The following is a 109597-nucleotide window of genomic DNA, read 5'->3' as shown; positions in this document are numbered from 1 at the left end:
AAAAAAAAATTTAAGGGTATTTTTGTCTTACTAAAAATTTTATAGGGGTAATTTTGTCATTTTGTTAGCATTTGAAATATATTGTCATTGTTTTGATAGTTTTGGTGGTAAATTGTCATTGGGGGGATTATCTAAGGAGGTTAAGTGGACTTTATTATATATATATATATATATATATATATATATATATATATATAATTCATATATTTTAAAAAATACAAAACAATCAAAATACATGTACAAAAACACTCTTATTTATATTATAAAAAATGGAAACTTCACTGAAGACTCCTGAACTTTTACCCGATTTAATAAACCCCCATAAACTTCAAAATCTCTCAATTTAATCTCTTGAACTTTCAATTGCTCTCAATTTGGATCCATCCGTCAGATTTTAAACGTTATATGATGTTTATACCCCTGACTTTTGTATAAAATTCCAACTTTCAAAATGTTTTTTTTTATTTTTTATTTTTAAAAAACAAAAATCAGGATAATCTCAACAAACTTTTTGTTTTTTGTTTTTTTTTTTTTAACAATGACTAATCTAAGAATTTGTTAGGATTATCACACCAGTATTGTGAGATATTTATAAGATTAAAAAAAAAAAATGCGCTGTATAGTATGACTCATTCTTTCTACTTCACTTGAAATGGATATGATCCTTCTCGGATGAAATGGATATGATCTTACTCGGAAATATATATATACTAAAAAAAGAAAAGGTAGTTGAGGTACCTATTACTAATTTTAAATTTATTTTTTATTTTTATTGTGATGTGTTTTCATTCATAAGAGCAAGATATGTCCCTGCAACTTTGTATTAAATGAATAAATGTTGGATGCCAACTAATCGTGGACTAAATAAAGTAAAACAAAATTGTTGCGTGCGTAGGGTTAGCAAATGCCCTTTCAGTTGAACTGTGGGGGTGAAGAAACTGAAAGTGTTTGAATTTGAAATGACAGAAAACCCAACCGGAGTGGAACTAGACATTTATTAAGTGTTACGGGACAATTTTTGTTTTGTTTTGTTTTTTTTTTTTTTTTTTTTAAAAAAAAAAAGAAGACTTAAGAGTAATTTACTTTAGAGGGTAATGCCCTTGATGTTTCAAATATGCCAAAAATAATTAGAATATATATAGTAGTGATTTATTGGACACCAGTGTGCATAAACTGTGTGCATACCGACATTATAATATTCTTTTATTTTATTTTTTTACTGTTTAAATATTATTTTAATAATATTTTATAATATTATAATATCAACATGCACATTGTTCATATATGCCGGTCTCGAATAAATCACTATTCATGTATATATATATATATATATATATAGGGCAAAGATGAGGACGAAAATTGGTCAAAAGACAAATACAAAAAGAGAAAATGATTTTGAAAGAAGAATCCATAATGTTAACATGCAAATTGGTTGCGAGAGTACAAATCAAGGAATATTGTGAAAGCAATCATAATACTATAAAATCAATCCCGATGTGGAAAACAAAAATGGCATAGATGAGTAAAATAATAGTCATCCCTATTGCCTATTGGCTGTTGCCTATTGCCCTTGCCCACCCGCTATGTATTACAAGTCAATTCGCAATAATAGTGACTTTTACTTTTATAACAGTTTTTAGCTTCTGTTTGTTAATTAGTTTTTTTTTTTTTTTTTAAAGGAACAAAAAAAAAACCCAAAAAAGTAAAAAAAGTAAAAAAAGAGAACAATTCAACAAACAAATCCCTCTTTAAGCTCAAGATCCGGATTTTATCAGTGTCGTTCCTGCTTTGACTACCTTCTGGTGGTTGATTGTGTTATTTGCTGGGGTATAGATGAATTTGGACTTTTTGTTCTTACACCTATAATTAGGGTTTATAAACCTCATGAAGTTTGTGATCATTCCTATACTTCTTTGCCTTTAAAACCGTTTTGTGGGGTCCCTTTGAGAGGATCAGGCTATTAATTTGGCCCATTCCCTATGTTGTTTCGTTTTCTTATATATACTGTTAATTTTTGTGTTTAGGTTTGTTGTAGGGGAACCTACCTCTTTTTACGGTTTTTTTTATCCCTTGTAACCCTCTTCCCTATTTGCTTTAAAAAAAAAAAGAATCCCTCTCTCATCTCTCAAATCTTATCTGATTTATTTAATATGTGGATATTTACCAAACTTTTTAAAACAATGATAATCATTGTATTCTTTTTTTGAAGTACAATAAAAAATAAGAGGGCGTCCGGCCCTTCTAACTATAAGAGGAGAGACGGAAATGAAGCGAGAATAATTAATGGCTACTATGAAGATGTAAGAGGAGGAAAGATGAGAATGAAGCCAGAACAATTGATGGCTACGGTTCAATTTGATGCATTGTGACCTGATGCTCTAACAATATATATGTACTGGCTATTGATTTGAATTAGTTTTTGTTTTTTTTCTTGGCTAGGCATGCATAGATTTAATGGTGAGAGAACAATAATAGCAATCCATGAGGTGAACTTGTAGTGGTAGGGACACATCACACATCATGTAGATCATTGAGTGAGATGAATCAAAATATGAAGTAATTAATGGGACCGTGAAATGATTTTATATATTTTTTATTTAAAATGAAAAATGATTCTTATTTCTTAGTGGTAAGGGGGTATGTCTTGCTGTAAACGTGGATCCAAATTACCCTATGCTTGAGACTTGACAGGCACCAATAAATATCGAAATTAATGAAAGAAAATATATATATATATATATATATATATATATATATATATATATAATTTTCCTGCCAAATTTTTAAAATAATTATTGATTTTAATACATTTTACATTTATGAGGAGTAAGTTTTGTAGTTATATATTAAAAGTACAACTGTACAACAGTACAACTACAGTCAGAGAATCATCAATTCAGATCCAAAAAAAAACAACATGAATAGTGAGCAGAATTATTAAAATTATATGGTAAACAGCTCACAAAAAAATACAAGGCCTCTGAGGGGTGGGGACCAACTGGGCCCTGAGGGTTGCACGCCCTTGAATGCCGCCATATCCACCCCAAATGAGCCCTTTAAAGCAAGGACTATGATTAGAGGGGAGGGGGGGCCCTTTCCAAATAAAAAATCATGACAGCGCTAGGAAATTGGACCCTCGTCACAGAATGATACTACTAGTTTTTATTTGGAAAAAATACATTTTACCAATTATTTACTTATTTATATTTTTATCTCTAATATTTAAAAAGTGACACTTAACTCTTCAAATTTTTAAATTGTTACAATTCAACCATTTAGACTTTTTTTTTTTTTTTTTTTCCAAAATGCCTCCATCCCAAGTTAAAAAAATTTTAAATTTTAAAAAAATAATAAAAAATTAAGGGGTGGCCGGCCACCCCAAACCGGACGCCCCTTAATTTTTTGTTATTATTTTTTTTTTAACTTGGGATGGAGGCATTTTGAAAAAAAAAAAAAAAAAAAAAAAAAAAGTAAGGATGGTTGAATTGCAAGAGTTTTGGAAGTTTGGGTTATCAAATGTCACTTTTTAAATATTGGAGGTCAAAATGCAAATAGGTGAATAGTTCAAGGGAGTAAAATGTATTTTTTCCTTTTTATTTTATTTTTTTATTTCTCTTTTTTTTTCAAATCATATAAGTAATCTTAGATTTCTTATGGTATAAAACTCTACAAAATTTATATTAGTAGTTGGTTAAATTTAGAAATTTTTCTATTTATAACAGTGCCATTGGATTCTAAGATTATTGATTAATACCATTTATTTGATGGGGATGAAGGTATCAATGGGTTTTTTTTTTTTTTTTTTTGGTTATAAAAAGAATTGTTACACATTTATCTTTTTGTTTATCTTTTGTATAAATTCATAATTGAATATGTGAGATAGTCTCATTGATTCAATAATGAATTTGCTCATCTCTTGTATAAAAATTGAAAAGAGATTAACGAAAGATGAATATCCAATATATATATTTTTTTAAATGGTGGCGTTAAAGTAGTAGGATTAATCACGGGGCATCTCATGAGCTAATTCTAAACATTAAAAAGATAAATTATTTTTGTGAATAACATAATGGTAATTATAGTAGGGTAACACTTTTGATTATCTTAGGTTTTCTTAGTTTATGAAACACCAAGTGAGTTTGTAATATGAAAACGTAATCAAGGACCGTACCCATTAAGTAAATCAAAACGATTACACAAGGCTGCTAATAAAGACAAAGCAAATAGCCTTAAAATACCTTTCGGAACCCTCACAAGATGAACCATAACAAAATATGACCCATTGTTTTGGTTATCTTTAGGTTTTCTTGTTTGACATGTCCAACATTTTATGTTGTAATCTATCTTTTAAAAAAGAAAAAGAGTGGCATGGTGATAGTAATACTGTAGTGAGACCGGTCCAAACATTTTGGTTGGGAAAACCAAGAAAAGCAAGGGATTTATCCAATCTAATAATCATCTGCTCTGCCTGCACAATACACATATCTTGAAAGTAACACCACACACCTTTTACGAGAACATTAAATTTACTTCATTAAATGCTCTATGGCGGGACAAGGACAATGCTATGAAATGAAATGGAGAGTAATTATTATTATAATTATGATTAAATTACATTTTTTTACAATTTTAATTATTTATTTTTTTTACATGTCCAAGAGAATGAGAGAGAGGATTCAAATTAGTGATCTCCGTTTCATAAGGCGTAGTTCACACCCGATTGAACTACCTCTTGAGGACCAATTTTAATTATTATATGTCCCTAATCTTCGTTGCTTCGAATAATTTTAAAAGATTTATTTGTGTCTTACTAAGAATAATACAGTTATTAAAATTATTATTTAATCAAAATTTAATAATGATCAATCATAAGTCCAATAGTAATTTTAATAGCCACATCATTCTTAATAAAATACAAATAGGTCTCATAAAATTATTCTGTTGCCTTACCTTCACTTCACTGCACTTAAAGTAGCCCTTAAATACAATTAAGTAGCCAAGGGATTCAATTAAAAAAAACAAGTCAGTGCATGCATTAAATGAAAGTATCACTTTGAAATTTATTGGAACGCCAGCTACTCGAAAGCTTTAGGTGATCTACCCTCTGCTATTTCTTCAATTTTTATTCCACTTTTTAGAATAGACTCGATCTATTATTCAATGAAGGCTTGGAACATTTTAAACAAAATAAACAAAGACATTAGATTTTATTTTCATATAGGTTAAAAACCTAAACAACTTACTTACCGCTTTTCATATTCATCTAGCCAAATCTGCCGCTGCCAATCACGACCCCAACCACGACACTCCTCCACGCTGGTAATCTCTCTCTATGAGACCAATCCACTCAATCCCAATCTTTTGGAGACTTGAGTAAGAAGTGTTAATGAATTTGTACTCGGATTAGATATCCTTCTCATTCAACACAAATTCATACTTTAATAGTGAATATGATCTTAACCCACGACTTGTAAGATGAATGTCATTTTATGATCTTGCCCTAGTGATTATTATAGATCTCATCTTAAAGCATATATATATATATATATATATATATATATATATATATATATTTTGCAATATGCTCTACTCTTGGTGAAAGAAAAAGAGATTACTGACGCGTGAAGAAGCATCGTGGGTGGTGTCATTATCTAATTAAAAAGGTTTGAATTCACATGATTTGACATTGTAAGAATCCTAAATCTATTTTAATAGGCATAATCTTGTAATTAAAAAGGGTTTTTAAAAGAAAAATTTAGTAACCGACTTGATTTCAATAAATTATAAAAATTTGTACGTGTAGCATCCTTCATCATTGAATGACACTGAAATCAAAGAACTTAAACTAGTTATTAAATGCCTGAAAATGATGTATTTTAATGGCCCCTCTTGACTTCTAGCTTATACATTTATTACACCATCATCTTTACGAGCATTTAATTATCGGTTGGAAAAAGTTGTGGGCTCACGTGCCGTCCAGGGAAAGCTGCACAGCAACCCAGCAAAACCCATGGTTTTAGAGCAGGCCCAGGACGGAACGCCAAGCCAGCCATGGACACCCTTTCATCTTGGAGACAAAATCGCAGTTTTCTATGCCATTTGTCTTGGAAAGCCTCTTGCCTGGAATACAGTTTCACAGAGATCTAAAGCGATGGCGATAATTTCAACCAAGACCATCAGCACTACACGTTTATTTAGACCAATTCTTTATGCAATTTTGTCGTTAGAACGAAACAAATGATATTTTGAGTGATCCTAAATTATTACGACAGTTGTAATGTTTCTTTCAAAAAAATTCACTTGTTATATTATCTAAATATTAATCACATAGGATAAGTATTAGGAAGTCAAACAAATGAACTAGCAAAGTTTTTAAACTGACATAATAAGGGTTTTTAAATTAAAAAAAAAAAAAATGTAATTCTCACATCAGTTTGAAAAATTTTCAGAGTTCATTTGTTTAGCTCTCTAAAACTTCTCATCTCATAGTCATGAAAAAATAAAATGAAAAACATTGAAGAAAAAAGAAAAGAAAATCATCTATATCAATCGGTCCCTGTCGAGATTAAATATTGCCATACAATTACAAATGCACAGAAGATGCAAAGAATGGTTCAATCTCTCTCGGACACCAAAAAATAATATTCTCCAAAGTATGGTTTTAAATGAACCTTCTGAGTCGTGATTGGTTTGATAAGATTCCCTTGGCTGGTAGCCGAGCAGACTTTGTGATCATTGGTTGACTTTCTGACTGAATCTTTTCAAATGCATACAAGCCCTAATTGTATTCAACCAAACAAATGTAGGGTGACCCAAATAAAATCTCAAGGAAATCTACGCTTCACCAACTATAATATTCTCCTACATTTAAAAGGTTGTAACTGACCCCAAATTACTTAATTCTCTTTCTTAATCTCATTTATTTGGATTTTCGGTTAAATTTGACAAAAATTTAGAGAAAACATTGCAATTTGTGTAAATTTGAGGGGTAAGTATAATTTTCCAAATTTTAATGTGTAAGAGGGGAGGGAAATTACAAAATCAAGTCTAGCTGAGCCCAGCTGCAATCCTCAGCTGAATACGAATGGGATAACGTATTGAAGCTTTCCCAAAAAAACAAGTGTTTAATTGCAAACAACATATGGCTTGGACAGGCCCATAAATAAAAATGGGCTTAATTGGTCATTACTTTAACTGCAGGATCCAATTGACATCTATAATATTGATTTGGCACTTGAATCTCAAAAAAATAATAAAGTAAGATAATCTCAATGATGATCTAAGTTCCAGGAGCGGACCTGGGTTAGGGCATGCCCCCCTCTATTTTATACTAATTTTTTTTACTGTATCAGTATTACAAGTCTACAAACCTCACATATTAAATTGTTTTTGTCTATCTACCTGGTTAAGGAAAATATGATTATATGAATGAAATAAAATATTGGTGAAATAGATTTTTCTATTCATATACAACTCTAGCAATTAGAAAAAATTTCTATTCATCAGAATCTCTCATTGGACTGAAGATTTAGTAAACAGAAGGCTCCTATTCACAATCCCAATGAATTTGATAAAAAAGAAAAGAATCAAGCAAACTTTTGGAGATCATTGTGCCAAGTGAAATTATCCTTACATCATCACCATACTCGTAAAGGCCATTACCCTAGTACATTATCACACTCCTGCATTTTCAGAATATCTTCTTGTTACTTTTAACAGGTATCCCAGACATAATTAAAAATGAAACTATGTTATAATAAGAAAACCTAACCTGGATCTTCTGAGGCTCTGCTTGTGTTGTTGAGCACTCAGAATCCAAGTGGTGTACTGACCTTGTGCAGTGATCCTACACATACACACACCAAAAAAAAAAAAAGAGAGAGAAAGATGTACCAATTAGGCATCAGTTGCCGTAGAACAGTTTTTGAAGTGTCAAATATTCCATCAAGTTATAGTTTTCTTCAAGCAATTTGTTAAAGCAATTTAAAATAACTGAGCATCTTGACTATAAGATCAGTCATCTCCATACCTGACCATCATTGGCAGAGATGCTTGGAACATTGGCTGCTGCTTGAGACTCTGAGTAACCTGACTGCGGAAGATAACAGGCAAAGTGTCATTGAACCATTAGAAAAAAGAGCCAGACATGTCTTTTAACACATAACCAAACAATGAAATTCTGAATTTGCAGCTTAGTAAAAACTGTCAACTTGCCTCTGACACACAGGAGTCATTGTTATTGTCCTCCCCTAAGGTGCCAGCAACTTTTTTGTACTCCTCACATAGAAGTGAAGCTGCATCAAAATATTTGGAAATACAAGGCATTCTACACAGATACATAAAAAAGAGAGGGAATGCATGTGTGCATGAATTTCCAATGGCATTTTCGTGAAGTACCCTCAATTACTATGATGTATATAGCCACATCATATCCCATGGAAAGGTATATAATTTTTTTCTTTGCATTGCGCTTGAATAAGAGTTCTTCATTTAAACTGACTAATCATTTCACTTATAGGACCAATTTCTATGGGTCTTGAAGTGGCTTTTGATGTTGGTACTATTGCATATGGGTGCTGCTCCATTTGCAGAACAAGTTTCAAAACCCACCAAATTGCACAACAGATTAATGTAGAAAGGGACACGTGAAAGAGAGAATCACCCTGACCAACACCTAGTGCTCCTAGATCGCCATGGGTTACAGTGAATTATTTCCTACTACGGTATCAACAAGCATAGGCTATCTTTCTCATATGATGATTCTCTTCAAGTTGCACAAATGCCATATATTTCAAAATCTATGACTAAACAACTGGTATGAATATAATACAGAAGCCCTACAGAAATAAGAACAAGAAGGAGAAGGCAGAATAAACCTGCATTTTCTGTACAGCCAGTCTCAGATGCCTTATTTGGATATTTTTCTATATTACTTTGAGGCCCGTCTTCAGTCCTGATAAGCCAAAGATGACCAAATATTAAGAATAAGAACTAGCCATCAAAGAAAGACAAAAATCAAATGTGCATTGACCCAATTGGGTAAGAGATGCATGCTCACCTGTTGTGGACAACTACAGGAATACTCCTATTTTACTCCAGTAGAGCATAATCAGTATTTTTGGAGAAAGCCTTAGAATTAAAATGTATGTACAGGCACCCATGCCCACACAAGGAATCAGATGTTAAAGAGGTTCTCTTGGTGGGATATCATGTGTCATTTGTATGCTTGGCATCCAGTGTTGTGGTTCATCTAACAACTAGACCAGAATTACCTGATCCAAATGACCCAACATATACACTTACGTGTCTAGCTCCCTGACAGGAAGAAAGATTATTTCTCTACAGTAATTACTTAAGATTTCAAAATGACACATGCTAATAAGTTTTAGTGCTCCAGAACTTAAACATGAATGATGGCAATGAACATAAGTATCCTACCCATTAACTTCCTTTCCCATAATGATATCACATCCTTCTTGGCATTCCAGTATCGATGAAAATACCCTTTTATCCTGGCATGAGAATCAAATGTATTTCAAACAGAAGCAAATGATTGTGAAAGAAATAAGATACTGTAACAACAAAGTAAAACGAAAGTTAGAAGAAAGAAAAATAAAAATTATAAGGTACTCATAAGGAAACAAATGAGGAAGAGAATGACATAAAATTGCCAGAGGCATAACAAAGCACAGTACAAAAAATTTAATAAGTTAAACCATATTTCAGATTCCCATAGATCCACAGAATTGGCACCAATAACAGTCGCATTCAATTGGGTGGCTAGAAGAATTTTAATACTACAGCCAAGCAACTTAATATATAGCATGGACAAAGTGTTTAGGTAAAATTTGAATTCTACATACTATGTGGAATCATCATATTATTAAGTACTCCCCACATTACATGGCATATAATCTCTCTAAGTTAGCATAAGAGTCATCATGGTGATGGAATATTTCTTAAGAGTGAAAAAAGCATAAAACCTTCAAATCAAAAGACTAGCATATTCCACGTCGAGATCAAACTCTTTTCTAACCTCTTCATTCATATTTGTAACGATATCCTGAATCTTCTGTAAGATAATGCTTAAACACCCCACTTCACTATGCAATTCCTGATTATGGAGAAATTTAAAATAAGTTTAGAAAACCAACAAGCACAGACGGGCAGAAATCAATAAACAAAAATCTACTATTCAAACCTCTTTCTCAGAAATAAAATTCTGTATGACCGCATCCTTTGCTGATAGGGTTTTCTGGAGGTTTGCCCAGTTAAGATAAAACACTCATAAAAGTATACCTTCAGTTGAAAGTGCATGTTAATTCTTTGGAGTCCATAAAACACATGATATTCAATTTTTATATGGATATCTCTTCTATTTCATTTTGGTAGTTGTTGCGACTTCTTGCTGCCTCCAGATGGGCTTCTAGCTCTAAAATGATTCTATCCTTTCTTTGTAACTCGTCCTCATCATTTTTCAGTTTATGTTCAAGGTTAGAGATCTTCTCTGCATGAAATAGAGTAAATTATAGTCCTAATAAATCATAAATGCACATAGCGCTTTTGTTAAAAAAATAAAGCGTTAGGCAAAACTATAATAAAGAAAAGTAATATATGAGCACTTTGGCTGAATCCAAATAAATGATGTGATATGCTCCAGAGTTGAATGATATTATTGTTTGTTTATTATAATCAAACAACATGAATTTATATAGGGCAGTGCCATTTTCATACCAATATTAGCTATTTCCGCACCATCCTTTCTCAAATGGTGGGAACCAATGGAGGAATGGACCCATTGTGGGAGCCACCTTGTGAGAAAGGATGGTGCTGAAAAGCATATTTTGGTCTGGAAAGGAGTAATTCCTTTCAATATAACACACATAGTTACATATATACGGGGAAAAAAGAGAGAGTTATATATACACAAATATGTATATTTTATAGTACAAAGTGAAGAGCTAATTAAAGCAGGTGAATGAGAATTTGGCATTACCAACAAAAACTTTTTCAAATACAGGGACTTTATCCATTTTGCTCTTTAAGCCGGCAACTGAATAGAAAAGGCGAAGTTAAAAAGTAATCTGATGCTGCAACTTTCATGAAATTATGAATCGGTCTATGTCAAAAATTTAAAAATGAGCTAATAATAATAAATTTACACCTGGAATAAGTAATAGTTTAGAAAGCTACTTGCCTACTTCCTCTTTTTCACTCACAAGGCATTGCACATCATTGACAACTTGCTTGATACAAAATGCCTCCTTTACTATTGAATCAAATAATAATAAATGAGATTTTATCTTCTCAGATAGGACAGTGAGCTTTCTATCTCTGGTTTCAATTGAACGTTTCATTTCACAAGTAGATTCCTGCACACAGTTATGACATCATAAAACCATATACTACTCAAATACATTTCTTGATATGAAGAAATCTGAGGTTTGGATTCAACCAGAGAAATGCTATTGCGTGATGATTTATTCATACATTAAGTATATTTGTAGAACATTCTAGCTCCCGGATTGTGCAGAACATGACCTTCATCCCTCAACATATGGGTAGTCACTAATACACTGAGCTTCATGGAATTCTAGAATTATGTAAATCAGAGCATAAGGCTTAACATATTACTTATCAATTTTCCAAGGAACTTAGAAATAAGATTAAATTCATGATTCCAAAGGTAACATATGCAAAGGATGAAACACAAATAGCAGAGATGATTTCTTTGCAGATCAAAATTTAAAGACATGACAGTAGCTATGCACTGCAGAGAAGCACTAGGTAATCAAAGTAAACCATCTCATGAAAGGGAATTCACCTAATACTTTTAGTGCCCAAATTCACATGTATTTCATATATTCAGCTATGCCATTCACATGCTTGAGCTGTTTTACACTGAATTCATCATAAAGTCCATTCTCTATACACCACTTGGCTGAAAAGGCACCGCCATGTTTAATCATAACATCTTCAGATTTATTTCTGCCTTCCTTTCTCTGGAATTCAATATGTACCATGCCACTATTTTACTAGCTTACCCATCTTCATCCTCTCCTCCACAAAGTGATAATTAACAAAAGTAACAATCATTTGCGTTATAGAAAGGATCGGAGAGTATAAAACCTCATAAGCATTCACAAAACTTTCCCGTGATTGAAGTAGGCTTTGTATTGTTTCCTTCAGTTCTTTTTGCTTGTGCTCGAGTAAAGCATTGTCGTCTTGAAGGCAGTTCACCTGAGGCAACACAATTGAGTTGATAACAAGTATCAACAACAACCTTTTATTTCTAAAGAGCATTTCAACAAGCACATAGGCCGCAAAGTCTATCCAGAAATTCATAAACCTTCCTCTCGAGTTTCTGCCGCAGTTCCTTGGACAAAGCTAACTCCGTTTGCAATTCCTGGAACTTTCTGCTATGCTCTTCCTCATTTTGCTTTTGCTTCTGCATCCAAACACCAAAAATCCTAGATTGAAAGGAAAACCGCAAAAAAAAAAAAAAAAAAGAATTGGAAGCGAACTAATTCGAAGAAAGAAACCTGAATTTGAAGATGAAGTTGTTCGGTGGCCGAGCGTTCCCTTTCCTGAAAATTTAAATATATATATATATATATATATTCATATAAACACTAAAACACACACACACAAACACTCGGAGATTTAGTGGATTCGAGATGGAAAATCGTACTCTGAGCTCTTCAACTTCGGTGATTAGCGTTCGGAGCTGGAGCTTGAATTTAGACAATTCAAGCAAACCCATTTTTCCCTTAAGATATGGTTCAGTTCAGATACTCGTATTTCTTCTTCTTGAAAATTGCTTCTGTTTCAACCTTTTAGTTTTCGATTCAATCTCTCGAAAGGATTGCCAAGACAAAGTCTTCAATGGGCCGCCCATTGTTTAAAAAACAAAAAATAATTAATAAGCAGCAGAAACTGTATTTTCCCGCCATCTAAAGTATTTGAACTCAAATGTCTATTTACCCAAAATACTATTCTTGCATGGCCAGAAACATTAAAAATTCATTGCGATGTATTTTCAAAGCAAAGATTGGGGACAAGCCCTAATTGAATTTCAAGAATTTGGCGCAAACGTCTAATTTATTTTATTATTTTTTCTTTCAAGCGCAAGGAAATGTGTATTCAAATTTTTTTTTAATAAGTGCAGTCAAACACATCAAATATTTAATTGAAATGAGAAATAAATGACAAACGAGGTTTAAACGCATTACTCTGATATCACGGGTAAAAAATTGTTGAGTTAATTACTTAATTAATATATATTATAAGATATACAATGTATGTATAAGAACAATGATCCTTTTAAGATGAAAATTGAATGATCAAAATATCAATAATGACCTTCTATGAAGACCACTGTAGAACCTGAATCAAAATAATGAAAAAAATATCATTTATAACACGTTACATATGGTTGGCCTCTGATTTTTGCCCTCAGGCCTCCATTACCGCGTGTATTCATCATGCACCGGTGAGTGGCTTACACGCGCCAGCCAAAAATCTTGCTCCTTCGTTGTTGCTATTGTTGAGGGTTTTTTGCTTACTTTCTTGTATTTTGCTTTGTTTTATGTCTTGTATTTATGTTTGTTCTATTATTATTATTATTTTTTTTTTTGTTGGTGGGTTTTAATCTCTTTTAGCTACTCTAGTTTGATTTTTTTGTGTGGAGATTGTTTCATCAACCGGAGATCGTTACTCCCTTTCAACGAATCTAGATGGGAATTCAGTGTGTCTTCTTCAACAACCTCATTTCAGTAGGTGTTGTTTCAAAGCTAGTAAACTCTTTGACTTGCTTCAAATACCACTTTGATGGTGCAATTTCTTAGTATATTGACCAAGATCCAGAGGACCGAGCCCTTTTTTTTTTGCTCATTTCCTATTTGTTTGTATTTTCTGTATTGTATTGTTGTTTTGTGTTTGTTGTTAGGAGCTCAATTGATATTAATGGAGTACCAATGAAGATGAAAAGTACCACTTTAATATGCCCAATCTCTCTCTCTCTAGTGTACAATTAAGCAATGGGTTCTTCAGTTCAAGCAAATTAAAGGAGCAAAGAAGAGCTAGAAACGTAGCCAAGAATTAAGATTTTATCCACCACACCCGTCATTGTCTTCAGGTCTTTACATCTCTCTCCAAAAGCATGCACAGTTCAATTCAACTGGACAGCTAGCCGACCAAAAACAAAAAAATCAACCTTGACATGATATAATCCTGAATCAAGTTGAATAGAAATGCCAATCACCAGGTTTATCAAGTGAAAGAATGAAAATGGAGTAGCCTATTGGAAGTGGAAATGGGTCACAATCGAGCCGTCTATTAAACTTATCTCAACATGTTCCTTGAAGAAGCTGGCTAGCTGCTGCTGCTGCTGCCAAATGTCTGTCGTCTGCCTTATCTTGCAACAATGTACAGGGCTCACAGCTTGATTTCAACAAAGTCATAATTGATCAAGAATCCAGCTTGAATGCTGATTGGTAAACCACACAAGCTAGAGCTCCCCAGTACTGTTCAAATTATTGGTTTTTGAGGGTCCACATGTGTTGTGCAATTTGTTCCCAAGAGTCAAGAGTGGGCCATTTCTCTCTGTTCCTTTGGCTAAAACTGGTTGTCCAAGTTCCATTAATTCCTCCACCTTGCCTTGCAGCTGGCAGCCTGCCTGTCAAAATTCATATCTACACACACATATTGCATACCAGTAAGCAAGTGACCATTAAGAGCCATTCTCTACACAATCAAACTTCTCTGCTCATTAACCCCACCAATAATATATGTATAATATGTTTCTTGGGTAAATCTGAAGCTGGTTTTACTGCTAAAAGAAAGCCAAAATATGATTATTATTTTTTCTCTCTTTGGTTTAACTTGGTAATTTAGTTAAAGCAACGAAATTAACTCCTGGGGCAACATCCTTGAGGAGGGGACCCAACACATCAACAGATTGGACTTGTACTGATGAGGAGTCCTAAGGATTCATAAAGCATAAACCATTGGTCGATAGATAGAGCCGACATCTATAACTGTCATCCACTGTACAATACGAGCCAAAGATGCCGTGTGTATCCTTTTCTTTTTTCTTTGCTTGGCCCATTGATGGTGATGGTTGGAATTGTAGGGACAATTAATTATAAGTGAAGTTTGTTGCAACTAAAATTGCCTTTTCTTTTTCTTTCCCCATCACTTTGGCTTCACAACAGTAAACACCTACATTTACCATTAAAGAAGATCTCAAAAGGTCACATTTATAGGAGAAATATGGTAGCTAGGTGAAAAGAATATTACACATAAGGTAATTAAATCTCATTTCAATTAAATATTAATCTTTTGATCTACTAGAGCTTATTAGCGTCCCCCCTTAAAGTGATGAAATTCCGTGACTGAAGCAAAATGGCATATGAATCAACAGGATGGCTGGTACTCTGGTAGATATATTAATACACCAAACTAATCGGTGGAGAATGTAGTTTTCTGAATTTGTGATAGTTTCTTGATGCAACAGTGAAGTAAATGCACAAAGTCATGCATTTTGCACATGTAGTTTTTTTTTAACAGATAGATCTCATGATGAGCCACGATGATGTCATCGTAATCTTACCACGTGCTGAAAATAATATCAATTAATAAGCTTCCATTGCTTGATTAGTTGATTTGGTGTTAGCCAAATCTATCGCGTTGGGTTGGGCGTATCGAATGTGACGAAAAGCCGATTTGTGGACGCTATTTTGAGAACGGAGTAGCCTACTCTTTCTGCCAAATTGCCAAATCATATATGATATATGCCTAACTAAATATTTGATCTTTTTGCAATTGGAAGGAGTATCCAACGGTCAAAGTAATTGAAAAGTGGGTTAGTTTAATCAAATACCCAATGGCCAATACATGAGAATTTCAGAAGATGTACGCAACCCTTGTCTCTGATTTAATCACAGTCCTTTCTTTAATTTCTTGCGATGTTGGCTGAAACGGGCAAAGGCAGTGTCGTATGCTATTCCTTTGCGACTTTTTGAAGCACGTGAGAATTGGGTCTTAATCATAGGAGAAGAAAACCGCTACCGAGCGGGCCTACAGTTTCGTTTTGTGGTTCAGCTGACATTTGACAAGCACCACTCCTTGAAGCGTGCATGAAATGGGGATCACATTTTGCCCAACAAGAAAGGATGCCTATTTGATGGGTTCCTCCATTTGCATGTGGGATTTGATCAATTCCATGCTTTGTGATCAGCAATAAAATCGCTGTCAGTGGCTACTACTTTTATGTTTCTTGAAATTGTAAGAGGCCAAACGGGTGATGACTTTCTGTAAAGATTATATTGGAGATCCATAGTATATTGTGTTGGAATGCAGAAGTGGGACAATTTGCAGTTCATAGTTTTCAAACCTTTCTCAACCAATTAAATGAAATCCATCTAGGCCTTGTTTGGGAGCAGCTAAGTTTAATTTAATGGATGTTAACAAAAATGGGTAAAAAAATGTTAACAAATGCATAAAATAAACTAATAAAAAAAAAAGGATAGGTAGTTAAAATAGAGAAAAAAAAAAATTGTGATTCTTTGGCTATAATTTGTTGAGCGGGATGTGGATGCTCTAGCTATATCTCTTTCAAGGTTCATTAAGTGCTTTTGTCACCAATGGTAGATTAGCGGATCAAGATCCTCTACTATCCCATTTGGCTTTTTGATTTTTCATGTCAAAAGTGTGTTTATAAATCAAATCACATAAAGTATTATGTTTGGAAATGCATTTTAAAAATGATGGTTTGGAAATATAAAAAGAAAAAATTTACGTTTTCAAATCTTAGGTAAGTGGGTGAGTTTTTAAGAATGCACGATTTTAAAAGTCAGACTGCAATTTTAAAGGTCAAACTATAATTTTACCAAAAACTTTAATGCGTTTTTTAAAATTTGTTGTCATTACCTATGTTTTTAATTGCTATTTTTCAAGTGAAATATAAAGTATTCATTTAGTTGTTCATATCAAATTTTATAGACCTAATTGTATATATACTGTCATATAGTGAATATGTCGTTATGTCATTTTGTTTTGTTTTGTTTTTTTGTTTTTGTTTTGTTTTGTTTGTTTGTTTGTTTTTTTTTTTTTTTTTTTTTGTGTAAATGTGATAACATGTACATCATTATATACAACAAAACAACACTTGGACCATTACATCAGCAAGCACATCATGGGTGCATATGATGCTAACCAAGGTTAACTATGAGGTGTTACATTCGGTGCACTAAATAAGAATTAGAAACATCCAATTGCAGTAAATGTAAAATTTTTGGAAATGTAAGATATTGGACATATAATCAGATCTCAAGCAATTACGTGCAGGGCAAATAATTGTGAGAGGGTTTTTATGAAGCTTACCTGTCTAGTCTAGACAAGTATTTGAATAACCCAATACTTGTTTAGACACATGTGCCTTATAAGAATATCGGACAATTGCTTGCGTTTACTAGCAATTGGATAAGATAATTGCTTAAGATCTAAAGATTTCGTTGTAAAAAGATGAAAAAGGTTTGGGGACAAGTATCATGTTCAGATTGTTAAACAGAACAAACAAAAAAAGAAAGGGCATTTGCATAAAGGAAGCACTAAAGTAGTATTGAGTTGATATGATATTCATTCTTAGCATCATATACTTGGCAACGTGGTTTAGAAGAATTTCATCACCAATAATTTGATCATTATGTTCATTTTATTGATCTCTACGCTTTACCTTCTAAGGCTGCATTTAGAAGATTACACCTACATATTGACTTGGATCACCTCACTTTTCGTGCATCTCAAGGACTCCCTCTATTTATTCTTTAATCCAAATCAACGATCAACGATCATTGGAACCATGAAGTGTAGCACTCCCATGTCATGAATCATGATGCAAATTTATATCTCTTAATTATTTAACATTAACAAATATTTTTAGAAAAAAAAAAAAGAAGAAGAATAAATTCTGCATTTACAAATGTTGCTCTGTAATTTGATTTTAGAAAACAATGTAATATATTATTTTTGGGAGGTGAAATAAAAATAATTTGGAATCTTGTTAGTCTAAGCACGTCAACAAAAGGGACTGATTAACAGTGGGCCTCCCCCCTTTTATGGAATACGATATTTGATTATCAGATGAGCCTATTATCCCTAATCAAATCTAAAACCATGCGTCATTCATTAACTTTACCATAAATAGACAACTTACTTATATCTATCACAATCATCACAATCATTAATAACCTTCAAAAGTATATAACCTTTAACTAAATCTTTTGTTAATCAATCACTCGCACTTTTTATTTTACACGTATATATATATATATATTAAATTATGTGAAGCGAGAAAACCCCACCGGCTCAGTTTGTACATTGAATTTTGTACTTTACGCTAGCTGAGGTACGTGACCCCAGCTCTGAAGCCCAAAAATCCCCTGCCCTGCTGACGAGTACGCCATCCGTGTCATCCACACCGTTGATAAGGCAGAAGATGGAGTTGATGGGAGTTTAGATTGATCGGACGGTGGAGGACGAAGGTACAGGTGTGCCTGAGGAAGAGAGAGGAAGAGCCGGGTATTGAAAGGGCTGGACCTGGACTGGAGACTGGACCCTCCGAGAAAACCTCACTGGAAGTGACTTTTGTTTGCTACTCCCGAGGTCTCTGTCTCTGAATAGAGAGTGGTGGTGGACAGAGAAAGAGAAACACTGTGCGCACCAACCTCCACTGTCCAAGGAGATCACACACACGCAAAACACACACCACCTTCAACTTCGCCTTCGTTTTCCGTTCTAGCTCAAACGCGCTATCTTTCTCTAGGCTTCTTTTTCGAAGCTGCTACTTCTGTGACTCTGTTTCTCTCTCTGGCTCCTAACTTGGCTTATCAAGCTTATTAATGTGAGGGATTGTAATCCGAATAAGGCTGTGTTGTTGTGTTGTGCGTGAGAAATGGATCCGCCGGCGATGATGAACGAGGGGTCGTTTACGAGCGCGAATGCGGCGCCATACAACCTGGCGGAGATCTGGCAGTTCCCGATGAATGGCGGCGCGGGGGTGGGGGAGTTCGGAGGGGGATTGGGGCTGAGGAGCGCGCAGTTCGGGGACGTTAGCGGTGCGAATCGTGACGTTTCGGGCAGTGATCCGATGAGTTTGGACCTGAGAGCGAATCCCGGCGGTGGTGACAGAGGCGGTGCCAATGGCGGTGGTGCGAGGAAGCGGCGTGATTTGGAGGACGAGTCCGCCAAGGGCGTCTCCACCAGCAATGGCAATGGCAATGGCGCGGTATTAATTTGTTCGAAAATCATCAACTTTTCTTTATGAGCTTTGCTAAATCTATGGACAAATCTAGAATTGATTGAACGAATTGAGAATTGGGTGTCTGAGTTAAATAGCTTGTAAATCATGTTTTAGTTCCTAATTTGATGCTCTGTTCAGAGAATGAAAACAGAGTGTTTGACAGTTTGTGGATGTTTAGCTTTAATTAGATAAGTTGTGATGATGGGTGCCAAATTGCGCAGAATGACTGCGAGGGGAAGCGGCTGAAAACACCAGGATGTGGGGATGAGAATGGTGATTCAAAAGCTGAAGCAGAAGGCAGTTCAGGCAAGCGTGTGGAACAGAATACTCAACCAGCGGCGGAGCCGCCCAAGCAAGACTACATCCACGTACGAGCAAGAAGGGGTCAAGCTACTGACAGCCACAGTCTAGCGGAAAGAGTAATTTTCTCACTTGAATCCTCTTGACCGTTGACACTGTTGCTTATTTTGGATTACTTGGGGCTTTAGATCCAGATATAAAAGTGACTTGCATGAAAGCTATTGAATGAGTTTTGCTGATTTGGTGCACAGGCTAGAAGAGAAAAGATAAGCGAGAGGATGAAAATTCTCCAGGATCTGGTCCCTGGTTGTAACAAGGTATGGTTTTACTATTTCTGGAAATAAAAATGTTTTTCTACAGTTTAACTCCCATCTCATGTTCTTCTATTTATTTGAGATTTACTTTCAGTTTCCTTTAAAGTTCTTGACATGGGATTACTGTTTACCGAGTTTGCTTTTGAATTCAGGTTATTGGCAAAGCGCTGGTTCTTGATGAAATAATTAATTACATCCAATCACTACAGCGTCAGGTTGAGGTATGAATTGAATCCTTTAAATAATTTAGATTTTTTTTTTTGGGGGGCTAACTAATGGTCTCTTTGGTGTAGTAGTTTTAAAATGTGTGGTTTGAAAAAAATAATGATTTAAAATGTAGTTAGTAAAGATATGATTTTTAAAAATATAATTAGCTTTTGGTAAATTCTCGTTTGGTCTTTAAAATCATGTGTTCTTTTTTATTTTGTTTATATGCACTCTTTAGCTGTGATTTGACAGCATATATTTTTTTATGTTTTCAGATTATCATTTTTTTCTTAAACGGGACGCTTCTCATGTTTTTGTTTGAAAATGCACTTTTGACTTTCGAAATTGCAGGACGAAACTGACTCTAAATCCAGAGTTAAGCCTTATAAAGTTTATTGGATTTTGCAGTTCTTGTCGATGAAGCTTGAAGCAGTTAATACAAGAGTGAATCCTGGTATTGAAGTTTTTCCTACTAAAGATGTAAGTCCCAACTATATGTACATATATTGAAATTTATGTTGGTCCTCTGTTTAATACATTTCTCTTTGAATGCTAGCGTAGGTATTCCCTTTTTTTATTGCTCTTGATTTTTTGAATTACTAACTTTGCACAAAAAGAGTAAAATCATTAAAGGAAATGGAGTTTTTTCTAGATTTAATTTAGCAATCAGTTGATAATAGTTCCAATGTTTACAGACATTTGATACTGCTGGCATGGCATTTGGTTCACAAGCTACAAGGGAGTACACTCGTGGGTCTTCACCAGAGTGGTTGCACATGCAGGTTGGTGGTGGTTTTGAGAGAACAACATAGTCGATGAAGTCATCATCGTTCATGCCCCAAAAGGAAAAGGAAAAAAAAAAAAATGAAGTCCTTGATTAGTAATAAAAGCATTAAGAAGCAATGCTTACTCCTTCAGTGGTTGCCACTGAATATACCCCCATATACCCCAACATATTAAACCAAAAAGAGACGCATCAGGCATGGAGCTGTGGAATTGCTGTCTATAAGACTGCCTTTTAAGTTACTATATGAACAACTCCATTTGTTTGTGTGTTGGAATATGAATTCTTTTGCTTCATATAGTTTGTACTTTGTAGCAGGCTTCAAAGTTGTCTCTCTGCTAATACCCAATCATAACCCTTCATTTTGGAGGTCCTGACTGAGTTGACAACGGGCCTTTCTTTCTTGGTAAAAAGTCTTTCATGAATTTCTACTGCACATTTTCTTTTTGATTTTGTCAGAGATATAATATCAATTTATGCATTGTAAGCACTTCGGATGTCTGGAAGTTGCATTTAGGCAGAACATTATGAAACCCAAGTTAAATGACCTTTTAAACTGCAAGTCTCCAACCAAATATGTGTTGTGAATAAATGGTTGTTGCCTGTTGGGGATGGAGAATGAGTTTGGTGTAACAAACACGTCACTGTCTATCTATAGAACAAAAGTAATGATACTTGTCACATTCATTTACCACACCTATTTTACACTGGTTGACATAGTGTGTTTTAAGTAGTTTTTCATGTCAGTTACTTAAAACACTTAACACCAATCGGTGTGAAATGAGTGTGAAAAGTAACATTACTTATAGAACAAATATGGTAAAGTTTCTCAAGGGTGTAACCTAACAAGGACCTTGGAAGAACAAAAAGTGCTGATGGATGCCAAAAAGCACAATTTGAATGGATTACAAATATCCATGTTGTGCTCAAATGAAAAAAACGAATTTAGTATCAGTTTGATTTTAAAAAAAAATCGATTCTTAGTTACATCTCTCTGCGGATTGGATAGACGTTTCCACAATTCCACCCCTTTTGTCTCCCTTTCTCTTTTTTTACCTCAGTTGAATTGCTGAACAATGGGATCAAGCAAAGTTTGACAGCAACAGTAGGTTCTGAAATTGCCTAGTGCATCCTTGGTTAGTTCATTGGTACCGTCACAACTGCATCAATCAAACCAGTTAACCGCTCAGAAAAAGAAATCAAGATCAGTTCATCAGGTGACCGGACGCAAACACATATCAAAGAAAAAACCCTCCTGCAGATTCACAATGCCATATGTATAAAGAAGACGAGCCATAAAATTAGCCTAAAATCCACCTCCAATAGGGTACATGAACCATTTAATAACAAAGCAGTTTGAATCACTTCCTACTTAAATTTACACTTCCTATTTACATCTGCGCTCCGGCCAAGTTGCGAAGATTATGCAACAGGTTGTGTTGTTCCAAAAGAACTTCCGCCCTGGTTAAAACCGCTCCCACTTGATTGGAAATAAGAAACGGCTGCCCATATCACGCGTAGGAGCAGGATCACCACAAACACAGAGCCTCCAAGGGTGCAGATCACCTGCGATAGATAATCACAACATTATCTGTTAGCTCATTTTGCCTATTGTGATATGTCCATGAATCAGTCAATTCAGAATGCTAAAGACAGTCTGGTAAGTATAAATGTGACAGGAATAAGTCTACAAGCTAAGGAAATTTAATAAAAGGGGGGAAGATGACTTGATATATATGCTATTCGTGTCCCTTTTTCTTTTTTTCCCCAGAAAAAGGTGAAACATAAGCCATTTCGGAATGCTTTTCAATTGTGGATAATATGTTTTAAAGTAAAACCAAGAAAAAGAAAAAGAGAGAATGGTATTTGGTAAGTAAAGAGGCCTATTAAATTAGCTTGTTTGATTCATCAAAAAGATATCTACATATCCAATAACTGTCACAATGTCACAAAGATGGCTTTCAAGTCTATGCCCACATGTGGTTTGCTCAAACGGTTAATAGGATCTAACTATTAAAATTTAGTGATGGGAGAGCGATACCTCAAGAAGTGCTTTAAGAATAGAAAGTGCAGCCAACAGTAGAATCCCATCAACTGCAAAAGACACCTGATTTCCCAGTGGAAGAATAGAAATAAGCAGCCAACTAGAACTTAAAATTGACTTTTGCCAAGAGTTTCAACAATTTACCCATATTAGCAACATGCAGAGATACAGATAATAATTACTATTTATTTATTTATTTTTTTGATGTCGGAGAACCTCTTCAAGGCAGGGCCCTTCGGACCCATCCCTGCAGAGTAAACCCCAGTCCCGTGCACCGCACCTTCGGAAATTTCCCTACAAGAAACTGGGTAAATCGCTCACTGGCATTTCACTTGCAGTGCACATTAGCAACAATTTACCCATATTAGCAACAATTCATTGCTACATGTACAATGAATTTAACATTCCCTCATGAGCTCATTTCACCCAAGACTAAAATTTCCTCTTTTTCAGGCATCAATTTGTGCAAAAATCCTACATTGTAAACAGTGCGTCAAAAACTATTAGCAGACATCACAAAAAAGCCAGTAAAATTTTAGAAATCACATCATCTGACAGGGTAGTAGACCGGTCCAACATAACCGGCCGCGGCAAATTCTACCAAAAGAATTCATAAGCGAGAGATTTGTAACTTTAAAATGTTACACATGTAACACAAAACCCAGCAGTCAATTGATTCTCAAACAACTATATCGTGTCCATTCGAGTGGTTTTTCTCAAAAAATGAGCACTTCCTAGCCAGCAAAATTCATTGCCTTCATGTAATCATTAAGGAATAGGTGATAATTACCAGCTGGGGCGGTATTGCGGAAGGCAAAACAGAGCGCGAGGCCCTCTTGGCACGCTTGGAGACTTTCTTGAGCATGCTTTGCAGGAACCTGATCAACAAATCAACGCTGCTTTCTGTATCTTCCTCGTCGCTCTCGTCCTCGACCACATCATCGCCTTCAAAGAAAGCCCCATCAATCTCCTCTGCTTCTTCGCCGATTGAAGTGTTAAGCTGAGACCACACACCATCCTAACACTCAATTCCAAGTTCTAACTGTTGAGTGTCTGTGCACGTGTCAGTGCGTGCGTGTTAGAGAGAGAGAGAGAGAGAGAGAGAGAGAGAGAGAGAGAGATACCTGGCTCTGGCAAATGCTGATTATGGGCTTTCTACGATGGGTGTAGTGGTGGTGAGGGAAGGAGAACTTTGCCGCCGGTGAGAGCGAGGAGTGAAGGTGTGTGATGTTGATCAACGGGGATAACGTTGCTGCTCCAGCCATTCTCGTCCGATTCCGATTACAAGCGGGCACTACGAACTTTAGCAAATTTCTTGGGCTGGGTTTTAGTCATAACAAGCCCGAGTCCATTAACGATCACCCATAATCTTTCCCTTGAAAACCGCTATTATGCTGAGGAAAACAAAGGAAAATAAAAAGATTATGCCATTGAATTGTATACATTTTTGAGATTAATTAGAGATCATTTGATATTGCAATTTTGTAGATAAGAGTGCAAATTTTAAATTAAATTGTAAAAAAATAAATTTTTTAGAATTATTTTTTTTTTTTTTTTAAATTGCGATTTGAAATCGTATTAAATTTGTGCTTTCAAATATATATAACAAACACTTTTTAAAAATTTCACAATTTTAAAAGACTAAATTGTCATTTAAAACTTAAATTAATCTTGACAAATAGTGCAATTTAAAAATAGAATTGTCCCCAAGTGGTAGCTCAATCGGCTGAAAACTACGCCTCATGAAGTGAGGATCATTAATTCGAATCCTCTATTCCTCTCTTGTGTGGACATGTGAAAAAAAAAAAAAAAACTAAATATTTAATAAAATCGCAATTTTACATGTAAAATTGCAATTATTAATCAATTGCATAAACATTATTATTGGTTGAGACGGTCCATCCAATAAATAGAATGAAGCTAATATTCTCAAATAGAGATTTCTGGTTACCATGAGGCAGCCAAGCGTCAGACATCAGACATTTTTTTTTTTTAATTGAAGAATAAAGATATTAAATGGGAATTCAAATTTATGATATTAGCACTAAATTTGAGGTATTAGCACCAAATTTAGAATAATAATATTCCTTTTAAGTGATATTATCCTTAAAGGATTAACCTTCCACTCCTAAGTTTTAGTTTTAAATCTAAAAATAAGTTTTGAGGCATTAAAATCTAAATATTAACAATTTTTTTTTTTTATTATTAGTTTTTTAATATTTGTTCTTAGCTTTGGCAGCCGCATAGCACGACTCAATATTCTGATATTCTGCAACGACAAGTCGGTTAAGTAACCAAATGAAATGTTAGTTGCTATACAAAATATTTGTTTGGCTGCGTGTATCGCAAAGTCTTTGAACGGCGTAGAACACAACTCCTCTTCCCGAAAGATCGGAGACAAATATCTCGTTCGCGTGTACGTCGTCAACGGCCTCCACGCCGCCACGACCCGCTTCTCTCTGCACTGTAATTAATTATAGTGGCGCACGCAGGTTGGTTGGTTAGCAACAATAACAAGAGTCTCCATCAAAACGACGCCGTGGAAGTGAAAAGACTACCTGGCGCTTCGGCTCCCCGTCCAACTCCACGCTCAACGCGCGCGTCTATCTCACGCCAAAACTTGTAAACGCCGCACGTCATATTCGACACGGTAAATTAATGGCGAAGAAAACAGTAGCGCGATTACTTTTGTTTTTCTAGAAGTAAAATTAAAAAACAAAAGCAAACGAAGAAGAAAAAGAGAGAAGGGGCAAAACTGAAAATAAAAGGTAAAAAATGGAAATGGAGTGCGCATAATGCTGTGAGTTTCAACGGCCAATCGGTGGGGAGGACAAGCAACGCGTATATCGATTCGGATCGGAGGAAGATGAGAGGATGGGATAAGGTTAGGGCATCGGCATCGGGAGCGAGATTTGGTCGCAATTCAACGATGAACGAGCGCACACCGTCGTCTCGGACGGTCCGGCTCGGCCGGGTCACGCCCCAGGCGCCTACTCACCGCACCATATACTGCAACGATCGGGAGGCCAATCAGCTCGTCAGATTCAGGGTTTGTCAACCTTTTTTTTTCGTATACAATAAATACACTCATCTATTTGTAATTTGTATGTGTGTTTGCGTGTGCGTATTTCCGAGTTCTGTTTTTTTTTTTTTTTTTTTTTTTCTGGTTTTCCCTTTGTTTGGTTGAAAAGAAACGGTGGGAAATGAAGGAAGATAGAAATTTAAGATTGTTCATTCTTCACAAGTATTTCCAGACTTCAAACTGGATTTTGACAAAGAGTATTTGAATTGAAGTTCTTTCGAAGATATAGGAAAAGCAGGTTTTACTAGATTATATTGATTAAGGCAAAAGCACTAATTCCAATTCCTTTGATTGAAACTCTCTGTAGTCTCTCATTTTTGGATTGAGAAATAACATACAATGTTCCCTAGGAGTTAGCCTCTAATATTCTAAGCTCAATCAACCCATACACCAACTACCTTTCGTCTCGAGGCTTCACTAGTGTTGCTAAACGGCCTGCCAACAGTGTCTCCTGATTAGAGGAGTACTGACAAAGTGTCAATGAATCAGTAAGTAATTTTCCGACTCAATTTCTGCCAGCTGATGCACACAGCCCTCTATGGCTTGTCCTCATTTTGAAATTCAGATGATCTACATCAGGATCTTATTGGAAGCAGTTGCACATGCAAACAATGTCACTTTTGATGGGATAGCTTCTTTGTCACAGTATTTTACTTCTGCTAGAACTGTTTCAATTCCGCAATTTACAAAGGCCAGTTGTGTGACATGATGCTCTGTCTATTAAGCCATTGTACTTGAGTTAAGCAAAAGGGGGGAAAAAACGTAACTCTGCTGTCTAATGCACTTGCAGACATATATTTGCATCTTGACATCAATTAATTCGTTACACGGATGATACTGTTTGTGATATCTTGCAATAGGCAATTCCTAAACTTCTGTTGATGTTATATTGCATCTGGTTCCAATAAATATTACCTGATTTTGATTAGTACGGTTTTATTTGTATCAGGGGAATTCTATATCGACTACAAAGTACAATTTTTTTACTTTTCTACCGAAAGGACTGTTTGAACAGGTAACTTACTTTCAAGCATCCTGGAAAATAAAATGGGTAAATCTGAATTGTATTCAAATTATTTTGTTGTAATTAAATTTAGATGAAAGAAATTTCTCATTGTATCTATGGTATTATTTTGTTAGAGCAACATGTTCTATTTTTATGAAATGAATAGAGAAAGAAGTATTGTTATAATTTTTTTTTTTTTTTTTTTTTTTAAATACCTTTACTTATAAAAGTAATATTTTCAAAAAAAAAAAAAAAAAAAATCATTCGTATTCATAGTCAAACGGAATTGTTTCTTACTTTTTCATATTGTGAATGTTCTCACAGGAAAAAAAGTTTAGGACCATGTCTTTTTCTAAGTTGGGTTAAAGATTTTTTTATTTTTTCAAATCAATCTATTAAATTGACATTTTTCATTAGAGCATGCTTTTTATTTTAAAAATACTTTTGAGAATCACATGTTCTAGCACATGCTCTAAAAGCATATATATGCCATATGCTATGTAAATCTTAAATCTTAATTAATAAAAATGTGTGAAATTAAAGTGTGGTAAAGAGTACAGGTGTGTTACTTAAGGTAGGGAATCGATGATAGATGTATAAGGAAACTAAATCAAGCTAATATGGAAATTATTCTAAAAAACTGCACGTAAGAATTACATACTTAAGGACAAATGATAAATTAATAAACTAAATTAAAAAAAAAAAACTCTTCAACTCAATTTAAATAAAAAAATTTATTCAAAAATTTATTAGTTTTGGTATTTGCTCCTTTTTGATGCATGTAACATCAACTTTTCTTGGTCCATTGTCTTTAACAAGACTTGAACCAAAGAACTAGTGTACCTTATTAGTAACCATTACTCCCATAGGTTTAAGCTGTCTGGAAGTGAGACAACAATGTACTCTGACGAAAATGGAAATGGAGTCAGATGAATTCTCCAGTAATCTGGATTAGGCTAATTAAACTCTGCTAGCTTACCTTACTACATTACTGATACAATGGCTCTCATGTTGAATGTTTGGAATTGGGTTTAGGAATTTAAAGAAATTTTTGATATATGCTGACTGTGCAATGGTTTAAGCATATCACATGAATGGGTTAGGGTTAGTTCATTGCCATCTCCCATGATTTTTGTTTTGGTTATGTTCCTGAGATTTTTTTTTTCCCTGACACTGGACAGTTTAGGCGAGTAGCTAACCTCTACTTTCTTACAATCTCAATTTTATCAGCAACAAAAATCAGGTATGTTAATTTAAGCTTGTTTTGAACTTCTGCTATGTTGGGCTTGGGTCTAAATATACCTACATTCAACAATTTCTAATATAATCTTATATATTACAAGTTTTGATGTATTTCATGTACTAGTTTTGATGTATTTGATGTCTATCCTTCTATTCTTAGATCACATGTTTTCTTGGCCTGTGATAGTTATCCATCTAGATTTTAAACTGCTCAACTTAACTAAGATTTTATACCAACTAATTGGGATTGCTTCTATAAATCCTTTATAGAGCTGACCCAATTAGATCCTGCTTTTAAAATTTAGTTTTACATTGTTTCTAGCTTACTATGTAACAGAATTGATAGATGGGCTAAAGTTTCTTTTTAGACTTGGGCTTTGCAGATGTTTTTGAAGCATTTAGCTCATCATTTCGGTAGTGGAAGATTGCACCTAATTTCAATATTTTGAAATTGCACTTCTGCAACATTTTTTTTAAATATTGTGTCTGGTTTCATTGCAAGCTGTTCTTCCTTACTGGCATGAATTACATTAAGTTTTGTGTAATGCTGATATATATAACGGTTAAAAGATAATCTTTGCCTGTTGTAAATCTTGCTATAAAGTGTTTTCTAATATGTTTATTGCACCTTTTATGTTTATTATGATACTACATGCATCATTTACTGCCCCATTTTTATTTTATTTTATTTATTTATTTATTTTTCATTGAGATTCATTCCCTCTCCATTTTCTTCTACATGCCTTGCTTTGGCTTTGCAATCCTCCTTTTGCATGGAAGTAATTATCAAATTACCACTATATCACTGTGTTAGTGGTCATATTAGAGCTATCCTGTTAATGTTTGATTTGTTGTTGTTGTGAACCTGGATATGATGTATCTTAATATTATTTTGATCATGCAGTCCTGTGTCTCCAATAACAAATGTGGTCCCCTTAAGTCTGGTGCTCCTTGTCTCTCTTGTAAAAGAAGCTTTTGAGGATTGGGTGAGTACTGTAGTTCTTGCTCATTGTGGCAGGCACTCTTATTCATTAATTAATGAATTAATTTTTTTGGCTTTGGTTCTCTTCTTAGACAATATATATATATATTTTTTTATTTTTTTTTTATTTTTTATTTTTTTTTATTTTTATGTTTTATGTGTTAGCGTGGGCATAATATTCCATGAATTAGTTGGTATCGGCATTGGATTATAAATGTGTAACAAATGCTTATTTCCTTAATTTATTTATTTATTATTTCCCTTAATTGTGTACAACAGAAGCGTTTTCAGAATGATATGGCAATAAATAACTATCTTATAGACGTCTTGCAAGATCAAAAGTGGGAGCCTATACCCTGGAAAAAATTGCAGGTTGGAGACATTGTCAGGGTGAGTATTCTGCACTTCAATGTTTTTGTGATGGGATGTATATTGATGTAGTATATGTTAAGCATTGAGCTTTGATGCTTCCAGAAAACCCATCTTCTAAATATAGTATCTTTGAGATAAATTGTGCCAGATATGTTCTTGGTCATCCTTGTGGAGTTATAGTGTTGTTTCAAGTGTGCAAATTATGTTAATTCATTTTCTCATATTTGTGGTAAGTCAAATGTAAACCTAGTGAGCTGTGCACCATTTCATACTTGTTTTAATCTTAAGTCGTATGGTACTTATTGAGCATACTCTTCACCTGTGGACATTTCGTCTCTTATTTCCTGCAACTATTTTGACTTTGGTCCCAGATTTTGGCATACAAAAACACTATTTGCTATGTTCGACTATCTCAGCTATTGTCATGGGCATCGTATGTGCTGTGCCCACTAGTAATTGTGGCACTTAAATCTACTTATCAAAGAAATGTGGCACTTAAATCTGATATGGGCTTTTTGCATAAACGGTCAGAATGGATTTCCTTTTGCTTGGTAAGAGTTTACTGTTGTTATTGTGTAACAGAATCTGTGGTTGGATATAAGGGTGTTGTATGTTGATCAATGAAAGACGTCTTTGTTTTAGCTTTAGAAGCTGGCCACTTGAGGGAAAGAGAGCTCCACTTTGTGGTTGCTTCCTAATCAATCCAGTTCAGCTGAAGGCGCCCTTCGCCCTTTCTCTATTTTTTTTTTTTTGGTGGGGGTATGATAGGTGGAGTGATGATGGATGGAAGTGACAGTGGATTGCAGTTGTAGTCTTGATGAGCTACTTGTTGGACTCCAGTTTTTTACTTTTTAGACGTGTGTACATATTTTCTTGCTATGTAACTAGAAAGGAAAAATTGGTTAGTTGTTACTCCTTCCTTTTTGCTTTGGTTTCTGGTTTTCTATAAGTTTATGTGGCTATTTAAAGTTAGTGTAGACTTAAGTTAGGGAATAGAACAGTTTTCAAGGTTTTATTTGAAAAGTTCTCTAGTAACTTATTCATAGTATGTGTTATCTTTAAACAGTATGATGCCGAATTTTGCATCTTGCAGGTCAAGCAGGATGGATTCTTTCCTGCGGATGTGCTTTTTCTTGCTAGTACAAACCCAGATGGTGTCTGCTATATTGAGGTTCTCCAAATGTTCTCTACTAATATTTAATTGTTATTATTATCATTGGTTTTGTTTTTGTTGTTATTATTGTTATTGTCATTATGATGATGGTGATGATTCTCTAGAAGAGTGAAGAGTGTTTGGTTCTTGTGATTTATAATTCAATAACTTTATATTTTCTTTTCTTTTCCTCTATTTGTTTTTGTTGTTGGTTGCAGACTGCAAATTTGGATGGGGAAACGAATTTGAAAATTAGAAAGGCATTGGAAAGGACCTGGGATTACTTGACTCCTGAGAAGGCATCTGAATTCAAAGGTTTAGCATTTTTGTTGCACCACTTGTCTGTCTTAAGTGTAGTTGACCATAATGCTAGTACCGTCATCTGCATTTATAGTTTCTCTTGGAGCCTTTACTTAAAGCATATGAAATTTTACCAGCACTTACATGCTTTTTACAAAATGGGAGGAGTTTAATCAAATATGAAACTGGGACACTCTATGCAATGTTGTTGATTCCCTGTTATAGTTAAGCAAGGGAATAACTATAAACATAAGCTGGGCAAACATAATTGGGGTGGGGGGGAAGTTATGGGAGATTTCCACTCAATGTTGCAGTGTGCCCATGTTATTATGCCCATTTATCTACCTTGCATTTAACAGAATGACTGTAACTTCTTAGTTGTGCTGAGAAATGTTTTTACAAGGGATACAAATAAATCAATACATTTATTTAGTGCTGTAATCAAGCCGAGCCAAGCTTGGCCTGTTCAAGCTCGCTCCGCAAATAACTATATGATTTTTTTTTTTTTTGAGTTCAAGCTCAGCTCGAACTCGGCAAAAAAAAAAAAATGTAAATGAGTCAAGATTAATTTTTTTGAGCAATGAAGAAGCTAGAAATGGTTCCTTCTCCTCGCCAACCTTGAGTCTAGGGTCCTCGCCGGCAGATCCAGGTCATTGTTCATCATCTCCTCTACCGGCAGCATGTCAAAATCCTCCTAGGCATAGAGCAGTAAATCTACAGCTTATTAGACGCAGCGTGTGTAGCTCACACCCAAGGAAGCAGTAAAGGGGTAGACAAGAAAGAGGGGTGCGTGGGTCGAGGCTGTTTAATATATATAAACAAGTTTAGTGAGCCTATTTGGGCTTATACGATCTATGTTCACGGGTCTAATTTGAGTCGAACCAAGCTTTTGTGACTAACGAGCAGCTTGGCTCATTTATAGCCCTACATTTATTACTTAATAAAAATAAAATGCCTGACAACCAATTCTTTGCTTATCGCAGGTGAAGTGCAGTGTGAGCAACCAAACAATTCGTTATACACTTTCACTGGCAATCTTATAATTCAAAAGCAAACATTGGCTCTCAGTCCGAACCAAATTTTGTTGCGAGTATGACATGATTTTTCTCCCTTACAACATTTGCAGTTAATATTTGTTTGTTTTCAGCTTTATGTTTTAGTAGTGCAATCTTTGCCATTAAATATGTTTTTACTGCGCTTAGAAAAAAAAAAGTCTCGCAGCTCTTTACTATTTGCTAGGAATCTGATAAAATAAATTTTAATACAAGAATCCTGTATGTTGCCCTCCAATATTTTGTTGATCTTCATGGTGTGAATGAAATATTTTTGTTACTAGTTTATGCTACATTCAGAATAATTTTACCAGTTTAAATATCATCACAGTGACTTGGTATTGTATGTGGTAGTGAAGTGGCAAGAGTTTTGACCATTTGTTGCTTTATGGTCTTTCATATTTATTGTGTTTGGGATTCAATGTGTGATGCCAAGGGTTGTTGATGTGTGCTTTTGCTGGAAAGGCTTACCAGGAAGGCAAAGGAATAGTTTCATTTGGAATGCAGCTCTTCTATGTCCCCTGTGCATTATTTATTTATTTATTTATTTTCGGGGGGGGGGGGGGGGGGTGAGAGGGAGAGAGGAACAATCATGCATTTATGGTGTAGAGTTGCCTAATTTGAAGATTAAGTCATTATTCATGCACCTTCTACAAGTTGTCAAACACTTGTGGCAACAGTCACATTTCCTCTTTGGTAGGGTTTGTTGATTTTTTAAATTAAAATTTGCAATTTTTGGAGAAGCTTGTATCTACATGGGTTGTTTCTTTCATAATAAAGTTTTCATTCTTTTAAAATATGGAAGACTCCCTTCTTGATAGTCCTTCTAATCTTCTATTATTTGGTCAATGTTGATTTATCTCCATTGGTGAAACTTAGCTGGCTTTACTCATCAGCATTGGCTATGTGTTCTCAGGGGTGCAGTCTCAGGAATACGGAGTACATTGTTGGGGCTGTTATTTTTACAGGACATGAAACAAAGGTTTGATATCATGAACTACACTGCTATATACAACAGCTATTTTCCTCTCTTACCACCACCTCTATTCCTAAAAGCATGGCCAGACATGATCATGTTTGCGAGTGTATCTTCTTCTCTACGAGTCTGTTTTTCTGTTCTTTTTAAGCAATTTGAATATAATAAAGTGCAAAATTCCAAAATTCCTAATGTGTTTAATAAGAAAAAAAGGCTGGTCGAAAAGGCGTAGCTCATTATTAAGTTTTTCTCTTTGCCCGTCTTTATAGTTCTCTTTTCTACTCTTCGAATTTTATTTGTTTAAAAGAAGGGTTGAAATGTATGACTGAAATACATAGTTTAAAAAATTAAAATTATGTGAAATGATCTTTACTTGTTCTGTATCCTATATTGAATTTTAAAAAAAAAAAAAAAAAAAAAAAAAAACTTTTAGCACATACAACATGTCAGACATTTTGGAGTCATGTCGAATGCATGCCAATTTCTGATGTGTTGAATTGAAGGCATATCTATTCTCTACTGTCTATATTTTTTAGTTCATTTTAATGGACATTTGGATTTAATTGCAGGTTATGATGAATACCATGAATGTTCCTTCCAAAAGAAGTACATTAGAGAGAAAACTTGACAAACTTATCCTCATGCTTTTTGGTGCTCTATTTACAATGTGCCTGATTGGAGCTATAGGCAGGTTTGACAATTAGGAAATTTTGTAGTTTGCTCCATATATGCTGAATGTTTGTAGATTTTTTTAACAACTAAAATATATTCACATTACTTGGCAAGTTTTCCCATGTCATGATATTTTTGGCTTCTGGAAATTCTGCAGTGGTGTATTCATAGATCGCAAGTACTATTACTTAGCTCTCTCTAAAAGTGTGGACGATCAGTTCAACCCGGACAACCGATTCTTGGTATTGTTTGCTTGCTGCTGCGAGCGGAATGCTATGGAATGAGCTAATGTTGTTTCGTTTTCCTTAATTTTTTTTAAAGTTAATTCTACTTATTGGTTTTTCAGGTTGCCCTTCTTACAATGTTTACCCTGATTACTTTGTACTCAACAATTATTCCCATTTCTCTTTATGTATCCATTGAGGTGGTTCCTTAGCCTATTGTAATCTGTGTGTTAGCAATGTACATAAAGTGTTGTTGAAGGGTAACACTTTTTGTTATTTTGAAATTACTGCTTCAGATGATCAAATTCATTCAGTGCACTCAATTTATCAACAAGGACTTACACATGTACCATAGTGAAACCAACACCCCAGCACTGGCTCGTACTTCCAACTTGAATGAGGAACTTGGACAGGTAAATTGTTGCCATTTTGACATTCTTGAGTAAGTTGCAACAGGCGTTCTTTATTATTACTAAACTAAACAAAACAAAATTATGTTAAGTGTCACTGTTGTTGCTTCATCGTTGTTGTCCTCATCATCATCTGGGAGAGTTGCATTGCTGAAACCTCTTGTTGTCTGCTACTCTTGTTAATATACTTGATCAATCATGATTGTTGAAGGTGTGAGTTCTATTGTTATAGTTATCCAAAAAGAGTTATTTTGTTCTGTTTTACTGCTATAATCAGGTGGAATACATCTTTTCTGACAAAACTGGAACTTTAACAAGAAATTTGATGGAGTTCTTTAAGTGTTCAATTGGAGGAGAGGTGTACGGAACTGGTATCACTGAAATAGAGAAGGGAATAGCACAGCAAAATGGCTTAAAAGTCTCGGTATGCATCACTGTCATTTTATGGAGACTCACATGATTACTGTTTGAACTGAAGACTCATTAAATTCATTACAGGAGCATAACTCAGCCAATTCAGTGCATGAGAAGGGTTTTAATTTTGATGATGCTAGGCTTATGAGAGGAGGTTGGAGAAATGAGCCTAACCCTGATATTTGCAAGGTAGGTATTTTATTTTAAGTGTGAACTGAATGCATTATTGTTTCCATATATGCTCAAGTTAAAAATGACAATCAGATGGCATGCTTATTATGAAGAGTATTTTTTTATGAGTAAACTGTTTGTGGTTGTAGTAAGGTGGTGAGGTTATTTATCTTGATTGCCTCCCATGTTGTGTATGTAAATTCTTATATATGTGCTTTATGCTTCTTTAAGAGTTTCTGGCAGTTGCTATATGCAGGCGGGAAAGCCACAACTTTACATGCCTTAGTTGAAAAGAAAAATGTATAGCATTAGGGAAGTCTGACTGTAATTCCAATTTTTTATGCCGGATAAGATTATTTTTACTTGTTTTGATGCTTAGGCTCATTTGGAAATCTTGTTTTTTTTTTTTTTTTTCACGAAAGAAAATAAAAAATTGTTTTCTGTTGTTTTTTTTTTTAATCTCTGAATAAGTGTTTTGTACTTTGACTGAAGACAGTTTTCGAGAGGAGAAAACTTCGTTGTATTCAAAATAAATGGTCCTATTGGAAAGACTATGGGTAAAACTGTCTTTGTTTGGCTGTACCCTGAAGATAACATTCTTTTCCCCTCAATTTTCCCCTCTGTGATGCTGCCTTGCCCTCCCTTTTCTTTTGCCACTATGCTTGTTTCTTTTTTCACAAAATTAGAACCTGCAATGCTAAACATGTTGTCTGGCTGAAAAAAGCACATTTTCTTTTCTTGAGAAAAGAATCTGAACAGGGTATTTGATTCTATTGCTAGCGTGTTGTTTCCATTTTTGAATCTTTAGAAAGCAGAGTCTTGACAAGAACTATACTCTATGATTTGGAGTTGTGACTTTACTTTTCAGAACATTTGATGGAATCATATAATTTTTGGCTATTGATGGAATTGTCCCTAAATTTGTCTTAAAAAATGAGTTACTAAAACTACTTTTCAATAAATTTGGTGTTTATCATATTAGATCTACACAGATAGGAAAGTCTGTACATAAGTAAGTATAAAGTTCTCTCAATGAATTAATAATAGGATAAAATAACTTTGTCCAAAATTTGTGCTATATTGGCATAACTGTTTACTCTGCATTTTCTGAGGGTTCACAAACTTTTGGGCTTAAAAATTTGTGGCAGTGAAAGTTTACTGCTGTGTTGTTTTGGGTGGCTATGAAAATCCTGCTTATTATATAACTTGTAATAATCGGGATTTTCCTTTATCTATTTGTTTTAGGATGGGTTAATGCTTATTGTTACTCTATTATAATGGTAAAGAAGAAATATTGAAAATGCTATTAACCCTTTATCAAGAACAGTGCTATCTTTTTTCTTAGGAGCTCTGAAGGTGGGCTGTTAATCAAGTCCTGACAACATATAATTTTATTCTATATCGAGGGGTTCCTCGTCATAAAAAAAATGATTCTATATGATATTTGGTGTTCAGCATATTCACAGCCATGAAGCAGGCATAATCTTGTAAGATAATTTACTAGCTACAATTTGTTTTGAGTATAGGAGTTCTTCAGATGCCTTGCTATTTGTCATACTGTACTCCCTGAGGGTGATGAAAACCCAGAAAAAATTACATATCAAGCTGCATCTCCAGATGAGTCTGCCTTGGTTACTGCTGCAAAAAACTTTGGATTTTTCTTTTACAGGTTTGTACTTGCCATTCTCTTCTATGGCTTCTTGAAGAATGGATTATTTTTTGTTTCTTAAGTTTTCGGCCTTGGATTCCTCTGTTGAATACCATAAAAGTGACAAAGCTGATTGATCTGACACCGGTGGTTTGTGAATCCTCGCATACCCGCTGGGGTAGTTGTACCTACTGAAAGATGGTCCTACTAGTCTTTGAAATCTTTTCATTGAGAGATGAGGTTCAATTGAGTGTCAGTCATAATAAATAGTCTTAAACCTTAACGGATTATATTTTTACATATAAACTCAACTTGGAATGTTAGAATACGGCTTTCTGGTTCTTGTTCTAGTATGACTTCTCTTAGAGAGCTGCTATCATTCAAAGGTATACAGCTTGTTTTGAGCCTAATGTTTTTATCCATGTCTGAGGCTAATGGTATCTCATTCTCAGGCGTACACCTACAATGATATATGTTCGTGAGTCTCATGTTGAGAAGATGGGTAAAATCCAAGATACGTCTTATGAGATTCTAAATGTCCTTGAGTTCAATAGGTGGATATACATCATTCTTTATTTTTTTGTTATTTTTTTTAGTTCATTTATTTATCATCATTTATAAGTTTAGGATTGACCTCTCTAACATCAATTGTAATCCATGTTTTGTAACTAGTACGAGGAAGCGTCAATCTGTTATATGTCGCTATCCAGATGGCCGGCTTGTATTGTACTGTAAGGTAATAGTTTCTTGGGGCTAATTAGGATGGAATTTGCTTGGTTGTTGGACAAGAAAATAACACATGGCTAGAAATCTGCTTTTTTCAGGGTGCTGATTCTGTAATCTTTGAGAGATTGGCTGATGTAAATGCTGACTTAAAGAAAGTAACAAGGGAACACTTGGAGCAGTTTGGATCAGCTGGATTGCGTACACTTTGCCTGGCCTATAGGGACTTACATCCAGATATGTATGAAAGCTGGAATGAGAAATTCATCCACGCTAAATCTTCTCTACGAGATCGTGAGAAGAAGTTGGATGAGGTATATACTTTTGGATACATGTTGGTCTGGCCACCTGAATTTGATGGCATTCTTTTGCTAAAGCAAGCATTTCTTATCTTTAATGTTGATGCATTTTGAAAAATTCAATTATTGCTTTAATGCATGATGCTATATTAATGTTCTGTTTTTGAATGACGTTGTTTTAGTGATGTTTTTGTGTTATTATACTGGATTACAAATTATCACTTTCTACAAAATGTGAAGGGGGAAGAATGATGGAAAAGTCTTTCTGTGGATATTGATGTGTCTGATATTCTCTGGAGTACAATTTCGTACTTATTTCAAGTCATTAGCACTCAAAACGCAAAATCTGAACTAAGGGAAAATGTCACAAGAGTGATGTTTCCAACCCTTTATTTGTGGATGTTGATGTGCTGGAATTCATAAGACTTTGTTTGTATTGCCTTTGTCAAAGCGTTGTCCCCCCAACCCCCCCCAACCCAAAACCACAAATTTTGAGCTAACTGGCAAACACTTGGTGATATATGATTCGAGTTTCGTATCACATGTTTTTGAGCACCTCTGCTTTAAATGGAAGCATGATTTTAGTTCTTTTTCTTGTATAAAATTTATTGTGAACATACTTGAAATTTTTTGTTTACTGTGTCACATTGATTAATTTGTTGTGATGTAAATTAAGTAAATTTTGCAACAATAAAAAAAAACGTAAAATTTATGCAGGTGGCAGAACTCATAGAAAAGGATCTTATTTTGATTGGGTGCACTGCTATAGAAGACAAACTTCAAGAAGGAGTACCAGCTTGTATAGAGACTCTTTCTAGAGCTGGTATTAAGATATGGGTCCTGACTGGGGACAAGATGGAAACAGCAATAAACATAGCTTATGGTGGGTTGGTATAAAATAAGAGCTAGTACTCTGTCTCTCTGTCTCTGTCTCTGTCTCTCTCTCTCTCTCTCTCTCTCTCTCTCTCTCTCGCTTAAAATTCTAATTATTTGTTATTTCGACATTTGTGCCCACAACAACTTATCTGCTGTAGCCTGCAACTTAATTAACAATGACATGAAGCAATTTATCATCAGTTCAGAAACTGATGCGATTAGAGAAGTTGAAGAGAGGGTAAGCAGCAATATTTTGCTAACATGTTTTTACTTGTATGTAAGTTGGAAGGAATTATATTAAAATCATTTGTTAGATAACATTAATTGAAATCCTGTTGTTAGGGCGACCAAGTGGAAATTGCACGCTTCATCAAAGAAGAAGTCAAAATACAGTTGAAGAATTGCCTTGAGAAAGCACAGCACTATCTTCAGACGTTGTCTGGACCAAAATTAACACTTGTAATAGATGGAAAGTGTCTGATGTATGCATTAGACCCAAGTTTACGGGTGATGCTGTTAAACTTGAGCTTGAATTGCACTTCAGTTGTTTGCTGCCGAGTTTCTCCTTTACAGAAAGCACAGGTAGGTTCCAGATGTAATATAATTGTTAAGAATCTTTCTGGATTTATCTTGACATAGATGTTTAAGTTTGAGTGAGCTATTGATGCATTGCAGAATACTTGACATTGCTGTGCTTTGTTTCTCTGTCTGAATATCTTCTTAGCTTGTGCTTGGCTTTGGTTCCTGTATGTTGTGATTAGCAGTCCATGGCATCTCGTGTGATAAATGCAGTTCTATCATGCAACTCTATCATAAAAAAATGAAAGGAAAAGTTCCATACTTGGATTTGTGGGTTTATATTTTGATGTTCTTTTACTGTGTTGTAAACTAAATTTGATTTGAGTTACTCAATGTCCACATATTTACTTTTAACATGGAGCGGAAAGCATGGGAGTTGGGGATCTTGGCTGTTGAACTCTCAGTATAACTTGAATTTGCATTGCGTCTCTTTGCCCATGACCAATGTGGTGCAGTTCTGGGCGTCAAATGTTGGTTCAACAGTGAGATTGGGTAAATTTTAGATGGTGGAGTCACTTCAAAATTAAGAGGATATGGATTGGTTAATTAAGTTTTGAGCTTTAAGCTTAAGTCTCCATTTGTGGAGCATTTACTTCTATTGTTGAGCATCTGATGTGAAGTAAAAGAAATGAGGAGAGAAGTATGTTTGGTTATGCAACAATGCTGATACTCTCAAGGATCTTCACTAGAATGTTGAAGATGTGCAACCAAAACTGACCCTAAGAAAGAAAGACTGAAAACCTAGCAGGTTTCAGTTATGTTTAAGTACATTAAATTCTGCTTTTCTAAAAGAAAAATAACTTGCTTTTGCTAGGTTGTTTTTTTTCCTTTCCCCTTCATGCAAGTACTTTTACTGTGCTGAACAAAATAGTACTCTTTTTGTTTTTTTTTTCCTCTATAAGAATATAGTAGTTGTTATGATACTAACCAAACAGTGCTTAGCAGGTGACAAGTCTGGTCAAAAAAGGTGCACAGAAAATTACCCTTAGCATTGGTGATGGTGCCAATGATGTTAGCATGATTCAAGCTGCTCATATTGGCATTGGAATAAGTGGGATGGAAGGGATGCAAGCAGTGATGGCTAGTGATTTTGCAATTGCCCAGTTTCGTTTCCTTACGGATTTGCTTCTTGTGCATGGACGGTGGTCTTATCTTAGGTTATGCAAGGTCTGAATTTCCTTTAATTTCAAAACTTTATTAACATCTTTTTGTGTGTTACATACATGAGAATTTTTATAGTGCAGGTGGTGACATACTTCTTTTACAAGAATCTTACATTCACATTGACCCAATTTTGGTTCACCTTTCAAACTGGATTTTCTGGTCAGAGATTCTACGACGACTGGTTTCAGTCATTGTACAATGTCATATTCACAGCACTGCCTGTGATCATTGTGGGGCTTTTTGATAAGGTAGTGCCTTCTTTCAGACTGCTTATGACTACAATATTTTACTGCACTTATACTGAAGCAAATGCCATTGGTTTGCTTCATCAATTTAGTTGGGAAAAACATTTATCTGAAAGCCCTATCTCAAAATATAATATACTAGTTGCACTGTCTGTTTTTATTATTTTTTAGGGAAATCATTATTGAGTATTTCCTTTATGTTCTTTGCCAGGATGTCAGTGCTTCCCTTTCTAAGAAGTACCCTCAACTGTATAGGGAAGGAATAAGAGACGTCTTTTTTAAATGGAGAGTTGTGGCGATATGGGCATTCTTTTCCATCTACCAATCTCTTATATTCTTTAACTTTGTTACGACTTCCAGTAAAAATGGTAAAAATCCATCAGGAAAGATGTTTGGTCTCTGGGATGTCAGCACGATGGCCTTTACTTGTGTTGTAGTGACAGTCAACTTGCGACTTCTAATGATGTGTAATTCGATTACAAGGTGGCATTACATTAGTGTTGGAGGAAGTATTTTAGCATGGTTTGTTTTCATTTTTATTTATTCAGGAATTATGACCCCAATGGATCGACAGGTGGGTCCTTTTTTTTGGTATATTTTTTAAAATCCCTTTCAAATCATTTCAAATGCTAATTTTTTTTTTTTCACATTCATTGCAGGAGAATATTTATTTCACCATATATGTCTTGATGAGTACATTCTATTTTTACCTCACAATTCTTCTTGTTCCCATTGTTGCTCTTTTTGGTGACTTCATCTACCAAGGGTAAGAAATTAGTTTTAAAAGTATTCCTTGGCTTTTATATATGAAACAAGTTGCAAGTCTTTTATGCATTATGAAGCTGCCCAATGCATGTTTTCATTGATCATATCAAGAAGTTAGGATTATTGGTTTTAGGCAGGGTCAGGTTCAACTGACGAAGCTTGTAGTAAGGCCACTTTTTATACTCGTATAGTGTGTTCTTCTGGAGCTTGGAGCCACACTACCCTTTTCCTTTTTTTCTTGCTTTGGGAGCAACACTACCTTCCTTATCTTCTTATTCTTGCTTTTGGAGCAATGCAACACCTGTGTAAGTATTCTGTTATGATTCCCAATAGGACCCCAACATCATTTGCCTGGAATAATTCGCTGTCCTGCGGGGATTAGCCTTTCTCAGCTACTGAATATGATTTAAGGGAGGATTGACTTTGTACAAAATGGGCCAGTGATAAGAGAGACTGGAATGTGTCTCCATGAATCAACTTAAGGTATTGATGACTCTTAGTTTGGTTCATTTGCGTTCATCAATTGTGGTGAATGCTCATTCAACCTGCACACTAGGTGTGGTCCTTTTGGTGAATTACGAAGCTGGATCTCGTAATTACATCTCCCGATTTAAAATAACCAGAGCATTGTCGCGATCCATCAGATAGATATGTTGTGATTGCAGCATATAGCATGGTGAAAGCTTCCTCCCCATTTTGCACTTTGTGTTTGCGTTTCACATTGAAACCCTATTATAAATTAATAATTTTTTTGATAAATACTTGGAACATCTTTTTCTTTTGATAGTAGACTTTCTGTGCATTAACATGTGGTTTTTTTATTTGGATGTAGGGTTCAAAGATGGTTCTTCCCCTATGATTATCAGATTGTTCAGGAACTTCACAAGCATGAGGCTGATGATACGGGCGGGTTGGATCTGGTTGACACTGGGAACCAACTTACGCCAGCTGAGGCAAGGAGATATGCCATATCTCAACTACCGCAAGAGAGATCAAAACACACTGGCTTTGCTTTTGACTCACCAGGGTATGAGTCATTTTTCGCTGCACAGCTTGGTGTCTTTGCCCCACACAAGGCATGGGACGTTGCACGGAGAGCCAGTATGAAATCACGGCCAAAGATACCCCTTAAGAAGTAGCTTGAATTGATGTTATTGTACAAAAATTTTCATTTTGACAGTAAGCTTTAGAAATATTTGTTGAATTAGCTTTTGTGCCATATCTAGGTTAGGTAAGTTTTCCCGTCCATTTATTTTTTCAACCCTGAAATCTGTTTTTCTGCTGTCAAACTATACTGGCTACCGGGGGGTTGCGACAAATGTACATCTACATAATCTGACAAATACAAATGAGCGTTTTTGGCTGTGCAGGATGTTCAGGCATGCTGTCATCGGACTACCTCAAGTCAGGCCGGTTTTTTAAAAGTGCCTGTTATTTTTCAATCCAATAAAAAACAATTTCAAACTTTCCATTCAATTATCTGGAGAATCGTTACAGAAAAATGATGGGCAATTACTGATTCTGGATCAAACCCAACGTGTCGTACCCCATCCCCCCTTGACCACATTCATAGGGAAGATTGGAGACCTCTCCGGTGTCGGGATTGAAGATGTGTGTTTTTTACCGTACCCAGTGGGAAAGTAGAACAAGCCATTACAGGATTGCAAACTGTTCTTGTTAAATAGGGACTAGCTTTTTTACTTGTGTAGTACAAGTATTTATCCCCACTAAACCTGGACAAAATTGGTTAAGCAGGTATGCAGATTGATAGAACATTACAATATTGGCCTAACAAAATTGATTCATCCCTCCTGAAACTGCTACTCCTAATGAACTTTTCTGTTGAGTGAAGCCAAGGGATTGGAAGAAGACTATTCTCTCCTATTCACAGGGAAGAAGGAATTCTATATTGTTCGCTTTCATGGCTCTATTTCTTCAAGAAACCTGGATTTTCCTGAGTAGGCATACTGTATCTCTTCCTTCCATGTCCGCAAAACATCCATCTCATTACCTGCAAACAGCAGAGAAATCAAACTACTTGCACTTTATGGTTTATGAGAAAACTCATAAACCATAAAGTGAATGGAAGCTTTTGGGAGCCCATACATAATAAATATTAAACAAAAGAAAATCAAATTAACAAAGAGAGTAGTCAAGAATCCTCCCAAAACTAAATAAAATAAGGACTAAACATCAATAATAAAAAAGCAGATGTATTCATGCCAGAGCAATAATCAGTGGGATGGATACGATTGTTTCTAGTGTTGAAGCCTCGTCTCCCTTGTCATCCAAAAAATAAAAACTATTTTGAAAATTTTCTCTCACAGAAAGTAGCGTTGACGAGAAACAAATCATAATAACATTTGTCTCCGTCCTTTTGGGGAATTTCAAGGAATTCGGTGATTTCACCGGTGAGTTGGGGCCTCCGAAAAAATCCTGTCTTGGTATTATAATATAGTAAGGATTTAACGTTAACTGTATTCCGACGTCGATTTGCCGATGTTAGCAACATCTCGCCGGTGTTATTGTTGAAGGCAACAACGTTATTATGTCTCATCCAACCAAAAGGCAAATGAATTGTTTCCTTAACCCACTTGTAGACTTCCAATACCCAATACTGCAATTTATCATATTCCACGTCCAGCACATTGTACCCCAACATCTTCCTGTTCCGCAATACAAACTCTTCCAACAAAGCCAAACGTCCACCAAATTCAGTTAGATATTGAGGGAACGAATCATCATCAGGGAAATGAATCCTTGTAAATTGCTCATCCGCCATATCAAAACATACTATACATTTCTGGTGTAGATCATTTCTGCCACGCCCACGAATACGATAATATATCTCAACATCAGGATGATCCACCACATATTCAGAACCAAAATAAAACCAATGAATTGTGCCATTAGCATACACAACATTGCGAGGCCATGGATGATTAATTTTTTCTTTAGATAGAAACGTGTGTATCGTTCTCCACGATCCGCCACTGCCTAGAGTAAAAATCCTGAAAAGCCACATATCATAATGAACAATGAGAACCTTATGCTTGTTGGACGAAGGATCGAACCCAAAGTATTGATCGAACCCATCTCCAATCCGCCATTGCCGAAGTTCATAAGGAAGAGGGGAGACCTCTCCGGTGTCGGGACTAATGATGTAGTTTTTACCACCGTCACCAATCATGCAGTTTTGACCGATCCTGTGAGTGTATAACAAGCCATTACAGAATTGGAACCTGTCCTCTTCAAATATTTGAACAGAGATTGGGGGTAGGGTTCCACCCTCTTTGATTTCTGCGGAGTAGAAGTATTGCTCCCGCTGAGACAGATTGGCTAAGAACAAGATTCGGCCCGTGGGAGATTGAGTAGTGAAGTGACAATGGGCAAAGGAACGACGGCATATTGAAGTGTTGAAGGATTGGGAAACCCTTCTCAGCCCTAACAATAGCGACATACATGCCTTTGCTTGGGTACTGCAATTGTGTCTTTAGGCGGAGTCGGCCATGGAGTATCCAAGTGAATCCTTCACTTATTTGACATAGCAATTACCAAGCAATAATGGCAGCAAAAGTTAGATTCAAGCTCTACATTAAAAAAGGAAAAATTGGCCAGTTCGGACAGAGATGTCTATGTGGCTGCTAAACAGAGCTTGGGGGCTAAAGGGAGGAGGAGAGGCAATGACAAAGCACGGGACTGGGACACGTTTAGGTTAATGGGTTTTTTCCTTTTTACCACTATATTTTCATCTAATTAGGATTTTTTATTTATTTCGAGAATCATAGGTTCACCTGTCACTGGCACCTTTAGCCTTTAGGAACATTGCAAATGAATATGGTTCTCTTAGTTCTTAATGGAAACAGTATGCTTAGGGAGAAAAAAAAAAGGTTAAATAATGGAGCCTAATGTAAAGGACGGTTCACTTTTTTCATGTATCATTCATCACTTTTAGAGTAAAAAATGGTGTAGACAGGGCAAGAATCCACCGTAGATCATACGGCATCTTTATCAGATGAGACAGATATTTAAAGTATAGATAGTCCAAAATGAAGTCATTTTCCAAAGATCATGCCACAAGCAAGGCAAAACCACCATCTACCTGTACAAACTAAAATCCCCACTTGACCTGGACAAAATCGGTTAAGTAGGTATGGAGATTGATAGAACATTACAATATTGGCCTAACAAAATTGATTCATCCCTCTTGAAACTGCAACTCCTAATAAACTCTTATATTGAGTGAAGCCAGGGGATTGGAACAAGACTCACTTATGAAAGTAGGTCCCGCCTTTGAACTATTCTCTCCTATTCACAGGGAAGAAGGGATTCTATACTGTTTGCTTCATTGCTCTATTTCTTCAGGAAACCGGGCTTTTCCTGAGTAGACATACTGCATCTCTTCCTTCCATGTCTGCGAAACATCAATCTCATTAGCTAAGAAACAGCAGAGACATCAAACTACTTGCACTTTATGGTTTATGTTAAAACTCATAAAACTTGCCTCATGCCGAAATGCAATCCTTAAATTGGGTACATTTGTTTTGCGAATATCATTTCCTTCAGGGCCTCTCATACAATATTTATCACCAAGCCAGTGCAACTGCAAAAGGAATCAAAATAGTAACTGGAATATTTATCATTATCATTACTATAGTTTACCATGATAAAGTAACAACAGGTGGCAATTACTCTGCTTCTCCATGCCGAAAGCAAACCTGCCCACAACCAAATGGAGAACAAACGGAAGGGGGTGGTTGTAACTTTCTTGAACCAAAAAGTTTCGGAGTACAAATCCATTTACAGTTTTAAATAGTCGTCTTTTCTTTTTTTTTTTCTCAAATTCAGCCTTGTATAAGCCAAATTGAAGATTTCTGTTCATCAAGTTCCTTACCTTTGTGAGATGTGAAAATCCAGATTGATAAACAGAATTTCTAGCTATCTCGCAGAGGTCACAAGCACTGAGCTTCCAGACCTGCAAAATATGATTATATAAGAAAAATGACCGTGAGCAATGATATAAAACAATATTTAACAAACCTTTGCAGCAACACTATATTCTTCCACGAGAGGTTCCTTTGTCAAATGGATTTGCAAAGGATCATCAGTTGAGAGCGAGACATTTAGGCCACGCTGGAAGAACATGGGAAAGGGGTTGCGGTGATAGTCCAAGAAGAGGGAGTTATTGCTCAGAGGTGACATAGCCAATCCAATCTAAAAAGATAACAGGAATTACAACATTAGCGAAATTGGGACAGGATTCATTAACAAAGTTACCAAAAACACTCCACAATGCCATGAACTAACTTTAGAACTGCATATTATGACAGGCAGGAGAAAATCAGAGTAGTTCACACCGATTAGCATATAGAATAACACAGAGAGAGAGAGAGAGAGAGAGAGAGAGAGAGAATGTGGATCAAACCTGTGCAAGGTAATACAAATACTGCAAAACTGGAGATTTCCGCAGGTTAATCCCATGAGAAATATTGTGGGATAGAAGGAACGTAGCAGCCAAATGGTCAATATCACCTGCCTACAAAGGTCGGGAAAATCATAAGCGTCACAATAACCATAAAAGGATAGGAACCGAAACACAAGTGGTAGATAAAACCTCTCCACAGTGGGGCCGAAATTTTATTGTTGGCATTCCTTTTGACTCACGAAGCTGAAAATAAAAGATAAAGAGTTTTATATCCATTTCAACTACATATTTTTTTATTTTCTTAGGTGCTAAGGTGAGGTTTTAAAAAGAATGGAATGTATTAGAAAAAAGGGGAGCATTTCTAGAATATAAGAGGACAAGATGAAGTTAATTTGTGAAGAAGATAAACTATAGTAAGACCTTGTTGAGAATATACAAGTTACTGTAGCAGTAATAAGAGTAATAGGAAAATGCAGGATTGAACTCATTCGTCCATTCGGCTGGTGCTGGCATGTGCTTAGTTGGGCGCCTTTCTGGTTTACTTTCATCATCAACAATATCAAAACCCACCACCTGAATTAAGAAACAATTAACCTTATTAAGAGGTGGCAATAAGATAAGACAAGATGAGGGAAACTCATATAAGATGGTTTGGCCATTAGCAACAAGTACCTATTAGTAATCAGTATAAACAAGTGCTTCAATTCAAGTTAAAGGGTCCCAAGTGACAAGAAGAATGCAGAAAAATGAAGGGTGGGCAAAGAGGAGACATAATTTGCCAAGTACTTGACTCAGGTATAGGTTCAACACGGATAAACGGTTAAAGGTTCAAAAGGGATAAACAGTAAAAGTCTATTTTTCAACACATTGTATCTTTAGACAGATGCTTTTGTTTCTCCTTAGGTGACCTCTCTTGCACACTTCATGTGTACCTAGGGGCACTTTAGACTTTTAATAATATTTCGATTACTTATCAAAGAAAATTGTTCTTCAAATGGAGCAGTGTGAAGCCGCTTCAGTCAAATAGAAAGACAAACTGGCAGTTGTCTCATGTAGAATTAGAGAAAAAATAATAACATTGGATAATAGAAATAAGCCATAAGCCAATATACACAGAGTGCTATGTTAGCATAAAATCACAAACTAAAGATCACTAAAACATGCAAAAACAAGAACAACTATGTAATGAGAACACTTTTATGATGCTGCAACACTACTAGACAATCAAAAGGCCAATAGAAAGAAGGCAAAGAGAATTAACTCTATCTAATCAATGAAAAGTGGAATGATTATAAAATTGTCAATCAAAAAGGGGATATACATAAATATGACATTCAACTAACCTGCATCAGGAACAAATGTAATTGAGGATGAGAACTTGGATCAACTGTGGCCTCAAATAGTGGAATAAAAACGTTATCTAAAATATTCTGGAAAGAGGTAACGATTCCCATTTTCTTGTACACGTTATATAGACGTGGTAACTGCACATCAAAGTGTACACAAAAATTGAAAATGAGGTTAATAAAAATGATGTAGAACTATACAACTCACCGGAAATTTAAGGAGAAAGTTGCAATCAACAATGCATTGGTAAAATTAAAATGAAAATCCAATTCAAAAAATTTGATAAAAGCCGACAAATGAGAAACAAGGAAATAAAATTACCACTAAGAAGACAATAAAGGTTCTTCAGAATGTGATGTTCCACATTGTTTTGAATCATTTATGCAAAATTAAGTCATTTTTTACCCGTTCCAAAATGTAATCAATCTCTTACGGCATCACAAAATAAATAAATTATCATGAGGCTCAAATGTGTGCAGGACAGACATATTTTGCATAGGTTCACTCTGGGTATATTGTCCCAAGCAATATGGCAGTCCCATATAACTTTTCAACAAGATCTTTTTGCCACATAGAGTAGAATCCATATTGCCGTGTCTAAATGTTATGCCTGGTTTATCTTCCATGTGTTCAAAAGAAAGGAATTGCCATAAGGCTGCAAATTGTATTGTTAAACAAACGTTTAGTTTCCAAAAAGTTTGAAGTAAGATAAAATAATCCAGTATCACTTTTAAACGTAATCTTTTCACAACGCAAAATGAGATTCATTAATTAACACGTCTAGATCAGAATAAAAGAAGTGCACATATATGCTTAAGAAAGTTCAATATGCTTGGTCTAAAGTCTGGAGTAACATCAAAAGGTCCAATATTGCTTTTTAATATGATCTTTTCCCCACGATCATGAATAAAACAAAAATACTAAATAAATAATTACTTGAGGCAGTAGAGCCATGCTGCTACCACATTCAGGACCACGCCAAATGTATTCATACAAACCAAGTTCAACATATAGAAGATATAATGATCATGAGGTACCAGCAACATGACCAACTCCTCATTTTTTAATTTAGTACTGGCAAAGTGGATAGACAATTAACCACATATACTAAAGCAGCTACGAGAATAAGAAGCTAAAAACATAATATACCTGGATTAACCAAACAGCATTGTCACTATAAATAGCATTGTTAACAAACCAACTTGCCAGCTGATCCCATTCACTTTGTTTCCGACCATAAATGGAAATCCTATACTCTGCCATCTGAAAACGAGAGACATATAAGCTCTTTAGAATTGAAGTGACCAATTCTTTGAGATACCAAGGAGACAAGAGTCCAATTGGTGTAGCTACTGATTTATGTTCAGCACAACTGATAAGTGAAGGTAGTTATTAAGAGAGGTGTACCGAAACCAAAGCCAACATCAAAAAAATGACACAACGGAATTTTTCCACACCAAAGAATCAATTTGATATAAGCAGCAGTATTATGCCCTCGATGATCCAGGATGCAGTATACTTTTTGGCTTATTCAAACACCAAAAATTCATCTTACCCTTTATTTTATAAAACTTTACAATGTGTTCTGCATCAATTCCTTTATTACAAAGAAAACATACTGCCAATTAATCTTTTTTTTTTCTTTGTCATCATTGCCAAAGTAACCACAAATCTCAAATTTGCCATTATGAATTAAAAAAAAATGAACCAAGTAGATCCAAAAACAATTGCATTAGGGAATCCATAGACATGAAGAATACTTGAGATCCACCAATATAGAAACATCGCTCAAATTTGAGACAAAGTTCACAAAGCAAATATCAACTATCCACAATCAAATTTTGGCTTTCAAACTAACCTGGTCAGCAAGTAAAGATTATTTGTGGAAGTTTAAGGAATTCAAAAACCTTGAAGAGACTGTACATGTAAATGTATCTAAAACATACAAATATCTTTTTTATGTTGAACTTAAGTGCTGGAGACATGATTTTTGTGCAAAAATATCACCAAGAGAATGGCAATTATAAGTACAAGCATACTCTAATCAAAAGATACAGTTGACCATAGAAAAGGAGAAATAGAACAAGGCAGAAATGAATTTGACGTTCTACACTTTCTGACACCATATATTAATAAACCTGGTATTTGCTTGCTTCAAGATCTGATAAAACTTGCTTGGTTACTTCTGCCAAAAACCGACCTGTAATATTCACTCAAACAATCAGCTTCACAAAAGTAATAAATTAAGAATGATGATTGCTATCTTAAGTACAGAACAAGTAAAAAGAAGAGAATAATAATTAAAACGGTAAAGAATATAGAATCTAAATTTGAAAAATATGAGTTTCCAAGTTGAATTCTATAAAATTAGGGCTCAAAGGAACCTACCTACTCTGTATTCGAGAGATTTGATTCAAAATTAACCAAAATGAAAGCACCAAAAAGAAAAAGAAAAATTGGATAGAAAAGACATGGTTAAGGATTCAAGAAACATATTGCTTGAAGTAAAATGACAAGTATATATGTAACCAACGCAAGCACTTAAGATCAATTCTCTGCTAAGTATGCTTATATAAATGAACTCAGTCCTCCCCAAAAACTTTTCTTACACTAGTCAATACTAAATTAATTTCATGTTTTCCATTTTCTTATGAACCATATTTTTGGTTTCGAATACGCACCACCCATATGAATTAACCAAAACAGTAATAACCATAATAGGTGCACATTGAGAGATAAAACAATTCACTTCAAACTATTTAAGAATATACAAATCCAATGTCATATGCATATTTACCAAGTTTAAGCAGAAGAAAATCTAAATTTCTAAATGATAAGTTCATGTGATGTTCTAAACAAACTTTTGAACTAATAATGAAGGAGACAAAGCAATTACACAATAAATGGATAGGCCAAGCCAAACAGAAACTAGCAGTATTTCCCTAAGTTTCTCCAAAGCAATTAAATCCCATTCCAGTTTGTAGTCATAAAAAATTACAAGCAATAGGTTTAACTGTTATTATCAACCAAACCTTGGATAAGGTTGTCCTGCTTTAAGAATATCTCTCTGAGTCTGCTCTGTCCACAAGGATTATACTTAAGGTTGAACTTGTCAAATCGATGGAAGGTACTTTTATCAGCATGGACATCCAACAAATCAACATTGAGATCATGCCTGCATTGCAATTGTCTTCAGTTTAGAACATGGGCATACATGTGAAAACACATTTAAATTTGGGAAGAGGGGGGGGGGGGGGGGGGGGTGTTCTTCTGCAAATATAAATCAAGAGAACTATAATAGTGCATACCCTGTCAAGTCCAAACTCTCAAAAACTTCCTTAAGGGTCATATACTTTCCATCTCTGAATATGACGACCTGCCCAAAGTAGTTACATAAGTAAAAAGCATTAACAAAATGAAATTGAAAAGGGGGAGAAATTTTGTAAGACATTAAAGTGGAATTGCCTTGATTTTGACTCATCAAATGTAGGTTGAAAAACTCAAACAAAAACTTCAGGGAAAGGTGGGGGGACAGTTTCTACCTCATCAGGTTCCTTTTTTAGCTTTGACTTGATGAAGCGAAGGAGATGCTTCTGGTTCATGCATGCAGAATGATGCACATGTGTATCCACTTTTCTGATATTGTAAAAATCACGGTGTGGTGCACTCTTTTGATCCAGAAACTCCCTATCAGCACTTACTAACAGATGAAGGCGGAATTTCTGTATGATGTTCAGATATATGTCAAATGAATTTTGTAAGATTTATGTTGAACATTTAAGAAATAGAAGTGAAAAATGGAGAACGCAGAATGCTACCTCCTCAAGAAATCGCAGTCTATGATAGCATGCAGATCGAACATTTCCAAGAGACATAACTTTTAGGATGTGATGCATATCAGTGAAAAATCTTGTTGAACTTGCAACAGGGAAAAGATCCACAGTATCTGAGTTAAAATTCAGAGAAAGGCTTAAATATTTAAATATTCCTATAATAACACAAAAGGATAATCAGTCATCAAGTATTCAACAAATAATTGTTACTTTTACCGCACTCTGAACTACAGTGCTATGCTTACCATTTTTACTTGCATAAACATGTACCACTCCATCTTCCATTTTGAAATGGTGCTGCTTGGAAAACCAGAAAGAAATTATCAGAAGAAAGCTTAACAAACAAATGAATGGCAGTACTTGAATGTTAATATGTTGTTTAACTTTAAAACAAAACAGAAAAAATCTTTAGAAAATTTCACACAGTGAACAAGCAAAGAATAACTCACAGCTGTTGGTTCAGCAGGTTCGAAGTGAAATGGATCGCTATTCATCTTTGACGCACCAGATTCCCCAACAGCTTCTACCAACCATGGTTCAACTAATTCTCTATAGACATAACGTTTACGCAAATCTAGACACTCACGAATAATTTTCTGTACTTCTTCCTCTTCGGTGCTCATTGAATCTGAACCTATTGTTTTGACAAAAGAGAAATATGCCACAAGTAGTTAGTCTTTTCTTCAAATAATACAAATTAACCAAAACAAGAGTGCAAATGGTTGGCTAATTATCTCTATAACTGATAAATTTTTATAACATACTTTTTAGGTTTTTTCCCCATAGAATTGTGATTAAAAAAACCCAACAAGTAGAAAAATGTCAATAACGCCAATGAGCTGGTCAACAGATAGTATGACCAGAAAATACAGGCATCAACAAAATAGAGAAGTGATGGAAACAAGACATAGATCTCCATGAAACTCTTTAGGACAAGGAAGTTGAAAATACCATGTACTGTTGTTCTCAGAGTATTAGTGTTGCCAAAATTAGGATCATTCCCCACTATGTGCCCTGAAGCATTATCTATCTTTCCGTTGCTAAGCGGATCTACACCAGCTTTTGCTTCACTTGCTGTTGGACTGCACATCTTATCTTGCATAAAGTTCCCATCGTCACCCATTATTGGAACAGTGCACAAATTTTGGTGGTTGTCTGAATTTACATCCTGCAAATCCATCAACCAGCAAAACAGATTTATTATTTCTCTCACTTAATCATAAATATGTTGTCACACTTGTATCCTTAGTAACAGAAATAATAAGTATATAATTAGACTACAGAACTTTTCTTGATGTTGACATGACTCGCCCTGTAATGAACAACAAAGTAACAACCTGAGATTTGAGTTTACTTTTCAAGGAAACTGCTAATTTTGGTAACCTCAATATCATCTGTACCCTACTTTTGGTATACTAGAATGTGACAGTTAAGAGCTTAAGTAAATAGTACTACACATACTTGTGCATTTGTGATATCAGTAGAAAAATCTATATATCCATAGCTAAAAAGTATGTCATCTTCATTTGCAAGCTCAGTTCCTTCCTCGTCAGAATCTCCTGCATTATCAAAAGCATTGCCAGCAGGGGATCTTGGAGTCACTAGCCTACCAACAGATACTATCCTTGTACCAATACCAGAACGCTTGACATACTGATTCTCTCCTGCAAATAGCCAAAAGAAAACAAATTTTGATGCAATTTAGGATCCCAAATTGTCCTTTGATTGAAAAGCTATTCAAGACCAAGTAGAATATCCTCAAATATTGGGAAAATGACTTTTTATTTATTTATAAGTAATTAAAATATTGCAACTTCTAAAATGTATAGTATACACAGACTCCTTAAAAAATACAGAAACTCAAGAAGTTGAAAGCCAACAATACTATAAGCAATACTATAAGTAAAAGATAGCATTATCTTTGTTTTCTCTTTTATCACATGACTTTAATTTCTCAAATTATTTTCAACCAACAATGAACCGTATTTGATTCAAAGTGTTCCGAACCTCTATAGAATAATATCACTAAAAACCTTAATAAAATTATTTTTTAAATTTCCAAGCAGAAAATGGAAGGCATACCGTCTCTTTGATCCAGTCGAAGAGGCGGAAGCCCCTGGGGAATCAAATTGAGTCTGTCCAGCGAGAAAGCAAAACCTTGAGCCCTTAGTCCAACCGGTGGCTGATCAAGCTTGGGGTCTTCGTCCCACCAATCATTCCTCGACGCCACATTGGGCAACGACGCCGAAATTTTAGAACTCCGAAGCATGTTCTCGTCCAGCGACCTAGACAAACTCCGGCCCCGCATTTTCCGATCAACCACCATCTCTTCGTCGGAGCCGTACCCCCGGTCGTCGTCTCGCTCTTCTTCTTCTTCTTCTGCTTCCGCTTCCTCTTCCTCTTCTGCCTCGTCGTCATACTCGATGGAAAAACGGTCGCCGGCATTGCGAGAGGGTTTGCGGCGGATCTCAATGAGGCGCTGGAGGACCTGGTCGACGCTGCGCTTGTGGATGTAGAAGGCCGAGATGGCCATCAGTGAGGCCCCCACCAAGGCCGCCATGGCTAGTTGCAGAGACGAAGTCGTTGGAGACGAAGAAGAAGAAGACGAAGAAGACGAATCCATGGACGAGAGCGAGAGGTACTTCGCTGTGTTGTTCTCGAACAGGCTGATTTTTACGCTACCGGTGAAAATTCAAAGCATGGAAACCTATGAACGAGGCCTCGGAGTCGGAGCCAAGGGTTTTAGGAAATGAGAAGTGGAAGTGGACTTCGTGGGACCTGACAAAGTACACGTGTACAGAGTCTATGGGGTCCTTGACGTTTGCTCCATTCCAGTGCAATGGGCAGCGAGAGATCTCCTGCTCACCGTACATTTCGGTGCGAGCGTGACGTGGATCCACGGGAATAGATTGAAGTGTATTGGACTTTGAGGAATGGGCGGGTTCACAGCGCGGCTCGCACTCTGTAAATTTTTAGGCTGGGCTAATTACTAGCCCTTTACAATGGGCCATATATATCTAAAATGAGCCCAAAATAACTTTGGGTTGGGCTCCGGCCTACCCAAAAGTTTTTCTTGCTCAAATGAATTTATTTATTTTTTGGTGCATCATAGCTAGAATCTCGTAGCGGTGAATCGTATGGGTGTCAACTAGTTTAGTGGATAAACATTTCCGATCGAATTATAATAAGAAGTTTACATCCCATTTTGTACGCGCCTATTGTTTCGATGCATGGCCAAGATATCCCACAGCTTTTTTAAGATTGTTAATTATGAAATTGTAATGCCAAACGTACCCTTGATGTCAAAGAAATAAATACTTTAACCCCTTTTTTTTTTTTTTTAAGTTTTCTCACTTCATGAAATGGAACTAGAAATGCATGGAATTCAATTCCATGCCTTCAAGAATGGCAATAAATTCATTTGTGTTTTTTTCCTCTATTGGATCCAAAAATTATTCTATAATTATAGCTCTATTTGTTTTTGGTCGAATTTTTTATTTTAGTTTAAAAAAGTGTTATGATGCTTACAAATGTGAATATTTTTTTTGTATTTTAAAGAGCATTTTATGTTTTAATCAGGTTATTTGTTAATAATTTTATTTAAAAAAACAAAAAACAAAGAGTACTTTAACAAGCATAAACTAATTATTTTGTCAAGATACTTTAATTTGTGCAACCGCCTACCAATCACATGCATGAATCAAGATTTTCTTTATTTCAAGTGAAATAGGGAAAATTCATTTTATGGTTCATATTATATTTTAGAGATTTAATAGTATATATTATTATTATTATTATTATTATTATTATATGGTGTATATTTTATTATGTCATTTAAAATTTTAAATAACTTAGCATGCATGTACACTGCTAGTTGAAACAAAAGAAGATCTTCAAACAAGCTAGCTATAGCACGAGTGATTTCAAAAATATCGAGGTCAATACTCTAGTGCTGAAATATGGGAGGAAATCAGATCAAGAAAGCTACCAGTTTAAGAAGAACTTAGAAAATTAAGAGCTATGTTTCAATGAGTTTTCTGCAGATTGCTGTATACATTATTATGGTTCTGCAAAAACTGAAGATGGGTAGTCTGTGTGGGGATCTGTTTGTTTGTATGTGTGTTGTTGACTTGTAATTGAATTCTTGTACGTTTGTTTTAGACTTTTAGTATTTTGTTGTTTGGTGTTTTGTGGGGCTAGTAGAATTTTGGTTGTTTTGATATTCGTTTGTAGTATCGTCGTGTTTCAAATGCCTCCACATTTGTTGCTGTCGTTAGTTTTTCTTGTGGTGCATGTTTGAGCTTCTGTTTTGTGTGTTGTTTTTTTGTTGTTTGTTCTTTTATTTTATTTTTGTGCTTTCCTGCCATGTTGTGCTAGATCCATTTCTCCAGTAATGGATCTCCATAGATAGATGGTATCATTTTTTGGGCCATGTACGGAAATCCACCAATCTAGTTGTAGCTTTTGTTTTGGTATCCTCCATGCATTTCTTGCCGGGTACCGCCTGTTTTAGACTCCAAGATATGGCTTCTCAACGGCGGCTCTGACTTAACCCCCTTCAGTGCATGCTCATTCAGTGTGCAAAATCACAATTGATTCTTTGGTTGTTTTGGTTACGAAATTTTGCCTTTGGTTATCGCCCTTGTTGGCCGCCTTAGTTTTTAGGTTTGTTGTGATTACTGGTTGTTTATGGCTCTTATTTGGATTACTCACTCCTTATTTTTACTTTTTATATAATTTTCCCCTTAGTTTTTAGGTTTGTTGTGATTACTGTTTGTTTATGGCTCTTATTTGGATTACTCACTCCTTTTTACTTTTATTTAATTTTCTCTTTCCATTTTCCTTTTATATATATATATATATAGGGCTTGATTGGGTGTGCGTTTGAGGGCCCTAAAATTGAAACCGATTCAAAAACTTAAAAATTGTTAAAACCTACTTTTGGCAAAAGCTTAAAAATGAAGCTCTTGCAAAAAAAAAAAAAAAAAAAGACTTAAAGCTCTATTTTGTAAACACAATCACAAATATGCTCCTACACGAGTATTAATCGCGATTAATGTCAAAGGGTTGGAAGATGTCAATAGTGGACAACATGTTTAATCTCTATACTCTTTGATAATTGAGATATATATAGATCAACGACATACAAATCTTTTGAACAGTCATTTCCGGGTATTTTGACGATAATAGTCGACAACTTTCGATCCCAACCTCATACACTGTTAAAGATGTAAGCCAGTTCGTTGGTATACCGTCTGAATGCCTTGCATGATTGCATCCTCAGAAAACAAGAGTGTTTTGTCTAATCGTTTCTTTTACATCCAAGTAGAGAAGCAGCATAAAAACGTTTTCCCGTTACATGCAATTTTTAGTGTTTTGTTAATGTTGCACATTACCCCACTGCACACCGCAGCTGGGTTGCCAACTCATGATGAGCACCCACACCATTAGTTATTACACGTTGAAAATCAAGAGTAGTTGTTATGGAGTTGTGCAGAAAATCAACTGTTGTGCAATTAACATTAATTACCTTAAAAAAAATTACTTGCAAAGTGATCATAAAGGGTTGGTTTGTCAAAAATTTTGTTTTTTTTGTTTTTTCTAAACAAAAATATTAACCAACAATTTAAAGCACAAAACACTCTTAAAAATATAAAAATAGTTTTTATTTTTATATTATATTACAACACTTTTTCAAAACAACAATAAAAAATACCAAAAAAAACACTAACAAGCACTGTATATCTGTAGGTTAACTGATTTTTATCAGTATTAAATCACTCGTTCACGTGTGGATTTTAACTCTCTTTTATTAGGTAATGCATAACACATGTGAATTAATATTTTTGTTCTAATACCATATTAAATTATCAATTATTTCAAAAAACTTCAACTTATAAAAAGTTAATGGGAATCATATTCATTAGATGATCACCACAGAAAAAGTTACCTAACCAGCTAGACCAGGCATAGCTGGTTTAGAGCATTACAAATGTTGCTATCTTGATTTTGACTCATCAATCTTACAACCTTGGCTTATTGTATTTAACTTATATACTCTATGAATGCCTAAATGCCTTTTCAATGAACCTGCAGCTAGCCCACCCAACTGTAGAATCGGTTGCTAGTGATGCATGTGCAATTTTGTCTCGGCTCATTGGTGGGTTATTTTTGGTACAATGTAGATATTTGGAAGCTAGCTGGAGAGGAATTAGTGGCCGACATGGGTGGATCACTGAAAGACTTCTCCGGCCGGCTTAATTGGTGTATCTTTGTGACTGGTACCTATACATGAATAAAACCCACAGAATATCCGACACAGACACGCAAATTGCTAAAGTACGTGCAGCTTGTTCATGTGTATCATTACTCTTCAAATGATGCAGAGATCTGAGTCAACATTGAAAATGATATCTGGAACTGGTACAACCTAGGAATATCAGAGGCGGTGGTGGTGGAGACTCAGGATATATATTGATGGGTTGCATATGGGCAAAAAGTTAGAAAATTTCTAGAATAGATGTGATGGAATCTTTTTATTTATTCACGTAAAAACTAAAGGGCACCACATATAAAGTGCGCAAGGACTATACGCTTGTGACAGATATATTTTAGCAATATCTTCCATTTACAGGACTGGTCTAGGGCAAATGGAAGTGCCAGGAATGGGAGTTTTGGAACTTTTAGGATGGTGCATGATTAATACCACAGCGCGCTTTGATATGGACGTATTTTGGTTAGTGGTGCTGTGGTGGTCCTCTTGCCCATCGACCTAAACTGGTCCTTAATTATAATTTATTAGATCACCTATTTTAGAAGTTTAAATTGACAAGAAATAGATGAATTTTATGATATAATCAATGCTTTAATTATTTTATATTAAATAACCATTTATTTTAAAAGCTTAAACCCATAGGTTGTAATTTTAGAATCAGAGTTACTTATCATATCGAATAAGTTGTGATTTTGTGGTCAAGTCACAAATATGAAGTTGTTAAAAAATAAATTATTATACTATCCGTTCAGTATTAATAGAGTAGGCTATTGTGAACATTAATTAACTACATAGCTAATTTATGATCAACTACGACATTTGGCTTCTCACTTAATTGACATGGTTCACTAACTTCACTTGATATATATATATATATTAATGAGATTGATTTGTAGATCAAGAAATTAAGAAGACGAAGATAAATTGACCACATTCTGTGTCTGTCAATATGGGTGTGTTTGCCAATGGCCCTGGAACGGTACTGTTCCAGGGCCTCCCTCAATCCAAAAAAAAAAAAAAATTCACTTCAAAATTAATTCCAACATCTCTACTTTTTATACCACATCAATCATTTTATTATTATTATTATTTAAATAAAAAAATCATTACAAAACAAATTTTTTACATTTTTTCATATAAAATATATTTTTTTACTTTTTCCCACAAAATATTTTCACTAAAACCAATCAAACACTTATTCCTAGAAAAAGGCTACAGTACCGGCCCTGGAACAGTACCGTTCCAAGGCCATCGGCAAACAGGGCCTATCATTCCGGTGGGCTGCAAAGATCCGTGAAGGCACAAAGATGGGAAAGGGAGAGGCAACCCATGACATCCTTTAATTACATGCCCATGCAAATACAAGGAGATCGAAGGCTCCAAGCAAGCTCGATCTCAGCGGGTACAATCATTGAACCTCCCTAATTCCTTTTTTCCACTTTGATCTCATGACAAGATCGACTTATCGGCTTTCAAATTTAAGTGGGATGTCTCTCATCCCATGCCAGTGATGCCACACCCACACCTTGGACTTCACACAACCCTACATATATACCTTTTAGCAACAGTAATTAATGGATATCATTATTTAGAAATTATTCCAATATTCTACCAAATAGATTTGTTTCCATCTCAAGCATTCAAAATTTCAACGGTTCGTCTGGAATTCAATCATTCATGCTTTGTCACGTCACCGGCCATGCACCACTTTCAAAATATGGATCAATATAATTAATACGTACCCATCAAAAATTACTCACATGATACAATCTTGTTCAATAACATTATTTAGTAGACGATTATATATATGATTGTCATGTAACTTGATGACTTAGAGCATCCCCATCAAGCTCTTCATATTTAACATTTCTCAAAAATTTTAACAAATTCCACAAAAAAAAAAAAAAAAAACATTATTTATCAAACTCTTTATCCAAAATTAAATTTAACATTTGCTTTTAACGTTATCTTTAAATATAAAAACACCAAAAGCAAAAGCTATTTATTTTTTAATATTATTTTGGTGGTTGGACTGGCATTTTGGTAAATTTCTCACGTGGAATCAAAGTGAGTGAATTTCATGGCAATTACATTTATTAGTGAAAAAAAAAATATTTAGCTAAAGTATATATAGAAATATTTAAAGAGTTTGATATTTTGTAATTTTAAAAGTGGCTAGTTAAAGAAAAAGGAAAAAAAAAGTATATTTTCAAAGTTAAATTTAAAGAAATTTTAAAGAGCTTGATGTGGATGCTCTTAGTAGGAAATGTTAGCCTTTGAATCAACAAAACAAAAGAAGTTGATTTTTAATGTCACGCAATTTTACTTGTGTGATAATTGTATAACAGTTTACTAAATAATCAGAGTACCCAATTTCAATTATTGAATTTAAAACTAATTAATGATTGAGATTTTAAAAAATATATTCTATGATACGTAAAATTTTTAAAAAGAGTAATATTATTTAGTAAACTGTTATACAATAATATTAACGGACAGTGAAAATCAACCTTTAATATATTTTTACAAGTATCTACAGCATCAAGTAATTGTATGACAATCACATCTACTAAATAGAATTCATTATTAAAAATTTTTGCAATTTGGCAAAGAGAAATGCTACTGCTATGCACAAGCTAGCGTGGCAAGCATGCTAGTTGAACCCGGGCAGTGCATGTAGATAGCATATATATATATTTAATTCTCAAGCAACCCATACTTGTTCTGTTACAAATTATTTGAACAGCCATACGTACCCTATATATTCATTGAATTCGTTATACCTAATTCCACAGCTAACATTCCAACTGGAATATTATATATATATATATATATATATATATATATAAAGAAAACCCCGGCCCTCTGTTACTTACTGGATGTCTTAATTCCACAGCTAACATTCCAATTGGAATATTATACATACATATAAAGAAAACCCCGGCCCTCTGTTACTTATTGGGTGTCCTCATAGTAAAGCTAAGTAATTAAACACATTATTACAGTCGTAATATTCAAGCTTTGACCGACCGAAGCTCCACGTCAACATGGGAAGTATTGTCTTGTATTTGTACAGCATTGCCCTTGTAACGATATCGATGAGCACAGTACAAAAAGTAGATTAAATTCAGGAGCCCCATCCCCGCTATAGAAAAATAGAAATACTCGAGTCTGCCAGCGTTGAGATCATTTGTTAACCAATCAGGCCGGCCATGCCCTCCGGTGACGTGGTGCACAACATTCACCAGGAAGCTACTCAGGTAGTTTGCTAGGGCAAAGGAACAGGAAAAAAGAGCATTACCGACGCTCGTCATGTGCTCAGGAAACTGCCTGTTGAAGAATTCAATCTGCCCAAGAATATTAAACGGCTCAAAAAAGCCCATCAGAATAAGCTGGGGTGCTAGCCACATGACTGACATGGGTGCAACCCCATCGGGATGATGGTGTTTTATAGCCGAAGCCCTTCTCACCCTTTCTGTCAACCCGGCTACGACCATTGCCAGAATCGAAAAAACAATCCCTATTCCGATTCTTTGGAGAAGCGTGATCCCGCCTTCGTGTTTCGTGATCTTTCGGAGGGCGGGTACGAGGATGCGGTCGTAGAACGGGAGCCATAGTCCTACTGTGATGAGTGATATGACTCCTATTGAACCGGCTGGGATTTGGAAGCGGGGGCCAAGGTGGCGGTCCATTTTCATGGCTTGAAATACAGTAAATGTTCCTTGTTGAGTCATGGCCATGAGGCTAATGATACCGGCAGCCCATATTGGGATGATTCTAACTAGACATTTAACCTCTTCCACCTGCTGGATGCTGCAGAGCCTCCATTGATCCGAACGACTACCATCTGCCGCCTTTAGTTCACCCACTTCTATTATGGCAGCTTTATTTAGGAATCTGAGAGAAATAAATAAATAAACCCAGTTATTCCATGTAAATTAACTACTTGAAATAATGTATATTTTATCTAAGAAAGTTAATATATTACTCTTAATTAATTTTTATTGAATAAAACAAATCAACAATTAACTAAAGAGTATTATGATAAAATTGTTGGACGAATGTTATACTATAAAATATTTTATTTTTTATTTTTTTAAAAAAAGTATCACGTTCAAGGTTCATTATTGGCATGACGTATGACGGTGACCCCCAACAAAAATCAAGTAAAAGCATGAATGCTCAATTATTATCTGACATCAGAGGCTCAAATCCAAAATGGATTAAGCCACCTCGGTTCTAGCGTATGCAATCTCGATGTTAATGTTTAGGCAAATACTAAAGAGCAAACTTCAACAAAAATTTAATTTTTGCCTTATTTGTTTTATAAAAAAATAATAATAAAAGAAAATGTCATTATTACGAAGAAAAATATTATTTTTCATTTTTTAAAAAAAATACCAAATAAAAAAAAGACCAAAAATAGATAAGGTTGCTTAAGACATTTTTTTCATTTTTTATTTTATTTTATTTTATTTTTTAAAAAAAATAAGGTAAAAGTTAGGCTTTTGTTGGACAAAAAAGTTAGGTCCCTATCATCATTCTAATGTTTAACCCTCACCGACTTTTTATGAACAGCATTAGAAATTTTCTCCTTTGGTTTCGATCACTAAGAGCAGTGGCGAACTAAAAATTTGTGTTTGGAACGATAAAATTCTAAAATAAATAATTTAAAGAGTCAAAAATTAAATTCTATAATTTTTTATAATTCTTTGTTTGAGACCCCAAGGTTGAACGTGGTTCCCGTTCCCGTCCCCGACTGCGAGGATATTATCACAACTATAGGTTGATAACTTTTACTTTTCACACGTTTTCATATAAATATTTTAAAAAATATATATGAGCTTAATTCCTTAAGTCAAGGTTGTCACATGACACACTTGTGTCTTCTCCAATTATGGAAGTGCAACCAATTCTGTCCAACGAGCCACAATAGGTCAAAGGTAGTTGTGATATGGTCACATTATCACTACTTATTTTTAAATTCTTCTACTATTTAATTTTTGTTAATAAAAAGTTGACTTTATATTTATTTGTATCTTCTCAAAATAAATATGTTTAATATTTATCCATTTAAAAATACAACAAAACAAAGTTTTTAGTTGGCTTTTAAAAAATATATTTTGAGTAGAGAAACATTATAAACTCCCAATTAAACTCATAACACTAAACACTATCATTAATTCAAAATTTAAAAATGTGCATCTCACCAAAAATCCTTCACAAATCGTTATAAATCATACCTAAATATAAATCATACCTAATCACTTTTATTTTTATTTTTATTTTTTTTAAAAAAAAACTTTTAAACCGACTATCAACCATACCTAATCGTTCATAAATAATAGATATATATGTTACCTGAATTGGTCGGTGAGAGGAAGCTTTGTCATTACAACCCCTTTCAACGGAGGATCATAAAAAAGTCCGTTTAACTCGCCGTCGGCTGGAAGCTCAATCCGGCGCTTCCTATAAGCCGCCACAAGAACTTGCATAATGCCGGAAAATGGGCTTCCCTTAGGCTCCACATGCACATAAAACTTTGTTCCAATGAAGAATAAGATAATCGAGAAGAACATGCACACAGTGGGAATCCCGAAGCCCAATACCCAGCTGACAGAGTCTTGGATATAAACCACTACAGTTTGAGCGAGCAACAAGACCACCGTGAATGAGGTGTAGTACCAATTGAAGAAGCTGTTGATCCCCTTTTTCCCTTCAGCTGTGGTTGGATCAAATTGATCTGCACCAAACGGAATGCTGCATGGTCGAACTCCTGCGCTGCCTATCGACAAAAATCCTAGTCCCATTATTAAAATGCCCAGTTGAGCTTTGGTGGGACCTAGGCATTGACCCAAGACTTTCTGCTGTTGTGTGCACGGTGGAGGAAGGAGCTCCGGTATCCAAGCCGTCAAAGTCACCGTCACCATTCCCTGTCGATTGCATGACGTTGGTAAAAATTATTTACCGCTGCTGGAATGATGAAAGTAACATTTGATAGAGATGCTCGGCACGATAACATATGCAAAAGATAAAATAACATAAATATTTACTACCTAATTAATTAAACATTATAGAAATCACGCATTCACTCAATTTTATTCAAAGCAGATCGAAGGCATGCATTAGAAACCTTGAAAATTGGCTCAGCACTGTCACTGTTCAATCACCTCTTGGGGGGATACGTGACTACGTCAAATCAAGAATCACAGCATGCGCATGAATTCACCTAACAATTAAATTTGGCCTTATTGATCATTCTTACGACATCAATATATCCTCAATTATTTGATTGAAATCGGTTTCCACAATTTGGGTGAGAGCCACCGCCACCATTAAATCCAACCAGACCAAAAACAAAAACGGAAAAGAAATTTGAAAAGGAAATCTACTATATATATATATACATCGTTATGAACTGATGTTATCACCACGTTCCTCAAAATTATGATTTTAATGGAAGAGAGAAGGGAGGGGCATATATGTATACATATATACCAGAAGTAACGCGAAGGATGAAAAGGCAATTGTCCGGAACTTGCCGACATAGGCATCAGAGATGAAAGCGCCCACCAATGGCGCAAAATTGGACACACCGGACCATATGTAAATAACATTGGAAGCGGAAACCTGATCCATGTGGAGCTTTTTCACCAAATACACCGTAAAGTTTGCCAACAATCCAAAAGTAGCCAACCTTTCAAACGTTTCATTTCCTGCAATCCAAAAAAACGCCAAAACCTTTCCCGTCAGCTACGTACGTACTTTACAAGCCTGCTACAAATTAGAGGGGAAAAAAATCGTTATTTTGTGCGTGTGTTTGTGATCGGGAGAGAGATACCCAAGATGAAGGGCATAGCCCTCCATCCACCCGGCTTTCTTTTGGTAATTTTAGCTGATAAAACTTGGTCATCTCCTGCCCTTTGTTCTTGTTGGGACGATGGTTTTGACGATATTGACCATGAAGGCATGTGGAAACAGTTGGCCCTGCAGCATAGCCTTTTACCCTCAAGTGCCATTTTCTTTCTCTGCTCAGCTTCAATTTGACTATTTGAGCCAAAGAAATTTGGCTCTCGCACACCTATAGATAAAGCAGAAGGGAGAGAAAAGGAAGTGGGTGGATGATTGATTAATGGCTAGCTCGATCATGACGAAATGCAAATGTGTCGTGTCATAAAATTTCTAGGTCAAAAGATCGGCGTGTGTTATTTTCAGTCCACTCTCAAAAGTTCCACCACATGCACAAAAGGAAGAGTACTAATGGTGTGTTTTTACTTCGGCCTACTTTAATTTGTTTGTTAGTGGACATGGGAATCCGACCATTGGATCCATAATCCTGTATTAACATCTATCTCAATTCTCATATTGTATCCCAGCGATTCCCGTCACTTCTTCGGTTTAATCTGTCATCTCGATCTTATCGGAAACAAAAAAACAAAAAATCTTATTAGCTAGAAGAGACTCTCATCTTAATGATCAAAGAGTTGATTTAATTTGATGGATGCAAATATGGAAACTTGGTCAAATTAAATCCCACCAACCAAATGAAAATTATCGTTTAATCCAAATACATAGAATAATTAAGAGATTTAGCTGCCTAGTTTCGTGTATATGTAGAAATTCATTTAGAAAATAACATACTTTTTAGGTTTTTTCCCCCTAGAATTGTGATTAAAAAAACCCAACAAGTAGAAAAATGTCAATAACGCCAATGAGTTGGTCTACAGATAGTACGTATGACCAGTAAATACAGGCATCAACAAAATAGAGAAGTGATGGAAACGAGACATAGATCTCCATGAAACTCTTTAGGACAAGGAAGTTGAAAATACCATGTACTGTTGTTCTCAGAGTATTAGTGTTGCCAAAATTAGGATCATTTCCCACTATGTGCCCTGAAGCATTATCTATCTTTCCGTTGCTAAGCGGATCTACACCAGCTTTTGCTTCACTTGCTGTTGGACTGCACATCTTATCTTGCATGAAGTTCCCATCGTCACCCATTATTGGAACAGTGCACAAATTTTGGTGGTTGTCTGAATTTACATCCTGCAAATCCATCAACCAGCGAAACGGATTTATTATTTCTCACTTAATCATAAATATGTTGTCACATTTGTATCCTTAGTAACAGAAATAATACGTATATAATTAGACTACAGAACTTTTCTCTATGTTGACATGACTCGCCCCGTAATGAACAACAAAGTAACAACCTGAGATTGGAGTTTACTTTTCAAGGAAACTGCTAATTTTGGTAACCTCAATATCATCTGTACCCTACTTTTGGTATACTAGAATGTGACAGTTAAGAGCTTAAGTAAATAGTACAACACATACTTGTGCATTTGTGATATCAGTTGAAGAATCTATATATCCATAGCTAAAAAGTATGTCATCTTCATTTGCAAGCTCAGTTCCTTCCTCGTCAGAATCTCCTGCATTATCAAAAGCATTGCCAGCAGGGGATCTTGGAGTCACTGGCCTACCAACAGATACTATCCTTGTACCAATACCAGAACGCTTGACATACTGATTCTCTCCTGCAAATAGCCAAAAGAAAACAAATTTTGATGCAATTTAGGATCCCAAATTGTCCTTTGATTGAAAAGCTATTCAAGACCAAGTAGAATATCCTCAAATATTGGGAAAATGACTTTTTATTTATTTATAAGTAATTAAAATATTGCAACTTCTAAAATGTATAGTATACACAGACTCCTTAAAAAATACAGAAACTCAAGAAGTTGAAAGCCAACAATACTATAAGCAATACTATAAGTAAAAGATAGCATTATCTTTGTTTTCTCTTTTATCACATGAGTTTCTCAAATTATTTTCAACCAACAACGAACCGTATTTGATTCAAAGTGTTCCGAACCTATATAGAATAATATCACTAAAAGCCTTGATAAAATTATTTTTTAAATTTCCAAGCAGAATATGGAAGGCATACCGTCTCTTTGATCCAGTCGAAGAGGCGGAAGCCCCTGGGGAATCAAATTGAGTCTGTCCAGCGAGAAAGCAAAACCTTGAGCCCTTAGTCCAACCGGTGGCTGATCAAGCTTGGGGTCTTCGTCTCACCAATCATTCCTCGACGCCACATTGGGCAACGACGCCGAAATTTTAGAACTCCGAAGCATGTTCTCGTCCAGCGACTTAGACAAACTCCGGCCCCGCATTTTCCGATCAACCACCATCTCTCCGTCGGAGCCGTACCCCCGGTCGTCGTCTCGCTCTTCTTCTTCTTCTGCTTCCGCTTCCTCTTCCTCTTCTGCCTCGTCGTCATACTCGATGGAAAAACGGTCGCCGGCATTGCGAGAGGGTTTGCGGCGGATCTCGATGAGGCGCTGGAGGACCTGGTCGACGCTGCGCTTGTGGATGTAGAAGGCCGAGATGGCCACCAGTGAGGCCCCCACCAAGGCCGCCATGGCTAGTTGCAGAGACGACGTCGTTGGAGACGAAGAAGAAGAAGAGGAAGAAGACGAATCCATGGACGAGAGCGAGAGGTACTTCGCTGTGTTGTTCTCGAACAGGCTGATTTTTACGCTACCGGTGAAAATTCAAAGCATGGAAACCTATGAACGTGGCCTCGGAGCCAAGGGTTTTAGGAAATGAGAAGTGGAAGTGGACTTCGTGGGACCTGACAAAGTACACGTGTACAGAGTCTATGGGGTCCTTGACGTTTGCTCCAGTCCAGTACAATGCGCAGCGAGAGATCTCCTGCCCACCTTACATTTCGGTGCGAGCGTGACGTGGATCCACGGAAGAGATTGAAGTGTATTGGACTTTGAGGATTGGTCTGGTTCACAGCGCGGCTCGCACTGTGTAAATTTTTAGGCTGGGCTAATTACTAGCCCTTTCCAATGGGCCATATATCTAAAATGAGCCCAAAATAACGTTGGGTTGGGCTCTGGCCTACCCAAAAGTTTTTCTTGCTCAAATGAATTTATTTATTTTTTTGGTGCATCATAGCTAGAGTCTCGTAGCGGTAAATCATATATGTGTCAACTAGTTCAGTGGATAAACATTTCCGATCGAATTATAATAAGAAGTTTACATCCCATTTTGTACGCGACTATTGCTTCGATGCATGGCCAAGATATCTCACAGCTTTTTTAAGATTGTTAATTATGAAATTCTAATGCCAAACGTACCCTTGATCTCAAAGAAATAAATACTTTAACCCCCTTTTTTTTAAGTTTTCTCACTTCATGAAATGGTCATTGTTCATGAAATGGAACTAGAAATGCATGGAATTCAATTCCATGCCTTCAAGAATGGCAATAAATTCATTTGTGTTTTTTTCCTCTATTGGATCCAAAAATTATTCTATAATTATAGCTCTATTTGTTTTTGGTCGAATTCTTTATTTTAGTTTAAAAAAGTGTTATGATGCGTCGTACAAATGTGAAGATTTTTTTTGTATTTTAAGGAGTATTTTATGTTTTAATTAGGTTATTTGTTAATAATTTTATTTAAAAAAACAAAAAACAAAGAGTACCTTACGAAACATAAACTAATTATTTTGTCAAGACACTTTAATTTGTGCAACCGCTTATCACATGCATGAATCAAGATTTTCTTTATTTCAAGTGAAATAGAGAAAATTCATTTTATGGTCCATATTATATTTTGCAGATTTAATAATTTATTATTATTATATGGTGTATATTTTGTTATGTCATTTAAAATTTTAAATAACGTAGGATGTACACCACTAGTTGAAACAAAAGAAAATTTTCAAACAAACTAGCTATAGCGTGAGTGATTTCAAAAAGATCGAGGTCAATACTCTAGTGCTGAAATATGGGAGGAAATCAGATCAAGAAAGCTACCAGTTTAAGAAGAACTTAGAAAATTAAGAGCTATGTTTCAATGAGTTTTCTGCAGATTGCTGTATAAGTGTATATATTATGGTTCTGCAAAAACTGCAGATGGGTAGTCTGTGTGAGGATCTGTTTGTTTGTATGTGTGTTGTTGAGTTGTAATTGAATTCTTGTACGTTTGTTTTAGTATTTTTTTGTTTGGTGTTTTGTGGGGCTAGTAGCCTAGTAGAATTTTGGTTGTTTTGATAGGCGTTTGTAGTATCGTCGTGTTTCAAATGCCTCCACATTTGTTGCTGTCGTTAATTAGTTTTTCTTGTGGTGCATGTTTGAGCTTCTGTTTTGTTTGTTGTTTTGTGTGTTGTTTGTTCTTTTATTTTGTTTTTGTGCTTTCCTGCCATGTTGTGCTAGCTCCATTTCTCCAGTAATGGATCTCCATATATAGATAGATGGTATCATTTTTTGGGCTAGGTACGGAGATCCACCAATCTTGTTGTAGCTTTTGTTTTGGTATCCTCATGCATTTTTAGACTCCGAGATATGGCTTCTCTATGGCGGCTCTGACTCAACCCCCTTCAATGCATGCTCATTCAGTGTGCTGAATCACAATTGGTTCTTTGGTTGTTCTGGTTACGAAATTTTGCATTTGGTTATTGCCCTTGTTGGCGGCCTTAGTTTTTAGGTTTGTTGTAATTACTGGTTGTTTATGGCTTTTATTTGGATTACTCACTCCTTATTTTTACTTTTTATATAATTTTTCCTATTTTTACTCACTCCTTATTTTTACACACACACACACACATATATATATATATGTGTGTGGGGAGGGGGGGGGGGGGGGGTTTGGGTGTGGATTTGAAGGGCTTAAAAGTACGTTTAACACTTCAAAAGTCCATTTGAAGAAGAAAAAAAAAAAAAGTATATGTTTGGTAAAAAAATTGAAAGCACTTTTAAGGGTTTAAAAAACCTAAAAATTATTTTTGGCAAAAGCTTAAAAATGAAGCTTTTGAAAAAAAAAAAAAATGTTTTTTTTTACTTAAAAGTTCTATTTTTTAAACACAATCCCAAACATACTCTTATACAAGTATTAATCGCGATTAATGTCAAAGGGTTGGAAGATGTCAATAGTGGACAACATGTTTAATCTCTATACTCTTTGATAATTGTACGTTCTCTCTGCTTGATCTCATGTTGATCAGTTAATGCAAGACCCTCCTCCATCATCTTTAGAGCTGCTCCAAGACCGCAGATAAGCCTATTGTGTGGGAGGCATGGGAAAGAGGGTTGCATTCTCTTTTTTCTATTCTTTTTGTAAATATTAAGAGCATTGAATTAACCCAAAACAATTATACAGAATTCCATTGTTAAGATGAAATGCATAACTATATTGCAGAAATTAAGCTGAAAAATCACAAAATTAGCAGTGTTAAGTCCCATTGATACTCTAGAGTCATTCTATATATATAGCTAAATCAGACTTAAATGAGGGCTTATGGTTTCCACTGTTTAGGTCTATTCTATGCGACTCTCAACTATGTTTTTTTTTCATTTTAAGAAAAAGAATGGGAAGCATGGGCATGAGAAAGCGAAAAAAGTGAAAGATTAAGGGATCCCTACTGGGCTTGGTTTATCTCAATATCAATGATGGCACACATGCATAAAAAGAGACAAGTGACAATTTAAACAAGGAAATTAAGTGTATGGGAAGATGTCATGATGGGATGACAATTGAGATATATATAGATCAACGACATACAAATCTTTTGAACAGTCATTTCCGGGTATTTGACGATAATAGACGACTTTCTCAACCTCATACACTGTTAAAGATGTAAGCCAGTTCGTTGGTATATATACCGTCTGAATGCCTTGCATGATTGCATCCTCAGAAAACAAGAGTGTTTTGTCTAATCGTTTCTTTTACATCCAAGTAGAGAAGCAGCATAAAAACGTTTTCCCGTTACATGCAATTTTTAGTGTTTTGTTAATGTTGCACATTACCCCACTGCACACCGCAGCTGGGTTGCCAACTCATGATGAGCACCCACACCATTAGTTATTACACGTTGAAAATCAAGAGTAGTTGTTATGGAGTTGTGCAGAAAATCAACTGTTGTGCAATTAACATTAATTACCTTAAAAAAAATTACTTGCAAAGTGATCATAAAGGGTTGGTTTGTCAAAAATTTTGTTTTTTTTTGTTTTTTCTAAACAAAAATATTAACCAACAATTTAAAGCACAAAACACTCTTAAAAATATAAAAATAATTTTTATTTTTATATTATATTACAACACTTTTTCAAAACAACAATAAAAAATACCAAAAAAAACACTAACAAGCACTGTATATCTGTAGGTTAACTGATTTTTATCAGTATTAAATCACTCGTTCACGTGTGGATTTTAACTCTCTTTTATTAGGTAATGCATAACACATGTGAATTAATATTTTTGTTCTAATACCATATTAAATCATAAATTATTCCAAAAAACTTTAACTTATAAAAAGTTACCGGGAATCATATTCATTTGATGATCACCACAGAAAAAGTTACCTTACCAGCTAGACCGGGCCTAGCTGGTTTAGCGCATTACAAATGTTGCTATCTTGATTTTGACTCATCAATCTTACAACCATGGCTTGTTGTATCTAACTTATAAACTCTGTGAATGCCTAAATGCCTTTTCAGTGAACCTGCAGCTAGCCACCCAGCTGTAGAATCGGTTGCTAGTGATGCATGTGCAATTTTGTCTCGGCTCATTGGTGGGTTACTTTTGGTACAATGTAGATATTTGGAAGCTAGCTAGAGAGGAATTAGTGGCCGACATGGCTCGATCACTGAAATACTTCTCCGGCCGGCTTAATTGGTGTATCTTTGTGACTGGTACATATACATGAATAAAACCCACAGAATATCCGACACAGACACGCAAATTGCTAAAGTAACAGCTTGTTCATGTGTATCATTACTCTTCAAATGATGCAGAGATCTGAGTCAACATTGAAAATGATATCTGTAACTGGTACGACCTAGAAATATCAGAGGCGGTGGTGGTGGAGACTCAGGATATATATTGATGGGTTGCATATGGGCAAAAAGTTAGAAAATTTCTAGAATAGATATGATGGAATCTTTTTATTTATTCACGTAAAAACTAAAGGGCACCACATATAAAGTGCGCAAGGACTATACGCTTGTGACAGATATATTTTAGCAATATCTTCCATTTACAGGACTGGTCTAGGGCAAATGGAAGTGCCAGGAATGGGAGTTTTGGAACTTTTAGGATGGTGCATGATTAATACCACAGCGCGCTTTGATATGGACATATTTTGGTTAGTGGTGCTGTGGTGGTCCTCGATCTTGCCCATCGACCTAAACTGGTCCTTAATTATAATTTATTAGATCACTTATTTTAGAAGTTTAAATTGACAAGAAAGAGATGAATTTTATGATATAATTAATGCTTTAATTATTTTATATTAAATAACTATTTATTTTAAAAGCTTAAACCGATAGGTTGTAAATTTAGAATCAGAGTCACCTACCATGTCGAATAAGTTGTGACTTTGTGGTCGAGTCACGAATATGAAGCTGTTAAAAAATAAATTATTATACTATCTGATCAGTATTAATAGAGCAGGCTATTGTGAACATTAATTAACTACATATCTAATTTATGATCGACTACGACATTTGGCTTCTCACTTAATTGACATGGTTCACTAACTTCACTTGAGATATATATTTTAATTTGATTTAATACGACCTAAAATGAGTGTAAGTACCATATGGTAATTGTGGTCATATAATCAATATAGGGATAAATTTTAATGGGAAGGCATCTATTGATATCGAGTGAGTTTCACCCAATATTTTTGTGTGTATATATATATATATATATATTAATGAGATTGATTTGTCGATCAAGAAATTAAGAAGACGAAGATAAATTGACCACATTCTGTGTCTGTCAATATCATTCCGGTGGGCTGCAAAGATCCGTGAAGGCTCAAAGATGGGAAAGGGAGAGGCAACCCATGACATCCTTTAATTACATGCCCATGCAAATACAAGGAGATCGAAGGCTCCAAGCAAGCTTGATCTCAGCGGGTACAATCATTGAACCTCCCTAATCCCTTTTTTCCACTTTGATCTCATGACAAGACTTATCGGCTTTCAAATTTAAGTGGGATGTCTCTCATCCCATGTCAGTGATGCCACACCCACACCTTGGACTTCACACAACCCTATATATAAACCTTTTAGCAACAATAATTAATGGATATCATTATTTAGAAATTATTCCAATATTCTACCAAATAGATTTGTTTCCATCTCAAGCATTCAAAATTTCAACGGTTCGTTTGGAATTCAATCATTCATACTTTGTCACGTCACCGGCCACCACTTTCAAAATATGGATCAATATAATTAATACGTACCCATCAAAAATTACTCACATGATACAATCTTGTTCAATAACATTATTTAGTAGACGGTTATATATATATATGATTGTCATGTAACTTGATGACTTAGAGCATCCCCATCAAGCTCTTCATATTTAACATTTCTCAAAAATTTTAACAAATTCCACAAAAAAAAAAAAAACCATTATTTATCAAACTCTTTATCCAAAATTAAATTTAACATTTGCTTTTAACGTTATCTTTAAATATAAAAACACCAAAAGCAAAAGCTATTTATTTTTTAATATTATTTTGGTGGTTGGACTGCATTTTGGTAAATTTCTCACGTGGAATTAAAGTGAGTGAATTTCATGGCAATTACATTTATTAGTAAAAAAAATAATATTTAGCTAAAGTATATATAGAAATATTTAAAGAGTTTGATATTTTGTAATTTTAAAAGTGGCTAGTTAAAGAAAAAGAAAAAAAAAAAAGTACATTTTCAAAGTTAAATTTAAAGAAATTTTAAAGAGCTTGATGTGGATGCTCTTAGTAGGAAATGTTAGCCTTTGAATCAACAAAACAAAAGAAGTTGATTTTTAATGTCACGCAATTTTACTTGTGTGATAATTGTATAACAGTTTACTAAATAATCAGAGTACCCAATTTCAATTATTGAATTTAAAACTAATTAATGATTGAGATTTTAAAAAATATATTCTATGATACGTAAAATTTTTAAAAAGAGTAATATTATTTAGTAAACTGTTATACAATAATATTAACGGACAGTGAAAATCAACCTTTAATATATTTTTACAAGTATCTACAGCATCAAGTAATTGTATGACAATCACATCTACTAAATAGAATTCATTATTAAAAATTTTTGCAATTTGGCAAAGAGAAATGCTACTGCTATGCACAAGCTAGCGTGGCAAGCATGCTAGTTGAACCCGGGCAGTGCATGTAGATAACATATATATATTTAATTCTCAAGCAACCCATACTTGTTCTGTTACAAATTATTTGAACAGCCATACGTACCCTATATATTCATTGAATTCGTTATACCTAATTCCACAGCTAACATTCCAACTGGAATATTATATATATATATAAAGAAAACCCCGGCCCTCTGTTACTTATTGGGTGTCCTCATAGTAAAGCTAAGTAATTAAACACAATATTATTACATTCGTAATATTCAAGCTTTGACCGACCGAAGCTCCACGTCAACATGGGAATTATTGTCTTGTATTTGTACAGCATTGCCCTTGTAACGATATCGATGAGCACAGTACAAAAAGTAGATTAAATTCAGGAGCCCCATCCCCGCTATAGAAAAATAGAAATACTCGAGTCTGCCAGCGTTGAGATCATTTGCCAACCAATCAGGCCGGCCATGCCCTCCGGTGACGTGGTGCACAACATTCACCAGTAAGCTACTCAAGTAGTTTGCTAGGGCAAAGGAACAGGAAAAAAGAGCATTGCCGACGCTTGTCATGTGCTCAGGAAACTGTCTGTTGAAGAATTCAATCTGCCCGAGAATATTAAACGCCTCAGAAAAGCCCATCAGAATAAGTTGGGGTGTTAGCCACATGACTGACATGGGTGCAACCCCATCGGGATGATGGTGTTTTATAGCCGAAGCCCTTCTCACCCGTTCTGTCAACCCGGCTACGACCATTGCCAGAATCGAAAAAACAATCCCTATTCCGATTCTTTGGAGAAGCGTGATCCCGCCTTCGTGTTTCGTGATCTTTCGGAGGGCGGGTACGAGGATGCGGTCGTAAAACGGGAGCCATAGTCCTACTGTGATGAGTGATATGACTCCTATTGAACCGGCTGGGATTTGGAAGCGGGGGCCAAGGTGGCGGTCCATTTTCATGGCTTGAAATACAGTAAATGTTCCTTGTTGAGTCATGGCCATGAGGCTAATGATACCGGCAGACCATATTGGGATGATTCTAACCAGACATTTAACCTCTTCCACCTGCTGGATGCTGCAGAGCCTCCATTGATCCGAACGACTACCATCTGCCGCCTTTAGTTCACCAACTTCTATTATGGCAGCTTTATTTAGGAATCTGAGAGAAATAAATAAATAAACCCAGTTATTCCATGAAAATTAAGTACTTGAAATAATGTATATTTTATCTAAGAAAGTTAATATATTACTTTTAATTAATTTTTATTGAATAAAACAAATCAACAATTAACTGAAGAGTAGTATGATAAAATTGTTGGACGAATGTTATACTATAAAATATTTTATTTATTAAAAAAAAAAGTGTCACGTTCAAGGTTCATTATTGGCATGACGTAAGACAGTGACCCCCAACAAAAATCAACTAAAAGTATGAATGCTCAATTATTATCTGACATCAGAGGTTCAAATAATCCAAAATGGATCAAGCCACCTCGATTCTAGCATTTGGAATCTCGATGTTATGCTGTGTTTGGTAAAATGGATTAACTTAGATACTAGTTGATGATGTAGATTAATGTAAAAAAAAAGTAAAATATTTTATATAAAAAATAAAAAAAAATTTATTTTGTAGTAATTTTTTTATTTAAATAATAATAAAAAGTGAATGATATAATATAAAAAATTAAAATGTTAAAATGTTTTGATGTTAATTTAAAAAAATTTAAAATAATGTGTTTAACCTTCACCGACCTTTTATGAATAGCATTAAAAAATTTCTCCTTTGGATTTTTTTATGCTTTACAAAATAAAAATGCTCTTCGATCGCTAAGAGCAGCGGCAAACTAAAAATTTGTGTTTGGAAGGACAAAATTCTAAAATAAATAATTTAAAGAGTCAAAAATTAAATTTTATAATTTTTTATAATTTTTTTTTTTTGTTTTTTTTGGGAGACCCCAAGGTTCAACGTGGTTCCCGTCCCCGACTGCGAGGATATTATCACAACTATAGGTTGATAACTTTTACTTTTCACACATTTTCCTATAAATATTTTTTTAAAAAAACAAATGAGCTTAATTCTTTAAGTCAAGGTTGTCACATGACACATTTGTGTCTTCTCCAATTATGGAAGTGCAACCAATTCTGTCCAACGAGCCACAATAGGTCAAAGGTAGTTGTGATATGGTCACATTATCACCACTTATTTTTTAATTCTTCTATTATTTAATTTTTGTTAGTAAAAAATTAACTTTATATTTATTTGTATCTTTCTCAAAATAAATATGTTTAATATTTATCCATTTAAAAATACAACAAAATAAAGTTTTTAGTTGGCTTTTAAAAAATATATTTTGAGTAGAGAAACATTATAAACTCCCAATTAAACTCATAACACTAAACACTATCATTAATTCAAAATTTAAAAATGTGCATCTCACCAAAAATCCTTCACAAATCGTTATAAATCATACCTAATCACTTTTTTTTTTTTTTTTTAAAAAAAAAAAGCTTTTAAGCTTTTAAACCCACTATCAACCATACCTAATCGTTCATAAATAACATATATATATATATGTTGTTACCTGAATTGGTCGGTGAGAGGAAGCTTTGTCATTACAACCCCTTTCAAGGGAGGATCATAAAAAAGTCCGTTTAACTCGCCGTCGGCTGGAAACTCAATCCGGCGCTTCCTATAAGCCGCCACAAGAACTTGCATAATGCCGGAAAATGGGCTTCCCTCAGGCTCCACATGCACATAAAACTTTGTTCCGATGAAGAATAAGATAATCGAGAAGAACATGCACACAGTGGGAATCCCGAAGCCCAATACCCAGCTGACAGAGTCTTGGATATAAACCACTACAGTTTGAGCGAGCAACAAGACCACCGTGAATGAGGTGTAGTACCAATTGAAGAAGCTGTTGATCCCCTTTTTCCCTTCATCTGTGGTTGGATCAAATTGATCCGCACCAAACGGAATGCTGCACGGCCGAACTCCGGCGCCGCCTATCGACAAAAATCCTAGTCCCATTATTAAAATACCCAGTTGAGCTTTGGTGGGACCTAGGCATTGACCCAAGACTTTCTGCTGTTGTGTGCACGGTGGAGGAAGGAGCTCCGGTATCCAAGCCGTCAAAGTCACCGTCACCATTCCCTGTCGATTGCATGACGTTGGTAAAAATTATTTACCGCTGCTGGAATGATGAAAGTAACATTTGATAGAGATGCTCGGCACGATAACATATGCAAAAGATAAAATAACATAAATATTTACTACCCTGATCGCCTAATTAATTAAACATTATAGAAATCACGCATTCACTCAATTTTATTCAAAGCAGAAGCCATGCATTAGAAAACTTGAAAATTGGCTCAGCACTGTCACTGTTCAATCACCTCTTGGGGGGATACGTGACTACGTCAAATCATAAATCACAGCATGCGCATGAATTCACCTAACAATTAAATTTGGCCTTATTGATCATGCTTATGACATCAATATATCCTCAATTATTTGATTGAAATCGGTTTCCACAATTTGGGAGAGAGCCACCACGACCATTAAATCCAACCAGACCAAAAACAAAAACGGAAAAGAAATTTGAAAAGGAAATCTACAATATATATATACATCGTTATGAACTGATGTTATCACCACGTTCCTCAAAATTATGATTTTAATGGAAGAGAGAAGGGAGGGGCATATATGTATACATATATACCAGAAGTAACGCGAAGGATGAAAAGGCAATTGTCCGGAACTTGCCGACATAGGCATCAGAGATGAAAGCGCCCACCAATGGCGCAAAATTGGACACACCGGACCATATGTAAATAACATTGGAAGCGGAAACCTGATCCATGTGGAGCTTTTTCACCAAATACACCGTAAAGTTTGCCAACAATCCAAAAGTAGCCAACCTTTCAAACGTTTCATTTCCTGCAATCCAAAAAAACGCCAAAACCTTTCCCGTCAGCTACATACGTACTTTACAAGCCTGCTACAAATTAGAGGGGGAAAAAAATCGTTATTTTGTGCGTGTGTTTGTGATCGGGAGAGAGATACCCAAGATGAAGGGCATAGCCCTCCATCCACCCGGCTTTCTTTTGGTAATTGTAGCTGATAAAACTTTGTCATCTCTTGCCCTTTGTTCTTGTTGGGACGATGGTTTTGACGATATTGACCATGAAGGCATGTGGAAACAGTTGGCCCTGCAGCATAGCCTTTTACCCTCAAGTGCCATTTTCTTTCTCTGCTCAGCTTCAATTTGAGCCAAAGAAATTTGGCTCTCGCACACCTATAAATAAAGCAGAAGGGAGAGAAAAGGAAGGGGGTGGATGATTGATTAATGGCTAGCTCATGACGAAATGCAAATGTGTCGTGTCATAAAATTTCTAGGACAAAAGATCGACGTGTGTTATTTTCAGTCCACTCTCAACAATTCCAGCACATGCACAGAAGGAAGAGTACTAATGGTGTGTTTTTACTTGGGCCTACTTTAATTTGTTTGTTTGTGGACATGGGAATCCGACCATTGGATCCATAATCCTGTATTAACATCTATCTCAATTCTCATATTGTATCTCAGTGACTCCCGTCACTTTTTCGGTTTGATCTGTCATATTGATCTTGTCGGAAACAAAAAAACAAAAAAGCTTATTGGCTAGAAGAGACTCTCATCTTAATGATCAAAGAGTTGATTTAATTTGATGGATGCAAATATGGAAACTTGGCCAAATTAAATCCCACCAACCAAATGAAAATGATCGTTTAATCCAAATACGTAGAATAATTAAGAGATTTAGCTGCCTAGTTTCGTGTATATGTAGAAATTCATTTAGAAAATATATATATATATTTTCTTCTTCGATCTATCTCTATTTTTACATCTCAATTGAAAACCATGGCCCTTTACCTCCCAAACAGTTTCGCTTTCAAGTGATCTCATTATATATAGTGTTCGATCAAGTCATCCTCAATTATTATAAGATCTTAACTGATATCATATATGATTTCAAAAAGTGATGAGTATAAAATGAAGGAAATAGAAAAAGACACAAAGATTAAGGTGATTCGACATATATCTTACATCTACACACTAAAGCTTCAATAGGCTACATATTTCCTTGATTATATAATTTTAGTACAAAACTCTATTTATAAAGCTTTACATGTGATTTGAAATATTTTAAATACAAAAATATCCCTTAAATCAGGATTAACAAATCCCTTAATTTATATATGTTCCAGAGTAAATGATATATAATGTTTTATAAAATATCGTATATATACTTGAAAATAAATAGAGAAGATGTTGGCCTTGTTCCCTATTTTTCCAACAAGGAATTAATAATGGGCGGAGAACGGTTGGAACACGTTCAATCGCTTCTTTTAAAATGTGTAGGAGCAAATAGTTTCTTTGGAATAAATTCCACAAGCGTTATCATGAGAACCATACATAAAAATTAAAAATTAAAAAAAAATCCAAAAGTCTTAATCCTAATTAATTCTGAGCTTTTATATGTAGATTAGTCTAAGTAATTTCAGGTGTTGATCAAAATCTTCCAATCTTAGACAGGGTCTGCTTGGACCTTTACAATGGCCTTGTAACGATATTGACGAGCACAGAACAAAAAGTACACAAAATTCAGCGCCGCCATTCCGGCTATGAGGAAGTAGAAATAATCCAATCTGCCAACATTAATATCGTTGGTCAGCCAGTCAGGCCGCCGGCCGCCATCCTTTCCGGTTACATTATGCACAAGATTCACCACCAAGCTACTCATATAGCTTGCTCCGGCAGATGTGAGATAGAACAGAGACGTGCCTATGCTTCTCATGTTTTCAGGAAATTCCTCGTTATAAAATTCAATCAGTGCAACTGTGTTGAACACCTGACAAAGACCCATTAGGATTTGCTGCGGTGCTAACCACATGACACACATGGGTGCGACCCCATCAGGCCCAGCGTGCGACTCTGCCAAAACCCTTCTCCTCTGTTCAACAATTCCGGCAACCGCCATTGTCAGAATCGAGAAAACGTTCCCAAATCCTATTCTTTGGAGAGTCGTCATCCCCTCTTCACGTTTTGTATATTTTGCTATTGCGGGTTGTAGAATGCGGTCATAGAATGGAAGCCATGTGCCTATTATGATAAGTGATATGATACTCAGTGAACCGGCAGGGATTTGGAAGTTGGTACTTCCTATGTTCCGGTCCATTTTCAAGGCTTGTGACACGATGAATGTTCCTTGTTGTGCCATGGAAATGAAGCTGATGATGCACGATGTCCATATTGGGACAACTTTTACTAGGCATTTTGCCTCTTCTACCTGTTGGATGCTGCAATGTTTCCATGGATTTGTACAAGAACCATCCTGTTTCACTTCCTTGTCGGCGCCTATCAAAGCTGCTTTGTTCAAGAACCTTGGAAAGCAAATCATTTAAATCACCATTTATTACATAAGTTGATAAAAAATAATATGGGTAACTTTACTTTAAACTTCTAAATTATCAGGCTATTTGATAAGTCCTCCAAACTTCAAAACCTCTAAATTTAAACCTCAGAACTTTCAATTACAATTAATTTGAACCTCTTCTTCAGATTTTAAACATTAAAAATAAAACAATGACGTTTATACCCATGACTTTTTTTATAAAATTTCAAATTTGCTCTTAATTCTAAATTAAAAATTTAAAAAAAAAGTAAAAAATAAAATAAAAGATATTTTGGTTTTTTTTAAATATTGCCGTTAGAAGTTAATAGCTAAATCTGACGAAAAAATTCAAATTGAGAGGCTTTGAAGTTTGGAAGACTTGTCGAATCACATAGTAATTCAGGAGTATAAAGTGAAGTATTCTAAAATAATAAATGTAATCATTTAATCAATAATTTAACACTATAATATAAAAATTTCAAAAGAAATGACATCAGTAATTACCTTAACTGTTGGGTGAGGGAAAGCTTTGAAGCTACACTTTCCTCCAATGGAGGATCGTAGAAAATTCCAACAACCTCTCCATTAGCCGGAAGCGTAAGTCGGCGGTTCTTGTAAGCTGCTATAAACACCTGCGTAATGCCAGAAAACATGGTGCCCTCTGGTTTCACGTGCACGTAAATCTTTGTTCCCGCAAATAGTAAGATAATTGCGCATAACATCAGCACCGCCGGGATCCCGAACCCCAAGGTCCAGCTAACGGAGTCTTGGATATAGACGACCAGAGTTTGGTTGATCAACATGATCACTGTTTGTGTGGTGTAATACCAATTGTAGAAGCTGGTGGTTCCTTTTCTTCCTTGGACAGTGGTTGAATCAAATTGATCGACGCCAAAGGGAATGCTGCACGGCCGGATTCCGCCAGAGCCTATGGCTAACCCGCTTAGGCCTACAACTAAAACGCCCAGTTGGGCTTTGGTGTACACATTACATTGGCCCGGCTGTTGCTCTGAAGCTATGCATGGCGGAGGGCGCAGTTGCGGCACCCAGGCTATTAATGTTACTATCACCATACCCTGCAGTAATAGTTGACTATCCATTACAATTTTTTATAGTACTTGCAAATTCGACATGGTTTTAAAATGAAATAAGTGAGTTATATATGCTTGAATGATATTATTTATTTAATTAAATGGATTGGATTAAAATATTTTTCAAAATATTTTATTCATTTTTTTTTTCCTAATCAAATAAGGGAAAGAGGGTTAAACGGAAAATGCAGCAAAGATACAGGGAATGGTTCAAAAGAACCAAATAGTAGGCAATTGTTTCATTTATGGTCTGAGAGAAACCATAACCAAGCCAAGTATTTTCCTAGGCCGCACAAGGTGGTACTAAAATGCATAAGAACTCAGTGAAGAGTCTTATACAATAAATTCAACAATCACTGTTAAATGATTGTTGCGGGGATGGTGCTGTAGAGAACCGAGATGGAGCTGTTGTTGAAGGACAACCACCAGCATCAAAAGACTCTCCCACAAGATCAAACCACTTCAAAACAGGGAGATTGTAACCCAAAATAAGTAATACAGCTAAACAGAGAGTATATAAAATACAGGAAAACAACGTATCATATTTTATTCATTTATTTGCAAGTCTTCAGATCATATGTTACCGATCGAGTAAATTCTGAAATTTTTTTTTTTAAAAAAAAGCGTACGTACCGCGAGAGATGCGAAGGATCCGAAAGCAATGATCCGAAATTTGCCAAGATAATTATCAGCAATTAAGGCACCAATTATGGTCGCGAAATTGGAGGCGGCGCTCCAAATGTTGAGAATGTTTGCAGCGACCACCTGCTCCATCTGAAACTCCCTCATCAGATACACCATGAAGTTTGCCGTCAGCCCATACGTTGCCAACCTCTCCATCGTCTCGTTTCCTGCAATATATATACACGCATTTTCCCAAGTGGCTTCCTTAATTATGTGTGTGATAATTAAGATCAAATCCAGACCGACGATCATGTTTTTATTGATCAAAACAAACGGAAAGAGAGAGAGAGAGACCTAAAATGTAGGGCATGGCCTTCCATCCGGGCTTTGTTTGGTCTGACAAATGGACTCCATCTTGTTCCACCAACTTCTGTTCTAGTGAAGATGGCTCCGAGGATGACGAACAGTATGAACGAACACGTGGACTTCCACAGCAGCAAGCCCATAAGGAGCTTCCCCATTTCCTCTCATTCCGTGCCACCATTTTTTTTCCAGGGAGGGATGTATCGAGTGTGTATTGGGGAAGCTTTCTTTCAATGGTGTTCTCCTATAAATGTGTCCACCAAGCTCTTCCACCCAGACGTACGTGTACGTGTCTATCATGCATGTATCATTCTTTCAAAAATATCCGTTTCGGGACCCACTTCCACATCAGGCATATGGTTGAATCTCATGCATATTGCTTTGCAAAGGATTTCCGTTAAAATTAATTTTATTTTAGATAAGTAATCCCAAATCCAAAACCCTCCATTTTTTTTAAAGAGCCTAAGTTGTTAAATGACATTAATTAAGTATCTGAAGATTTGGATTTGCCTTTGTATTAACTGATTTTCAATAATTTTCTAACTAAAATAAGAGAACTAAAACTAATGAAAAATGGAAAGGATGGGCTCAAGCCCATTCTGGCATCATGAAAAATGTAAAAGTTTAATGGACATTATAGCGAAGTTCTTTTACAAATTACATTGTGCAAAAGAGTCCTTAGAATCCCTAAAATCCCTAAATTAATTTATTAAATGTGCATTTTAAATAAACCGAATTACAAAAAATGCTTCGTTTGGAAATGTGTGTGAAAAAATGTGAAAAAAAATCACGTTTTAAAATTGCATATAAGGATGTGCATTTTAAAAACACACAATTTTAAAAGTTGAATCACAATTTTAAATAGTTAAACCAAACGGAGCCTTAATTTGATAATCAAATTCTTAGCATGCTAATTTGGATTGGATCTCTCATAACTAAAGTATTCGATCAAGCAGAATCCCGCATCACATAAATTTTAATTTAAGCAAGCAAGTATGAAAGACAAATCTTACTTAATTAGCGATTAACCCAAATGGTAAAAAAGTATAAAGAAGTATGGATAAATTTTAACTTTTAAATTGATCAGGAAAAATAAAAATGTTAAATCATAATATAGTAAGTGTTATAGACTCAGAAATCCATGGCCATAATTAATTTGTTTTATCCTATGGCAAGTAGCACTTGAAATTCGATACCTTTCCAAAGAAGGAGAGAGAGAGAGAGAGAGAGAGAGAGAGAGAGAGATTTCATATTTTGTTTTAAATAAAATTTTATTTTTAAAAAACATATAATTTAAATAAAATTTTAAAATTTTGGAGGCATTGGTTTTGAAACGAAATGGGCTAGCTAGTAACCCAAGCTTATATGGGCTACCAGGGGCCAGGGCTGGAGCGGAACCAGGCCGACGAAAAGTATTTCATTGTAATCCAACTTGGGCTGCCTCAAGTTTGCTCACACGAAGGGCCGGATAGTCCTAGTAGGGCAGATTTTTTTTTTTTTTTTTTTTTTTTTAATTATTGTAGGGCATTGGTTTTGAAACGAATATATATATATATATATATATATATATATATATATATATATATAAATGAACTAATTTATATTACATTAAAATAGTATCTCAATCTTATGCACTGGAAATTTCTTAGTCCTATAAAAATGACGTAAAAGCACTGGCATTGTGTTTCAGGAAAAAAAAAAAAAAAAAGATGGGAAGAATTTGACAAGGAAATATATATATATATATATATATATATATATATATATATATATAAATGAACTAATTTATATTACATTAAAATAGTATCTCAATCTTATGCACTGGAAATTTCTTAGTCCTATAAAAATGACGTAAAAGCACTGGCATTGTGTTTCAGGAAAAAAAAAAAAAAAAAAGATGGGAAGAATTTGACAAGGAAATAAAGTGAGCGCTTTACTTTGCCGCCTTCCCGTGGCAAGGCAACGTGGGTGATGATGGAAATGGAATCATTTTAAGTGATGGAGGAGGAAAAATGGGATTATGATTGCATAATTCGTGTCAGATTCCATTTTGTTCAAACAATCGGGTGTCCCTTCTTGTGGGACAAGCAAACTTAATTTGTCATAATCACAGTTTTGGTGCATGTCATTCACAAGTACGAACGATGCTTGGAAACCTTCCTATCAATACTCTTTGTGTTGAGCTGGCTCAATTATTCAAACTTCTTTCAATATATACATACATACATATATATACATATATATACACATAAATACGAGTAATTCTAAAAATTATTTTTGTATCTCTTTTGAATTCCTCTAAGAATGATGTGGCTATTAAAATAACTATTTAATTAAAATACAATAATGATCAATTATAAGCTCAATGGTAATTTTAATAACCACATCATTCTTGAAGAAATTCAAAAGAGACAAAAGAGACACAAGAGAAACTTGTAGCATTACTCACACAAATACTTATATTTATACACAAATGTTATTTTTTCTTCTTGTGTCCAACTTCGGTCCATGTCCTTAAATTTACCATTAAATTTATAAGATCCGTTGTAAAGATCTAATTGTGGCCTCCTGGGCATGAGGATAAACTGCTTAGCCCGTCAGGAGTGAAAGCTCTTGGATTACCTGGTAACTGATTCTGGCGGGTGGGGTCAGTTATTCGTAGGAGTTTGATTAACGGTGAGGATTGTTGTACAGTATGCGTTTGCGACGTGCAATTAATCTGAGTAAAGTTCTCCTACGTTATCAAAAAAAAAAAAAAAAAAAAAGATCTAATTGTGAATTTAAAAAATAGTTGAACAAAAATTGGAAGAATAGCATGTATTATATTTATATCCAAACTCACAAGATTCTTTCGCTTTGATTTTTTCTCTTCACTTGACAAGTTTTCAATTTAATAAATAAATTTAGTATTCTCTCATATTAAATTAATTCACATATTGTCAACTTGACGTACATCACATAAAGCCGAACACGCCCTTAATAAGTAACCAAAACGTGGGGCGGACGGGGAACACAACGTACACACGTAACACACGACACACCACTTGAAGCAAAAGTCGAAGAAAAAGCCATTTAATTTAGTGGCTTTCTCTCACTTTCCGCGCCCAAATACCCTAAAAATAGCAATAAAAAAACACACAAAGAGACAATAATCTAAGCTATTCAATTCAATGCGCGTTACGCTTCCCAGTGGTATTGTTCGTTGCTTGGCCACCTATCTCTGCCTTTTCTTTAGCCTCGCGCCTCTTTTGCTCTTAATCCTATCTTCGCCTTCAGACCCCCAACGTGTTCGACGAAATGCCTGAGCCATGCTCTCCCTCACTACCTCTTCAAATCACCTCGTCATCTTGCACTGCTCGCTCCCACGTTTGAGCCCTCGCTCTCACGCCCTCCCCTCCATTCTCTTCGTTACTGATTCGAGAAGAAGAAGAAGAACGAAAAGAATACAGAAACTGTTTGTGCCTTTGAGTTTTGGCACGGTGAAGGAGAGCTGCGGTTCTGAGTTACGGTTTTCCCAGGTTTTGTGCAGTGGTGGTGGACCTGGTAGTTGTTCTGGGTTCGCGAGGAGGTGTTTGAACTGGGATAGCGAGGGGGATTTTGATTTGGAGGCGGATATTTTGGAGTTCATGAAGGAATCGAGGAACCCAGGAGCGTTTCCCGGCAAGAAAGAGCTGGTTGAAGCTGGGAGGATGGACTTGGTGGAGGCTATTAAGAACAGAGGTGGTTGGCTCTCGCTGGGCTGGGATTTGAGTGACGAGGAGGAGGAAGAAGAGATGGTCCAAGAGAATGTTGCCGCTAGGGTTTCGAATTCTTCCTCAGCGGACAACGAATTTGGTAGTGTTTTTGATTCGTTGGGCGATGGAATTCGGAGCTCTGGGATGGTTTCTTGTTTTTCAGGAAATTCTTCTCAGTCAGCCTCGTCGTCTGGTAGATCACTGTGAGGCTTCTTTTCGTTTTTTCTTTTTCTTTTTGTTTGCAAATGTTATGTACAATGAAGAAAGGCTTTTAGTTTGGAGCTCTTAAAAGGGTTGTCTTTAGCAACTAAGCTCGGATTATGCATTCTTGGCTAAATTTGTTCAATTTTTAGACTGCTTGAAATTTGAATAAGCTGTTGCACATGTTGATTCTTTATGCTTCAATGACGTTCCTTCTACCCCTGTTTTGCATTATATATGTTCACTGATGCTTTGCTTTATTTGTGACTAACCATATGAAAAACAAGTCTTTGGAATCTTAGAGTAGTCATGTTAATCACAACCTGTTATAAGATTCCATATCTTTGTGTTTTTATCAAACCCTTGGATTTTTAGCGACCAAAGAAATCATGCCTTTCTTGGGATTTGACTCATGATATTTTCATAGGGAAACGGCAACAGAGGATGAGTCTGGGATTGAGGGTATATTGAATCGATTGGAGAAACAAAGAAATTTGACTTTTGGGGTTGGATCGAAAGAGAAAGGAAATGACTCTCAGTTTCCAATTAATCGTGGTAAAGATGACTGGCAACCTGGAACCTTGCTAGATACGGTATGTCAGTTTTGTTATGTTTTAAGTATCACTGGTGTTTTCTCGAGGTGTGATATTTAGTTGAAAATTGGTGCACTGCTCGCATTTCTCTGCGTTTCCAAATTGCTCCTACAAATTAAATTATGCCAAGAAAAGTTGCTTGTCTTTGTAATATGTTTGAGATATTCGGATGTTAGAATTTTAATTATGGTTTAGTACATTTGAGATACCTTTGCATAACATGATTCCAAAGCATAAGAAAAAGTTTATGTAACCACAATATAGTGGCCTTCTCAAAGACACATTATTGAGGTTGTGCCCTGGAAAAATATTAATAACCTTTTAGTAAAAACTCTGGTTCATGGCCTCTTTCAGTTGGAGATATTTTCATGATAATAAGTTGATGCTAGATTTCATTTCCTTTGCTTGTAGAAATTATGTTTTTTTTTTTTTTTTTTCTTTTCTGCTAAGTAGAAATGTCTAAATGATAATGTGCGGTGTTTGTTACATTGTAAAAGGCAGTCGCTAGACTGGAGAGAAGCGGTAAAATGGCTTCTTTAGGTTCCAGTAATCACAATTACATTGATTTTGGGGGCAAGCTTGGCCAGAACAGATCTTTCTTTGATGTTGATGGTTTCAGAAACTCAAGGAAGCCAGACATGTGGAGAACTTGGAGCATTCAGAGGGCTGGCTTTTCTGATGCCAATTTTGAAGGTTTTTTTTTAAAAAAAAATAATAATAATAATAATTGTCACAAATTTCAGGTTGCTTCACAGTTCCCCAAGCTGGATTAACTGATCAAATTTTGTTAACAATGTACAGCTGCTGAAATTGCTCCCCTTGAAACTAGAACTGGAGGCGAGATACTTGAAATAAGAGAGGTTCCTAGTGAACCTTCAAACACAGGGAAAGAATTGAGCCCTTGTCACAAAGACATTAACCACAATGAAATACGAAGTCGCCTTCAGCACCTGGAGTTACAGCTTTCCTCTGTACTTCACACCTTGAGGTTGAATGCTGATGAAGCTATGTCACAGAAGGTGAGTGGTAACAATGTTTCATTATGACCAATCCTCCAAATGGTCGTTGAATTTCAATGTTAGAAATTTATTATGTTGATTCTGTTTAATGATTTATCAGGTTGGATAGATGGAACTTTTAGGTGTTCTTGCTGTGTATGAATTTTTCTTTCTTGAAGAAAGAGATAAAGCTTTAAACTTACAAGCTATTCTTATTTTCTCAGTTTGAGAAGATTCAGCTATGCATTCACTTTCTCTAGAAAGCATTCTCATACTATGACTGTAGTTTCAACATGGGGAATTTTAGATCATCTTCTAAATTCTGCTTTGTATTCTTCACTAGGATCGTGAAAGCTCCTCTGAGGAGTTGCGGAAGCTTTCTGATGCTTGGGAGTTCCAGGAAAATGAGATCATGAATGCTCAGGACAGATTACGGTCAATACGTGCAAAGTTAACAGTAATAGAGGGAAAGATGACCCTGGCAATAATGTATGCACAATTTCTGGTCATTTACCAACATATATATATTTCTAAACTATTGTCAATGTCACGATCTTATATTCTTTTTGCAGTGATGCTCAGAAGATGGTGGAGGTGAAACAGAAGAGAATTGATGATGCTCGTAGAGCTTTACGACTTCTTCGTACTACTTGGATAGTTTGGCCCAATTCAGCCTCAGAGGTGCTCTTAACTGGTTCATTTGATGGTTGGGCTACCCAGGTTTGATCTCATCTCGCATTGGTCTGTTAGTTGGAATTAAAATTAATGGTTTTGCTTCTTACTACCAAAATTTTGTTTGGCAATTACCATCTGCATTGTAATTTAGTGCCTCTATTTTGTTTTCTGGCTATCTTAAGATGTCATATTGCTTTCATCATAGTTCCTCGTATATATAATTTTTAGCTAGAGAGAGTACTTACAATAGTAAGTTGGTTAAGATTCTTACCTAGAAAAAAGAAAAGAAAAATGTAAATTACATTTTCCCTCCACAAACTACCACCCTTGTATCATTTACTTCCGCAAGCTTTAATTCAATGCAACTTGGACCTTATTTTGAGGTTTTGGTTTCAGTTTGCCCCTTCTTATCGAAATCAGTTATTAAGTTGGACAAAAAAATGTGCGAAAAGACTAAATTGTACTTGGCATGAAACAGGATTCCTTTTTTCACATAAAGAGGCGATTTAGTTATTTCACATATTTTTCCATCAACTCGAGTTGATGTTGACGGAGGGCCTAATATGATGCCAAAACTTCAAAATATGATCAAACTTGTATTGAGTTAAAGTTTATGAGGTAAGTTTCATATGGATGGTAATTTTTGTGGGAAAAGTGTCATTTACCCAAAAAACAGAAAGTTCGCTTACATTGGTTCAATCCTCTACACTAAAATCACTGGCCTAGAGTGGAGGAGAGACTTGGTTGAAGTTGAAGGACTTACAGGGGCAGCAAATTTATGGTTAGAGAGTGGATATGGTGTATGATTTGGTGAAATTCAACGGAGTAGGAATGATGGACAAAATGGGTCTGTATAACCAGACCAAATTAGTTGGAATAAGGGTTTGTTGAACTTAATTTAATTGGTTAAGCATCTGCAAATGATGTAAGGTATTGAAATGCCCTGGTCCATTCTTGGGTTGCATAATAATTGTTCATATTAATAAGCTAGAAAATAAAGCTCATATTTCATTAGAATTTGGTGAACAATGAGATGTGGTTCTGCACTAGAGTGTTGTTATTACAAACATAAATAGAACCTTAACAAATTTCTCCAGGAGTGATGGATGGAGGAGCATTAGTACTAGACCATGTTTTAAGTTGCAAGCTGCAATAGTGCTAAGTGGACAAAGTAATATATTATTTGTTGAGACAGGTATACTGAATTTTAATGTCATACAGGACAGATTTCTCTTAAAGGTCCAGAACTATCCAAATACATGCACCATTCGTTCAAAATCTTCATTTATCGTGTGTGTGTATGCGTGTTCTAATAATTTACTGCCAAGGGACTGCCTTGAATTACCGAGTTTTTGCTGCCCTTTCTTGTCTGGAAAGAAAGGTTATATATCTAGTACACTTGAAATTGTGGATGCAACTAATGATGGGGCTAGCTTTCTTGCAGTAGGTTTGCCACCTAGTTGCGACTCTTTTTAAGGATAGGACTTTTGATTAGTTATGGATAACTAATCTTTCTAGTTTGATCACTACAATCATCAGCATCGAAGATGTGAAGGAATTGTGCATGCTTTTTGCATTTGTGAAGAAGATTACACATTTCTGCAATAATATTTGCTCTGCTACGAAATTGTGTTTAGTTTATTATGTCAGGAATTTATAGGATTCAGTTGTAAAGAATGGCATTGTTCAATTTCTTCACCTTCATTTAAAAAGACTGCCTGAGATCATCTTTTTTTCATAGATTATGCATTTCAATTGCCATATTACAGGATTTTCAACTTGCTCCACTAGTACAAACCTTTTTTCTGCTTGCAGTGACAAAAAGACAAGTGAATGGTGCTTTTGAGATGCTTAACATTGACAAAAGATGTAAATTATGGTGCTATTTTTGCAGAGGAAGATGGAGGAGTCAAGTTCGGGTGTATTTTCTTTGTGCCTGAAGTTGTACCCGGGCAGATATGAGGTTGGTGTGTCATATTTATCAACTTGGTTATAGTTTCAGATTCGCACTGCTCCTGTTTAGATGATGAGCCTCGTACGTGTTATCTTACAGATCAAATTTATAGTCGATGGTGAATGGAGAGTTGATCCCTTACGTCCTGTCGTCAATGACAACGGATATGAGAATAATCTGCTAATTATCACATGAAGCTACGCCAGAAGCCAGAAGCATGCAGCAGTAGTGGTACTTGTAGGTGGGCCTTTTCTTTTCTTTCTTTACCTCTTTGTAAACAGAGACTGGGTAGCTCATGATTCTTTTATCAGAGGATTAGTATATGCAACTCTGTTAGATTTTTTTTTTTTTCTCAAATGGGTGGTTGTTTTGCCGATGTTTACTGATGTGTAAGACACCTGTGTGTAACACCAAGTGATCTAATTCAATCATATAACTTGTTGAAAAAAAAAAAAAAAAAAAAAAAAAGTGGATGCAATGTGATCTCATGCCATGAAAAATATGGCTAAAGCAGCTTGTTATTTTCTTCTTTTGGCAAGTGGCAAAAGAAGTTTTGTAACACTTCGCAGTTAAACGTGCTTCTGCTGGAGTAGTACCAGGATGGGTGACCTCTTGAGAAGTCTAGTTTGAGGGAGCTAAAAGCGAACAATATTGTGTGTCATTGAGGTGGAGTATTACAAGTGGTATCAGAGCTACCTAGTAACGTCAGGTCATATGGTACTAGAGCACTGCATGCAGTGGACCTGACGAGGACGTCAGGAGTTTAAGAAGGGGAGTTTGTAATATCCCGATCCTATATTGGAAAGATGAGAAGAAACCCATATAGAGTGGATGGTTTATAGAGATAGTCATGGGTGCTAAGTTTCACATTGCCTAGTTACTAGGTGAAACTGGGCTTTATAATGAATTCTAGGGAAACTCTAAATTGACTAGTCCTTTTGGAGTAATAGCGCAGATGTGGCTAGCGCTTTTTTCTGGGTCGTTACAAGTTTACTCCACCCTAACGCTCCTTGTCCTTCACCAATTGATCTAGAAGCTCACTGCTTGAAGGCAGCAGTGGTTCACCCCAACCCCATGACCAAAAAATAGAGATGAAAAGAATCTTGCCAGTTACCACTGCAAAGTGCTTAGCCTTGGCTGCGATATGCACAAATTTTAAATTATTAAAATCAGCAGTGAAGTTACACAAAATTATGAGTGCATAGCAATTTATAATCAGCACAACTGCCACAACAATATATTGGAAGATTATTGGGAGTAAAGACTAGAGAGTATAAGAGGTAAAACAAGTTTACTATCATGTTCTTTCAAAAAAAAAAAAAGTTTACCATCATGTAGCTTTCAAAAAAAAAGTTTAGTATCATGTCAACTATTAACTTTCAGTTATATTGTTAAATATCTAAATCTACATTAGTTATAGTGATTAGCTCCTACAAACCTAAGTTTTAGTAAATTAATAACACAAGACAGTGAATTGACATTTTAATTACCTTTTTAATAAAGCACGTCTCGCCTTTGGTAATTGCTATCTTCTGGCCTAAGTGTAAATTTCATCCTTTTCCATATCGAGTTTACATTTTTTTTTTCTCTTTTTCTTGCAGTTTTAATGGCATTTCATCATTTTATATCTTGTCAAACACTAAAAATAGGGTCATGTACCAAACATGTACTCTTTTAAATTAATAACACAATCAGTGAGTTGACATTGTTATTACCTTCTTTGTATTTTAAAACAAAGGATCGCTTGGTTTATTGATAAGATTTCTAACACGCAAAACTCTAAATGAGCGTTTTTTAATAACATTTGAGATGCATATGAGTTTTTAATAAAATTTATTTCAACTTTGTCCATGCTATTAAAGAAACATGCACATCTCACATGTTTAAAGGACACATGTCAAATTATGTTAAAGAAAATTCTTGCAACCCAGTTTAAAAGAAAACTATGTCCAAGTCTTCTGGTTCTTTTTTCTAACAGGCTGAAATTCAATCTGGAGTGTGACAAATGAAGCCAATGAGAGGATCTAAATCATTCCCTTAATAACCCCAAATGCACTTTAATTATCCAATTTTTGGTTTAGATTTCTCCTGTTAACTCAAGTGTGCTGCAATTTTGCTCAAGGACATAATCAGAATAGACTTCATCTGAGAATGTGGATGATCAATCTTAGCAGCAGACTTTCTTTTTCCCCCCTTTTTCAAGAAGTAAATCTTAGCACTGGACTTCTAAATTCTGAGCCAGAGTGTGTCATAAGCCAGAATCAAATAATTCTCTGGAGAGAGAGAGAGAGAGAGTATCTACAGTACTAGGTTGCAAATCCAACGTACGCTGTCAAAAAAACATGTCATTGAGACAATTCTTCAACAGTCAACATAAATTTGCATCATCTGAAAAAATCTCAAAAGCCAATAGAATTGCTGAACTATGGAATCACTCTCAACGAATACAAGTACACGCCATATATATAAGACATTCATATCACAAATGCGGAGAAAATCTGCACTAAGGTGAAAACTTAACAGCCATGCAAACCACATTCAGATCCAATTTTGAAATCGGGACAATTACATAACCAAATACACACACAAAAAAGAGAGAGCCATAAATTAGACAGGACGACTCAGAAGCAACATGAAAACATCATAAAACTAAAAGCCACATCCAACAGCTTTCACTGATTTCTTTCAAGCAGCTTCAGGCCTACATAAAAATTCTATATATATAGCTAAACCTAATCCTATAATTACAGGATGTCATCATAAGCAACGATTTCTCTGCCCCTGAAAGGCACTTGTAAAGCACTAGAAGGACCATCATTATCACTTTTGGGGCTCACTATAGCTGAAGCAAGCTTATTACCTCGTCCATGTCTGCTCAGAGGTACCTCAGCCCGCAAAAGCCTGGAAGACGACGAACCATTATCCCTGTTAGCACCGAGCCCAACTCCTTCCCTCCACTGGGCAAGAGGATCGGTTGCCCACATCACCTCTACCTGCAACATGAACACTCTCAGTTCAATATCCAAAACGCCAACTAAAATCCAAGAAAACAGGTGAAAATAAGAGAATACCACCAAGAGATTAATGTTAGTGCACTGTTTGATTTCCCAAGGCATATAATTTTCCCTCAATATGCAATTCCAGAGGTACTCTATTCCCTAAAGTTGGAAACTTTGTCAAGTATTAACATCGAAAATCACAATTTCGAAATTTCGGCTTATTTCCGGGAAAGTTTCTGAAATTCAAACTATTTATCCGTTTGGGTTATGGAAAACAAGTTTAATAGACAACAAAAAAGCCTCAGTGACATTCTATTGAAAAGCAAAGAAACCAACCAAATTGAGCCCAATTACCCCTCTATTAGCAAATGCAACTAAAAATTAGGATTCCAATTTAGCTTTTCCTCTATTAAAATTCCTCAACTTTCTCGACAACCAAACGAAAGGGAGAGAGAGAGAGTACTTTTTGGGAATCAACGGTGATGGCGAAAGAGGGGTCGAGGGCAGCGGCAAAAGCGGCTTGGGCGGAGTCCTTGGCGCGGTACATGATGTAGGCGGAACCATCGCGGTCGATGCGGATGCGGGAGATCGAACCGTAGATCTCAAACCGCGACTTCACGTCCAGCACCGAGCAGTCCCTGGGCAGCCCCGTCACCAGCAGCGCCGGCGCCGGCGCTGGCTTCTGTATCGGCTTGTCCACGATCTCCTCGTCTACCTCTCGACGAGGCGTCGGACGCCGCCGCTTGGCAAGCGACGAGGTCGGCACGTGGCGCGAGGGGTAGGACCTGTCCCGCTTGCGATTGCGGCTCATGATACTACTTGTGAATCTCTCTCTAACACATCTGTGTTCTGACTTCTGAGCTGAGATGGGAGTTGGGACTTACGGGAGTTGGGATAGAGCGAGGTTGCCCACACGTGCTGATAAGTTTTGAAATATTGAGTTTTATTGGGATTTTATTTCTTTTTTTTGTCCTTTTCTTTTCCTTTTTTCTAAAAAGAAACTTGGTTTCAACTTTGAATCCCTCGTTTCTCTTCAATGTCAAATAAATAAATAAAAATAAACTCACTTAGCATCATGCTACTGCATGGTATCAAAACCATTGGCAATGTTACTAGGAAAACAATTGGCTGGGTTTGACAATTGTTACTCTTCAATGTCAAATAAATAAATAAAAATAAACTCACTTCGCATCATGCTACTGGTATCAAAACCATTGGCAATGTTACTAGGAAAACAATTGGCTGGGTTTGGGAATGGAATGGAAAAAGGGAGTGAACCGGTAATGTAGTAGATTTGATTGATATGAGAAAAAAAAAAAAAAAAGAATATTTTGTATAAAAAAATTTGTTTTTTCAGTGATTTTTTTATTTGAATAGTAATAAAAAATAATTTATGTGATGTAAAAAATATGAATATTATAATTAATTTTGAGAATAATTTTTTGAGTTTTTGGATTTGGTCATCCAGACCTTTGCCAAATACAGCCCTGCAATTTTTTTTTGTACAAATTTCATGGAATTATAGGACATTGTTAGACTTCAACGAGGTCCTAATATTAAAGTAAGGGGTTCACTGATCGAGCACTTATTTAGACAAGTAAACTTCTGCTTATGTAGAAAGAACCCACAAAAATATCTCAAAATTATTGACCCGGTTATAGGGACAAACAATTATAGTCAATGTAAACCCAATCCCGCTTGATAGAGGATTAGGTGGAGTCAACAATCATATTCTAAGTAAAAATACTACATTGATTTAATCGACAATCTGTCTCTAATCTAAGGGTCAAAAATCAATTATTGGTCATCACTCTTTGGTGGTCTGTACTAAACTTTGAAGCAAAGCCCTCAATAGATCCCATTCGGCAATGCCTATCTTCCTAGCTTTGGCCTATCAAAATGTGAAAAACTTTTAACCTCGGAAAATCCTCCTTGTTTGTTTGCTTATGCTGCTTCGTAGCCTTGTACCCTTCTCTCTCACACTGGCATTTTCCAAATAGTATCTTACTTGCTGAGGGAAAAGTATCATGATTTTTGTTGTTGCATAATCACATGATTCCCAATTCGCGAGGCACACTGAGTGTACGACCGTAGAATCTGTTGCTCAATTCACAGCTTATGGGGCTGAAGTTCTATAAACTGTAACCTACGCCAAACCTTCTATATAATTCTATTATCAATGGCTGCCTCTCTATCGGTGTCACCATTGACCTCAACATTCTCTACTCGAAAGACCCACCCGAAAATCTCTCTCAACCATGTCATTTCTTCCATTATTCCTAGTGCAGAGCCTCTATTCAAATCAAACGCGCGGCGCTTAACCTTCCAAGCTTCTCACCATTTTGGTCCTCTTCTTGCAACAAGAGCTTCTTCAGATGGGTTTCCTGAGTCAGTTGTGGAGAATGAGACTTTGCCGTCCTTTGAGGAACGGCCTGGCAAATTTCTGTTGTGGGTAATATTTTGGGCTTCTGTATCCCTGGTTTGGTTTGCGGCTTCTGGGGAGGCTAATGCTGCTTTGGCTTCCATTAGAGCCTCGAGCTCTGGCCTGAAGATTGCGAGTGCGCTTCGGCGTTTGGGCTGGCCTGATGAGGCCGTCGTGTTTGCTCTCGCTACGCTTCCTGTGCTCGAGCTTCGTGGGGCTATTCCTGTTGGGTATTGGATGCAACTCAATCCTGTTCCCCTAACCGTCCTATCCGTACTTGGGTTAGGCTTTTCCCCCTTATTCTCAAAACCCCATTTCTGAAATTCTATGTGGCTGTTGTTGGAATTCTCATTTTGATCCATTTTCTTTGATCATTTTGGTTCTTTCAGTTCCTCTGAACCTGTTTGATTGAATTTGTATGAATATAGTGATATAAGTGGAAGAGGCACTTCATTGTTTAGACCATTTATCTTTAGCATACATTGTTCTCAGCGCCTTTAGGCCCATTTGATAGAAATTGCGCTTGTATTTGAGGTTCAGTGCTTTTGGATAATTCATGATACTGTTGTGTCTACAGTTCTCTGTGATTATTGTGCAAGGGAGTTTGATTTCAGTAGATTGGTAGCCTGATGAGATTAAAATTAACAAACTTTACGGCTACAACTGCAGGAACATGGTTCCTGTGCCCTTCATCATTCTATACTTGAAGAAATTTGCATCTTTTCTCGCTGGGAGGAATCGGGCTGCTTCTCGGTTCCTCGACATGCTATTTGAGAGTGCCAAAAAGAAGGCTGGTCCTGTGGAAGAGTTCCAATGGCTCGGTCTGATGCTGTTTGTGGCTGTGCCTTTCCCTGGAACAGGAGCATGGACAGGAGCCATTATAGCTTCTGTTCTTGAGATGCCATTTTGGTCAGCTCTATCTGCAAATTTCTTTGGTGTTTTGTTGGCTGGGCTTCTGGTAAATTTGCTGGTAAATCTTGGTCTCAAGTATGCCGTTGTTACTGGGGTTATCCTCTTCTTTATTTCCACATTCATGTGGAGCATCCTTCGGAAATTCAGGAAGTCTTCTAGCTCATCGAAGTGATAAATTAACAAACTTAACTCATTTTTCCCCTCAAAGCTGCGGGGTGACAATCTATGCATTTTTAAATTTAATCTCAATGTCGAGGCCTATCTTCCTTCCTGTGCAAATTTTGATTCTATCAATAACATTGCATTGGATTTTTTTTTTTTTTTTTTTTTTTTCAATTTTTACAATCTAATATTTATACCCACATTATCATGTTTTATGTTCCCATATTGCTTACACTATGATCCTTTTGATCATGATTAGAGGTGATCTCAAACAAAAGTTACTAGTGTGCTAGTGCAGTAATATATGAAAAAGATAGAACTAGCTGGCTGTTGGATCTATGGCATCTTTTACCATCTTACTTCTGCTTCAATATTTGGGATATAAAAGAAGATGCCAATTTTCACTGTTGATTAGAGATACAAGGTTGGATGTTAAAAGTTTCTTTGGTGGGCCACTCTACCTTGGCCAGATATTTTGCTGGGAACATGCTCATTTACCTCATGTCTAATAACCTGAAGACAATTAGCAATTAATTATCTTATGCTCAAGCTTAATTTTTGTTGGATCCAGAAAAAGGGTGAGAGAGGTTGCAGTAGGCAGGATGGAGCTTGGCTCAACATGTAAGAAAAGAGGTGGTTTAGGATTTAGTAGTGTCCCTTCCATGTGTTAAGCATTTCTGATCTCCAGGATAAGGGAGCAGCAGTAAACTGTATGCTATTTAGTAGCATTCTTTTTGTTAGTTAACAAGAAGACAATTTGCTGATGAAGCCAATTGTAAACCCACTTGTTTGAATCCTATGTTCTACTTTCAGAATCCAGACCACCCTTTTAAGTTAATCTTAGTTACTTCTTGGAACTCCTTTATTTTTCAACCAAGATCAGGTCTATTAACTATTTTGATTCAGAAATCACTCCTAAGCTGCTCCTTTCACTAATGCCTCTGTAGAAATTCTTGCATGCACACCGTTTGATAACATGAGTTGAGATTATTTTCATCTCCTGATCTCAAAGCACCTTTCTCTAAAATCTATGCCTGCCAAGAGTTGGGTAATTTGTTCTGTCAAGTTTGATCTATTTCAAACGGAAGCCTGACTTCTTAGTGAACCCGAGTCTCCCTTCTTTGCTTTTTGAATGATATTCCCCTCAAAGGTAGTTTAACAAAGTTAAAATTTTGATGGGGGTGTGGAGCCAATCTCCTGACAGCTGGTGTTTTGGTCTTCTTGTAAGAAACTTGGAGGGAAGATGAGTTTTTAACTCTTTGTGCCATTAGAGATCTGCACTGCAAAGCCTCATGAATGGAAAGCTTTTAGCTGTAGAGAGGTCTTTCTGAGCCACTAAAATAAATTTTCCTGATCTTGAGGTTGAAGAGGAATGCCTCTCAAGTAATCTTTCTGTCGAGTCCACCAAAGTATCAATGTCTTGAAATGGTTTACAAAATCCAGTGAGGATATTTTTATTGTACTCTCTTCAGTGTATGGCGTATAAATATTTCTAAGCCTATTTGCTTATTATTATTATTATTATTATTATTATTATTTTCATCCGAGGTTTTCATTGAGTTTAATTTATAAATATCTCGTTTCAAATTCAACTCGAACTACATGTGTGGAAAATGTAATTAGCACCAAGGATGATTTTGCTTTTAGCTAATGCTGCTAACATTTTGGTTCATGTATTTTATTTTATCTTCTCAAAATAAAAATATTAACAAATAATCTAAAATATAAACACTCTAAAAAAAATTATTTTTATTTTTATATCACATTAAAACATTGTTTTTTTAAATAAAAAAACACTCTCCAAACACACATTTACAAACATACTTGTCTAATCAACCTCGACCCAACAAGGTAATCACATACGCTTAACAAAGATAACATGTGGGTCCATTTGGATCTCTATTGTATTGGAAACTGCGAAACTGTTTTCTTAAGTTCAAAAACAATCATTAAAACATCATATTTGTGATTATTATTATTATTATTTTGTTCCTTAAAAATAGTTTTCAAGAATTATTTTCTAAGTCCCTCTGAAATTTGGACTCGTTATACCAAGAATAACCTACATGAGGGCCTAACTAAAAGTGGCTGGCAAACAAAGAATAGTGTTGGATTATTCAGGCTGCGTCAACCGCACTTGAGCCCAGTTCTTCAGCCCAACTCTGACAAATTATAGTTGCTTTCAGCTTTGTTATACGTGTATCAATATGAGAATCTTGCTTATTCGAAAATTTTTTTAAAATTTTTTTTTTTAAAAAATGAGAATCTTGCTTAGCAAATTAATTAATTATTTAAAAAAAAATTAAAAAAAGAAAAGAAAAGAAAAAGGTCAACTTCAGTGTCATCCATTTCAATAACTGGAAGCCCAATGTGGTTGGTTTATTCAGCAACAATATTCCAGAAGCCACCTCCTCCCCAGGGGCCAGGTCATAGCACCTTGTGTCGAGTCGAACCATGAATGCACTGACAAGAGGACGAGGTTCGCACGTGGGCCGTGGGACCCATGAAAGCGAATCAGCACGAAAGAGAAATATTACTGCCAACAAAGCCCATATCAAGTCTTGGGCCCTATTCCATGCGTTACATCCCTTTAGTATCTGTACCTCCTGGAAGAGAGTGACTCGAGGGGAATATTATACAACTCCACGGGTTTTTTTTTTTTACAAAAAAAAAAGTGTGTTAGGAGCTGCGCTGTAGTTTGCCAAACAACACCTAAATAATATAATAAATTAAAAAAATAATTATCTTTTTTCTCGTAAAAAAAAATTGGAAAGTTCAAAACAAAAAAAATCAAATGAGGTGACTCATCTGTTGATGACTTGATGTGGTATAAGAAATGATTGATTTAGTCGCCTCCTCTAAGTTTGCCGCGAGCAATATCAAAAGGAAAGTAGCTGCTACTCTACTCTTGTTTCTTTTTTCTTTTTTTAACTTTTTAATAGAGATGATAGGATAGTATTTCAATATTATTTTATAATAATTAATTTAAAATATTCATAAACTTGAATATTAAATTAATTAAATTAAAAAATTCATGGAAAAGGATTTTGGAATACTCTCGAGACACTTCTGCATTGGACCCCACCCTCTCTAGGCTTGCTTTCGACATCGATAGACTGCCACGTTGCGGAGGTCCAATGGGCCTCTAGTGGGGCGCAACAATGAAGCTACTCGATGATTGCTCTCTCGGTTTGCGTGGAAAGCTCAACTTGACACGTGGCGGACAAGAAGTGTGGGTTTCATCTATGTGATGGACATCGTCGCCTGAGTAAATATCTAAGTTCAAGGGCTCGTAGACACCTGGCGAGTTGTCATGACTTTTTCTTTTTTTAGTCATATATAGATCAGCAAATTTATTCATCAATAAGGTCACGTTTGTTTATTTTGACGTAAAATAATTTTTTAAAAATAATTTATATAAGTTTTTTGATATTTTGTGAGGTAGAAAATAATAATTAATAAAAAATATTTTTGATTTGATCGAAAAAGGCTTTTTTGAATTTTGAAAAAATTATCAACCATTTTTCGAGTTTAAGCATCTTATTTTAGGCCCAATTAAGCTAGTCCTTCGGAACAAAACATTACTTATTTACTTATTATATTTGTTAATGTATTTGGTGAGTGTTTTATGTTTTTAATTTTTTTTAAATATTATAATGTGATATAAAGATGAAAAAAGTATTTTTAATAGTGTATTAGGGTGGGTTTACATATGAAAGAGATGGGTGACTGTGCAGCTACTTTAAATGGAAGAGAAGAGAGGGTGGCTGTGCGACCACTCTAATCATTTTTCTTTTCCAAAATTTAATTAAAAAAAAAAAAAAATTAGTTACTTACCCTATAAAAATTATACACTTGTTTAATCCAAATGCTATATAATTAGGCTAATGTTATAGTGAAAATTAACCTTTTAAATTAATTATGACTTGTAAAAAAAAAATTAAGGGTTAGTTTTTACGGCAACATTATCCAAATTATATAACAATCATATAATAATTTACTAAATAATATTCTCTTTTTATGTAAATACCTGTTCAAATGCAAATTATCCGTCTCTAAGGGATAGCTCAATCGGCTGAGGATCACGCTTTATGAAACGAAAATCACTAGTTCGAATTCTTCTTCTCTTTTCTTGTGTGGACATATAAAAAAAAAAAAAAATGCAAAATATTATTGAATCAAACCCACATCTTCCCGCCCAGAAAGAAGGAAAGCAGAAGTAAGTTTGGAAATGTCACGGGTATTGCTACTTACACGAAAAATGCAGTGATTGTATGCTTATTTGCCATGATGAATTTTGGCGGGTTTTCATAGATCTAAGCTTGTTCAATGTAACTTGAATTTATTGATCTCTGCAAACATCAATGACTGTCCATTCTGATGGTGCTCAGTTCACAAATGTAATCTTTCTTTTCCAAGCATTTTTCGAGATCTTCCTTGATCTCTGCCTTCTGAATTTCCTCTTCTTTATGGATCTCTTCAGCATCTGATGGTACACGTACAGCTTTTTATTGCTATCAAATTTAATGATTTCAGAATGCAGATACGTGGTCCATAACTGGTGCACAGCTGTTCATCCCAAACGTCCGTTTGGTAGACTTTGAAGAACAGCGTGATTTTGTTGACTTTTAACATCTAATTTCAATGTGTTCTGGTTCTCCCTTTACTTTTATTATTTTATCCTCCTAAATTTGGTTTTCTTGCTTTCACATGAGGAAAGGTTCCTTCGACGTCATAAAGACAGAATTATGTTAGAATTTTGGTTGTGAGTTTTGACTCCCAAGAAGTTTGCAATATTGGGTGTCTTAAGAAATATGTTTACTTACAGCTTGTGGCTTCTTTGTATTTGCTTAGGACAAAAAAAAGAAAAAAAAAAAAAAAAAAGCGGGAACTTTTTCACGTGAACTGTGAGAAACCAATAGCACTCGTCTATTACAAGTCCGTCCATTTTCAGATGCCTACTGCCTACTGATGCAATCCATATTCCATCAAAATAAATAAATAAAATATTGGAGAGATCCTATCTAGAGAGAAAGACATTTTCGACAAATTTTCATAGGGGAATCAACTTGCATCAGCAAGATATTCTGCAACAGACGCAATCTCAATGAATAAACAAATAGATTATTAGAAAAAATAGCAGTGAATTGTTTATAAGTAATAGACCAATCTGTCCACATCCTCAAGAAGCTGTAGGGGCATCAAAGTCCACGCCAATCCAAGAACTTGTTGAAGATGAACCATACCGAATTCTTGACTTTCTTGGCAAGAATTTCCCCATCCTTTTCATATGACAAATGCTTAAAAGCACTTCCAATAATCTAAAAGTGCACACTTTCTTCCATCAAAAATTGCTACATTCACTTGTTAAGTGATTACTTAACAATCCGGACGTGTTACGTCTTACTCTAAATTGTTCGATAATCTTTAAAAGTGAATATAGCATTTATCTTTCACGTTTCTTTTCACGGCTGGGATTCGAATTGGGTTTTTCAGGCTGATATAAACACTGCTGTTGTTGGGTTTTACTTCTGGTTTAGTATTAAACATGCTTGCCAGGATACGCAAAGAATCTCAAACACAAAATAGAAACAATGTCAAGTCTGGCTAAGGGCAAGGTAATAGGATTTATTGCTTGCTAAACATAATTACAACTAAGTGCGCATCATAGAAATTTAGAAGCTTAAGTGACATGATATAACTCAGTAGTTCCAGAAACAAAAGGACTGATCTTCCACAGGGAAACCAAAATTACAATAATTTGCAAGCGGGAGATCGTTACATCCACCATCTTCAACTTTTAGAAAGCATGCTTGGGGCAGGGGCAGGAGGATCTTGCAGTGATTATCTTCTTCGTCTTGTGAGAAATCTGACTGCTCTGGCTCAAAGGCATGAGAAGAGTCAGCAGGCTCTAACAATGAAGAATGGTTCCCATCAGTGTAATTTGGGCTATCCCGATCCGAGTCAAAAACATCACTTTTGACAGAACTTGCATCTTCCTGTTTACACACCAATAATGGCGCATTGGAAACCTTCTCAGAAACTGCATTTGGTATCGGCTCTCGGATTTCTGCATTTGATGACTTGCAGGCATTAATTGGTTCCTCATTTTCCTTGCCTTTCTCTCTACTAAGCAATTTGTCCCTCAGGGAATTAACCTGTTGCATATGAAACAGTGAGCCTATGAACCATAGTTCCACCAGACTAGTATTTTAAAGAGCAAGCATATAGGATTTACCTCATTTTCCAAGCCTTCCTTCTCCTTGATGAGATTGTCATAGTCAACCCTGAGCCTATCATAACTAGCTTTCAATGAGTCATAATCCTTTTCCAGTTGTTTGGTTTTAAAACGAGCCCGCCGGTTTTGAAACCATATGGCAACTTGCCGAGGCTGCAAACCAAGTTCCTTTGCTAGTTGGATCTTCCTCTCTGGCTCAAGCTTGTTTTCCACCTCAAAACTTCTCTCAAGAAGCTGAACTTGATTGGCTGTAAGCCGCCTTTTCTTTCCGGGTCGATGATAGCACCCATCACAATCCTCCTCATCACCATTTTCATCGTTACTGAGCTGTTGGAAAAATGGGCTAGCAGTGTTGTCTCCTCCACTAGCCTTGTCAAAATTAACCATGGATTTTGAAGCTGAATTGATGAAAACACCCAAAATTAGATGGTTATAAAAATTTCAAATTGCTCGTATTTCTTTCTTATCTTGGTTAGTTCATTTGCAAAATTCATGGATGGATGCGCAAAAGGAATGGATTTGGGGGTGGTTGGGGTGGTTTTTTTTTTTTGTTAATCTCGATTGCTTTGAAACATCTTCTTTTTTTTAAAAAAAGAAAAAAAAGATGCAACTTTATGCAACTACTCCCACTTTGCTTCCTTCTCTAATATGAAACAAATCTAATGAAATTAATAGCCAAAGAATCTGCTACCTACCCTACATATGCTCTACCAGCCATGATCCGAAAAAAATCAACAATCAAGGCAGATAAACCAGTGAGAGCACATTAAAACACAAACGCAGCGGCTTAATGTCAGAAACTAGGAAAGTTTCAACCTTTACTTCTCAATATGTTGGCAAAACAGGGGTACTCTGTTTCGTAACCAAAATAATCGATCAATACTAGAATTTCACCAATGAAGCCACGTAACGGAGATAAAAGGCAGATTAAAAAAAATACACCAATGAAAAATAGGAAACATTCAAGATCAACAAATATGAACTCCCAGCATAAGAATTGATGAAACAATTCATCTCCAATATCAACCAAGAAATACCCATTGGTAAATATTGAAAGTGAGGCTTAATATAAAAAGGAAAAAAAAAAGAAGGTAAAGCAAGAACCCCACAACAAAGAAGGCAAAGAACGGGATGAATAATAGCTCAAAAAGCCCAAAAGCAAATGAAAAAATTGCACCACGGATTTGGAAAATTACCGTGCAAAGAGGGATCAGAGCTGGTAATCCAGAGAGGCTCAAGGACCTCAGAAGAACAAGGAAGCCTTTCGCTTTGAAGTAAGACGCTCATGTTTGAAGCACCCCCATAGACTTTACCACCCGCCATAGCTTTTCGTTTTTTTTTCAGTTGTGTATTTGAAGTCCCAGAGGAACTTAAACGGTAGTATTGTAGAAAGCCAAAAGCAACGGTCATAGACTTTTTGTACAGAGATTAAATCTCTAAAGCCTCTGACAGAAGAAGCGGGTGGTGAGGATCACTGTAATGTGGGAAGTTTGAGAGTGGGGAGAGCTCAAACGCATCACTCAGCAACGGAAGAAGACAAAGAGGTAGCACATTTAGTTCGTCAGAGAAAAATTTTCTCGCAGATAACTGTTGTGCGTGAGGTAGAGTATTCTGTTTGGGTGGGAGAGCTCCAAAGTTGAGAACTTTGATGGAGAGAGAGAGATAGAGAGAGATTCTTCTCTGGGATGGAGAGCTTGATGGGGTTATATGGAGCTAGGTGAAAGGACTGGAGGTTTTCTTTTCTTGTGGAAGAGTGGACAGGCTTGCTGAAATTACCTTAATGCCCTACTATGGGTAAAAGAAATCGTAAATGAATAAATAAATTGGCAATGTCTTTTTCTCATATTATTTGGGTCAGATAAACACCGAGGTCTTGAAGAGAGGGGATTTTTCTAGAAAGAGGAGTTCCTTTCAATCATGCTCAAAAATCTGGGTTCACAGCCAAATTACTCGAATTTTATCCCTTCATATCATCACTCACATCCTCTTCAATAGAATAGTCAAAAAGTTATTTTTGATTAATTTTGACCTTCGACTCAACAAAATAACTAAAAATTTGCTAAGCCGTTACGGTACAATTCAACAAATTTTTACCTGTAGTAATAATAATAATAATAAATCAATTTTTCTTCTCTTTTTGGGAATAAGAAAAGTAAATAAAATAATAATATTTTAAATTAAAAAATGAAAAATAAATAGTTAAAATGCTAAGATAGATATAGATGTTTTAAAAAAGTTGATAACTAAAAAAAAAAAAATATATATATATATATATAATCTTTTTGCTAAAATTGAAGTAAACATTTAGCGAGCGGATGTGATTGCTCTTCTATCATTTTCTTCATTTATTTTTGGTGGTCATTTTAGTAAAAGAGAAATGATTCATTTTCTCTCCTAGTCCTTCTCCCATCCTCCCAATTTTCAAACGATAGGATAAAACAGTTCACCGTCTTATGTATTCTTCATGTTCCGTGATACAATTACAACGTAAAGAGGCAGAACAAGAATTTTAGAGTTGGAGAAGGCAGAATTAAAAGAGAAATACTAGGATGTCTTAATTTGTGTTTTCTGTGTTTTTCTTAGTTGAACTTTTTACATGCTTATTAACGTATCTTGAACCCTTTTTTTTTTTTTTTTTTTTTTATAAGAGACACAAAGAACACAAACAAAACAGTAACTACAAGAAAACAAAACTAATAGGGGTGGTCTTTCCCGCTACAAATGAGTAAAGAAAAATATTTGAGCAAATAAGATCAAAGTAAACTATAGCCGCGACCCAATAAACCACCCTTGGAAGATTAGACTTTTGTGAACATGTATCTTGAACTTGTTTGATCATAATCTTGATCATGGGATGTTGGGGTTTTTTATCCATGGAAGGACAAGAAAGAAGCATATGTGATGACAAGGTCGAGGGTAGCAGCTTTTTTGTTATTTACTTTTATGTGTTTTGATTTACTCGAATGCATGAAATGAATAAAATTGCCTTTTAAGCGCAATCCATTGAACCTGAGAAAGTTACAAAGAAAATATCTCCGAGTTCATGAAAAAAGCTTGCGTACGGTACTTGTTTTTCAGGGCCGTAACTCGTAAGGGTGGGTTATAGGACGAATAAAAGGGTAAAGAGAAGGGAAAGTGCTGGACATCAAGAAGCAACAAAAATGCTCTGATTCTCAACTAAAGTTTGCTGGTTTTATACAAAAGTGGAAGCCAAAAAGATCAAGGGATGCTGCTTTATACATAGAGCACATGAGGGGGAAAACGAAAAGACACAAAATAAATATATATAAATAAAGCAAAACTTGCATGTTACGGTTGTTACCCTAAGATTTTACTTCATTTTTTTTGTTTTTTTTTTAAAAAAAAAAAACTCAAAATAGAAGATATTTTTGTCATTTGAGTGACAAAAGGTGAACCATGAACATTGCAAAAGTTGAAATATTTGAAAAGACATTATAAAAAGAATTATAGTAATTAAGCCTAAAAAATAATACTTGTCAAATTAAGAGTCTGTTTAGGATTGCGTTTGAGAAATAGACCTTTTAACTTAAAAAGTGTTTTTGGGCAAAAGCTTTATTTTTAAGCTTTTGCCAAAAGTGCGTTTTAGCAATTTTTAGGCTTTTTAGACTCTTAAAAGCGTTTGTAATTTTTTTTATCAAACGAGTACTTTTTTTTTTTTCAAACAGACTTTTTGAGTATTAAAAGCACTTTTACGTCCCCTTCAAACGCAATCCAAAACAGACCCTAAAAATGATCTAATTGAGTAATTATACAATCTCGTGGCATTTTCCATCGAGATTTGTGGGGGTTACAGTTTTGTTAATTTATTCATTTTATCATTGGCCATAAACGGACAAATTGGCAAGGAAAAAAAAATACATTTTATCTTATTGTTATTATATTTTAAAACCTAAGCCTTGCTAAATTATATATAAAATGTGTATTTTTCAGCGAGTCATTATCGAAGTATACAGGTCAATACATAAGTTATACGTTGTTTCCTAACCACTAAAAAAAAAATGTTAAGCTATTGAATAGTTTATGCATTATTTTTTCAATTCTTCACTTATTATTTTATAATAAATAATTAAAATATTATTACTAAGCTTTCCATTTGAAAGATAAATTGAAAAAAAAAAAAAAAAACACAATATATATAAGAGTGAAAAGGGCAATTTGGGAAGCAAAAAGAATCGCGAGGAAATGTAGATGACAACGAGGGAGTGGGAAGGAGAGCGAAAGAAAACAAAAGCAACATGTCCAATCAATCGTAGTCAGACGGGAGCTCGCGATTTAGGGAAGAGGTGATGACTCACCATCCCTATGGCCTCTACCTATTCTCTCTCTTCACACTAGCGGCCTCGCCTAAGCGCCTATCCGGCTCCCTTTTGGCTCCTCCGGCTCCACACTTTTTCACCCAGCCGCCGCGTTTTCTCTATCCCCTATTTTTTTTTTTTTTTTTTTTTGGACGTGCAATTCAAAATTCGAATTTCATTGCCTCAAATGGGAAACCTTTTTTTTTAGAATTCCAACTTTTTTATTTCTTCGTTATTACTTTTTATAAGCAGATGAGAATTACAAGAGAAAAAAAAAAAAAAAAAAAAAAAGTTCCCTTTTATTCTGTAGTTGATATCAAGATTTCTTAGACATTTTAGAATATTATAGGCCCTCTTTGTCAATGGCCCTGGAACGGTACAGGGTCGGTACTGTAACCTTTTTTTAAGAATAAGCGTTTGATTGGTTTTAGTGAAAATATTTTATGAGGAAAAGTAAAAAAATATATTTTATATGAAAAAATGTAAAAAATTTGTTTTGTAGTGATTTTTTTATTTAAATAATAATAATAAAAATGATTGATATGGTATAAAAAGTAGAGATATTGAGATTAATTTTGAGGTGAAAAGTTTTTTTTTTTTGGGGATTGAGGGAGGCCCTGGAACAGTACCATTCCAGGGCCATTGGCAAACACACCCATAGTGGTCGAGTGCTTGGAATCTAACCAGTAGTTTATAATTTAATGGTTAAGATTTTGTCATATTAAACTTTATGGTCGACGGTAGTTATCACTTTTAATGTGTTTGTATTTTGAAAATGATAAGTCTTTTTTTTTTTGGGTAAAGTTTACTTAACTCATTAAAACTATAATCTTAATGGCAATTTACCTCCCAAACTATCAAAATAATAACAATGTACCCCTCAATGATAGCAAAATGACGAAATTACTCTTATAAAATTTTCAATAAGATAAAAATACCCTTACAATTTGAAAAAAAAAAAATTAAAATTTTTGTTTTTATTTTAGTAAGGGTTATTTTGTCATTTTGTTAAAATTGATGGTATATTGTCATTGATTTGGGAGTTTTTGAGGTAAATTATCGCAATTGATAGTTTGAGGGGTAAATTGTCATTGAAGTGGTAGTTTAAGGAGGTTAAGTGGACTTTAGCGCTTTTTTTTATTTTTTATAAATTATTGAAGATTTCATATAAAAAAAAAAAAAAATGTAGGTATAAATTGAACAATTTAAGTAAAACATTAGCACGTCATTTAACACCGGATGCTAATAATGAAAGGAAATTTTCAAAAGGTCAAATATTACTTTTCAAAATAGGTGATGCCTGATAAACTTTTTTAGATGGGTTTTATTATGTTTTTATTTAAAATAGTGTGTTGACGTGACATGAAAAAGACATTTTGACTTTTCTGTAACTAAAGAGTGAATAAAAGATGTTTGTTAATAATATTTAAACTTTTTTTTTTTTTTAGTTAAAAAGAGGTTTTTAGGAAATACACTTACGTCTGTTTTTCGAACACCCAACCACATTTGCGTTTTTTTG

At 35.4% G+C, this 109597-nt stretch overlaps 12 protein-coding genes and 1 pseudogene across 14 annotated transcripts; 4 read left to right on the top strand and 9 right to left on the bottom strand.

Moving 5' to 3' along the window:
• Positions 1–7420: 7420 nt before the first annotated feature.
• Positions 7421–12904, bottom strand: LOC132178974 (RUN/FYVE domain protein). Its single transcript, XM_088515834.1, has 15 exons — positions 12692–12904; positions 12543–12587; positions 12350–12448; positions 12130–12240; positions 11198–11372; positions 10997–11053; positions 10371–10507; positions 10202–10261; positions 10037–10114; positions 9439–9512; positions 8877–8953; positions 8211–8294; positions 8030–8088; positions 7772–7846; positions 7421–7682 (listed from the first exon to the last, which is right to left on the bottom strand). Exons 1-15 carry the CDS (start codon positions 12761–12763, stop codon positions 7659–7661), a joined length of 1227 nt encoding a protein of 408 aa, XP_088371960.1. The 5' UTR covers positions 12764–12904; the 3' UTR covers positions 7421–7658.
• Positions 12905–18630: 5726 nt separating this feature from the next.
• BPEP (transcription factor BIG PETAL P (BPE)) lies at positions 18631–21344 on the top strand. The gene is made up of 6 exons (XM_059591253.2): positions 18631–19288; positions 19525–19722; positions 19855–19920; positions 20070–20138; positions 20533–20604; positions 20820–21344. Exons 1-6 carry the CDS (start codon positions 18956–18958, stop codon positions 20934–20936), a joined length of 855 nt encoding a protein of 284 aa, XP_059447236.1. The 5' UTR covers positions 18631–18955; the 3' UTR covers positions 20937–21344.
• An 840-nt stretch (positions 21345–22184) lies between these two features.
• On the bottom strand, positions 22185–24279 carry SHW1 (short hypocotyl in white light1). Its single transcript, XM_059591765.2, has 4 exons — positions 24077–24279; positions 23743–23952; positions 22950–23015; positions 22185–22474 (listed from the first exon to the last, which is right to left on the bottom strand). The coding sequence occupies exons 1-4, from the start codon at positions 24215–24217 to the stop codon at positions 22331–22333; spliced, it is 561 nt and encodes a 186-aa protein (XP_059447748.1). The 5' UTR covers positions 24218–24279; the 3' UTR covers positions 22185–22330.
• A 1391-nt stretch (positions 24280–25670) lies between these two features.
• Positions 25671–42670, top strand: ALA3 (aminophospholipid ATPase 3). The gene is made up of 27 exons (XM_059589442.2): positions 25671–26001; positions 26984–27049; positions 28222–28283; positions 29187–29268; positions 29544–29654; positions 30730–30807; positions 31008–31104; positions 32073–32179; positions 33058–33123; positions 33687–33808; positions 33947–34031; positions 34136–34213; positions 34310–34426; positions 34701–34847; positions 34922–35026; positions 36535–36677; positions 37109–37210; positions 37329–37392; positions 37481–37693; positions 38396–38561; positions 38713–38792; positions 38897–39136; positions 40079–40300; positions 40378–40545; positions 40754–41116; positions 41202–41308; positions 42140–42670. Exons 1-27 carry the CDS (start codon positions 25819–25821, stop codon positions 42444–42446), a joined length of 3681 nt encoding a protein of 1226 aa, XP_059445425.2. The 5' UTR covers positions 25671–25818; the 3' UTR covers positions 42447–42670.
• A 2606-nt stretch (positions 42671–45276) lies between these two features.
• Positions 45277–54703, bottom strand: LOC132176933 (AMP deaminase). Of its 2 annotated transcripts, XM_059589092.2 has the most exons (19): positions 53995–54700; positions 53374–53576; positions 52864–53080; positions 52362–52546; positions 52158–52209; positions 51898–52025; positions 51622–51801; positions 51388–51455; positions 51112–51254; positions 50218–50279; positions 49229–49342; positions 48076–48216; positions 47153–47305; positions 46922–46975; positions 46733–46843; positions 46348–46521; positions 46202–46282; positions 45812–45910; positions 45277–45721 (listed from the first exon to the last, which is right to left on the bottom strand). In XM_059589092.2, the coding sequence occupies exons 1-19, from the start codon at positions 54533–54535 to the stop codon at positions 45653–45655; spliced, it is 2775 nt and encodes a 924-aa protein (XP_059445075.1). In that variant the 5' UTR covers positions 54536–54700; the 3' UTR covers positions 45277–45652. The 2 variants fall into 2 exon arrangements, with proteins under 2 accessions (XP_059445075.1, XP_059445076.1); XM_059589093.2 differs by lacking the exons at positions 45277–45721; positions 45812–45910; positions 46202–46282 and having other exon boundaries at positions 46408–46521; positions 46733–46839; positions 53995–54703.
• A 6351-nt stretch (positions 54704–61054) lies between these two features.
• Positions 61055–65217, bottom strand: LOC132176934 (protein NRT1/ PTR FAMILY 2.13-like). The gene is made up of 4 exons (XM_059589094.2): positions 65028–65217; positions 64685–64902; positions 63548–64119; positions 61055–62083 (listed from the first exon to the last, which is right to left on the bottom strand). The coding sequence occupies exons 1-4, from the start codon at positions 65203–65205 to the stop codon at positions 61201–61203; spliced, it is 1851 nt and encodes a 616-aa protein (XP_059445077.2). The 5' UTR covers positions 65206–65217; the 3' UTR covers positions 61055–61200.
• A 640-nt stretch (positions 65218–65857) lies between these two features.
• LOC132178441 (uncharacterized) lies at positions 65858–67751 on the bottom strand (annotated as a pseudogene). The gene is made up of 3 exons (XR_015911912.1): positions 67143–67751; positions 66527–66729; positions 65858–66235 (listed from the first exon to the last, which is right to left on the bottom strand). The product of XR_015911912.1 is annotated as an uncharacterized LOC132178441 (transcript).
• A 6578-nt stretch (positions 67752–74329) lies between these two features.
• On the bottom strand, positions 74330–78742 carry LOC132178927 (protein NRT1/ PTR FAMILY 2.13). Its single transcript, XM_059591514.2, has 4 exons — positions 78425–78742; positions 78081–78298; positions 76941–77512; positions 74330–75517 (listed from the first exon to the last, which is right to left on the bottom strand). Exons 1-4 carry the CDS (start codon positions 78600–78602, stop codon positions 74635–74637), a joined length of 1851 nt encoding a protein of 616 aa, XP_059447497.2. The 5' UTR covers positions 78603–78742; the 3' UTR covers positions 74330–74634.
• A 1187-nt stretch (positions 78743–79929) lies between these two features.
• On the bottom strand, positions 79930–83055 carry LOC132178440 (putative protein NRT1/ PTR FAMILY 2.14). Its single transcript, XM_059590879.2, has 4 exons — positions 82866–83055; positions 82521–82738; positions 81301–81872; positions 79930–80785 (listed from the first exon to the last, which is right to left on the bottom strand). Exons 1-4 carry the CDS (start codon positions 83053–83055, stop codon positions 79930–79932), a joined length of 1836 nt encoding a protein of 611 aa, XP_059446862.2.
• Positions 83056–85982: 2927 nt separating this feature from the next.
• LOC132179059 (5'-AMP-activated protein kinase-like protein) lies at positions 85983–91478 on the top strand. The gene is made up of 8 exons (XM_059591685.2): positions 85983–86811; positions 87237–87402; positions 87900–88095; positions 88204–88421; positions 88744–88889; positions 88973–89120; positions 90970–91038; positions 91129–91478. Exons 1-8 carry the CDS (start codon positions 86183–86185, stop codon positions 91222–91224), a joined length of 1668 nt encoding a protein of 555 aa, XP_059447668.2. The 5' UTR covers positions 85983–86182; the 3' UTR covers positions 91225–91478.
• Positions 91479–93444: 1966 nt separating this feature from the next.
• LOC132178839 (homeobox leucine zipper protein) lies at positions 93445–94935 on the bottom strand. Its single transcript, XM_059591402.2, has 2 exons — positions 94492–94935; positions 93445–94022 (listed from the first exon to the last, which is right to left on the bottom strand). The coding sequence occupies exons 1-2, from the start codon at positions 94837–94839 to the stop codon at positions 93774–93776; spliced, it is 597 nt and encodes a 198-aa protein (XP_059447385.1). The 5' UTR covers positions 94840–94935; the 3' UTR covers positions 93445–93773.
• Positions 94936–95904: 969 nt separating this feature from the next.
• LOC132179013 (small multi-drug export protein) lies at positions 95905–97675 on the top strand. The gene is made up of 2 exons (XM_059591622.2): positions 95905–96731; positions 97120–97675. The coding sequence occupies exons 1-2, from the start codon at positions 96208–96210 to the stop codon at positions 97532–97534; spliced, it is 939 nt and encodes a 312-aa protein (XP_059447605.2). The 5' UTR covers positions 95905–96207; the 3' UTR covers positions 97535–97675.
• A 5457-nt stretch (positions 97676–103132) lies between these two features.
• Positions 103133–105497, bottom strand: LOC132177598 (uncharacterized). Its single transcript, XM_059589983.2, has 3 exons — positions 104959–105497; positions 103763–104160; positions 103133–103682 (listed from the first exon to the last, which is right to left on the bottom strand). Exons 1-3 carry the CDS (start codon positions 105170–105172, stop codon positions 103227–103229), a joined length of 1068 nt encoding a protein of 355 aa, XP_059445966.1. The 5' UTR covers positions 105173–105497; the 3' UTR covers positions 103133–103226.
• Positions 105498–109597: the final 4100 nt, after the last annotated feature.

The sequence above is a fragment of the Corylus avellana genome, chromosome 4 (genome assembly GCF_965113065.1).
Source record: "Corylus avellana chromosome 4, dhCorAvel1.hap1.2, whole genome shotgun sequence".
Lineage (NCBI taxonomy): Eukaryota > Viridiplantae > Streptophyta > Magnoliopsida > Fagales > Betulaceae > Corylus > Corylus avellana.
This window is presented reverse-complemented; position numbering and strand designations above follow the sequence as displayed.

Excerpts from the sequence above, each read along its gene's own strand:
- LOC132178974 (XM_088515834.1), bottom strand. The coding sequence starts at position 12,763 with ATGGGTTTGCTTGAATTGTCTAAATTCAAGCTCCAGCTCCGAACGCTA. Across the intron at positions 8,954-9,438 it reads ATGGGAAAGGAAGTTAATGG|GACTGAAGACGGGCCTCAAA; the intron begins GTAGGATACTTA and ends TTGGCTTATCAG. Across the intron at positions 7,683-7,771 it reads CAGAGCCTCAGAAGATCCAG|GAGTGTGATAATGTACTAGG; the intron begins GTTAGGTTTTCT and ends CTGAAAATGCAG.
- BPEP (XM_059591253.2), top strand. The coding sequence starts at position 18,956 with ATGGATCCGCCGGCGATGATGAACGAGGGGTCGTTTACGAGCGCGAAT. Across the intron at positions 19,723-19,854 it reads GCCACAGTCTAGCGGAAAGA|GCTAGAAGAGAAAAGATAAG; the intron begins GTAATTTTCTCA and ends TTTGGTGCACAG. Across the intron at positions 20,605-20,819 it reads AAGTTTTTCCTACTAAAGAT|ACATTTGATACTGCTGGCAT; the intron begins GTAAGTCCCAAC and ends CAATGTTTACAG.
- SHW1 (XM_059591765.2), bottom strand. The coding sequence starts at position 24,217 with ATGGCTGGAGCAGCAACGTTATCCCCGTTGATCAACATCACACACCTT. Across the intron at positions 23,953-24,076 it reads TCAGCATTTGCCAGAGCCAG|CTTAACACTTCAATCGGCGA; the intron begins GTATCTCTCTCT and ends GTGTGGTCTCAG. Across the intron at positions 23,016-23,742 it reads CCGCAATACCGCCCCAGCTG|GTGTCTTTTGCAGTTGATGG; the intron begins GTAATTATCACC and ends CTGGGAAATCAG.
- ALA3 (XM_059589442.2), top strand. The coding sequence starts at position 25,819 with ATGAGAGGATGGGATAAGGTTAGGGCATCGGCATCGGGAGCGAGATTT. Across the intron at positions 28,284-29,186 it reads TTATCAGCAACAAAAATCAG|TCCTGTGTCTCCAATAACAA; the intron begins GTATGTTAATTT and ends TTGATCATGCAG. Across the intron at positions 39,137-40,078 it reads CTCCTTTACAGAAAGCACAG|GTGACAAGTCTGGTCAAAAA; the intron begins GTAGGTTCCAGA and ends AGTGCTTAGCAG.
- LOC132176933 (XM_059589092.2), bottom strand. The coding sequence starts at position 54,535 with ATGGATTCGTCTTCTTCGTCTTCTTCTTCTTCGTCTCCAACGACTTCG. Across the intron at positions 53,577-53,994 it reads TCGACTGGATCAAAGAGACG|GAGAGAATCAGTATGTCAAG; the intron begins GTATGCCTTCCA and ends GGCTATTTGCAG. Across the intron at positions 52,547-52,863 it reads TCTGAGAACAACAGTACATG|GTTCAGATTCAATGAGCACC; the intron begins GTATTTTCAACT and ends TCAAAACAATAG.
- LOC132176934 (XM_059589094.2), bottom strand. The coding sequence starts at position 65,205 with ATGGCACTTGAGGGTAAAAGGCTATGCTGCAGGGCCAACTGTTTCCAC. Across the intron at positions 64,903-65,027 it reads GGCTATGCCCTTCATCTTGG|GAAATGAAACGTTTGAAAGG; the intron begins GTATCTCTCTCC and ends TTTGGATTGCAG. Across the intron at positions 64,120-64,684 it reads CATCCTTCGCGTTACTTCTG|GGAATGGTGACGGTGACTTT; the intron begins GTATATATGTAT and ends TGCAATCGACAG.
- LOC132178927 (XM_059591514.2), bottom strand. The coding sequence starts at position 78,602 with ATGGCACTTGAGGGTAAAAGGCTATGCTGCAGGGCCAACTGTTTCCAC. Across the intron at positions 78,299-78,424 it reads GGCTATGCCCTTCATCTTGG|GAAATGAAACGTTTGAAAGG; the intron begins GTATCTCTCTCC and ends TTTGGATTGCAG. Across the intron at positions 77,513-78,080 it reads CATCCTTCGCGTTACTTCTG|GGAATGGTGACGGTGACTTT; the intron begins GTATATATGTAT and ends TGCAATCGACAG.
- LOC132178440 (XM_059590879.2), bottom strand. The coding sequence starts at position 83,055 with ATGGTGGCACGGAATGAGAGGAAATGGGGAAGCTCCTTATGGGCTTGC. Across the intron at positions 81,873-82,520 it reads GATCCTTCGCATCTCTCGCG|GGTATGGTGATAGTAACATT; the intron begins GTACGTACGCTT and ends CTATTACTGCAG. Across the intron at positions 80,786-81,300 it reads TCCCTCACCCAACAGTTAAG|GTTCTTGAACAAAGCAGCTT; the intron begins GTAATTACTGAT and ends TTGCTTTCCAAG.
- LOC132179059 (XM_059591685.2), top strand. The coding sequence starts at position 86,183 with ATGCTCTCCCTCACTACCTCTTCAAATCACCTCGTCATCTTGCACTGC. Across the intron at positions 86,812-87,236 it reads TCGTCGTCTGGTAGATCACT|GGAAACGGCAACAGAGGATG; the intron begins GTGAGGCTTCTT and ends ATATTTTCATAG. Across the intron at positions 88,890-88,972 it reads AAGATGACCCTGGCAATAAT|TGATGCTCAGAAGATGGTGG; the intron begins GTATGCACAATT and ends TTCTTTTTGCAG.
- LOC132178839 (XM_059591402.2), bottom strand. The coding sequence starts at position 94,839 with ATGAGCCGCAATCGCAAGCGGGACAGGTCCTACCCCTCGCGCCACGTG. Across the intron at positions 94,023-94,491 it reads TCACCGTTGATTCCCAAAAA|GTAGAGGTGATGTGGGCAAC; the intron begins GTACTCTCTCTC and ends TTCATGTTGCAG.
- LOC132179013 (XM_059591622.2), top strand. The coding sequence starts at position 96,208 with ATGGCTGCCTCTCTATCGGTGTCACCATTGACCTCAACATTCTCTACT. Across the intron at positions 96,732-97,119 it reads ACCGTCCTATCCGTACTTGG|GAACATGGTTCCTGTGCCCT; the intron begins GTTAGGCTTTTC and ends CTACAACTGCAG.
- LOC132177598 (XM_059589983.2), bottom strand. The coding sequence starts at position 105,172 with ATGACCGTTGCTTTTGGCTTTCTACAATACTACCGTTTAAGTTCCTCT. Across the intron at positions 104,161-104,958 it reads CTCTGATCCCTCTTTGCACG|CTTCAAAATCCATGGTTAAT; the intron begins GTAATTTTCCAA and ends TCATCAATTCAG. Across the intron at positions 103,683-103,762 it reads AGGAAGGCTTGGAAAATGAG|GTTAATTCCCTGAGGGACAA; the intron begins GTAAATCCTATA and ends CATATGCAACAG.